The 144,179-nt window shown below is 43.7% G+C and overlaps 2 protein-coding genes across 9 annotated transcripts in view; one reads left to right on the top strand and one right to left on the bottom strand.

The window, feature by feature from the left end:
- The first annotated feature begins 45,843 nt into the window (after positions 1-45,843).
- LOC135526550 (tenomodulin-like) lies at positions 45,844-133,025 on the top strand. Its single transcript, XM_064955032.1, has 7 exons — positions 45,844-46,094; positions 50,212-50,346; positions 93,863-94,003; positions 114,106-114,213; positions 120,706-120,868; positions 121,006-121,112; positions 131,252-133,025. The coding sequence occupies exons 1-7, from the start codon at positions 46,047-46,049 to the stop codon at positions 131,459-131,461; spliced, it is 912 nt and encodes a 303-aa protein (XP_064811104.1). The 5' UTR covers positions 45,844-46,046; the 3' UTR covers positions 131,462-133,025.
- Positions 133,026-138,265: 5,240 nt separating this feature from the next.
- LOC135526548 (ETS-related transcription factor Elf-1-like) overlaps positions 138,266-144,179 on the bottom strand; it is a 91,980-nt gene continuing 86,066 nt past the window's right edge. For all 8 annotated transcript variants that reach the window (XM_064955026.1, XM_064955025.1, XM_064955028.1 and 5 more), the window contains 2 exons: positions 143,495-143,860; positions 138,266-142,941 (listed from right to left, as the gene is read on the bottom strand). In XM_064955026.1, coding sequence (XP_064811098.1) covers positions 142,152-142,941; positions 143,495-143,860 — 1,156 coding nt within the window. In that variant the 3' untranslated portion in view covers positions 138,266-142,151. The remainder of the gene's footprint in view (positions 142,942-143,494; positions 143,861-144,179) is intronic.

Here is a 144,179-nt window from a genome sequence, read left to right as displayed (position 1 = left end):
TTCTGTATTTGGCCTGATATGGTTCTCAGAGGCAGATGTTAGTCATTGTCTCTGATTGGGAGCCATATTTAGGTAGCCTGTTTTGTCATTTTGGGTTGTGGGTGATTGTCTATGTTAGTTGCTTGTGTCATCACAGTTCTCATTATAGCTTCACGGTCGTTATTCGTTTATTGTTTTGTTTTCAGTGCTTTCTTTTATTAAAAAATCATCATGAACACATACCACGCTGCATTTTGGTCTGCTTCATACGACGATCGTGACACATCTACTCATTCCAAGGTTTTTCTTTATTTTCACTATTTTCTACATTGCAGAATAATAGTGAGGACATAAACTATGAAATAACACATATTGAATCATGTAGTAACCAAAGAAGTGATAAACTAATCAAAATATTTTTTATATTTGAGATTATTCAAAGTACTCTTGGCATTCTCTCAACCAGCTTCATGAGGTAGTCACCTGGAATGCATTTCAAATGACAGGTGTGCCTTAAAGTTAATTTGTGGAATTTCTTTCCTCCTTAATGCGTTTGAGCCAATCAGTTATGGCAAGAGCAGCTCAAATAAGCAAAGAGAAACGACAGTCCATTAGTTTAAGACAATTTGGAAAATATCAAGAACATTGAAAGTTTCTGCAGTCAAAAAATAACAAGTCCTACGATGAAATGGCGCTTGAGAAGGCAGATGTTGAGTTGAGTTGAGTTTATTTTTATTTTTACAGAGACAGTGCACATTAATCAACGTTTCAGTAAAAGTGCCGGTTTTAGCCAGCCGGCTAATTTTCAACCGCAGTCCCTGGGCAGGTTATTAAAAACAATTACAATATAGACAATAGCAAAATAGAACAAGCAAGACATAGCAACATAGGACAAGCAAGACGTAGCATACAGACAGAGCAACATAGAGCAAAAACAAGACAAAATTCATAAAAGCAACAAAGTGTTTCCACACCTCACAAGCTACAGACAACAGACAACATGGAAAGCGTTTTACGTGCCCCCAACTGATTATTATTTTTGTTTGTTTATTTGTGTTTGTAACTTTGTTTTTTTGTTTTTACTTATTTTGTAGGTAATGTTGCTGATACCATCACTTATGACCGACAATAACTTCTGGACATCAGGACTGCGATTACTCACCACGGACTGTCAATTATTTTTCCTTTAATGACAATATACTGCTTTCTCGGGAACAGGCCCAGATCCCTGTGATTTGCGTGAAAAGGGGGAGAGAAAGGGGCCTGGGGGCAGGCTGCCTTCTGATAATTCATAGGTGATCAAATAAACCCCCACTTCCTTCCATTCTGCTAGCAAACATGCAATCTTTGGGTAATAAAATATATTACTACGTGGAAGATTAAACTAACAATGGTACATTCAAACTGACAAACTGTAATATTGTATGCTTCAGGGAGTCGTGGCTGAACGACGACACTATCAACATACAGCTGGCTGGTTTTATGCTGCACCGGCAGGATAGAACAGCAGCGTCTGGAAAGACAAGGAGCAGCAGACAATGTATTTTTGTAAATAACAGCAGGTACACTATCTAAGGAAGTATCGAGCTATTGGTCGTCTGAGGTAGAGTATCTCATGATAAGCTGTAGACCACACTATCTACCTAGAGAGTTTTCATCTGTATTTTTCGTAGCTGTTTACATCCCACCATAGCCAGATGCTGGCACTAAGACAGCATTGAATAAGCTATATTCCGCCATAAGCAAACAAGTAAACGCTCACCCAGAGGCGGCGCTCCTAGTAGCCGGGGACTTTAATAAAGGGAAACTTAAATCCGTTTCACCAAACTTTTATCAGCATGTTAAATGTGCAACAAGAGGGAAAAAAACTGGATCACCTTTACTCGACACACAAAGACCATAAAAAAACTCTCCCTCGCCTTCCATTTGGCAAATTTGACCATAATTCTATCTTCCTGATTCCTGCTTACCAGCAAAAATTTAAGCAGGACGCACCAGTGACAAGATCAATAAAAAAGTGATCAGATGAAGCAGATGCTAAGCTAAAGGACAGTTTTGCTAGCACAGACCGGAATATGTTCCTGGATTCCTCCGATGGCATTGAGGAGTACACCACATCAGTCATTGGCTTCATCAATAAGTGCATCGATGACATCGTCCCCACAGTGACCATATGTACATACCCCAACCAGAAGCCATGGAATACAGGCAACATCCACACTGAGCTAAAGGCTAGAGCTGCCACTTTCAAGGAGCGGGACTCTAACCCAGAAGCTTATAAGAAATCCCGCTATGCCCTCCGACAAACCATCAAACAGGCAATGCGTCAATACAGGACTAAGATCGAATCGCACTACACTGGATCTGACGCTCGTTGGATGTGGCAGGACTTGCAAACCATTACTGACTACAAAGGGAAGCACAGCCGAGAGCTGCCCAGTGACACGAGCCTAGCAGACGAGCTAAACTACTTCTATGCTCGCATCGAGGCAAATAACATTGAAACATGCATGAGAGCACCAGCTGTTTGGGAAGACTATGATAAATCTCTCCGCAGCAGATGTAAGACCTTTAAACAGGTCAACATTCACAAGGCCAGACGGATTACCAGGACGTGTACTGCGAGCATGCGCTAACCAACTGGCAAGTGTCTTCACTGACATTTTCAACCTCTCCCTGTCCAAGTATGTAACACCTACATGTTTTAATCAGACCACCATAGTGCCTGTGCCCAAGAACACTAAGGTAACCTGACTAAATGACTACCAACCCCGTAGCACTCACATCTGTAGAAATGAAGTGCTTTGAATGGCTAGTCATGGCTCACATCAACACCATTATCCCAGAAACCCTAGACCCACTTCATTTTGCATACCGCCCCAACAGATCCACAGATGGTGCAATCTCTATTGCACTCCACACCGCCTTTTCCCACCTGGACAAAAGGAACACCTATTTTAGAATGCTATTCATTGACTACAGCTCAGCATTCAACACCATAGTGCCCTCAATGCTCATCAATAATCTAAGGACCTTGGGATAAACACCTCCCTATGCAACTGGATCCTGGACTTCCTGCTGCCCCCAGGCGGTAAGGGTAGGTAACAACACATCTGCCACACTGATCCTCAACACATGGGCCCCTCAGGGGTGCATGCTCAGTCCCCTCCTCTACTCCCTGTTCACTCATGACTGCACAACTCTAACACCATCATTAAATTTGCCAATGACACAACAGTGGTAGACCTGATCAACGACAACGACGAGACAGACTATAGGGAGGAGATCAGAGACCTGGCCGTGTGGTGCCAGGACAACAACCTCTTCCTCAACATGATCAGAACAACGGAGATGATTGTGGACTACAGAAAAAAGAGGCCAGAGCACGCCCACATTCTTATCGACGGGGCTGCAGTGGAGCAGGTTGAGAGCTTTAAATTCCTTGGTGTCCACATCAGCAACAAACAAACATGGTCCAAGTATACCAAGACAGTCATGAAGAGGGCATGACAAAAGGAGACTGAAAATATTTGGCATGAGTCCTCAGATCCTCAAAAGGTTCTACAGCTGCACCATCGAGAGCATCCTGACTGGTTGCATCACTGTCTGGTGTAGCAAGTGCTCGGCCTCCGACCGCAAGGCACTAATGAGGGTACAGAGGATAAGTTCATTAGAGTTACCAGCCTCAGCAATTACAGCCCAAATAAATGCTTCACAGATTTCAAGTAATAGACATATCTCAACATCAACTTTTCAGAGGAGACTGCGTGAATCAGGCCTTCATGGTTCAATTGCTGCAGATTAACCACTACTAAAGGACAACAATAAGAAGAAGAGACTTGCTTGGTCCAAGAAACACGAGCAATGGACATTAGACCGATGGAAATTGGTCTGTCCAAAATAGAATTTTTTTGTTCCAACCACCAGGTCTTTGTGAGACGCAGAGTAGGTGAATGCATGTGTGGTTCCCACCATGAAGCATGGAGGAGGGTGCTTTGTTGGTAACACTGTCAGTGATTTATTTAGAATACAAGGCACTCTTAAGCAGCGAGGCTACCATAGCATTCTGCAGTGACACGCCATCCCATCTGGTTTGCACTTAGTGGGATTTTCATTTGTTTTTCAACAGGACAATGACCCAACACACCTCCAGGCTGTGTAAGGGCTATTTTACCAAGAAGGAGAGTGATGGAGCACTGCATCAGATGACCTGGCCTCAGCAATCACCCAACCTCAACCCTATTGAGATGTTTTGGGATGAGTTGCCACTGGTTGTGAGAATGCCAAGATTATGCAAAGCTGTCATCAAGGCAAAGGGTGCCTACTTTGAAGAATCTAAAATCTAAAAAATATTGTGATCGTACTCCATCACAACCCAAATTATATGCTCATCGATGATCAGTCCTTGCATCCATGAATGTGAGTGCTTACATTTTTCCGTCCTCATCCATTAACTGTTTAGCAAAAAATTGGTTATGGCTTTGTTGTTGAATCCCAGATTGTCAGTTTAAGAGATCACTTCGCTATTGACACACATACAGTATAACACCAGATTTATATGAGATTCATAGTTTTGTCATATTACTTGGGAAAGAAAGTACCTTGATTTTGAATCAGCAGTCAAGTAACTAGCACCCTTGCCATCAGACACTTGCTATTCTGCAGCACAGACTACTCAACGCAAACTCATGAAGAGGTTCTGTTCTCTTGGTGTAATGGCTAAGGTGTTGGACTGAATGTTCGAGTCAGTTACTGCTGTGAGATGTTACCCCACTCTTCCACCAAGGCACCTGAAAGTTCCCGGACATTTCTGGGGGGAATGGCCCTAGCCCTAATCCTCTGATCCAACAGGTCCCAGACGTGCTCAATGGGACTGAGATCCCGGCTCTTTGCTGGCCATGGCAGAACACTGACATTCCTGTCTTGCAGGAAATCATGCACAGAACGAGCAGTATGGCTGGTGGCATCTTCATGCTGGAGTGTCATATCAGGATGAGCCTACAGGAAGGGTACCGCATGAGGGAGGGGGATGTCTTCCTTGTTACGCACAACGTTGAGATTGCCTGCAGAGACAACAAGCTCAGTCCGATGATGCTGTGACACGCCGCCCCAGACCATGACGGACCCTCCACCTCCAAATCGATCCTGCTCCAGAGTACAGGCCGCGGTGTAAAGCTCATTCCTTTGACAATAAACTGTGAATCCGACCATCACCCCTGGTGAGACAAAACCGCGACTCGTCAGTGAAGAGCACTTTTTGCCAGTCCTGTCTGGTCCAGCGACGGTGGGTTTGTGCCCATAGGCTACGTTGTTGCCGGTGATGTCTGGTGAGGACCTGCCTTACAACAGGCCTAAAAGCCCTCAGTCCAGCCTCTCTCAGCCTATTGCAGACAGTCTGAGCACTGATGGAGGGATTGTGCATTCCTGGTGTAACTCTGGCAGTTGTTGTTGCCATCCTGTACCTGTCCCGCAGGTGTGATGTTTGGATGTACCGATCCTGTGCAGGTGTTGGTTACACATGGTCTGCCACTGCGGGGACGTTCAGCTGTCTGTCCTGTCTCCCTGTAGCGCTCACAGTACGGACATTGCAATTTATTGCCCTGACCACATCTGCAGTCCTCATGCCTCCTTGCAGCATGCCTAAGGCACGTTCACGCAGTTGAGCAGGGACCCTGGGCATCTTTCTTTTGGTGTTTTTCAGAGACAGTAGAAGGCCTCTTTCGTGTCCTAAGTTTTCATAACTCTGATCTTAATTGCCTACCGTCTGTAAGTTGTTGGTGTCTTAACGACCGTTCCACAGGTGCATGTTCATTAATTATTTAAGATCTTTGAAGTTATTTGGATTTTTACGAATTATCTTTGAAAGACAGGGCCGTTTCTTTTTATGCTGTTTAGATCATCTTTGGGTTAAGTACTTGTATTGCATTGTTTCTTTAATTGAACATTTATTTAACTAGGCAAGTCAGTTAAGAACAAATTCTTATTTACAGTGACGACATTAGAGCAGGTATGTCCAATTACAGATGTACAGATGCCGGCAGAGGCTGAGCATCTGAGTTTGGTTACCTCGATGCAAAGCATGTGTGGCTTAGTCCCATATGCACTCCTCTCTGCTAAAGCCATTGCTGTAAGGCACTCTCAGTCCTACTCAAATACGCACCATGGGTGTCTGGGGCCCCCAAATCTACTGGATTGAACAGATAAGCAGGGGAAGCAGCTGCCGACACTAAGTGAAATGATTAAAGCTAGCATATTTTGGGTGAAGTCAATGTGATTTTGGCCCTGAAAAGACCTCGCTTAACGTGTCAGACCAGATAAATAGCATTAGCGAGGGGGAGCTTAGAGGCCCAGACTCAAGCATATTATTGGGAAACCGGTTTGCAAGAAAATAGAGGCAAGGGGGAAATATACATGAAGAGTATATCCTATCTGAGATCCCTGGGTGTTAAATGGGCTGCCTATAGGATTAGCCATAGCCTCGGCAGATGTTAATTTCCAAAACATATGTCAGGGCTTAAAGCCTGGTGTAAACACTACCACAGTGGACAGAGTTTATCAGTTTTGGAGCAGGCTCCATATTAACAACCTCTTTAAGCAGCTCAGTTGCAGTTGTCTGTCACACAAGCTATAAGAACACTGCCATCACCTGGGCATTGCAGAAAATGTATAGGGACATACAAATACATAAAAATATATAAAAATATATATTAATTACATGTTTTATTTATGTGTGTATGTGTGTGTGTGCGTGCGTACGTGCAAGAGAGAGACAGGGAGAGAGAGAGAGAGACAGGGAGAGGAGCCAAGGGCGAGCCGATGAACCTCCCATCTGTTTGCACTCCAGAGGGGTTGGAGAGGGCTCCATCTCTCCACAGTTACAGGCACAGCTGCTCTATGGAGTTCAGAGATGGCAAGTACAACCAAAGAGCAACCACCCATGTCAGGATTATTTTATATTTTCTTTGAGTGAAACTCACTTATTAAAGGTACTTCAAGAACACAGTCCAAACTCCAATGGATTACGCTCTGTCCAGGCTTTAGTAGAATGGGGAAGTTATGAGATGGCTTGGCTTTTTGTTCCATTTCCAACCGGCCACTAGGTGCAATGCAAGTGCCTGTTACTAGGCCTGTTACTAGGTGAGGTACGGCTCTGAACATCTGGGCTCAATCCCAGTGCTACCAGGCACTCCTTTTGTAATTTTAGTTTTTCAGTTGTAACCCAAACCTTAACCAGTCAGAATTAATACTGAAATGTAACCCCTAACGACTTAATTATTTTCCGTAGAACGCATAGCCCCTCGTTGATTATCCCTTACAAATCTTGCCCTGGAGGCAAAACTGAGAGATTTCCAATAGATGGGCCAGCTGCAAAGTCCAAATTGCTTGTTTCGTAAAAATGTGGGTTAGGGTTAGCAGTGTGGGTTAGCAGTGTTGTTAAAGTTAGGGTTAAGGTTAGGTTTAAAATCAGACTTTATGACCTTGTGGCTGTGTCAGCTAGTGACCACTCTGCAGAGCTGCCTCAAGGGCAAGATTCATGACGATAAATGCCAGCCTGTGCGTTGAACAGGTCTCTTTTGCCCCATTGTACATCTGGCAAACACATATATATTTTTTATTATACAAAGAAAAGGAGCTACATATTTGAATGAAAATATCTTAAGCGACACATTTAGAGGAGACTACTGCCTTGAACACACAATGTCTTTGTAAAAGCAACGGCAATGGCGTGGGCAGATTAAGATCCCACATGTGTCATGATTTCATAATCATAGACACTGGTCACTTGACTGGAATTATGTACAGCTAACTATCTTCTGGGAGATCATGATTTTTTACAATACTAAACTACAATTTAGAAGTGGAGATAGCGAGTGAACTTTACCCATAGATAAATGGCACAAGTATCGGTTAGAAAAAAAAAGTTAAATAAGCACATCCAACTGAGCAGGTGAAGGATAGAAGAATGTATCAAATAAATAAAGAATGTCTGTAATGTCTGCTCCACACACAGAGATGCCTACAAAGCTCTCCCTCGCCCTCCATTTGGCAAATCTGACCATAATTCTATCTTCCTGATTCCTGCTTACAAGCAAAAACTAAAGCAGCAAGTACCAGTGACTCGCTCAATACGGAAGTGGTCAGATGAAGCGGATGCTATGCTAAAAGACTGTTTTGCTAGCACAAACTGGAATATTTTCTGGGATTCATCCAATGGCATTGAGGAGTTTACCACCTCAGTCATCGGCTTCATCAATAAGTGCATCGACGATGTCCTCCCCACAGTGACAGTACGTACATATTTCCAACCAGAAGCCATGGATTACAGGCAACATCCGCATCGATCTAAAGGCTAGAGCTGCAGCTGTCAAGGAGCGGGACACTAATCTGGATGCCTTTAAGAAATCTCGCTACGGCCTCAGACGAACCATCAAACAGGCAAAGCGTCAATACAGAATTAAGATTTAATGCCTACTACTACACGCTCGTTGGATGTGGCAGGGCTTGAAAACTATTACGGGCTACAAAGGGAAACCCAGCCGTGAGCTGCCCAGTGACGCGAGCCTACCAGATGAGTGAAACACCTTTTATGCTTGCTTCGAGCCAAGCATCAATGAAGCATGCATGAGAGCACCAGCTGTTCCGGACTACTGTGTGATAACGCTCTCGGTAGCCGATGTAAGTAAGACCTTTAAACAGGTCAACATTAAACAAAGCCGCAGGGCCAGATGGATTACCAGGACATGTACTCAAAGCATGAACAGACCAACTGGCAAGTGTCTTCACTGACATTTTCAACCTCTCCCTGACCGAGTCTGTAATACCTACATGTTTCAAGCAGACCACCATAGTCTCTGTGCACAAGGAAGCAAAGGTAACCTGCCAAAATGATTACCGCCCCGTAGCACTGACATCAACATGACTCACATCAATACCATCATCCCGGATACACTAGAACCACTTCAATTCGCATACCGCCCCCCACAGATCAACAGATGACGTAATCTCAATCACACTGCCCTTTTCCACCTGGACCAGTGGTTCCTAAACTTTTTATAGTCCCGTACCCTTTCAAACATTCAACCTCCAGCTGCGTACCCCCTCTAGCACCAGGGTCAGCACACTCTCAAATGTTGTTTTTGCCATCATTGTAAGCCTGCCACACACACACAACATTTATTAAACGTAAGAATGAGTGTGAGTTTTTGTCACAACCCGACACTTGGGTAGTGACAAAGAGCTCTTATAGGACCAGGGCACAAATAATAGTATAATAATAATCAATAATTTTGCTCTTTATTTAACCATCTTACATATAAAACCTTATTTGTTAATCGAAAATTGTGAAGAACTCACCACAGGTTAATTAGAAGGGTGTGCTTGAAAGGATGCACATAACTCTGCAAAGTTGGGTTCTATTGGAGAGAGTCTCAGTCTTAAATCATTTTCCACACACCGTCTGTGCCTATATTTAGTTTTCATGCTAGTGAGGGCTGAGAATCCACCCTCACATATGTATGTGGTTGCAAAGGGCATCAGTGCCTTAACAGCGCAATTTGCCAAGAGAAGAAACTCTGAGCGCAGCCCTATTCAGAAATCTGGATGTGGCTTCTGATTAAATGATATTTTCACAGAACTGCTTGTTGCAATTTCGATGAGGCTCTCTTATTCAGATATCGGTAAGTGGACTGGAGGCAGGGCATGAAAGGGATAACAAATACAGTTGTTTGTGTCGTCCGTTTTGGGAAAATACCTGCATAATTGCGCACCCAGCTCACCAGGTGCTTCGCTATATCACATTTAACATTGTCCGTAAGCTTGAGTTCATTTGCGCACAAAAAATCTGCTCCGCCCACAACCATAAGGATCTACAGAGGGTAGTGAGGTCTGCACAACGCATCACCGGGGGCAAACTATCTGCCCTCCAGGACACCTACACCACCCGATATCACAGGAAGGCCAAAAAGATCATCAAGGACAACAACCACGTGAGCCACTTTCTGTTCACCCCGCTATCTTCCAGAAGGCAAGGTCAGCACTGGTGCATCAAAGCTGGGACCAAGAGACTGAAAAACAGCTTCTATCTCAAGGCCATCTGTCACGCCCTGACCTTAGATATCTCTGTTTTTCTATATATTTTGGTTAGGTCAGGGTGTGACCAGGGTGGGTACTTGAGTTTTTGTATATCTAGGGTTTTTGTATGTCTAGGGGTTTTTGTATGTCTATTATTAGTTGCCTGTCAGGACTAGTTTGTATAGCTTCACGTTTCGTTTGGTTGTTTGTTGTTTTTGTTCATTCATTAAAAAAATAATGTACGCATACAACGCTGCGCCTTGGTCCGATCCTTATGACGTGACAGAAGATCCCACCAAAAATGGACCAAGCAGCGTGTACAGGAGGAGTGGACTTGGGAGGAGATCCTGGATGGAAAAGGACCCTGGACGCAGGCCGGGGAGTATCACCTTCCTAAGGAGGAGATAGAGGCAGCGAAAGTGGAACGGCGACGATACGAGAGAGGCAAGCACGAGAGGCAACCCCAAGAAAATTTTGAGGGGGGGGCACATGGAGCCAGTCAGGGAGTCGAGTGAAGAGCTCGATGCAAGATTCCATAGAGAAGTGCTGGCATTGAGAGTGCTGCAGATCGGGCGTGCTGAGGTGCGTGTCATCAGCCAGGTGCCACCTCTACCGGTCCCACGCAACAGGACTCCAGTGCGCTTTCACAGCCCAGTGCATCCTGTGCTAGCTTCCCGAACTTGCCGGGCTGGAGTGAGCATGCATTCAGGAAGGGTTGTGCCAGCTCTGCGCTATAGACCTCCAGTGCGCCTCCACAGTCCAGTACGTCCTGTGCCTCCTCTCCGTACTCGCCCTGAGGTGCGTGTCATCAGCACAGTACCACCTGTACCGGTCCCACGCAACAGGTTTCCAGTGCGCCTCCACAGTCCAGTACGTTCTGTGCCTCCTCTCCCTGCCAACATACTGAGTCAAATCTCTAGCCACTTTAATAATTAAAAATTGGATGTAATACATTTACATTACATTTAAGTCATTTAGCAGACGCTCTTATCCAGAGCGACTTACAAATTGGTGAATTCACCTTCTGACATCCAGTGGAACAGCCACTTTACAATAGTGCATCTAAATCATTAAGGGGGGGGGTGGTGAGAAGGATTACTTATCTCATCCTAGGTATTCCTTGAAGAGGTGGGGTTTCAGGTGTCTCCGGAAGGTGGTGATTGACTCCGCTGTCCTGGCGTCGTGAGGGAGTTTGTTCCACCATTGGGGGGCCAGAGCAGCGAACAGTTTTGACTGGGCTGAGCGGGAACTGTACTTCCTCAATGGTAGGGAGGCGAGCAGGCCAGAGGTGGATGAACGCAGTGCCCTTGCTTGGGTGTAGGGCCTGATCAGAGCCTGGAGGTACTGCGGTGCCGTTCCCCTCACAGCTCCGTAGGCAAGCACCATGGTCTTGTAGCGGATGCGAGCTTCAACTGGAAGCCAGTGGAGAGAGCGGAGGAGCGGGGTGACGTGAGAGAACTTGGGAAGGTTGAACACCAGACGGGCTGCGGCGTTCTGGATGAGTTGTAGGGGTTTAATGGCACAGGCAGGGAGCCCAGCCAACAGCGAGTTGCAGTAATCCAGACGGGAGATGACAAGTGCCTGGATTAGGACCTGCGCCGCTTCCTGTGTGAGGCAGGGTCGTACTCTGCGGATGTTGTAGAGCATGAACCTACAGGAACGGGCCACCGCCATGATGTTGGTTGAGAACGACAGGGTGTTGTCCAGGATCACGCCAAGGTTCTTAGCGCTCTGGGAGGAGGACACAATGGAGTTGTCAACCGTGATGGCGAGATCATGGAACGGGCAGTCCTTCCCCGGGAGGAAGAGCAGCTCCGTCTTGCCGAGGTTCAGCTTGAGGTGGTGATCCGTCATCCACACTGATATGTCTGCCAGACATGCAGAGATGCGATTCGCCACCTGGTCATCAGAAGGGGGAAAGGAGAAGATTAATTGTGTGTCGTCTGCATAGCAATGATAGGAGAGACCATGTGAGGTTATGACAGAGCCAAGTGACTTGGTGTATAGCGAGAATAGGAGAGGGCCTAGAACAGAGCCCTGGGGGACACCAGTGGTGAGAGCGCGTGGCGAGGAGACAGATTCTCGCCACGCCACCTGGTAGGAGCGACCTGTCAGGTAGGACGCAATCCAAGCGTGGGCCGCGCCGGAGATGCCCAACTCGGAGAGGGTGGAGAGGAGGATCTGATGGTTCACAGTATCGAAGGCAGCCGATAGGTCTAGAAGGATGAGAGCAGAGGAGAGAGAGTTAGCTTTAGCAGTGCGGAGCGCCTCCGTGATACAGAGAAGAGCAGTCTCAGTTGAATGACTAGTCTTGAAACCTGACTGATTAGGATCAAGAAGGTCATTCTGAGAGAGATAGTGGGAGAGCTGGCCAAGGACGGCACGTTCAAGAGTTTTGGAGAGAAAAGAAAGAAGGGATACTGGTCTGTAGTTGTTGACATCGGAGGGATCGAGTGTAGGTTTTTTCAGAAGGGGTGCAACTCTCGCTCTCTTGAAGACGGAAGGGACGTAGCCAGCGGTCAGGGATGAGTTGATGAGCGAGGTGAGGTAAGGGAGAAGGTCCCCGGAAATGGTCTGGAGAAGAGAGGAGGGGATAGGGTCAAGCGGGCAGGTTGTTGGGCGGCCGGCCGTCACAAGAAGCGAGATTTCATCTGGAGAGAGAGGGGAGAAAGAGGTCAGAGCACAGGGTAGGGCAGTGTGAGCAGTGTGAGATAATAAATGTATCACTAGTCACTTTAAACAATGCCACTTTATATCATGTTTATATACCCTACATTACTCATCTCATATGTATATACTGTACTCTATACCATCTACTGCTTCTTTCCTATGCTGTTCGGCCATCGCAGATGCACATGCCGCTAGAGGTTATTTAAGTAGGTGTGTTTCACAGTGTTGTATGAGCTGATGAAGATCAAACTCGGATCGGCTCCTCAGGGAGTCCTCAGTTCAGAGGGTATGGATTAGTCTGTCTGTCAAATCGTCTCACTTCTCTTCACCGCCTCAGCCACCCTGACCTCAATCACAACCCCCCATAAGGTACAATAACCTGTACTTAGACTTCTAAAGCAGGGGGCACTAGCATGGCATGGAGCTAACAGCTTCTATGGACATTCCTTTTCTGCACTCTTCAGAAGCAATCTGCAAAAGTAGTTGGATGGGAATTAGGGGTATCCAGGCAAGCGCTGAATTTGACTAAGTAGAGAGGAATTTTTTCCATACTTTCTGCTGCTACATATGAAGAAAGGCTCAAATTGGAGTGCTTCTGGGCTAATTATGTGGCAGCTCAGAGGGCCTGTATCCTAGGCTAATGCAGGGAATCTAATGTAGATATGGACAAAGGCACATAACAGCAATCAATTCAATTCCGGGGAAGTAACACGCAACCGTTTTCACATTCAAATCAAAGCAGGCTCTTGAGAAGGCATGGCCTAAGATGGATGACATGATTTCAGTGTTTCTGCAATGTCCCTCTCCAAAGTCGCATAAGCTGTTTGATACCATTAAAACGAGACACGTTCAAGGGCTAATGTATGTGGAGCGTTCCCTCTTTACATTGTAATACTGTTGGGAATTCCAGCTCACATTAAATCAACTCTTTCATCACATTGAGATGGTCCACAGACAGTAATGGTAATAGAGGTCTTTTCTGGCACATTTCAATTTATTAGGGAGGAAAACTTTTTGGAAAGAATTCAGAACACATACAATGTTTTATTGAACCTTGTCACCTGGAGGAAGTGAGGAAGCCCTGAGAACCTTAAGCGTACCCTGTCAGAGGGCCTCAAAGCAGGCCAAGTCACATAGACGCTCCGCTGATAGCTAAGTAAAAAGGGTGAGGTGTCATACCTGCCAGTAGAGAGCTGAGCCATGGGGGTTACCATATCACACTCCAAGGAGGATGCAAAGATACTCATAGTCAAAGGTGGTCTGTACATGGCACAGGAAAGAGGAGGGTGAGACAATACAATCCTGACTAACACCTAAGGTGGCACAACTCCAGTGTGCTAGATAAGTGATGCCCCAGGGGAGAAGCCTAGCGTTTCAACCACAGGCGCTGGGAAAACCTGATGGGTGAAAATCCAGCTTAGATGTGATCTGTTGTATTGTACAATATTCACAATGGGATGGTATTCACACTAATCTGGTAGTAATATCTCCCGTTAGGATTGTGTGCAGTTGACATCAACAGTATTGTGAGTGTTTTGAAATGTCTTCCTTTTCTCCACTCAAGAGGCTTTCTTTCAATAGAAATTCCCCTAATTCCTTTAACACTAAGTATGTAAGACACCATGATAAATATTCATGTTGAATTTGCTTGTTTTTGGAAACACCTGGCTGTCTGGGAATTAGTTTATAGTTTTTACAGTAGTGTGCCCTTCAATGATCTTAATTGTTTTCTATCCTTTTTACCTCAAATTAGTCCTTTTATTGGTGTCATTCTCATGTTTTCCATGTGTATCGACCTACAGTAACTAGCTACAGTGTAGGCATATTCACTTTATTCAAAGTACATGGCGGTAGCTTCCAAAAGTCTTGAACAGCTGGGCAGTTAAAGGTGAAACAGTTTCCCTGACATACATTGTCTTCATTTTCTTCATACCTGCATCAGAACAAAATAATACCTGTGCTTTCTCAAAGGTTAAAATATTGCTAATGCCTCAATAAAGCCATCGCTTATGATCAGTGGGTATTGGTTGACAAAGTACCCTATCACTTAGCATGAATTAAAGCTTCTGTATGCTAGCATGCTAGCTGCCCATAGCTAGCCAACAATGTGGTTGTTTGGACCCGCTAACAGAGACACTGGCTTGCTTCTCACACCGCCACGGCCAATTGTTGGTCTCAAACATAGGTTACAGTGTTGCGCAAACCATAAACCCAAGCCAAATAAACTCTTAGAATATTAGGCCCAGGCTGAAAATCTACATTTTCACATTACGTTTTTTTTGTGGGGGCAGGAGAGTTAACTAAGAGGCAACTCGAATGAACTTTCATCGCTTTTATTAGGATTTTTACATTGTAAGGAGAGACCGGATCCAGGCAAATAGGTTCTGGAACAAAAGAGTTGCTGGATCCTGTTGCAGCACCGGCTCAAATTAAGCACTGCATTCACCTCTCTTTCACTGATGCCTCTAATGTCGTTGAGGATAGGGTAAATCAAGTGTGTCAATCCACCATCTACAGCACATCGCTAATGGAGAAGAAGCAGTTTGGCAGTGCAGAAAATTTCCTCATTAAAGGCTAGAGACTCGGGCATACACACACACACTCACACCTTCATACAAATACACACACTAACACACATGCATGCATACTGTACACACACACACACACACACACACACACACACACACACACACACACACACACACACACACACACACACACACCAATACATATGTGCTGGCTGCTTGGGAATTTCAGGCTGTACATTCACAACTGCACATGGGTAAATTGGGACACACAGCCTTGCACTCCTTATTAACATGGGATGTAATGCAGAGAATACATTACAACTGTAATCCGATAGACATTTGGAAATGTCACAAATGCTGTTGCTTCCATGCATTTACTAAAAGAAGCTGAAATTGGAATACTTAACATCTTTATAAGGCAACTAACATGATCATTGTACTGTAGGAAGCAGATCTAGGACTGTTAGTTCCATTGCAATGCTTTTAACCTTCCCCTTTCTCATTACCCACCTAAACCCCAGAGTGCCATCCACGCTCGGCAGCAGGTGTGTGGTCTCATGCACAGCCCCACTAATGTGGCTCAATCATATCTAATCAATGACTGGCATTTCTACCCAGAGATATTATATTTACCTTCCCTGTTTGGCCAAGATATAATCAAGTCCCTTCGGCCCTAAGCCCACACCGGCCACAAGGCTGTTGCTATGGCGACCGACCATTGTGCCGATAGCCTTTGTGAGTTCTGCAGACACTACCTCTTAATTATACCCCTAGCTTGCTTTTCATTCTCTTTAAAGGGACATATTTTCTTTATAAATGGATCAGCCTCTGTCATTAGGAGCACAAGGCTGTCTTTTTGGATTGTAATTTGCAGCTCTGTTCCCGTGTGTGCTCAATCCATGGGGTAAGAGTAAAACCAGTGAGGTGAAAAGGGACGCAGGTGAAGTAGAGAGGGTTAACTGCGAAACGTCTGAAGTAAATGTTCAGCTGTGAGGTCAGCATTGTGCAAATTAGGCTAAATATTCGCTACCTTTACCCAAGTAGCCCAATCAAGTAGCCCAATCACATAAAAGCATGAAACTGATAACACTGTCGTCTTCTTCAATGTTCTCATCTTAAGAAGGACCATTTTTAGAGCGGCTCACATCCCGTCCTACCCTGTCCTCATCCTCCATTCACACCCTGTCCTCATCCCCCACTCACACCCTGTCCATCATCCCCCAGTCACACCCTGTCCTCATCCCCCCAGTCACACCATGTCCTCATCCCCCAGTCACACCATGTCCTCATCCCCCCAGTCACACCCTGTCCTCATCCCCCCAGTCACACCCTGTCATCATCCCCCAGTCACACCATGTCCTCATCCCCCCAGTCACACCATGTCCTCATCCCCCAGTCAGACCATGTCCTCATCCCCCCAGTCACACCCTGTCCTCATCCCCCAGTCACACCCTGTGTTAACTCTGAAACCAGATGGATATGCATGGTTGATGTCTATTGCACCTGTTCCCTATGTGCTCAGAGTTGCTCTCTGTGTTTCTGTGAAGATAAATAAACCATCTGTTCCAAAGCATTGAGGTTTCATACTTTACACTTTGCCACGATTCAGAGTGGAAGGAGTTCCAAAATCTGTCAACTGCCTTGAAGTGTGTTTCATTAGTTTCATGTTTGCTAGACACATTTGCATTTTTGGATTCATTGTTTACTACTTATGCAAAGTGCCATTCACAGACAACATATTCACATTTCAAGTAATGTGTCCCAAAGAATAAACAAACAAATAATGAATTTGATTGACACTATTGGACTGAGATGCGGGTCCTACACTTCAACAGTAGAAATACAATCTTTCCTCAGTGTCTAGTTTGAGTTGGCTTGCCATTGCCAACAACATGCCACAAAGTTCTCCATGTTGAATGTGCTGACTACAGCGAACTTTGACATGAGTATTTTGTAGTAGAGCTCACCAGAACAGAGCCCTATGGGCCCTAGACAAAAGTAGTGTACTTTTAAGGGACTAGGGTTCCATTTGGGACGCATACTTAGACTGGATCTAGGGCTGCAGAATGAAATTGCCTCATGGCTCAATGTCTGCTCTGCCTTAACAGTGGTGTCAAGTGGAATACACAAAGTTGTCACTCCAAGTCAGAACATGTGTTTATAACTAAAGCTTTATGTGTTGTTTGAGTGGTAATTGCCAGTGATGTCGAAGCAACAGTAAAAATGTTTGAAAAAATAATTAATTATTGATGCTGTTTACTCATTAAGTAAATTCATGATCCCTATCATGAAACGGTTCTAATAAACGGTAACTCTTTAGAACAGTGGTCACAAACCTTTTCTGAGTCGAGATCACTTTCTGAGTCAAAATGATCTACCGCTCAGATTTATTTTTGAACATGACTTAGAAACGTAAGCCTTTGCAACAATAACCAATTAAAAACTGCTCTGTGGCAATGAGGTTTGTGCAGTAGGCTATAGGCCCAATACATTATCACTGCACATTGGCTAAGCTTGAATTGCCCTGCCAGTGTTGTTCTTCTCAGACCATTTTGAAATTAGAAAATATTTGTTTAAATTAATTTTAAAATGTTATTAGTATATGATCACTGGTAATAGATAATTTGCTGTATTACTTGTGAGACCCAGCTGAGTGAACATAATAGTTTGCTTCTTTTTTATTTACTGGACTGATGACCTGCATCTGATGGTCAGTCTGAGGGAGGGAGCAGCGGTGAGGATGCCTCTCACCCGACTCACATAGGGTTTCCACCATATCCCAATACACCAGACGAAGATCTGCCCCCATTCATTTTCAACTGGAGCACGCGGAGCAATGTGCAGGGGATTATGGGAAGGTGAGCGGTGCCAACCCTGCAAGCAAAGTGGTAGAAAAAGTTCAGCTCTGCTCTACTTTATGCAAATTGCACACGGCCACCGCTGCCGTTAACCAATCATGTGCAGAGCAGATGTTTTTGCTTGAAAATCTTGTTCATAAAACATAGTTTCCGCCTGTCATTAGTTCTGCATTAGCATTATCAATGCTCCCCATGCCACAAAAATCTGTCTTATAGTTAGCCTCATATACAATATCTACTTGTACAATTTTACATTGAAGAGCTCACGACTGGATGAAAAGGTCATGTTCATTTGAGAAAGAAACACAGAAACACAGACAAATTAGACATATCCCCTTCATACCTTTATATTACAGAATTGTGATCTGTGATGAATGAACATTGACACTAGTTCATCTTGAATAATGTTTCTATGTTAACAATTAAAACACGTTTAAACATTTCACTTCAATGAATCAACATTGAATGAATCAAAATATAATTTCAAAATGTACAAATAATCTAACTTGTTTGTAAATGTTAAAACATCTTAGGTAAGTAGGCTATTATTACTAAAGCATAATTTCAGGTGAACAAAAAAGTCCATACAATAGGTAGCCAACCTTGCTCCACTCCCTGATCTACTGGGTGAGCAGGCTTCTATTCCAGCCCAGCAATAATACACATTATTATCAATTCATTAGGTTTGATCAATTGAATCAGGTGTGTTAGTGCTGTGCTGGGCCAGAAGCCTGCACACCCAGCAGACCTCTAGGAGAAGGATAGGCCTGCTCCAGTTGTAATATGTTTGAAGCCTACATTGTGTGTGACTTTTAACTGTATTGTCAAATACAACATTTGCTAACATAAGTACACATACAAACCCTGGCATACAAGGAACGATGTGCCAGCAGTCTCTTGGGACATTCACTGGGACCTCCATCTGCAGACAGGCTTTCACATCTCTATCTGAGGACAGACATCACAAAGAAACAGTCATCATTTTATTACAATCAGACAGCCCTGAATATTATCTGTCTTGATAGTTTTACTCTCTAGGGATTAAAACTGGAGAATATTTTCATAATGTCATCCCACAACCTGCCCTATCGAACTAGTACACCTACTTCCTTTTCTGACAGCTGGAGCAGAAAATCCTTTCACCTTCTTCCACTGCTGTTATCTACAAATGTTTTTGGAGCATGAGTTTTTAGTTTGCAAAGATAAATAGGCCTACATAACTAGCTGTAGTATATAAAGTTAGCTAGCTAACGTTAGATGACAAGCAGATAATTAACCTCGACACGATGGACTGCTGCAGCTAGCTTGCTGATAACACATCATTTTTAACATTTTCTAAATGTATTTAAGTACTTACTTGTAGGTTCAAGCCTACACCCACGAAGAGGCCAATATTTTGGAGCGAAGAGTTGTCAAGGGGAAGAACCACTTATTGTCAGAACCACTTAACTCGGACAAAACAGAGATGCTTGTTCTCGGTCCCAAGAAATAAAGAGATCTTAGGTTGAATCTGACAATTAATCCTGATGGTTGTACAGTCATCTAAAATAAAACTGTGAAAGACCTCGGCGTTACTCTGGACCCTGATCTCTCTTTTGATGAACATATCAAGACTGTTTCAAGGACAGCCCTGTTCCATCTATGTAACATTGATGCAGAAAAAATAATCCATGCTTTCGTCACTCCTAGGTTACACTACTGCAATGCTCCACTTTCCGGCTACCCGAATAAAGCACTAAATAAACTTAGTTAGTGCTAAACATGGCTGCTAGAATCTTGATTAGAACCAAAAAATACTCCAGTGCTAGCCTCTCTACACTGGCTTCCTGTTATGGCAAGGGCTGATTTCAAGGTTTTACTGCTAACCTACATAGCATTACATGGGCTTGCTCCTACCTATCTGTCCGATTTGGTCCTGCCGTACATACGTACACGTACGCTACGGTCACAAGACGCAGGCCTCCTAACTGTCCCTAGAATTTCTAAGCAAACAGCTGGAGGCTGGACTTTCCCCTATAGAGCTCAATTTTTATGGAATGGTCTACCTACCCATGTGAGAGACGCAGACTCGGTTTCAACCTTTAAGTCTTTATTGAAGACTCATCTCTTCAGTAGGTCCTATGATTGAGTGTAGTCTGGCCCAGGAGTGGGAAGGTGAACTGAAAGGCAAAGGAGCAACGAACCGCCCCTTGCTGTCTCTGCCTGGCCGGTTCCCCTCTCTCCACTGGGATTCTCTGCCTCTAACCCTATTGCCGGTGCTGAGTCATTGGCTTACTGGTGCTCTTCCATGCCGTCCCTGGGAGGGGTGCATCACTTGAGTGGGTTGAGTCACTGACGTGATCTTCCTGTCTGGTTTGGCGCCTCCCCTTGGGTTGTGCCGTGGCGGAGAACTTTGTGGGCTATACTCAGCCTTGTCTCAGGATGCTAAGTTGGTGGTTGAAGATATCCACTCTAGTGGTGTGGGGGCTGTGCTTTGGCAAAGTGGGTGGGGTTATATCCTGCCTGTTTGGCCCTATCCGGGGGTATTGTATGGGGCCACAGTGTCTCCTGACCCCTCCTGTCTCAGCCTCCAGTATTTATGCTGCAGTAGTTTGTGTCGGGGGGCTAGGGTCAGTCTGTTATATCTAGAGTATTTCTCCTGTCTTATCTGGTGGCCTGTGTGAATTTAATTATGCTGTCTCTAATTCTGTCTTTCTTTCTCTCGGAGGACCTGAGCCCTAGGACCATGCCTCAGGACTACCGGGTCTGATGACTCCCCAGTCTACCTGGTCGTGCTGCTGCTCCAGTTTCAACTGTTCTGCCTGCGGCTATGGAATCCTGACCTGTTCACCGGAAGTGCTGTTTTCAACTCTCTAGAGGCAGCAGGAGCAGTAGAGATACTCTGAATGATCGGCTATGAAAAGTCAACTGACATTTAATCGTGAGGTGCTGACCTGTTGCGCCCTCGACAAACACTGATTATTATTATTTGACCCTGCTGGTCATCTATAAACATTTGAACATCTGTGCCATGTTCTGTTACAATCTCCACCTGGCACAGCCAGAAGAGGACTGGCCACCCCTCATAGCCTGGTTCCTCTCTAGGTTTCTTTCTAGGTTTCTTTCTAGGTTTCTGCCTTTCTATGGAGTTTTTCCTAGACACCGTGCTTCTACACTTGCATTGCTTGCTGTTTGGGGTTTTAGGCTGGGTTTCTGTACAACACTTTGAGATATCAGCTGATGTAATAAATTTGATTTGATCCCCGAAACGTACCTTCACCATCCCGCCTCTTTCCCTACCTCCACTGAGAAAAGGGCACACAGTCCAGCTGATGGTGAAAATCAAGTAGCACTGCATTATTTCTGCCTCATGCACAAATTCATGTTGTTACTCCTATGACCAGCGAAAGTGAAATATTCCTCAATATTTAAAAGAACACAAGCCACTAATAATAACAACGCAAGCTTATAGGAACACTTTGCTATGCTAATTATTTCAGCTGCAGAGCTGGAGTACGCACATTTTATGTCTTATAAAAGTGTTGACAGTGCTGAATAACAATTTAAAGATGAACTCACTCATAAAAACAGCAGCTCTTTGCTGTATTTGTTGAGTCTCTCTCCAGTCATGGTTTTAGAAGGTTTTCATTCTCACAGTATAAATTTTGCTGTACGTTTGAGGTTTCTTTTTACACTCAATAGCTCAAGGAAACTGTGCTGGTGTCTAAGCTATCTGATTGGTCAGCGGTAGACCAATAGATCAAATCAAATCAAATGTATTTATATAGCCCTTCGTACATCAGCTGATATCTCAAAGTGCTGTACAGAAACCCAGCCTAAAACCCCAAACAGCAAGCAATGCAGGTGTAGAAGCACGGTGGCTAGGAAAAACTCCCTAGAAAGGCCAAAACCTAGGAAGAAACCTAGAGAGGAACCAGGCTATGTGGGGTGGCCAGTCCTCTTCTGGCTGTGCCGGGTGGAGATTATAACAGAACATGGCCAAGTTAAATTCTTCAAGAATAAATGGGTACATATCATTAAATTATGTACAAAAGGGTTGCTTTGGATAAAGTTTCCGCTAAGTGGTATATATTATTTATGATATTATATTAGTACAATGGTACTAATCATTATGTCATTATGGTACTACACAGCTCATCTTACTCTTTCTCCTATGACAACAAACATCCGTTTCGATCGCCAGGTGTAACCTGTATATTTTCCAATAGACTTCCAACCTCGAGTGGGAAGTTCTGTCCTGCAATGTTCAATAATATCAGGATAAGGTAAGAACCAGATGCAGACTGTGTCGAAGTAATAATGTTTATTACAGCAACAGAGGCAAATGTACAGGATGGCAGGCAGGCTCAGGTCAGGCAGAGGTCGAAAATCCAGATGGGGCAAAGGTACAGGACGGCATGCAGGCAGGCTCAGGTGCAGGCAGAGGGGTCAGGACAGACAAGTATCAAAAACCAGGAGGGGGAGAAAAGGAGAGGCTAGGAAAAGACAGAAGCTGTCAGGACAAACGCTGGTAATCTTGACAACAAGACGAACTGGCAACAGACAAACAGATAACACAGGTATAAGTACACCGGGGATAATGGGGAAGATGGGTGATACTTGGAAGGGGGTGGAGAAAAGCACAAAGACAGGTGAAACAGATCAGGGTGTGACAGTACCCCCCTAGGGGCGCCATCTGACATCCTACCTGGGCGCATATCTGATTGACCGGGTTGCCGGTGGTGGAAGTTGGCGATGAGGGCTGGGTCCAGGATGTCTCTAGCGGGGACCCGGCACATCTCCTCCGGGCATGCCGGATGGCCATCTACGACACAGAGTGAAGGGGTGGGCCTGGAAATGGAAGACAAGGGACTGAGAGACACAGGCTTGATATAGGACACATGAAATGTGGGGTGTATACGAAGGGTACAGGGCAACAGAAGACGAACAGCAGAGGGGCTAATGACCTTGGAGATGGTGAAAGGGCAGATAAACTGGGGGGACAGTTTGTGAGACTCCACACGGAGGGGCAGATCCCTGGTGGATAGCCTGACTTCTGCCTGAGACGATACATGGGAGCCGGGGTCCGATGGTGATCCGCTTGTCATCGATACTTGGAGGTGGTCTTGAGGGCCAGCCGGGCTCTCCTCCAGGTACGATGACAGCGGCAGACAAACATCTGGGCAGAAGGTATGCCGACCTCTTCTTCGTGCTCAGGGAAGAGCAGAGGCTGATACCCCAGGGAACACTCGAAGGGAGTGGCAGAGCAGAGAAGGTTGTTGCGAGTCAATTCGACCCACACCAGCTGCTGGCTCCAGGTGGTGGGGTTTGCGGGGACCAGGCAGCGCAGGGTGGTCTCGAGGTCCTGGTTGGCTTGCTCCAACTGGCCGTTCGATTTGGGGTGGAACCCGGAGGACAGGCTGGCTGACGACCCAATGAGTGTGCAGAACGCCTTCCAGAACTAGGACGAGAACTGAGGACCCAGGTCAGAGTCCATGTCCACGGACAGTCCATGGAACCGGAAGATGTGCTGCACCATGAGCTGGGCCGTCTCTTTGGCAAAGGGTAGTGTTGGAAGTAGAATGAAGTGGGCAGCTTTGGAAAACCGATCCACCATGGTCAGGATGGCGGTGTTGCCATCAGACGGGGGAAGTCCCGTAACTATGTCCAGGAAGATGTGAGACTAGGGACGGTGGGGGACAGACAGAGGTTGGAGGACACCAGCTGGAGCATGCCGAGGAGTCTTCTTCTGTGCACAAACTGTGCAAGCGGCGTCGAATCCGGACACTTCCGGAACCATGGTTGGCCACCAATTGTGCTGTAGCACAAAAGCCAGGGTACAACAGGCGCCCGGGTGGCAGGCCAGCCTGTAGGAATGGGACCACTCCAGGACCGCAGAGCAGAGCAGGCGGTGTCGGGAACAAACATCCGGGTTTCAGGACCCCCCCCCCGAGGTTTGGCTTGGAATGTGACGCCTCACGGACCTTCTTCCCAATTCCCCAGCTGAGTTCCGTCGCCAGGCATGAGGTGGGGAGGATGGTTTCGGATTCTGGGCTATAGCGGCGGGACAGTGCATCCGGCTTGACATTCTTGGATACGAGAGGGTGAGGTTGAACCGGGTGAACATCAGGGTCCATCTGGCTTGCCTGGAGATGAGGCACTTGGTGGTGTGGAGATACTCCAGGTTCTTGTGGTCAGTCCACACGATGAACGGATGTTCCGCCACCTCCAGCCAGTGCCTCCATTCCACCAACACCATCTTCACTGCGAGATGCTCCCAATTCCCCACATCGTAGTTCCTTTTCATGGCGTTGAGGTGATGGGAGAAGAAGGTGCATGGATGTGGCTTGAGGTCAAGGGCAGAACGCTGGGACAGGACAGCCCACACTCCGAAGTCCAAAGCATCAGCCTCCACCACGAACTGACGAGATGGGTCCGGATGAACCAGGATGTGAGCTGTGGTGAAGCGATGTTTGAGGTCCCAGAATGCCTGGTCACTAGCTGGATCAAGTGAATGGAACCTTGTGCAAGATGAGTGCTGACAAGGGGGAAGACAGGGTGCTGTAACCCCGGATAAAGTGGCGATAGAAATTGGCAAACACCAGGAATGTTGCAGCTGCACCCTGGACGTAGGCTGAACCCAATCCATCACAGGCTCTCACCTTTCCGGGATCCACCTGGACACCCCCAGCAGAGATGATGTAACCCAGAACATGGAGGGATGGAACTCGCACTTCTCCACGTTCACAAACATCGGATTCTCCAGAAGGTGTTGAAGGACCTGTCCGACATGGAACACGTGTTCTTGATGGGAGAGGTAGAAGACGAGGATGTCAATGTAGATGAAGACAAACCGGTTCAACATGTCACGGAGAACATCATTCACCAGAGCCTGAAAAACAGCAGAGGCATTGCTGAGGCCAAAGGGCATGACCAGATACTCATAGTGGCCACCGGCCATGTTGAAGGTGGTCTCCCACTCGTCCCCCTCCTGTATCCGCACCAGGTAGTTAGCATTCCCTAGATCCAGCTTGGAAAACACAATGGCCCCCTGGAGTGGCTCGAAGGCCGAGGAGATGAGTAGTAATGGGTAACAGTTCTTAACCGTAATGTTGTTGAGTCCCCGGTCATCAATACACAGGCGCAGGGTCTTGTTCCTTTTCTCCACGAAAAAGCAGCCTGCGCCGGCGGGAGAGGAAGAGGGACAGATAAATCCAGCAGCGAGGGAGTCCCCAATGTAGATAGCCTTGGTCTCCTGTCCCGACAGAGAGTACAGACGTCCCCAGGGCAGTGTGGTGCTAGGGAGAAGGTAAATCCCGCAGTCATAGGGTCGGTGCAGCGGAAGCCACTTGGCCCGGGCCTTGCTGAACACCTCCCGGAGGTCCTGGTACTCCGCCGGAACGGCAGAGAGGTCCGGGGCACCTTCCGAGCCCCCAGGAAGACATCCCGGGGCAGGTTATGCTGACTTCAGGCAATGGGAGTGGCAGAACGGGCTCCAGCCCATGATGGCACCAGTAGACCAGTTCATGAGGGGATTGTGATGTTGGAGCCAGGAGATTCCCAATAACACGGGAATTATAGGGTACTTGATGAGCAGAAACTGGATAGCCTCGCTGTGGTTCCGTGACACCCGTAGGTGGATGGGAGTGGTGTTGTGGGTGACTCGGCTTATAGAGCGCCCGTCCATCGCACTAACGTCCATGGGAATGGAGAGGGGCTGAGTGGGGATGTTCAGCTCAGGCGCCAGGGTAGCGTCCAAAAAAACTGTTGTTGAACCTGGAGAGATTTGGACTGGTCTTCCCACAGCAGAATGGCATGAAAAGGGGTGCGAGCAGGGAAACAGGAACGTTCTCCATTTGGCCCACCAGAGTCCTTTCTCCTACCGGTGGGCCTGGCTTATTTAGAGGACAAGAGGACACGAAATGACCAAGAGTCCCGCAATACAGACAACTCTTTGTGTCGATCTTGTATTGCCATTCCGCTGGCAACAGCTGGAAGTGGACTCGACTACCTTCGGCCGGTTGGGAATCATCGGGTCCTTCCAGCAATGAGACCATCGGGAGCTTCCGGGTTGACTTGGAGGCAAGGTGGGATCCCGAAATCGAATTTCCTTTCCCTCAGTCGTTCCCGTAGTCGCCCATCGATCCACCCATCGATTAGCCTCCGGGCAGCTTCTCTCCCGGAGAACCAGGCGTAAAAAACCTTCACCTCTGCCATGAATCCCTCCAGACCAACACATATGGCCGGCTGCTGTTCCCATACCCCAGTAGCCCAGGTGAGTGCCCTCCTGGACATCAGCGTGATGAGATTTTTTGGGGGGCTTCGGAGGGTAAGGAGGAGGGCTGCTCGAAAATAATGGCACACTGAGCTAGAAACTCCCGACAGGTGCTCGACTCTCCATTGAAGCGTTCAGGGGGGAGGGAAACGGGGCTCTCAAGAAGGTGGAGTGGCCAATGAGATGGCGCTACTAGCAGCTGGGTTATCGAGGAGCTGTGGGGTTACCACCGTGGTAGGCTGCCTCCCAGACAACCCACGGAATTGCTCCAGCAAACCGTCCAATGCCCGGTCATGGCGTTCAGCCAACATTTGGACCACCTCCATAAGGCCACGAAGCAGTTCCTCGTGTCTCCCGATGGTTGCTCCTTGGGTTCTGCTGGGTCAGTCATGGCCAGTTCGTACTATCAGAATAAGGTAAGGCCCAAAGGTACATGACGGCGGGCAGGCTCAGGTCAGGCAGAGGTCGGAAATCCAGATTGGGCAAAGGTACAGGACAGCAGGCAGGCTCAGGGGCAGGCAGAGTGGTCAGGTGGGCGGGTTCGGGGTCAGGACTGGCAAGGGTGAAAATAAACCAGAGTGGGAGAAAAAGAGAGGCTAGGAAAAGACAGGTGCTGACAGGACAAACACTGGTAAGCTTGACAACAAGACGAACTGGCAACAGACAAACAGAAAACAGGTATAAGTACACAGGGGATAATGGGGAAGATGGCCAACATCTGGAGGGGGTGGAGACAATCACAAAGACAGGTGAAACAGATCAGGGCGTGACAAACAATGTGAGAATCAAACTATACCACCTTCTGCTTCCGTATCTTGTGCATAGATCAAACCACAAGCTCTGACTGAATATCTAGGCTACATCCCAAATGACACCCTATGCCCTACATAGTGCACTACTTTTGAGCAGAGCCCTAGTGCACTTATTAATAGAGAATAGAATGTTCCTCCTCTGCCAGGTGCTGATATATGCTACAGCTGTTTCCTGTAGCTGTAGTGTACAGTACATTAGCCATGGTAATTAGAGTATAGACCAAGGGAAGACAGTAATCACTCTGCATCCTCCTGAGTCCTCCACATCACACTGTCACAAGTCAATCAGGTGCCACCTCACCCTGTTTAAGCTTCGTACTGTAGAAGAATGAGTGGTTTTGATTGTGATATATAAAATGTGTATATCCCTCATTAAAGGCTGTCTATGCATGTTGTTTTATAAGTATACTGAAATAGCACTGTGTAATCTGTTGTATTCAGCGCATCTGACAAATAACGTATTATTTGATTTGATTTAATTGATTGTTGCTACACCTACAATACCAGTTAAAATTTAGGACACACTTACTCATTCAAGGGTTTTTCATTATTTTTTACTATTTTCTACATTGTAGAATAATAGTGAAGACATCAAAACTATGAAATTACACATATGGATTCATGTACTAACCAACAAATCAAAACATATTTTATATTTGAGATTCTTCCAAGTAGACACCCTTTGGCTTGATGACAGCTTTACACACTCTTGGCATTCTCTCAGCCAGCTTCATGAGGTGGTCACCTGGAATGCATTTCAATTAACAGGTGTGACTTGTTAAAAGTTCATTTTCCTTCTTAATGCGTTTGAGCCAATCAGTTGTGTTGTGACAAGGTAGGGGTGGTATACAGAACATAGTCCCATTTGGTTAAAGACCAAGTCCATATTATGTCAAGAAACGACAGTCCATCATTACTTTAACCTCTCTGGGATATGTGTGACGGTAGCATCCCAACTGGCCAACATCCAGTAAAAATGCAGAGAGCCAAATTCAAATAAATTACTCTAAAAATTAAACTTTCATGAAATCACACATTCAATATACCAAATTAAAGCTACACTTGTTGTGAATCCAGCCAACATGTCAGATTTCAAAAATGCTTTACGGCAACAGCAAACAATGCTATTATCTGAGAATAGCACCCAAGCAAACAAACACAGACCATCATATTTAAACCCTCCAGACGCGACACAAAACGCAGAAATAAAGATATAATTCATGCCTTAGCTTTGACGAGCCTCTTCTGTTGACATTCCAATATGTCCCATAAACATCACAAATGGTCCTTTTGTTTGATTTATTCCGTCGATATATCTCCAAAATGTCCATTTATTTGGCGCGTTTGATCCACAAAGGTTACCTGTAAGCTTTTTCCAAACATTTCAAACTCATGGATTTATCGGTGGTGAATTCACCAATTTGTAAGTCGCTCTGGATAAGAGCGTCTGCTAAATGACTTAAATGTAAATGTAAATGTACTTTTGTAATGCAACTTTAGGTATTTCTTTACGTAAATAATTGATAAAATTGAAGATGGGATGATCTGTGTTCAATACCAGAGGAAAACAATGTGTAGCATGCTTTCAGGTCACGCGCCTCAAAGAGTACACTTCCCTCGAACCTCATTCTGAACTGTTACTTCTTCATTTCTCAAAGGAAAAACCTCAACCAATTTCTAAAGACTGGTGACATCCAGTGGGAGCGATAGGAACTGCAAGAATGTCCCTTAAAAATCTGGATTCCCAATGAAAACTTATTGACAAGAGAGTGAACTCAAAAAATTAAATCTGAATGGTTTGTCCTCAGGGTTTCGCCTGCAAAGAAACCAATACAAAAGGATACCAATAATAAGAAGAGACTTGCTTGGGCCAAGAAACACGAGCAATGGACATTAGACCGGTGGAAATCCGCCCGGGGTCCAAATTTGAGATTTTTGGTTCCAACCGCCTTGTCTTTGTGAGACGCAGAGTAGGTGAACGGATGATCTCTATATGTCTGGTTCCCACCGTGAAGCATGGAGGAGGAGGAATGACAGTGTGAGGGTGCTTTGCTGGTGACATAGTCTGTGATTCATTTAGAATTCAAGGCACACTTAACCAGCATGGCTACCACAGCATTCTGCAGCGATATGCCATCCCATCTGGTTTGAGTTAAGTGGGACTTTCATTTGTTTTTCAACAGGACAATGACCCAACACAAATCTAGGCTATGTAAGGGCTATTTAACCAAGAAGGAGAGAGATGGAGTGCTGCATCAGATGACCTGGCCTCCAGAATCACCCAACCTCAACCCAATTGAGATAGTAACTTCCTCACCATTTTAGATAAGCATGCTCCATTCAAAAAATGCAGAACTAAGAACAGATATAGCCCTTGGTCCACTCCAGACCTGACTGCCCTCGACCAGCACAAAAACATCCTGTGGCGGACTGCAATAGCATCGAATAGTCCCCGCGATATGCAACTGTTCAGGGAAGTCAGGAACCAATACACGCAGTCAGTCAGGTAAGCAAAGGCCAGCTTCTTCAGGCAGAAATGTGTATCCTGTAGCTCTAACTCCAAAAGGTTCTGGGACACTGTGAAGTCCATGGAGAACAAGAGCACCTCCTCCCAGCTGCCCACTCCACTGAGGCTAGGTAACAAGGTCACCACCGATAAATCCATGATTATCGAAAACTTCAACAAGCATTTCTCAACGGCTGGCCATGCCTTCCTCCTGGCTACTCCAACCTCGGCCAACAGCTCCGCCCCCCCGCAGCTACTCGCCCAAGCCTCTCCAGGTTCTCCTTTACCCAAATACAGATAGCAGATGTTCTGAAAGAGCTGCAAAACCTGGACCCATACAAATCAGCTGGGCTTGACAATCTGGACCCTCTATTTCTGAAACTATCCGCCGCCATTGTCGCAACCCCTATTAACAGCCTGTTCAACCTCTCTTTCATATCGTCTGAGATCCCCAAGGATTGGAAAGCTGCCGCAGTCATCCCCCTCTTCAAAGGGGGAGACACCCTGGACCCAAACTGTTACAGACCTATATCCATCCTACCCTGCCAATCTAAGGTCTTTGAAAGCCAAGTCAACAAACAGGTCACTGACCATCTCGAATCCCACCGTACCTTCTCCGCTGTGCAATCTGGTTTCCAAGCCGGTCACGGGTGCACCTCAGCCACGCTCAATGTACTAAATGATATCATAACCGCCATTGATAAAAGACAGTAGTGTGCAGCTGTCTTCATCGACCTTGCCAAGGCTTTCGACTCTGTCAATCACCATATTCTTATCGGCAGACTCAGTAGCCTTGGTTTTTCTGATGACTGCCTTGCCTGGTTCACCAACTACTTTGCAGACAGAGTTCAGTGTGTCAAATCGGAGGGCATGCTGTCCAGTCCTCTGGCAGTCTCTATGGGGGTGCCACAGGGTTCAATTCTCGGGCCGACTCTTTTCTCTGTATATATCAATGATGTTGCTCTTGCTGCAGGCGATTCCCTGATCCACCTCTACGCAGACGACACCATTCTGAATACTTCCGGCCCGTCCTTGGACACTGTGCTATCTAACCTCCAAACATGCTTCAATGCCATACAACACTCCTTCCGTGGCCTCCAACTGCTCTTAAACGCTAGTAAAACCAAATGCATGCTTTTCAACCGTTCGCTGCCCGCACCCGCACGCCCGACTAGCATCACCACCCTGGATGGTTCCGACCTAGAATATGTGGACATCTATAAGTACCTAGGTGTCTGGCTAGATTGTAAACTCTCCTTCCAGACTCATATCAAACATCTCCAATCTAAAAATCAAATCTAGAGTCAGCTTTCTATTCCGCAACAAAGCCTCCTTCACTCATGCTGCCAAACTTACCCTAGTAAAACTGACTATCCTACCGATCCTCGACTTCGGCGATGTCATCTACAAAATAGTTTCCAATACTCTACTCAGCAAACTGGATGCAGTTTATCACAGTGCCATCCGTTTTGTCACTAAAGCACCTTATACCACCCACCACTGCGACTTGTATGCTCTCGTCGGCTGGCACTCGCTACATATTCGTCGCCAGACCCACTGGTTCCAGGTCATCTACAAGTCCATGCTAGGTAAAGCTCCGCCTTATCTCAGTTCACTGGTCACGATGGCAACACCCACCCATAGCACGCGCTCCAGCAGGTGTATCTCACTGATCATCCCTAAAGCCAGCACCTCATTTGGCCGCCTTTCGTTCCAGTTCTCTGCTGCCTGTGACTGGAACGAATTGCAAAAATTGCTGAAGTTGGAGACTTTTATCTCCCTCACCAACTTCAAACATCTGCTATCTGAGCAGCTAACCAATCGCTGCAGCTGTACATAATCTATCGGTAAATAGCCCACCCAATTTAACCTACCTCATCCCCATACTGTTTATATTTATTTACTTTTCTGCTCTTTTGCACACCAATATCTCTACCTGTACATGACCATCTGATCATTTATCATTCCAGTGTTAATCTGCAAAATTGTAATAATCATTATTATTATATAGGGGAAAGGGAATGTTATGAAAACAACCTTTAGCACAACCAGTCATTGATGTATTTCGGTATTGCTATACAAGCTATGTAGTATGACTGTGACCTCCTGTTTGAGAACAGCAGAGACAATCTGCATGCGTAACCGGACTCTTCTAACTGGCATATAATTATAGACCCAAGGATATGACAACCTTGTGTGGAAGTGTGTAGGCTGCCTGGATGATGGGCAACTTGTGAAAGTCAAACAGCTACTTATGAGTTGGAGGTGCATGCCAGCTGACATGAAAAATCTGCTCATTGGCCTAGGGGCAGCAAAGAATGTTGATGGGGAGAGGCCTCAAGCATGCAGCGCTCGACGTGACGGGCTTTCTCCACAGGACTTGGACATTTACAATGACCTCTGGATACTGGTAATATTAGGACAGCCTCTCAGAATCTGACTGATGCATAGATGGAATGAGAGGTGAAGATGGGAGGGGGGGTGGGGTTGAGGGGTGGGGTTGAGGGGAGAGAGGGGGAATGAGAGAGACTGTATGTGATGTTTAGTACACATTTCAGAACTAGCGCGGCAGTTAATCTGACAAAAGACTGCAGGTCACCTCAGTTTCAATGTTTTAAGGATTTGTACAGATGACCCTGAAGTTTCTGTTTATGTCTGGATTATATGCTGTATATACTGCAGATAATCTGAAGGCCTGGGGTTGAATATTGGAACAGTAACCAGTTAACACTTCTAACATTTCATATCAATAATTTTTAATCTCTTTTTACACTAATGTTTAATTACTGTTAACAACCTGACACCATCTCAAAAGGTAGGATTTGAGACTGTTTTTTTTCACATTCTTTTCTTTTGAGGATTTGGACACACATCAAACTTGAAAGCCTTGTTCGAATGCCTTCATGGCAATTTAGCAAGCGCTCCAATTTGACCTACACTGTATAGACAAAAGTATGTGGACACCCCTTCAAATAAGTGGATTAGACTATTTCAACCCAACCGCACCCATTGCTGACAGGTGTATAAAATTGAGCACACCGCCATGCAATCTCCATAGACAAACATTGGCAGTACACTGGCCTTACTGAAGAGCTCAGTAACTTTCAATGTGGCACCGTCATAGGATGCCACCTTTCCAAAAAGTCAGTTTGTCAAATTTCTGTCCTGCTAGAGTTGCCCCGGTCAACTGTAAATCCTGTTAATGTAAGCTGGAAACATCTAGGAGCTACAGCGGCTCAGCCGCGAAGTGGTAGGCCACACAAACTCAGAGAAAGGGACCGCCGAATGCTGAAGTGCGCAGATTGTAAAAATCTACGCAAATCTGTCCTCGGTTGCAACACTCACTATTGAGTTCCAAGCTGCCTTTGGAAGCAACGTTAGCACAATAAATGTTTGTTGGGAGCTTCATGAAATGGGTTTCCATGGCCGTGCAGCCACACACTGTTGCGGCAGGGTAGCCTAGTGGTTAGAGCGTTGGACTAGTAACCGGAAGGTTGCAAGTTCAAACCCCTGAGCTGACAAGGTACAAATCTTTCGTTCTGCCCCTGAACAGGCAGTTAACCCACTGTTCCTAGGCCGTCATTGAAAATAAGAATTTGTTCTTAACTGACTTGCGTGGTTAAATACATAAAACACAAGCCTATGATCACCAATGGCAAGCGTACCAACTGTAAGGTTTGGTGGGTGAGGAATAATGGTCTGGGGTTGTTTTCATGATTTGGGCTCGGCCCCATACTTCCAGTGAAGGGAAATTTTAACGCTACAACATACAATGACATACAGAAATGGTTTGTCGAGATCTGCGTGGAAGAACTTGACTGGCCTGCACATAGACCTGACCTCAACTCCATCGAACACCTTTGGGATGAATTGGAACACAGACTTCTAGGAGGGGTCAGACCTTCAGATTTCTATCATGAACACCTTATATTTGATCATAACTGACTGTCTGGTCCACAGAGCGCCTTGATGAAAATGAGCAAAACAGCATTTTGATGGTGTTTAACTTTCTATTTAGTTGGATGTAGCATTTGTGCATGTTATTCCACTGTTTATAGTTATTAACTGACTGCAAATTATTTGATTGTAAACTCCTCCATATGGTTGTTGAAAAAGTCCACCTGACTACTGAAATTGCATGAATCCACCACACCTCATGAGGTATGAATACAGTCAATTCATGGTCAATGACATGGCTGAAATTGAAAGGTGATATTTTTGCTGAAAAAATCATTAACACCTTATCTCCACATTATCATAATCAACTGATATAGAATTGAGTATCACATGAAAAATTCAGCAACCATGAACAATAACTTGAGGACAATCGCAACTCAACTCTGGGTCAATTGTTAACAGGTTTTACTTTGAAGCATTTATAGTGTTTAGAAATCCTCGCCATCACCTTAGCCTTTCACAATGAGGACTATTTCAAACAAATCATTAAAACATCCAGCTAATCACTGTCTAATTATATCACAGAGTAATTACACAGCAATTACAGCCCTCTATTCTGACGGAATTGAGCACATTTAGAGTAGAGGGTACATATGGGTTGATTAAAATTATGCATTAGATCATTTGAATGAGGAAATGTTGTAAAGTGTAATGCTCTGTCCGCTCTCCATTCCTCTGCATATTTTAATCAGTTTAATTCTGTTTGATTAAATTTGCTCATGAGTTGGTGGAGACCCAAGGAAATATGCTCTGTCTCATTCCCTCTGTCTTTGTAACCACCCTGCACAGGAAATGTACTGTGTTAACAGAGACACTTCAATTTGTTTGCCGCAGAGTGTGCTCGCCAACCCTCTGGGGGAAGTTCAATCGCCTCAGGCCTTGGATTAGATGGACGAGTGAATTTTCCATCGACGGCTCATCCTTATGTAGATATCTTCACGTCAGCCACTTTGATGAAAACTTTAGCCACGTTTCATATATCCGCAACATTTATTTAGATTTACATACCAAAATTCAGTTGAATTAATAGTGTGGGTACGGCATCCCCGCCACTTGTTTACTATAAAGCTGAGCAACGGGGATGGAGAACCACTTTCATATGAATTGGATGGACCCATGGATGCAAGGCCTGACAATCCATGGGATCAAATCCACTGTACAATGTTTGTTGTTGATGGGTTAAGACAGAGAACGATCTGTTCTACTCTACATTAAGATCCTTCATGTTCCTCTTAAATAACATTACGAGGATAATCCCTGTGTCGTAGCAATGGCTCCCGCAGTCGTTAAGAAATAAGATGTTATACTCATGGGACTGAGTTTAAAGTTAAGGAGGAGTTGTCTCCATGAGAGAGCTCATATGGATCTTGATTTACAATGAGGATTTCGCTCCAGTAGAAAACTGAGAATGAATAAAGGTTAAGTGTCATTACAGTAATGTTCTCACTATTAAAACGGTGGAAAAGCCATGAACCACAGTTTACTTCTCCGCTCTTCTTTTCTATTCCTTTCCTGAGGTCAGCCTAACACTTTTTTGTCACCTTGGGCATAAATGGAACACGGATAATAAAATACCAAAAAGACATTATTCAATTATAAACTGCATAGCTAATTAAAAGTGATTAAGTGCATTATCCCTTGCTGGCTGCATGTGAAATTAAAATGTAGTTGTGTGCAGTATAAGGTCCCTTAATAGTCGGCTGATGAAAAGAGCAGACAAATGACTACATTAAAATAATTAAGGGATCCTCTTCGGATAAAGACTCTCTGAATAACAGTCCATTTGGATGAATGCTATCTGAGTAACATTCCATTTGGGTAAAGATTTCTAAAAGATTTCTAAAAATCACTCCATTTAGATAAAGACCCTCTGAGTAAGAGTCTATTTGGGTAACAACTCTCTGAACAACAGTCCCTTTGGATAAAGACTCTCTGAATAACAGTCCCTTTGGATAAAGACTCTCTGAATAACAGTCCCTTTGGATAAAGACTCTCTGAATAACAGTCCCTTTGGATAAAGACTCTCTGAATAACATTCCATTTGGATAAAGACTCTCTGAATAACAGTCCATTTGGATAAAGACTCTCTGAATAACATTCCATTTGGATAAAGACTCTCTGAATAACAGTCCATTTGGATAAAGACTCTGAATAAAATTATATTTGGATGAAGACTCTGAATTACTGTCCATTTGGAGAAAGACTCTCTGAATTACTGTCCATTTGGAGAAAGAGTTTGAGTTTGAGTTTATTTTGAGTTTATTTTTATTTTTACAGGGACAGTGCACATTAATCAACGTTTCAGTAAAAGTGCCGGTTTTAGCCAGCCGGCTAATTTTCAACCGCAGTCCCTGGGCAGGTTATTAAAAACAATTACAATATAGACAATAGCAACATAGAACAAGCAAGACATAGCAACATAGGACAAGCAAGACGTAGCATACAGACAGAGCAACATAGAGCAAAAAGCAGCAAGACAAAATTCATAAAAGCAACAAAGTGTTTCCACACCTCACAAGCTACAGACAACAGACGACATGGAAAGCGGCAACACACAGCTAGGGACCATGTTCACAAATCTGATTGACCTTTAGCCATGTCTTCAAGCATTTTGTGAAAGTGTGATATGTGTTGCAGTTATGTGTGTCTGATGGCAGTGTATTCCAGACATGGGAAGCTCTGCCATATGTCTGGGTATTCTGTTTAACAAAAATATTGAGTGGAGGGGGAGCCAGGCCATTAAGGATCTTGAATACAAGACATGCATCGGTGTATTGCACAAGATTTTCCCAACTCAAGAGCTCATGCTTTCTAAGGATGTGACAATGATGATGGCTATTGGGCTTCCTATCAAGCACTTTGAGAGCATGTTTGTAGACAGACTGAATAGGTTTTAATGTTGTACAGCAAGCTTGGGCCCAACTAGTCAAGCAGTATGTTAAGTGGGGGAAGACTCTCTGAATTACTGTCCATTTGGAGAAAGACTCTCTGAATTACAGTCCATTTGGAAAAAGACTCTCTGAATTACTGTCCATTTGGATAAAGACTCTCTGAATTACTGTCCATTTGGATAAAGACTCTATATTAATAACTATCCATTTGGATAAAGACTCTCTGAATAACATACAATTTCAATAGCAACTCTCTCAATAACAGTCCATTTGGAAACAGTCTCTCTGAGTAACAGTCCATTTGGATAAAGACTCTGAATAACAATCCATTTGGATAAAGACTCTGAATAACAGTCCATTTGGATAAAGACACTATATGAATAACAGTCCATTTGGATAAAGACACTATATGAATAACAGTCCATTTGGATAAAGACACTATATGAATAACAGTCCATTTGGATAAAGACTCTGAATAACAATCCATTTGGATAAAGACTCTGAATAACAGTCCATTTGGATAAAGACTCTATATGAATAACAGTCCATTTGGATAAAGACACTATATGAATAACAGTCCATTTGGATAAAGACTCTGAATAACAGTCCATTTGGATAAAGACACTATATGAATAACAGTCCATTTGGATAAAGACACTATATGAATAACAGTCCATTTGGATAAAGACACTATATGAATAACAATCCATTTGGATAAAGACACTATATGAATAACAGTCCATTTGGATAAAGACACTATATGAATAACAGTCCATTTGGATAAAGACACTATATGAATAACAGTCCATTTGGATAAAGACTCTATATGAATAACAGTCCATTTGGATAAAGACTCTCAATAACAGTCCATTTGGATAAAGACTCTCTCAATAACAGTCCATTTGGATAAAGACTCTCTGAATTACTGTCCATTTGGATAAAGACTCTATATTAATAACTATCCATTTGGATAAAGACTCTCTGAATAACATACAATTTCAATAGCAACTCTCTCAATAACAGTCCATTTGGAAACAGTCTCTCTGAGTAACAGTCCATTTGGATAAAGACTCTGAATAACAATCCATTTGGATAAAGACTCTGAATAACAGTCCATTTGGATAAAGACACTATATGAATAACAGTCCATTTGGATAAAGACACTATATGAATAACAGTCCATTTGGATAAAGACTCTGAATAACAGTCCATTTGGATAAAGACTCTGAATAACAATCCATTTGGATAAAGACTCTGAATAACAGTCCATTTGGATAAAGACACTATATGAATAACAGTCCATTTGGATAAAGACACTATATGAATAACAGTCCATTTGGATAAAGACTCTGAATAACAGTCCATTTGGATAAAGACTCTGAATAACAATCCATTTGGATAAAGACTCTGAATAACAGTCCATTTGGATAAAGACACTATATGAATAACAGTCCATTTGGATAAAGACACTATATGAATAACAGTCCATTTGGATAAAGACTCTGAATAACAGTCCATTTGGATAAAGACTCTGAATAACAGTCCATTTGGATAAAGACACTATATGAATAACAGTCCATTTGGATAAAGACACTATATGAATAACAGTCCATTTGGATAAAGACACTATATGAATAACAGTCCATTTGGATAAAGACTCTATATGAATAACAGTCCATTTGGATAAAGACTCTCAATAACAGTCCATTTGGATAAAGACTCTCTCAATAACAGTCCATTTGGATAAAGACTCTCTGAATAACAGTCCATTTGGATAAAGACTCTCTGAATAACAGTCCATTTGGATAAAGACTCTCTGAATAACAGTCCATTTGGATAAAGACTCTGAATAACAGGCCATTTGGATAAAGACTCTCTGAATAACAGTCCATTTGGATAAAGACTCTCTGAATAACAGTCCATTTGGATAAAGACTCTCTGAATAACAGTCAATTTGGATAAAGACTCTCTGAATAACCATCCATTTGGATAAAGACACTCCGTGAATAACAGTCCATTTGGATAAAGACTCTGAATAACAGGCCATTTGGATAAAGACTCCCAATAACAGTCAATTTGGATAAAGACTCTCTGAATAACAGGCCATTTGGATAAAGACTCCCAATAACAGTCCATTTGGATAAAGACTCTGAATAACAGTCCATTTGGATAAAGACTCTCTGAATAACAGTCCATTTGGATAAAGACTCTGAATAACAGGCCATTTGGATAAAGACTCTCTGAATAACAGTCCATTTGGATAAAGACTCTCTGAATAACAGTCCATTTGGATAAAGACTCCCAATAACAGTCCATTTGGATAAAGACTCTCTGAATAACAGTCCATTTGGATAAAGACTCTCTGAATAACAGTCCATTTGGATAAAGACTCCGAATAACAGTCAATTTGGATAAAGACTCTCTGAATAACAGTCCATTTGGATAAATACGCTCTCTGTAACAGACTCTTTGGATAAAGACTCTCTGAATAACAGTCCATTTGGATAAAGACTCTTTGACTAACAGTCCATTTGAATAGTCTTTCAATTTAATCCAATTGTTTAATATTGAATAGAGGCAAACATACAGACACAACTGTTGAATAATTGTGATGTAATAAATAGGACTGTTTTTTCCCAGCTCTTCTTAGAACATGACAAATTCATGTTTATTTCTTCTATAACTTCTCATAAGTCAAGTAGCTTTGGAATAATGATTAATACGTTTATAAATCAGGATATAGCACCTATGTTATGTCCTTGACATCTGCTCTGCAGTTGTGGTACAGAAAAATGTCACTAAATGACAACCCTGCACAGAATACAGAATACCGAATACAGGCCTTGTCATTTCCTCTATGATTTTGGATGTACTGTTTAAATACCTCAGATAGATATAAGAGGATGTTCCTTCACCCTTTCGGAGACAGTAATAGACACAAATCTACTCCATGCATCATTTGATTGATTATTCGTTTAGACAGGACTGCTCTTTGACTAACTGTATTATAGAGCCAAGGCAGTCGACAGGAATAACATTTTCAAAAAGGTCCGTAATTACTGTTATTATGACATTATCTGACATTTCCACACTTTTCTGCCTTCAAAACTTGTAAAAGTTTAAAAGGGCAATTCCTCCACTTTTCAACCTCATATTCATTATCTCCATCACCAAACCAGTGTCTACGTATGTGAAAACAGAGTGTTTCTATGATCTGGGTTTAAAAAGATCACAGGGTAGGATTAAAAGTAAGAAAAACAATGATTTTCAAAGCCTGCAATGAGTTTCTAGCCAGAGGAAGGGTATTGTCTTGCTCCCTACATCACCATGAATCTCATAGTGTTTGAAAATCGTTGTTTTTGAAGTGTTTTAACTGTTGATGATGTCATCGGTAGAACCTTTTAACTTCATATGTTTTTTGTAGAAATACGCCGTTTTCACATACATTTATGTAGACACTGGTATAGTGCTGGAGATAATGAAAATTAGGTTAAAAGTGGTGGAATTTCCCTTCAAGCCTGCAATGGTGCAGGTTGAAATCACCAGCTATCGTCTTGTAAGGCCCAAATCATACATTAAGTTGATATTTCCCAGAAAGTATATCTTGGCAAGACTCAAACATAATTGAGCCCGCATGTTAGTTAATTTGGGTCTAATATGGTGAACTGAAGGCCTGTTTGGAGATTGAATAGGGAGCTCTCGTAATGATCAGGTCTCAATTGGCCCACCACCGTCCCCCTATGGTGTCTCTGCAACAGTTGCTTAGGAACCACTTCTCCGTTCCCACCAGTCCTTTTGTTGTAGCTCATTGCATGACTTTATTTATTCGCCTTTAGGCCCCGGAGGCTTTTAATGGGTATTTGCTCAGTTTGACTCCCACTGTCCTTTCTGTAGCAAGTTTATTAGCATAATTTGGCAAACAGTTGTTTACCTGCTCCAGTAGACGTGGGCAAGCCAGATGGGTTCCCTGTAAAGGATTGGGATTCCAAGTTGCCTGGTATGGCTTCTTTACGTATTTTAAATTGTCAAATAAAATACAAATCTGTTATTTCAGCTTTCATAATCCAATTTGTGGATTTGAAATAATCCTTTGACTTAATTATGTTTTTCTCCCTCGATATACAGATGTCTTGAATTGGAGGGAAGTGGTGAGACTGGCATTAATCCAATGAAGTATTAAGAATGAACCATACATGTCCCATACAGTATGTAGCAGATGGCAAAGCGCATCGCTGCTACATTCCTGAGACCAAGAAATACTGTTGATCCAGAAATGCCTCAGCTGGTGCTTCTTGAGTATTTGTGTTATGGTGCAGAGGGTTCTGAGTTTGCACCCAGGTCAGGGAGGAATTTCCACTTTGTCACAATATGCATGCCTCACATGACTGTGTACTGTACTGTCTTAGGGGGCAGAGTCTGCAAGTTTTTATTTACTCTACTGAGTTCGAATTTGCTAGATTTGAATCTGGACCAATCATCTTTGCCTACATGATGACTTCCTTAATTCTATAGTAAAACACCTACTACAGCTCAATATCAACTCCTTTCCAAGAGATTACATGCAAGTCCTGCCACTAAGTCACTAGAGTCATACCACAGAGTGAATGTTACAGGCTTATACTCTCCTGCTCATAACTAAAACTGCTATTGTCACCCCAAAGGAAGTTAGGGTGGAACTTACATGCACATCCCCTACTTATGTTCAATGTCCACTTTTTAAAAAAGATAGTCAAGTTAGTTGTGCTTGCCAGACTGTATTATTTATGCTGTAATTGATCGCTCCTGGCAAAAGTCGGGCTGCTGTACATGATAAATGGTATGGTTCGGGCCAGTTAAGGGATCGTTATCATAGTTAACAGCTACTCTCTTTATGTCCTTGAGGATTTGATTACACGAGAATCACTGTCAGTTGTATGTTACTCTCAATAAGACTGCCTGACAGTTAACTGTCTACTGCATAGTATTTTATTGGCAGGTCTCAGAGTGAAGGGAATTGACAATAATTGATGTTAAGTTAACAAAGTCACAAGTGGACTCAAAACTAGAGCCTACCTCTATAATATCATTGTTTATAGGGGGTCATCTGTGTCATATTCAAAACATGATGTTGTGTGGTTTAATATAAAAGCTCACTTGATATTGATTATTGCTTGGATCCACTAATACTCTACTATGACCTACCATCTCTGAAAGCCAGGACAGGTCTATTAAACATAAGAAGCTGATTGAAAGTAATTATAACACCTACTTATTTCGTCACATCTGCTGCCCTGTGGCACTCAGGTGGTCGCTCAGAGTGCACAACATGTGTAGAACATGCCTCTGAGACTCGAGGCTAATCATCACATAGAAGTATACGATCTTTCTATTTCTTTGAATCATCACCCTTCTACCTTGACGTCAATAACCATGAGGAGTCAATCGGTGCTCTTTCTGCCAGTTTAGGGCCCTTGTAATTACTGTTTGACTATGACTTATGGGAAGGCTCTATTATTTGCAGCCGCTGCCCAAGGACGCACAAGGCCCATTGCTCTCGTAGTGCTCATACAGGGAGCTTTGCTTTGAATATGCCACTAAACAGTTGCTTGGCTCAGAGAGCACTGCCAGGAGCTAAACAAATCAGTCAATGTGAATAGAGATCACGACAGTGAAAAATACTCACATTTCTAGCATCAACTTTGATACCCTTTTCTACTTCTGCACACTTTTTCTATTCAAGCTGTATTGAGGATGATTTCCCTTTTAACATTTCCCTTTCTTTATAAGGTTATGGGAAATGTCTAGGAGTGCAGAAAGCGATTCCACAATATTGCCGCTTAGATAATTTTGCCGATCTGCCTCCCCTCGAACTCTGAATTGTATTAATATTTAATCACATTATGAATTGTATGAGGAATACAATTACCAAGGTAAATACACCTGTTCCGCCAAGCAAGAAATTGAGAGAATCCCACTGCAAGCAGCTTTCCCTCTCAAGGTGAGCTTTAGGAAAATGATTGCAGCAACTTGGAGAGATTTGCAACGTGGTAAAATCCACCTTTCTATTCATTTGCTTCCCCCAGTTTGTCAGTTCAAAGGAACTCGTAAGAGAGGGTGTAGTGTTCTCTCTCCAACTTTAATTTACTCACTTTGCTTGCACATAGAAATCCATGGAAATGATGGCTCCATCTGGAGAAATAGGTGCAACATCCATTGCTTCTTCTGTCTAGGATTTCCTTCAGCCAATGTCTAGATGTTGCATTACCAGATTATTTATTCTTGTGCTATTGTTGCACTCATATTTTTATCCTTTTGTGGTCGCCTCGCTTGTCATTGAGAAATATATTCCCTAGTACATTGCTGTGCTCATAATTATCTGATAATGAATGAATCCTGTATGTAATGACTCGTCTCTGGTGATGAACCCTGATTTGACACTTCATCTGCAGCATCCTGGTTTGGACGGAGTACCGGCCATTTACACCAGTATTGTCAAATGACAAATCTATTATAACCTCATGTATAATAATAATAATAATAATAATATAGGGTATATACAGTGTATAGTTGTGTATGTTTGAGGGGCAGTTATTTTCCAAGAAATTGTGTACATAGCAGAGCAGAATTGAAAAGGATTAGTAGAATAAATGACAGTTCTGGTCAGTTTCCAGCTACACTACATTAAACAGTCAAGAGGCTCCTCAGTGAAGTGCATAAGCTTCATGTGCTGGGCTACACCTCTTCCTCTCCTCACTGAAGCATGACAACCCAGAGAAAGCGAGAGAGAGCGAGGTAGGGAGACAGATAGAGAAAGAGGGAGGGGGAGAGAGTGAGGGAGAGACAGTATGGGAGACGGATAGAGAGGAATGGAGAGAGTGAGTGAGACGGATAGAGAGAGAGGAAGAGAGAGAGTGAGGGAGAGAGAGTGAGGGACACAGATAGAGAAAGAGGGAAGGAGAGACAGAGTGAGGCAGACAGAGCGAGAGAGAGGCAGGGAGAGAGAAACGGAGGCAGCCAACTCCTTCCTCAGACCCCAGAGCTGTAGTTTCCATGACTGCCTTCAACGTTAATACTCCCTCTCTCCCTTCCGCCCTCACCTCTCCTTCCACAGTAATGAAAGACTGAGGCAGTACCTGCAGAATGGTCATGAAAGGATAATGGAATCACACAGGATAATACGGCCATGTTTGATCTGTGCAGAGCCACTCAGGGCTGCTGCGGTGTCGTCCAAAGGGAGGGGCTGGCTTCGTCTGCTGTTAGTGTGTGAGAGATGGGACCCTTTCTCTTGATCGTCTCACTGCACACATGCAGCCCGTTAATCTATGTCTGTGCCTACTGGCCGTGACCAGATGGATGCAGGCCTTACTGTAGCGACAGGGAAGACTGGGGCTGCTGGAGTATCTTGGCAATGGGCTGGGGAAATGTACGGAGTGTCCTCAACAGCTCTGTGCCGGAGTGGGAAGGTCTTGACTGAGGAGGAGAGAGAGTGAGGGGTGAAGAAGAATGTGACATGCATGCCATCAAAGCTATGGAAAAGTTACACTTGCCTTGTTTGCACCTTCACTTATTTTGAACTTTTATGTGCCTCACATTCTACTCCATGGCTGCGTTTGAACAGCAAACAAAACAGACAAGAGGCTGAATAGTTCATCAAATTCCTATCAAATGCTGGTCAGCGATGGAGCTTCAAGGGGAAAGAGTAAATGTTTATTTCAGATGTAGGATCTTAATCACTCTTTTGTTGCGGAGAATTTCCCACAGTAGGAAATGCAAACTTGTAGTGTATTTGAGTTTTAAAAGGCTTTTAAAGTTAGCAATTTCCACTTTGAAATTGCAGACCTGATTTGCCCTAATGAAAAATGTATCAACCCTTAAAAATGAATTATAATCCACATAATAAATCACATTTCTTGTTTCCTGCTGTAGCAAACTGACTGAAATTATGGTCCTACATTGATCATTCTTCAAGGTTTGCTCAAGCTGCTCCCATCAGCCTCTAATCTGTAGCTATCTGGCGTACACTCGACTCCAAATTGCTGTTTATTCCATCCTATGGGTGTTGAAGCCCCAGTATTGCTCTGAATGCTGCAAGGAGGATGGTCTGTGGCTGCTTGACTCCAGTGCTGACACAACACTATTCCTGAAAGAGCTGCTGCTTGATTTACCCAGGCAAAATGTGACAGTAATTGTAAAGATTTATATCAATAGGAAAAAGCTGACAAAGCCGCATGGCTATCAGATCTGACAGACTTAATGAGTGTTGAAATGTTGCATGTCACACTAAAGTCCTGCTTCACCATGTTTAGCTCTAATGATTTCCGTTGTACTAACCTTGGTCCTCGGTATTCCTCTTCCTTATGAAACCTAGGTATGTGGGAATATTTACCTCGACCATCCACTAAAATGACATGGACAACACCACGACAATTCCGTTGATTTGTCCAGGCATATTCCCTTCTTTTTATTTTAGCTTTTATCTTAAGCGGTTTTAACATTCTTTAAAGTTAGTGCTGTAGAAGCAACATACTATATGGACTATCAACTTTAACTCCCAGACAACTTCAAGTCTTTCTTTTGCCTGAAAGATTGGAAATCTGCCAAATTTCACCAGATGTTAGTTAGCTTCTTACTTAACTGTTTGCACAGTGCCACATGGCCTTAGACTGTAAAGGTGTCAAACAGCATAGAGTGTCAAATTATAATAGTGTTTCATTGTGTGTCAAAGTAAGCTCTTTGTCGAACAAAGAAACAGGAAATGAATTGGATTCTGTTTAACTGTGTGGGAACATCATCCTTGCTGTCTTTGCTGTCTTTGCTGTGTTTACTGTGCTTGCTGTCTTTGCTGTCTTTGCTGTGTTTACTGTGCTTGCTATCTTTGCTGTGTTTACTGTGCTTGCTGTCTTTGCTGTGTTTACTGTGCTTGCTGTCTTTGCTGTGTTTACTGTGCCTGCTGTCTCTGCTGTCTCTGCTGTGCTTGCTGTCTTTGCTTTGTTTGCTGTGGGTACATTCACTTGAGATTCGTTAGACAGCCAGCCTTCTCTTTCTCATAATTCCATGTATTTTCTGAAACACTTTCAAAAGTTGACTTGTCCTCCAAGAGGAATACAACTTAAAGTAAAATTAGTATAACTCTCCTGACTGTAGTACAGAATCGTATAGTTAAAAACCTACCATGTGTCTCTCTTGTTGTGCTGTGTGTTGTTTTGACCTATATATATTTTTATTACCAGCCCCCATCCCCAGCCTCTTGCCTTTTGGTAGGCTGTCGTTGGCTGACTTGCCAAGTTAAATAAAATGAAGATTTAAAAAAAAAGAAGATATTTCACTCTTTGAGTTTGGAGCACATTTCCGCTGGAAACATCTGCTTTTTTTATAATGGGAATCACGATTGTTTTGGTAATTCCATCCCATCTAAAACATCCCTCCCCTTTCAGTGAAATTACCAATGGAATGAAGTTTGGACTTTTTTCCTTCTAGAGACTCAGTAGTTTTACCAGCTAGAACGGGTGAATCTGAAGGAATTCTCCTCTGGGCTTGCATTATGGAAAATAGCTCTCAGTCCAGCAGTCAACAGGCTCTATGGAAAGATGTGAGTCTTAATGTCTTTTTTGTTGTTGTTAATTGACCATACTATACCGATTGTAGAAATATTGGTAATAAGTAGTAATGAATTCAGTATTTATTTTACTGGGTGATGAAAAGACAATGAATGCAATTACAATGACAACAAATGTCAATATTTTGTCATGCATATTGGGAAAAAACTACCTTACAGAGAATAGAGCCATTGCAATTAGAGCCATTGCAATTGGTATATTGTGAGTTTTAGGTGGGTTGAGAGACCTGAAGGTCATGATGAGGCTAAGATAAATCAAATAAAACAAATGCCTAGAGTTATATCTGACATCATACAGTCACCGAATGTTTTCTCTTTGGAATCACAAATAGAATGGGACTTGATATTGGTGCCTGACTGAGTGTTTCCAGAGGCATATTTTACTCATCTTTCCTCTCCACCTTGCCTCCTTGGGTCCTTGTGTTGTTTATTCTTCCTCAGACTCACCTGAGCCAGGGGACTTTATTCCTCAATAACATGTGTTATCACGTACAGTGAGATTTCAATATGTCTGTGGCTGTTTTTGAGTGCTTATTGCTCTCTGACAGAATAAAAAAACACATTGCCTCTATAATCCATAGATATTCTCCCGAATAATGTGATGTTGGACATAAAGTTCTGCTTCTTAATAGTGACAGTGACTTGCTATTTATTTCATCTGTTGTGTGTCTATGCTTTTGGTACCAAATGAAAATGGTACATTCCAATAAGAGATTAAGAAGCTGTTCATCCATCACACTCTTCTCTCATGTGAGGATTTTGTCAATTGTTACAACGGACTCGCTAAGATGTGAATAGAGGGAATCAATAGGATTGTACTGAATCCAAAGTGGACTACTCTTAGTCCAATCTTGTGGAATAATTTAAACTAGTCTTGTGGAATAATTTAAACGTTTTGTTTGTGTGTTACCTTAATCCACCACAATTCAATAATATGTCTAAGGATGGCAAAAATGCCCACTGCCATGACCCCCCACTGCCCCGTTGTTAAGCTTTTGCAGCTTTCTATTTGTTCTCTATTTGTTTAAGTAAGCGCTCCATCCCTCTCTCTTTCTGTCTCATAACAGCAGGGGTCCTCAGGCTCCCTCATCACAGACTGAGTCCTGCTATAGAGGTACCAACCACCTGGCTGATTGTCAACCCTAAAACCTGATTAACACTGGTCGACTGGCAGTCGCCTGTCTGTAAACGCTCTACTCCTCTCACTTCCTCTCCATCGCCCCCCCCTCTCTCCCTCTCTCTTTCTCTGTGCAATTTATATTCTGTCTAAACTGTACTCGAGTCAAGTTTCCACTGCTTATGCAAGCTGCTGGAGGGGAGAGTAGACTTAGGACACATTTTTTTCCATGCTGGGAGAAATTCTCTTCATGATAGGTATTTCTGGCCCTGTGATTATGTATCCTTCTGTTTCCTATCATCAGACCTTGAGAGGAGACCCGGTGCCTTGATGTGCCACATTGGATGTTTATGGCTACTGCTATGGTTTATCACATACTCTTTGTCATGTAGGGTATGTGGACACCTGCTTGTCGAACATGTCATTCCAAAATCATGGGCATTAATATGGAGTTGGTCCCCCCTTTGCTGCTATAACAGTCTCCACTCTTCTGGGAAGGCTTTCCACTAGATGTTGGAACGTTGCTGCGGGGACTTGCTTCCATTCAGCCACAAGAGGTTAGTGAGGTTGGGCACTGATGTTGGGCCGATTAGGCCTAGCTCGCAGTGGCATTTCAATTCATCCCAAAGGTGTTCGATGGGGTTGAGGTCAGAGCTCTGTGCAGGCCAGTCAAGTTCTTCCACACCGATCAAACCATGCTGAAACAGGAAGGGCTTTCCAAACTGTTGCCACAAAGTTGGAAGCACAGAATCGTCTAGAATGTCATTATATGCTGTAGCATTAAGATTTCCCTTCACTGGAAATAAGGAGCCTGAACCATGAAAAACAGCCCCAGACCATTATTCCTCCTCCAACAAACTTTACAGTGCATTCAGGCAGGTAGCGTTCTTCTGGCATCCGCCAAATCCAGATTTGTCCGTCGGACTGCCAGATGGTGAAGTGTGATTCACCCCTCCAGAGAACGAGTTTCCACTGAGAGTCCAATGGCTTTGAGCTTTACACCATTCCAGACAACCCTTGGCATTGCGCATGGTGATCTTATGCTTGTGTGCGGCTGCTCGGCCATGGAAAACCAATTTCATGAAGCTCCCAATGTTCTTGTGCGGATTTTGCTTCCAGAGGCAGTTTGGAACTCGGTAGTGAGTGTTGCAACTGAGAACAGAACATTTTTACTCGCTATGTGCTTCAGCACTCGGTGGTCCCGCTGTGCGAGCTTGTGTGGCCTACCACTTCGAGGCTGAGATGTTGTTGTTCCTAGACATTTCCACTTCACAATAACAGCACTTACAGTTGACCGGGGCAGCTCTAGCAGGGCAGAAATTTTACGAACTGACTTGTTGGAAAGGTGGCATCCTATGACGGTGCCACGTTGAAAGTCACTGAGCTCTTCAGTAAGGCCATTCTACTGCCAATGTTGGTCTATGGAGATTGCATGCCTGCATTCTCAATTTTAGTCACACGTCAACAACGGGTGTGGCTGAAATAGCCGAATCTACTTATTTGAAGGGGGCTCCACATACTGTATATATAGTGTGCATTATATGTGCATACTAAAATACATACATTTCACTTTTGCATTCTTCATGTTGATAATATGCTTGGATCTGTCAGGGATGAAAGCCAGATAGAAATCCAGACGTGGAGAGAACTATCTGTCCATCTCTATAAATCCATATTCTTGCTGGTTATTAGATAGACATTAGTCATCAAACATTGGCATCATCATATTCTTGATCATAACATCATCTTATCACCTTATAAGCAAGTTTAGTGTAAATTATGACTCAATAAGTATAGTCTATAGAAGCCCAATATACATATTTAGCAAGCACCTAGCAAGCACGATGACAGTCATTCAATTCTACCTTAATTCATAGTTGTTGATTAACCATTTGTTCTGCATTCCTAAACAAGATATTGTGTTTGAACAACGTGTACTGTTTATCATTGCCTTAGATGCAAGAAGATGGATGAATTATTTTTTAAGGAACAGCAATTTTGCTAATCAAAGTTAGCTCCGTTTTCGATGTCTTCTTTTCATGGTCCTCGGAAACCTTTGAAAGCAGTCCAGTGTGAATTGGAACATTTCATTCCCTCACCCCTGGAGCTTTGAGGGGCAACAAGCGCCCTGTTTAATTCATGTGTGGCCTTGAGCTCTGGGAATTGAGTCCAGTGGGGAGAGTTTAATTGGAGGAAACATTTAATAAACGTGACCTTTTAGTATCTCTGAAGCACTGCAGATTTTCCATATGCTGATTATTTACTTTGTGCGGGCATAGTAAGGTACTTCCAGAAAGTAGTTGTTCAAAGTTGCAAGCATATGTTTATCACCAACTTCATCAATGGAAGCCTGGAAACAGAGAGTAAGGAGATGTACAGGTGGCAGGTTGCCTATTTTTCAATCTCCAATTCCTCTTTCAGATGCCTTCTCCTAGTTTTCTCAAGGGACTGCAATGTTGTGCAAGGTTCAAAATGACATGCTGAACCGCATTAATACTACAATAGAGAAGTATGTGGGGGTTTTATTGATATAATTATTGATATAATATTTCTGCAATGTTGTAGAGTAGGCCTATAGAGGCTATGGAGAGTAAGCAACATTAGGAATCTTGCATCAATAAATGGTTGTCAGACACTATTTCAATTATGTCATGTTATAATGTGATTATTACAATGTTATAACACTACCATTGGAATAACAAAATCCTCACTGAAGGTGTATACCAAGTGTTGAGAGACTATTTGAAAGTTTTAAATTATAGTTACTTCTTCAACGACATTATATGATATGTACATTAACCACGCTGAGATGTGAATGGATTGGCAGTGCTTCTCAGGTGCTTCTACACCTGCTTTGCTTGCTGTTTGGGGTTTTAGGCTGGGTGTGCAGCACGTTGATATATCGGCTGATGTAAGAAGGGCTATATAAATACATTTTATACCATAACATTTGATTTCAAATGTTCTCCCTAGGTGGAGGTCGGAAAAGAGAAGAAGACCAGGTACCGGAGTTACCAGCGAGGAGCCCTGATTCTAGGGGTGGTCTTCTTGATGTTAACCCTGGGCATCTTCAGCCTCAGACACTTCTGGAGCCCAAGTCTGGGGAGGGTAAGGCCTGGTTTATGTCTGTAACAGTAGTATTGCTTCATGATTCATGATTCAAAATATTTGTTGTTTTAGCTTGTTATCGGAGTCATAAAGTTGAATGGCCTTTTTCAAGTTCCATCAACTTTGAATTTCAAGCTATCCTAATTTACACCAAATTTACTTTGACTAAGTCAACTTCACCATTTGTCATTATAACCTACTATTCCTATTTGAATCAAGTTCAACTTTAGTTAGGATAACTTAAACTTTAAACTTAAGATAACTAGCACCAAATTTACTTTGACTAATAAAATAAAGTCAGGTCAACTTTATAGTCAGTTTAACCTACTATTTATAGTTTAACTTCTTGGCGCACCCATCCTGTTAGCGGGATCATTTTCGTCAACATCCGCTGAATTGCAGAGCACCAAATTCAAATTAAATTACTAAAAATATTTAATTTTCATGAAATCACAAGTGCAATATAGCAAAACACAGCTTAGCTTGTTGTTAATCCAACTGGCGTGTCAGATTTCAAAAAAGCGTTACAGCTAAAGCAAACCAAGAGTTTATGTAAGCATATCTCCCCCAAGAGACAAAACATTACAAACAGCTAGCAGCAAAGTAGATTGGTCACAAAAGTCCGAAAAGCAATCAAATGAATCGCTTACCTTTGATGATCTTCGGATGTTTGCACTCACGAGACTCCCAGTTACACAATAAATGTTCCTTTTGTTCCATAAAGATAATTTTCATATTCAAAATACCCCTATTTGGTTGGCACGTTTTGAAATCCACAGGCTCAAGCGGTCACGACGGGACAGACGAAAATTCCAAATATTATCCGTAAAGTTCGTAGAAACATGTCAAACATTTTTCATATTCAACCCTCAGGTTGTTTTAACAATAAATAATCGATAATATTTCAACCGGACCATAGCTTTTTCAATAGGAGAGAGAGAGAAAATGTCTGCTCCAAGCTGTTGCGCATGCGAAACTCTGCTGGCACCCAGCCATCCACTGATGCGATGTGATCGTTCTCGCTCATTTTTCAGAATAAAAGGCTGAAACTATGTCTAAAGACTGTTCACAACATGTGGAAGCCTAGGGAAAGGAATCTGGTTGATATCCCTTTAAATGGAGGGAAGGCATGCAATGGAACAGGGAGCTTTCAAAATAAGAGGCATTTCCTAGTTGGATTTTCCTCCAGTTTTCACCTGCAATATCAGTTCTGTTATACTCACAGACAATATGTAGACAGTTTTGGAAACGTTAGAGTGTTGTCTATCCTAATCTGACAATTATATGCATATTCTAGCTTCTGGGCCTGAGAAATAGGCAGTTTAATTTGGGTACGTTTTTCATCCAAACATCAAAATACTGCCCCCTACACTCAACAGGTTAATCAATTTAGTAGAAATAACTAGCCTCCATTTTTAAATGACTTCATATTTTCAATTAATCTAACTTACTATCAACTTAAGTAGACTATATATACATTGACATAACAACATTAACCCTGACCATAATAATTATATAACACAGATTTCAGTAGGGAACCTTATGCTCCCATCTGTCGCTTGCTCAATGTGTGAGCTTTTTCACCAGTTTCAAACCTGGCAGTGCACTCAGTTAAGTCAACCAACCAACACAACACTTTAACTACAACAACGTTCTCAGTAACGGTTAAAGAAAAACATTTATTGTTAACATGTGGTTGTTTATCTACCTTCGTTGAATTCAGTAAGTGAAGTTGTTCTGGATAAAGCATCTGCTAAATGACCAAAATGTACAGTGAGGCAAAAAAGTATTTAGTCAACTAAAAAGAAGAAGTTACAGGTCTGTGAGAGCCAGAAATCTTGCTTGTTTGTAGGTGACCAAATACTTATTTTCCACCATAATTTGCAAAGAAATTCATTAAAAATCCTACAATGTGAATTTCTGGATTTTTTTTCTTCTCATTTTGTCTGTCATAGTTGAAGTGTACCTGTGATGAAAATTACAGGTCTCTCTCATCTTTTTAAGTGGGAGAACTTGCACAATTGATGGCTGACTAAATGCTTTTTTGCCCCACTGTAAATGCCAAAATTAATGGTTGCATTATTCTAAGAGCTCAGCAACCGCAAAATAAGTTGAAGTCATCTGAACTTGACAATTTCAGTCAACATAACTCTTATGTTTCTTCATTAGATTTTACTTTTTGGTTGTGAATTTCGAAGTTGAGTAAACATGTAGTTCTTAGCTGATTCAACTTGATTTCATAAGTTAAGACAATTACAGTCAACACGACTGTTATGTTGCTTCAGTTGTTTTGACTTCATGGTGAATTTCTAAGTTGAGTAAACACATTGTTTGTTGCTAACTCAACTTAATTTAATAAGTTATGACATTTTGAGTGAGTTGAAGTCAACTTAATTCATCTATTTTTTCAACCCAATTTTGCAAATTTTCTTGGCTACTTAAAATTTGTAATTTTAACTGAATCTCAATATTATTTGTTTACAATGTACACTAGAGTCATATTAAAGGTTTAGTCTAGGGAGGGTAAGGCTTGGCTTATGTCAGTAACAGTAGTATTGCTTCATGATTAACCAGTACACTAGCGTTGTGGTAAAGGTTTAGTCTGGGCCTCAGCAAGGTAAGGCCTGGCTCATGTCAATAACTGTGGAATGTCATAATGACTCATTGTATTGCTTCACAATAAACCAGTATGGTGGGTTTCCATCGCTCTTATCAAACTAGCTCATGTCTGACCTTGATATGGGTTGAAATTTACACATCCGTTCATCCTTTTCCACCATGAAAACAGCTACGTATATTGATGTCATGCTTCAATGCTGTATGGCCCAGCTGTTAATGGAAAGTTAGAATTGTTAGGACTCAGGATAAAAGACCCACTCAAGCTTTTCCTGACCAAATCCTATCTATGACTTCCATGGAAATTGTGTTGAAATGGAGAGAGATGGCCACACAAAGAGCCAAGACAGCCTTCGTCGGCAGTCAGTATAATATTGCACTGAATTTAAAAGCTCTATTGGCTCTATCGAAGCTCTATCGAAAAGACAGCTGTGGTTTGAAATGACTTTCTCAATGTCTTGGTTTTCGCATATGTAATTTGAAGAAGCTGTCATGTTATACGATGATATCTCTTGTTGGAAATGTTTGATTGCAGCGTCATTTATCATTTTGTCTATTAACTTCTCTCTACTCACAGTGTAAATATGTTTACGCAATTGGTGCTCCTGATACCTCTGTCCAATCAACCTTAATTGCGGTTGACCACATTGGCAGCACTAGAACTCAAGCCTCTTCATGTTATAATTGGAGTAAACTCTTGTCTGAGCCATTCATCTTGTGAAAATCCAATTCACTCACTTTTGATGGAGAGCATTTTCACTCCACTTCTTTCCCCCAGATTCCCCATGGGGGGAAAAAAGCTCATTTACTCAAGACCATGGAAAAATAAATACATCGATACTTTCTTCTCAAGGAACATTAGCCAGTATTTGTGTTCCAGGCGCTACCTTGAATGAGAGAAAAGAACTGTAAATGATTTTGCTTCTTGTACAGAATATTTAGACAAATGATAAAAAGACCTACTAACTTAACTAGATATTTCAATGTCGACAGTAAACCACAGTAGTCCATATGCTTGAACAAATAATACAAATGGTTTACTGTTTATAGGGGCCTTCAATTAGCAATAATACAACTATTTTATATACTACGTATACTGTACAACAACCAGCTTCAATAACCCTCTCTTAAGAAGCTATTGGAATAATATTGAAGTAAAATATCCTTTTTGTCGATTTGTAGCACAGGTAAGTTGTGAATTGCTGTATGCATCAAAATGGGAACTTTTAATTTCACATGAGGGATAGTGCTGGAAGGTAACAGAGCACAGGCTAATCAAGGTACAGCGAAATGCTCTGTATGGACAGGCATTGTCCACCTTCTCCTCCTCCTTGCTCACCAGGTATAAATCACCTTTGGGTCTGTCTTCTTTGTCCTTGTTAAATATTTCATGCCGGAGGTGGAGGAGTCATTATTTCCACTTTAATAAGCTGTGATCACTCTCACGTGGCACATAATGCCCGCATCCCAAATGCCACTATGGCCCCTGGTCAAAAGTAGTGCACTATAAACGGAATAGGGTGCCATTTGGGACGCAGCCAAATGTGTTGAGGGCAGATGCTTCCCAGGGATTGGACATCAAACCCGTGGCCCCTCACTTCCCCTTTAATGGGGTCTTGAGGGGAGGCCCCGTTCTCTGGCCTTCATCAGTGAGAAAGATGGAGCCGCTTCAAAGCCCAATCACCTGTCTGTCTGCCTGATGGGAAGCCCCCTTAGACACACTGCAGTAAAACACACCAATTGTATCCTCGCCAAGCCCATCTTGGGACTCATCTGAAGGAGAGTTTGAACAGAGAATGGGAATGTGTGTGTGTGTGTGTGTGTGTGTGCATAAAAAAGCTATGTTTCCACAGACAATGACAATGAAACCTGTATACAGTATATGCAAACATTACAGCTTTAGGCAGTCACAACTTCACAGCTCCCAATAAATATTTCAACCACAATAATATATATTTAATGCACAACCTCCTCTGCCCGTGTGGATGAGTCTCTTTAAAAAAATATCTTAATGTGGAATGGCTTGCTGCTCTTACCTTTCCGTTTCCCTGTAAGCTCTCATCAATTATTACATTGCTCTGGAAAGCTTTAACCCCTGACAAACTAATTAGAAGTCAATACATCAATTGAGCTTGCCTCTGCCACTCCCCACTCTGGCAGGAGCCTCCAACACGCTGGTCTCCTGTCCCCTGCCATGGAAAGGTAATTTGTTTTGCACATTGTATTTCAATATGACACGGTGCCCACTTGGGAACTTATTTTAATTACTTGCAAACATATGTTGCTAGAGAGGCCTGCTGGGGAAGATAGTTTGCCATCATTCTCCCTGCCTGTGTGTGTTTTAGTGTGCAGGCTGGGCTGCTGCCTACGTCCTCTCTTAGCTTCCGGTACATTTCTGTCTTAATGTTTACAGTGTAGTCATTATTGTTAGTGGGCTCCAAAGCTCACAGGGGATTTTGCCTCCTTGTGTATTAATCTACTGTTATTACCAACATACAATGGTTCGTCCATGGATGTATTATGTGGTGTGCTTAGCAACTGTAGAAATGTATGCGTGATTATGACTTCATACCTGCACTCATCAAGGGATTACCTGTGGTGAAAATAGACCTGCGGTTTGATACATTACAATGGATTTAAATCAGTGCCGGTACTATGCTGGGGGTCCTTTGTATGAATTCTATGAACATAATTCGTCACCCAGTTCGTAGGGGGTATTCTCTTTCACTTCATGTTGTTCAGGTGATTGCTATACTCTCCACAGCCTATTCGAGACCTGAAACAATTTGGGTGCAGAATAACTTCTTGGGGCTGCAGGTGGCCTAGCGGTTAAGAGAGTTGGGCCAGTAAAGGTTGCTGGTTCGAAAACTGAGAGGACTAGGAGAAAAATCTGTCTATGTTCCCTAATTGCTCCTGTAAGTTGCTTTGCATTAAAGTGTCTGCAATATGACGTTAATGGCAACTAGCCACAGAATAATTGTGAATCGAGAGTTGTTTGTGAACCAGTGACTCCAGGGGGAGCCCAAATAGCTCCCAGGTGCTGCTGGGACAGTGTGGTGAAATTGCATGAGAAACACAGGTGTCAGGCTGAAGGGAAGCACTCCATTATTCAAGCTGGAATTGCATTGCTCACCTTGATGTCTCGCCCCAGTCCCCGGGCAGTCCCTCACACGTTGCCCCAGACTGCAACTTAAAGACTTCAGTGTCAGGCTGGGATGGCCTAATGAACAGTCTTGCACCTGCTCCTTTCGAATGGTCACAGGTGCTGGGCTTTCTACTGCCCTCCTCAGTTTGTGTCCTGAGTTTGTTTTGACAATTCCAGCGGTGCCCTAGAAATGTCACCAAAGGAGACTGGTTCGCATGTTTTGTATTTAACGTCATCCTACCAACCTGTCATATGGTCACATTGTTTTTCCAAGGGAGGAGGATGAGCGCACTAACTCCAACAGACTTCAAGTTCTCTTGGACCCAGAAGTAAAGGAGGGGGGGAGGGACAAAACAAATGTCATGCTTAAACCCTACCCAGCTGAAAGCCTGAGGTAGTGGCGGTTTTCTTAAACCCTACCCAGCTGAAAGCCTGAGGTAGTAACTAGGTTCTTGAACCCTTAAACCCTGCCCAGCCAAAAGCCTGAGGTAAAACTGTGTTCTTAAATTCTTAAAACCTGCTCAGCCTAAAGCCTGAGGTAATCACTGTGTTCTTAAACCCTGCCCAGCCTAAAGTCTGAGGTAGTCACTGTGTTCTTAAACCCTTAAACCCTGCCCAGCCAAAAGCCTGAGGTAGTCACTGTGTTCTTAAACCCTGCCCAGCCAAAAGTCTGAGGTAGTCACTGTGTTCTTAAACCCTTAAACCCTGCCCAGCCTAAAGCCTGTGGTAGTCACTGTGTTCTTAAACCATGCCCAGCCAAAAGCCTGAGGTAGTCACTGTGTTCTTAAACCCTGCCCAGCCAAAAGCCTGAGGTAGTCACTGTGTTCTTAAACCCTGCCCAGCCAAAAGCCTGAGGTAGTCACTGTGTTCTTAAACCATGCCCAGCCAAAAGCCTGAGGTAGTCACTGTGTTCTTAAACCCTGCCCAGCCAAAAGCCTGAGGTAGTCACTGTGTTCTTAAACCCTGCCCAGCCAAAAGCCTGTGGTAGTCACTGTGTTCTTAAACCATGCCCAGCCAAAAGCCTGAGGTAGTCACTGTGTTCTTAAACCCTGCCCAGCCAAAAGCCTGAGGTAGTCACTGTGTTCTTAAACCCTGCCCAGCCAAAAGCCTGAGGTAGTCACTGTGTTCTTAAACCCTGCCCAGCCAAAAGCCTGAGGTAGTCACTGTGTTCTTAAACCATGCCCAGCCAAAAGCCTGAGGTAGTCACTGTGTTCTTAAACCCTGCCCAGCCAAAAGCCTGAGGTAGTCACTGTGTTCTTAAACCCTGCCCAGCCTAAAGCCTGTGGTAGTCACTGTGTTCTTAAACCATGCCCAGCCAAAAGCCAGAGGTAGTCACTGTGCTCTTAAACCCTGCCCAGCCAAAAGCCTGAGGTAGTCACTGTGTTCTTAAACCCTGCCCAGCCTAAAGCCTGTGGTAGTCACTGTGTTCTTAAACCCTGCCCAGCCAAAAGCCTGAGGTAGTCACTGTGTTCTTAAACCCTGCCCAGCCTAAAGCCTGTGGTAGTCACTGTGTTCTTAAACCATGCCCAGCCAAAAGCCTGAGGTAGTCACTGTGCTCTTAAACCCTGCCCAGCCAAAAGCCTGAGGTAGTCACTGTGTTCTTAAACCCTGCCCAGCCAAAAGCCTGAGGTAGTCACTGTGTTCTTAAACCCTGCCCAGCCGAAAGCCTGAGGTAGTCACTGTGCTCTTAAACCCTGCCCAGCCGAAAGCCTGAGGTAGTCACTGTATTCTTAAACCCTGCCCAGCCGAAAGCCTGAGGTAGTCACTGTGTTCTTAAACCCTGCCCAGCCGAAAGCCTGAGGTAGTCACTGTGCTCTTAAACCCTGACCAGCCTAAGCCTGAGGTAGTCACTGTGTTCTTAAACCCTACCCAGCCGAAAGCCCGAAGTTGTCACTGTATTCTTAAACCCTGTCCAGCTGAGACCCCGAGGTAGCTTCAGTGTTGTGGTATGTGAAGGAAGGGGTGGCTGTGGCATGCTGCCCACCTCTGGGAACTGGGTGCACTTCAACTGTAGCTTCTGCTAGGAGCATTGAGAACACTGCTACAAAGCGTGTTGGGAACACTCGTCGGGGCCATGTGGCGTTTCAATGCGAGTCTGTGCATCTCCCTCTCCAAAAGCGAGAGTGACAGAAGAGTAGTCGGAATTAGCATTTGAATGGCCGGCAGTTTACTTACCAATCTGTAGGCACCTGATGTGTGACGTGTTGCATGCACAGTCTGTAAACTCATTCACTGGGGCAAGGTTGGCAGGCTATCACTTCCCCCCTCCCCATCTCCCCTACTCTCCCAATCCCCCCTACTCTCCTCCATCGCCCCTACTCTCCTCCATCTCCCCTACTCTCCTCCATCTCCCCTACTCTCCTCCATCTCTCATACAATCTTCCATCTCCCCTACTCTCCCCATCTCCTCTACTCACCCCATCTTCCATACTATCTTCCATCTCCCCTACTCTCCCCATCTCCCCTACTCTCCCCATCTCCTTATCTTCCATACAATCTTCCATCTCCCCTACTCTCCCCATTTTCCAGCTCCCCTACTCTACCCATTTCCCCTCCTCCATCTCCACAACTCGCTCCATACCCCCTCCTCCATATTCCCAACCCTCCCCATCTCCCGTCCTCCATCTCATCTACCTCTCCCATGTCCTCTACTCTCTCCATATTCTTTACTCTTCCCATATCCTCTCCTGTATCTCCTCTACTCTCCCCATCTCCCCTGCTCTCCCCATGCTCCCCATCTCCCCTACTCTTCCCATGCTCCCAATCTCCCCTACTCTCCCCATGCCCCCCCCATCTCCCCTTCTCTCCGCATGCTCCCTCTCCCCATCTCCCCTACTCTCCCCATGCTCCCCCTCCCCATCTACCCTACTCTCACCATGTTCCCCCTCCCCATCTCCCCTACTCTCCCCATGCCCCCCATCTCCCCTTCTCTCCGCATGCTCCCTCTCCCCATCTCCCCTACTCTCCCCATGCGCCCCCTCCCCATCTCCCCTACTCTCATCATGTTTCCCCTCCCCATCTCCCCTTCTCTCCGCAAGCTCCCTCTCCCCATCTCCCCTACTCTCCCCATGCTCCCCCTCCCCATCTCCCCTACTCTCATCATGTTTCCCCTCCCCATCTCCCCTACTCTCATCATGTTCCCCCTCCCCATCTCCCCTACTCTCCCCATGCTCCCTCTCCCCATCTCCCCTACTCTCCCCATGCTCCCCCTCCTCATCTCCCCTACTCTCCTCATGTTCCCCCTCCCCATCTCCCCTACTCTCCCCATGCTCCCTCTCCCCATCTCCCCTACTCTCCCCATGCTCCCCCTCCCCATCTCCCCTACGCTCATCATGTTCCCCCTCCCCATCTCCCCTACTCTCCCCATGCCCCCCCTCCCCATCTCCCCTACTCTCCCCATGCTCCCCCTCCCCATCTCCCCTACTCTCCTCATGTTCCCCCTCCCCATCTCCCCTACTCTCACCATGTTCCCCCTCCCCATCTCCCCTACTCTCCCCATGCCCCCCCATCTCCCCTTCTCTCCACATGCTCCCCCTCCCCATCTCCCCTACTCTCATCATGTTCCCCCTCCCCATCTCCCCCTACTCTCCCCATGCTCCCCCTCCCCATCTCCCCTACTCTCCCCATGCTCCCCCTCCCCATCTCCCCTACTCTCCTCATGGTCCCCCTCCCCATCTCCCCTACTCTCCCCATGCTCCCTCTCCCCATCTCCCCTACTCTCCCCATGCTCCCCCTCCCCATCTCCCCTACTCTCATCATGTTCCCCCTCCCCATCTCCCCTACTCTCCCCATGCCCCCTCCCCATCTCCCCTACTCTCCCCATGCTCCCCCTCCCCATCTCCCCTACTCTCATCATGTTCCCCCTCCCCATCTCCCCTACTCTCCCCATGCTCCCCCTCCCCATCTCCCCTACTCTCCCCATGCTCCCCCTCCCCATCTCCCCTACTCTCCCCATGCTCCCCCTCCCCATCTCCCCTACTCTCATCATGTTCCCCCTCCCCATCTCCCCTACTCTCCCCATGCCCCCCCTCCCCATCTCCTCTACTCTCCCCATGCTCCCCCTCCCCATCTCCCCTACTCTCCTCATGTTTCCCCTCCCCATCTCCCCTACTCTCCCCATGCTCCCCCTCCCCATCTCCCCTTCTCTCCGCATGCTCCCCTCCCCATCTCCCCTACTCTCCCCATGCTCCCCCTCCCCATCTCCCCTACTCTCATCATGTTCCCCCTCCCCATCTCCCCTACTCTCCTCATGCTCCCCCTCCCCATCTCCCCTACTCTCCCCATGCTCCCCCTCCCCATCTCCCCTACTCTCCTCATGCTCCCCCTCCCCATGCTCCCCCTCCCCATCTCCCCTACTCTCCTCATGCTCCCCCTCCCCATCTCCCCTACTCTCCTCATGCTCCCCCTCCCCATGCTCCCCTCCCCATCTCCCCTACTCACCTCATGCTCCCCCTCCCCATGCTCCCCCTCCCCATCTCCCCTACTCTCCTCATGCTCCCCCTCCCCATCTCCCCTACTCTCCGCATGCTCCCTCTCCCCATGCTCCCCTTCCCCATCTCCCCTACTCTCCCCATGCTCCCTCTCCCCATCTCCCATACTCTCCCCATGCTCCCCCTCCCCATCTCCCCTACTCTCATCATGTTTCCCCTCCCCATCTCCCCTACTCTCCCCATGCTCCCCCTCCCCATCTCCCCTACTCTCCCCATGCTCCCCCTCCCCATCTCCCCCCTACTCTCATCATGTTCCCCCTCCCCATCTCCCCTACTCTCCTCATGCTCCCCCCCCCCATGCTCCCCCTCCCCATCTCCCCTACTCACCTCATGCTCCCCCTCCCCATCTCCCCTACTCTCCCCATGCTCCCCCTCCCCATCTCCCCTACTCTCCCCATGCTCCCCCTCCCCATCTCCCCTACTCTCATCATGTTCCCCCTCCCCATCTCCCCTACTCTCCCCATGCTCCCCCTCCCCATCTCCCCTACTCTCCCCATGCTCCCCCCTCCCCATCTCCCCTACTCTCCCCATGCTCCCCCTCCCCATCTCCCCTACTCTCATCATGTTCCCCCTCCCCATCTCCCCTACTCTCCCCATGCCCCCTCCCCATCTCCTCTACTCTCCCCATGCTCCCCCTCCCCATCTCCCCTACTCTCCTCATGTTTCCCCTCCCCATCTCCCCTACTCTCCCCATGCTCCCCTCCCCATCTCCCCTTCTCTCTGCATGCTCCCCTCCCCATCTCCCCTACTCTCCCCATGCTCCCCTCCCCATCTCCCCTACTCTCATCATGTTCCCCCTCCCCATCTCCCCTACTCTCCCCATGCTCCCCCTCCCCATCTCCCCTACTCTCCCCATGCTCCCCCTCCCCATCTCCCCTACTCTCCTCATGCTCCCCCTCCCCATGCTCCCCCTCCCCATCTCCCCTACTCTCCTCATGCTCCCCCTCCCCATCTCCCCTACTCTCCTCATGCTCCCCCTCCCCATGCTCCCCCTCCCCATCTCCCCTACTCACCTCATGCTCCCCCTCCCATGCTCCCCCTCCCCATCTCCCCTACTCTCCTCATGCTCCCCCTCCCCATCTCCCCTACTCTCCGCATGCTCCCTCTCCCCATGCTCCCCTTCCCCATCTCCCCTACTCTCCCCATGCTCCCTCTCCCCATCTCCCATACTCTCCCCATGCTCCCCCTCCCCATCTCCCCTACTCTCATCATGTTTCCCCTCCCCATCTCCCCTACTCTCCCCATGCTCCCCCTCCCCATCTCCCCTACTCTCCCCATGCTCCCCCTCCCCATCTCCCCTACTCTCATCATGTTCCCCCTCCCCATCTCCCCTACTCTCCTCATGCTCCCACTCCCCATGCTCCCCCTCCCCATCTCCCCTACTCACCTCATGCTCCCTCTCCCCATGCTCCCCTTCCCCATCTCCCCTACTCTCCCCATGCTCCCTCTCCCCATCTCCCCTACTCTCCCCTTGCTCCCTCTCCCCATCTCCCCTACTCTCCCCATGCTCCCCCTCCCCATCTCCCCTTCTCTCCGCATGCTCCCCCTCCCCATCTCCCCTACTCTCATCATGTTCCCCCTCCCCATCTCCCCTTCTCTCCTCATGTTCCCCCTCCCCATCTCCCCCTACTCTCCCCATGCCCCCTCTCCCCATCTCCCCTACTCTCCCCATGCTCCCCTCCCCATCTCCCCTACTCTCCCCATGCCCCCTCCCCCCTCCCCGTCTCCCCTACTCTCCCCATGCCCCCCATCTCCCCTTCTCTCCTCATGCTCCCCCTCCCCATCTCCCCTACTCTCCCCATGTTTCCCCTCCCCATCTCCCCTACTCTCCTCTTGCTCCCCCTCCTCCATCTCCCCAACTCTCCTCATGTTTCCCCTCCCCATCTCTCCTAATCTCCCCATGCTCCCCCTCCTCCATCTCTCACTCGAGCGAGAGCCAAACAGTCTTACTCTCCCCTCTGTTGTACAATTTGGATTCTGATTGAGCTTTCACATCCTGTTTGGCTCTCCCAACGAGTCTGATCTTCTGCTTCTGTCCCAGTGCATTCTTTAGGGTCGTCATTAGTTACCACAGCCACAAAGTCATAAACCCTGCCTATTTATAAAATGTATCTTCTTAAAATGTGATTTTAAAACTAACTCTAACCTTAAACACACTGCTAACCTTGTGGGTAATTAAGCAAAAAAAATTAAGCACATTTTTGTTTTCAAACATTTTTCCGACATAGCACATTTTGACTTTGTGGCTGTTGGAACTAGTGGAAACAGTTCTCTAGCCAAACTAATGAAGTGTGGAAGAGGAGCACACACTCCATACTCTCAAAGTATTATTATAGGCAGTATCTGCACCTATAGTCACAAATCCCCAGAGTCTTCACATTGACAAATCCAGTTGGAAATGGATTGAAAATGGAATGAAATGTTATTCATTACAACGCTTTGCATTGTATGCATGTACTAAGTAAATGTGAATGAACAATTCTCCTTGAATGTTGCATTGAATATGAACTGAGAATCGAAGCCGACAAAGACTACCGGTACATCAGACTGAGAGGACCCTGCCTCACCTCATGTGTTGTGTTTCTATCATGCTCTGTCAACATCGCTTGCGCTATGCAACGCAGCATCTCAACTGGACTAAGCCGGATGGATGCGGGACGCTCTGTGGTTGTTTCACGTGGCATAACTTATCAAAAATAGAGTGCAAATGTCCCCTTTGCCCGCCAGATGTTGGTTGCTTTGTCATTCAACATTAATAAAGATAATAAAATATTAAAGCACAGGAAGATTGACATCTCCCTTTGGGAAACAGGCCTGTTTTGATTCAGAGCGGGTGAAGCATCATCTGCCCCTGTGCTTCAGCTCTCACCGTCTAGTTTAGGGAACCCCTCTAGGTTGATTTATATATTTGCTCCAATCTCAAACTTAAAAGTACATGTCAGCCATAAAATGTTAGAAATTGGTATAATTAGCTCCGAGAGCTCAAAGTATTACATTTTTACGGCACCTTGCGAAACAAAGCAGACGTCTTGGAAGACAAGCGTCAGATCTGGAAATAAATCAAACATCAGACAGCATACCCCGAAGCAATCTCGGCTACAAACATCTTTAAATTGATTATTGCATAATTTATCTCCGGCGGTACACTGTGCGGATGGCAAGCTGTCATGTGCACCACGTGAAAGCCAGACAAACCATTGTAGTCTCACTCCTTCGAAGATCCTTGACTAGAAGTGCAGCGCGAAAGTATCATGTCGAGTCCACGGTGGACTGTGTACTTGTTCTTACTCTGATCTTGGACTTGGTGCAGTGTACTGTAGCTCCAAGGACAGGAAGTCTGTTGATGCATGAAAAACAAATGCCTCACATGGTCTTATGAATGGGTCCAATATCCTGCCAGGTCGGCGAATAACAAAACTTTGTCACAGCTGGTGACGTTAAACCAAGTTATTCTATTCCAGCTTCCTTTACGGTTGCTAAGTTGCCTCTATGGAGATTCATAGAGTGACGTATATCTTTAGATTTGTGTGTATTGCTGCGAAACGTTTTTAGATACTACTGCACTGTTAGATACTACTGCACTGTTGGAGCTAGGAACACAAGCATTTCGCTACACCCGCAATAACATCTGCTCAATATGTGTATGTGACCAATGCAATGTCATTTTACTTTATTCATATCTGGTGAGGCTTGACGACATCTCAAAAGGTTTGTACATTTAGTGATGTAGTAATGCTTCAGGTTAAGTTGTTAATCTATGAAATAGTTTTACATGTGGCAGAATGTTCCCAAGCCATACCTCTTACTAGTATGAAACATAAAAAGAAGTCAAGTAGAGATGTAAAGGTCTATTTTAATGCACACAGTTAGTAGGTTTCATCAAGTATGATCATGCTTGTTTACACTAATCACGATGCTTTGCAATTCTCCGGTCCATTTGAATAATAACAGTGACTCATCATCCTGTCTGCTAATAACATAGTGTAAATCTTTGGCAGACAGTGTCAACAATTGTTCATTTTCCAGTAGAGGCAGAAATTCATAGTTTAGCACTGGACTCTCTGAACTACTTACTGATGGCTGTCGGCGAAACAAAGCCCTATTTGCCTCTTGAAAAAGTCAATCAGTAGTCCACTGCTGTTATTTCCAAGAATAACTTTACATCTATTGGCTCTAAATAATGGACTAGCTAGTCATAAAATGATAGTTATAGAGGTGAAATGGGAGAATTCATTCAGAGTGGAATATAATGACCTCAACGTGTTTTGATGTTTCGCACTCGTCTTTGAATCTCGGGAGAAAAGCCTAGGGACATAGAAGGATTCATCAAAAGTGACTCTAAATTGTGAGCGTTTTAGACTTGGGACATGGGCCTTTGAAAGCACATGTATACCAGAATGATGTTTTTGCATACCGTTTATACCCTTAAAGCTTAAGAGCTTGAGAAGTTGTTCATAAGGCTCCCATCTGAGGAACCTCCTCAACCAGTTCGATGATAGGTCATTTTCAATCTTCAATGCTGACGTGTAGAGCCACTCAGCACATTATTATGAAACAAGTTACAGAAGACAATGAATAGTTGATTGATTAGTCTAATCTAAGTGATTGATTTGTCTACTCTCGGTGATTGATTAGTCTACTCTAGGTGACTGATTAGTCTACTCTAGGTGACTGATTAGTCTACTCTATGTGACTGATTAGTCTACTCTAGGTGACTGATTAGTCTACTCTAGGTGACTGATTAGTCTACTCCAGTTGACTTATTAGTCTACTCTAGGTGATTGATTAGTCTACTCTAGGTGACTGATTAGTCTACTCTAGGTGATTGATTAGTCTACTCTAGGTGACTGATTAGTCTACTCTAGGTGACTGTTTAGTCTACTCTAGGTGACTGTTTAGTCTACTCTAGGTGATTGATTAGTCTACTCTAGGCATTGGTGGGCGGTCAGGGCCAACAAGGCCTTCTCTTCTGGCCTAACCATCATCAGAATATAATATTTTTTGAAATATATTTTCCCACAAATATGTATTAAATTATTCCCCAGAGTAAGAGTTACACTCTTCATTTCATAGCTTTCCTCTTGGTTGCACTGCTTCCAGCCCCAGGTTGAGATTTAGAGGGCTGGTCTTTATGTTAGATATTTTATCCAATCATATTCAGCCATCATGTGTTGCCAGGGGTCTAAAATCTGCCCTCAGGCCTTCTGAATCAACAGTGCGGGCACTTGTAGCTTAAAGTGAATGGAAATTCAAATTTAGTGTCAACCAATCAGCTTTAGAGTTGGCTATTGTACGCCTGCTGGCTGGCTCCAGTGTTACACAGGAGCCAGCTAGCAGGCGTAGTGCCTGCACGTCTTTTGATTGGATTACCAATATTGAGAGGCAGGTCCTATATGGGCAGGTCTCAGAATAGGAAACTGAAATTGATCAACGCGTACTACTAAGCTGTTTTTTCAACCCACAATGGCGGAAGGAGAAGATATCGATTTGGTCGAGGATATAATTATAACGCCATTCTCAAGACAAACTTTTCAAGAAAAGTTAGACATTGTCAGGAGAGGTAGACACCGACGCTACAAAGCCTGTCACAGGAGGGAAAGGGGTTCGTTCGCCACTTTCAATTATGGGCGCTATCAATGACTCACAGGCTCCGAGAAGCACTGCAAACTGTACTGCTGGGAATGCCTATTATTTGCAAGTGATCGATTTGGTGTTTGGAGCCACACTGGCTTTGCAAACCTGAGTTGTCTAACCAAGGCAGCAACGAGACACCAAAGTACGGCTGGGCACTTACAAACAATGGTGCTTTTGAAAACTTTTGGGGACACCCGAGTGGATCTACAGCTCAACGAACAAGCGCGCAGGGCAACGAAGCTGCACAATGAAAAGGTATTGTACTCTTCCCCTGCAATTCTCTGAATAAAAATGTCAATTTCAAGGTGACGCAACGCCTGGTTATACTGTGTTTCTGTCTAAATGTATAGTGTCTAGAGCCATGGCATCATAATGATGGTAATAAGAGGTGGATTAATTCGGGTGGGACTGTGTAGGACTTCACTGAAGGCCCAGGCCCCAGAACCACGGCACGCTACTGACTCTGGGTGACTGATTAGTCTACTCTAGGTGATCGTTTAGTCTTCTCTAGGTGACTGATTAGTCTACTCTAGGTGATTGATTAGTCTACTCTAGGTGACTGATTAGTCTACTCTGGGTGATTGTTTAGTCTACTCTAGGTGACTGATTAGTCTACTCTAGGTGATTGATTAGTCTACTCTAGGTGACTGATTAGTCTACTCTGGGTGACTGATTAGTCTACTCTAGGTGATTGTTTAGTCTACTCTAGGTGATTGCTGGGATCAGGTGGGTAGAGTCATTCAAACCAATTCTCATACCCATCTATGTTTGCCCAATTATCTCAGTAAGTTCCAACTTCTGTCTTTCTGAAACAACATTACATTAATCTATTTTGTTATTTTAATATACTCACACATTCATATTTTTCTATACAACTAAGCGGGTTTATTTAAATACAATCTTTGTGAATCTCAAGTCAAGTCAAGTATGCTTGAAGGATCCTGGGGTTGGCGGTTCAATAGTGCCATCCATTTACAGTCGACATGGACTAGTGTTCGTCTTAGCACCTGTGAGTGTTGGGCCACCAGAGGGCCCTTGGATGAGAGGCTCTCCCATCTGAAGCCCTAAACTAGTGCTGACAGCTCGTGCCCACGCACCCAGGGGCCATGGCAATAGATCAGGGAGTTATCCTCATCCTCATCACCAGCACCAACCACCAGCAGGGACTCAGTAGGAGGGCTACAGTGTGTCTGCTGCTGCACACAATGACTTCCCTTTATTGTGTCTTCAGGGAAGCAGCTCGATGTAAACAATGTTTGAACAATTATGAGGCTGTAAATATCACAGCCATTTCAAAGGTGCTGTCCCCTACAGTCTACCTTGTTCAAGGGGTAGCATGTTATATTAGTAATAAGATCGTAGTAATAGTAGTGAAATACTCAACCCTGTGGGAACTGCTGTGCGGAGAATGTCAATGGCATTGTGGAACATTAAAGGAGAGAAAAAGATATTTGATGAAACAATGGCGGTTGAGCCGGTGTCTATGTTCAGTCAGAAGACTGTTTTGATAATTGTTGTTTTTTTACAGGAGTTTGAGATTGCCAAGTTGTGGTCACGTGTAATGTGTTGTGCCATGCTGTTGACAAGCCTTGAATCCCTGCTTAAACATTACAAACCTACCTGGTTAATGGCTGCTGAAGTATTTGGTTGTCCTTCTAAAACTCTGAAGTTCGGCCTTTCACGACTTTACCTCGTGCTACCATACGGTAGCGCTTGTTTAATAGTTCCTTTTTCCGTTCCGGTCCTCATTAGCAGCTAATGCTGTTCTTCTGGCCAAATGAGCCCATGCATCTAAATGATCTAAAATACAGGCTTACAGCTACTCACAAGCTGTTCCTAAATGCCACTGAGCTGCGGGAGCGCCGAGCACACACTTGTCGATGTATTAAGACGTGGTGTGACTGGAAAACAAACCGGAGTGACAGAGATGCATATCCACCATAGAGGTGACCTCCTTGATGGCTTTCCTAGGCTTCCCATTCAGTGGCACGCGTGGACGTTTACCTTAGTATTTGGTCTGGCCAAGTCTGTTTCTCATTCATGGAGATCCATCGAAGAGTGCCGGAATCTTGGGGGAAGGCCTTTGATGAATATTTCATGTTACATCCACTGCCCTTTTATTAGACAAGATTGGCCATATTCAAACAGTGGAAATGTATTCAGACAAAAAATCCACAACAGGATTCATTTGACATGTTCCTCGCGGGGAAAATGGTACTTGTCGGCCATCACGGGAAAAGGAAAGCGAGAGAGAGAAAGGAGAGAAAGAAAGATGCATTGAGGAAAAATAAGAAATAGATGAGAGCAAAAGAGACACAGGTAGAGAGGAGAGAATGAAACAGAGAGAGAAGAGTAAGAAAGAGGCAGAGAGAGGGAGGAGAGAGAGAGGAGTAAGAGGCAAAGAGAGGATAGAGAGAGGAATAAGAGGTAGAGAGAGAGGAGTAAGAGGCAGAGAGAGGGAAGAGAGAGAGAGGAATAAGAGGTAGAGAGAGGGAGGAGAGGGAGAGGAGTAAGAAAGAGACAGAAAGAGGGAGGCGCGAGAGAAGAGTAAGAAAGAGACAGAAAGAGGGAGGAGAGGGAAGGTGAGACCAAGTGAAAGGGGCCAAATCTTTAGTGCCCTTCATTTTTTTTACATTTTATTTTAAAACCTTTCATTGGTTGTTACCCATTCCAGCACAGAGATAACAATCACAGAAGCAGACTATAGTGGAACTTGGAGGCGCGCCGTCATTTATAATGTCCTGAAAAAGTGATTTTGTCCTGTCTTTGAAAGGGCTGGTGAAAAAGACCTCAGAGAGATGGGAAGTTATAGATTGCAGGTGGAGAGAAAGGTCACAGTTGCCTGAGCAAAGGTTATGTGGTAATATGCTCATTCTAACCTATATACTAGCATTAAAGAGCTGCTCAAGTCCCCAACCCCCTCCCCTTTAACAAAGTATAAGTCCCCAACCCCATCACCTTTAACAAAGTATAAGTCCCCAGCCCCATCCCATTTAACAAAGTATAAGTCCCCAACCCCCTCCCCTTTAACAAAGTATATGTTGCCAGCCCCATCCCCTTTAACAAAGTATATGTTGCAGCCCCATCCCCTTTAACAAAGTATAAGTCCCCAACCCTCTCCCCTTTAACAAAGTATATGTTGCCAGCCCCATCCCCTTTAACAAAGTATAAGTCCCCAACCCCCTCCCCTTTAACAAAGTATATGTTGCCAGCCCCATCCCCTTTAACAAAGTATAAGTCCCCAACCCCCTCCCCTTTAACAAAGTATATGTTGCCAGCCCCATCCCCTTTAACAAAGTATATGTTGCCAGCCCCATCCCCTTTAACAAAGTATAAGTCCCCAACCCCTCCCCTTTAACAAAGTATATGTTGCCAGCCCCATCCCCTTTAACAAAGTATATGTTGCCAGCCCCATCCCATTTAACAAAGTATAAGTCCCCAACCCCCTCCCCTTTAACAAAGTATATGTTGCCAGCCCCATCCCCTTTAACAAAGTATATGTTGCCAGCCCCATCCCATTTAACAAAGTATAAGTCCACAACCCCCTCCCCTTTAACAAAGTATATGTTGCAGCCCCATCCCCTTTAACAAAGTATAAGTCCCCAACCCTCTCCCCTTTAACAAAGTATATGTTGCCAGCCCCATCCCCTTTAACAAAGTATAAGTCCCCAACCCCCTCCCCTTTAACAAAGTATATGTTGCCAGCCCCATCCCCTTTAACAAAGTATAAGTCCCCAACCCCCTCCCCTTTAACAAAGTATATGTTGCCAGCCCCCTCCCCTTTAACAAAGTATATGTTGCCAGCCCCATCCCCTTTAACAAAGTATAAGTCCCCAACCCCCTCCCCTTTAACAAAGTATATGTTGCCAGCCCCATCCCCTTTAACAAAGTATATGTTGCCAGCCCCATCCCATTTAACAAAGTATAAGTCCCCAACCCCCTCCCCTTTAACAAAGTATATGTTGCCAGCCCCATCCCCTTTAACAAAGTATAAGTCCCCAACCCCCTTCCCTTTTTTATTTTACCTTTATTTAACTAGTTAAGTTAAGAACAAATTCTTATTTTACAATGACTTCCTACCAACAAGACCAAAGAGATGTGCATAGACTTCAGGAAGTGTACAACACCTACCTCTGCAACATCTATCAGAGGTCCGAATATAGAGATTGTAGAGGAATACAAATACCTGGGTGTCCTCTTGGACAATATGCTTCAGTGGAGTAAATGTACAGACCTGATCTACAAAAAGAGCCAATAGAGACTGTACTCTCTCAAAAAGCTGGGATATTTTAATGTACACTATACTGACTCTGTTTTACAAATCTTTCATTGAGAATATTTTAACTTTTTGTATTGTTTGTTGGTTTGGCAATGCCACTGTCAGCCAGAAAAATATGCTGAGAAGGATTATCACTACAGCAAGCAAGGTACTTGGAGTCAAACAGACAGGCCTGGATGAGATCTTTAAGGTCAGGGCCCTCCCTCCTTAAGGCTCACAAAATCATTTTAGACCCAAGCCACCCCCTGTACCCAGACTCTGAACGACTCCCCTCTGGGCGCAGGTATAGGACACCCCTCAGCAGAAAAAAACAAAACTAGACAATAATTTGTGCCAGGTGTGATATCCCTCCTAAATAGCTTGGGCTAATGTTCCTATAGACTCAGTAAGACCAGCAGGCTAATGTTCCTATCGACTCAGTAAGACCAGCAGGCTAATGTTCCTATCGACTCAGTAAGACCAGCAGGCTAATGTTCCTATCGACTCAGTAAGACCAGCAGGCTAATGTTCCTATCGACTCAGTAAGACCAGCAGGCTAATGTTCCTATAGACTCAGTAAGACCAGCAGGCTAATGTTCCTATCGACTCAGTAAGACCAGCAGGCTAATGTTCCTATAGACTCAATAAGACCAGCAGGCTAATGTTCCTATCGACTCAGTAAGACCAGCAGGCTAATGTTCCTATCGACTCAGTAAGACCAGCAGGCTAGTCTTAAAAAAAATAATGTTTTATTGGTATGTAACTGTTATGAAAGTTGTATTGTCAAATTGTTTTGTATTTAAACGACACTTTAAACGTGTACATGACACTGCAACAAAATTTCCCCATGGGGAGAATTAAGTCAGTAAGTAAGTAAGTACCCCGGCCAAACCCTCCCCTAACCCGGACAACGCTTGGCCAGTTGTGCGCTGCCCTATGGGACTCCCGATCAAGGCCGGTTGTGATACAGCCTGGGATCAAACCAGGGCCTGTAGTGACACTTCTAGCACTGAGATGCAGTGCCTTAGACAACTGCGCCACTCAGATTAATATCAGATGTTCCACTTCTAATATTAGTCTGAATAAAGGATTAATAGATATCCACATTATTTTCAGACATCTCCCGCAGTGCCGAGTTAGACAGAGAGAGAGAGATACAACTGCACCCCAAGATAAAAGGAAAGACAATCATCTCTTTACTGCAATGCAGTGTAAAATAAAAAAAACACTGTAGTTTCTTTCATCATAAAAACAGACAATGCTTTAGACAACAATGTGTCCCAGTCGCTGAGTTCGTCTCACAATAGTCGGCTGACCAGGAAGAGATGGAATTGCTCCCAAAGGCCCCCCCCCCCCCCCCACACACACACACACACACACACACACACACACACACACACACACACACACACACACACACACACACACACACACACACACACACACACACACACACACACACACACACACACACACCTGAACATATCTCTATTATGGGCACAATAGCTCATATCAAGGTGATTTATTGCCAGAGAGGGCTCAAGTTGTTTAAAATGGCTGGTGCGATTAGTCATATATGCGTTAGAGCTGAAAAAAGGGGGACCGTGGTGCTCCTGCAAATTAAAAGCAGCTGCAGATGGTAGTCGACCACAGCAAGGTGGTCAAACGTGGCAAGCGGCGGAGAGTCGCTGGGGATCAAGGATAGATGTGGGTCATTACAATCCTTTCAGGAAAGAAGCGGGTAAGAATAGTGTTGCGTTCAACATCCAGATACCCTGCAGAGAAGCAGACAAAGAACACCCATTTAATTCCAGCAATATAAATAAAGTGGAACAACATCATCATTTCAGAATTATGTCGAAATACCTCTATAATAGCCCTACAATTATGCTCTGAAATGGCCACATATTTGATTTGGAGTCAGGTATTATATTTACCATATCCAGTTACAAAAGATAAAACTGCTCCACTTTAAGTGTTTTTTCTTGTGTAAATTCTCCAAAGCTCTGTAGCCCTGAGCTCTAATTCCAGCCTAAATGCCACATCGAGCAAATTGAAACAGTGGTATTTGTATGACTTCCAAATACACTAAATAAACCAGAGTTCCTAGAGTTCTTCTTAGGTATGGAGGATTTAGTACACTTGAGGATACATATTAAATCCCATTGGCTTTCAGATGAGTGTTGGGAATTCCTCAGAGTTCCTCCAAACGATGTTTGTTTGAAGAGTTTACTCTTAGGGTTTCAGTGGAATCGAAAACAAAATGTCTCGGCCATTGATAGTGCAATTAGAATAACTTGGAGAGGTGTAGTGGAAAAATGAGATGTGATACTCGAGACTAGCGATTTGCTGGCAACGAGACCAAGCATGAGGACTCAATAAATTGTTTGGATGGATAGCTATATATTTGCATCTCAGAGAGTCACTCCTTCGCTGTGAAAATCTCCGGAGCGAGACATTCCAGCGGAGGTCCTGGGAGCACAGACACCGTTGGCGGTGTGAAGACTGATGAAAACATAAATCGACTAAATTAATTTTACTGTGAATGAAACGGTCGTGTTTTGTTTGTTTCAAGAGATCATTCAAAAAAGAGCTGAAAATGTTGATATGTCTTATTGCATTGTATGTTATTTGGATGATGTCATTTTAAAGTGAATGGGTTGACTGGTTATCAGGCATATCCCTGTTTTCCGGTCGTAACATTCACTTTGAGTCTGGGTGTGTTGTTCCAGCATTTTGTTCATTCGGGTTGGGGGTGTGTTGTTCCAGCATTTTGTTCATTCGGGTTGGGGGTGCATTCTCACTGGAATTTGGTTAAAATGGCAATGAATTTGCTCATACTTTGAGTTCTTGCTTCCAAGCTCCTGTGTGTATCAGACTCACTTTCTTTTCTCTTAGAGATTATTCTGAACTGAAGACAAGTGTATCCACGTTAAGTTTTATTTAGTTGATGGTCATTTACTCTGTGTTATTCTGTAATGTGTCATGTATTTCATGTATACTGGAATTATTTAAGTGTCAATTATTTAGTGACTAACAATTCGTTGAATTGAGTAAATGCTCTCCTTGTTTTACAGTCATTCTTTGATTGACTATACGTTCATAATTTAGTAAATCTATTGGTAATGTTTACAGAAGACTACTTACAGGCAATATGTTCCTACACCATGTACAGTAGACTAAAGCCAGACAATATGTTCCTCCACCATGTACAGTAGAATACAGCCAGACAATATGTTCCTCCACCATGTACAGTGGATTACAGCCAGACAATATGTTCATCCACCATGTACAGTGGATTACAGGCAATATGTTCCTCCACCATGTACAGTGGATTACAGCCAGGCAATATGTTCCTCCACCATGTACAGTAGACTACAGCCAGGCAATATGTTCCTCCACCATGTACAGTAGACTACAGCCAGACAATATGTTCCTCCACCATGTACAGTGGATTACAGCCAGACAATATGTTCCTCAACCATGTACAGTAGACTACAGCAAGACAATATGTTCATCTGCCATGTACAGTGGATTACAGGCAATGTGTTCGTCCACCATGTACAGTAGACTACAGCCAGACAATATGTTCATCCACCATGTACAGTAGACTACAGCCAGGCAATATGTTCCTCCACCATGTACAGAAGACTACAGCCAGACAATATGTTCCTCCACCATGTACAGAAGACTACAGCCAGACAATATGTTCCTCCACCATGTACAGTAGACTGCAGCCAGACAATATGTTCCTCCACCATGTACAGTAGACTACAGCCAGGCAATATGTTCCTCCACCATCTACAGTGGATTACAGGCAATATGTTCCTCCACCATGTACAGAAGACTACAGCCAGACAATATGTTCCTACACCATGTACAGTAGACTACAGCCAGGCAATATGTTCATCCACCATGTACAATGGATTACAGGCAATATGTTCGTCCACCATGTACAGTAGACTACAGCCAGACAATATGTTCCTCCACCATGTACAGAAGACTACAGCCAGACAATATGTTCCTCCACCATGTACAGTAGACTACAGCCAGACAATATGTTCATCCACCATGTATATTGGATTACAGGCAATATGTTCGTCCACCGTGTACAGTAGACTACAGCCAGACAATTTGTTCCTCCACCATGTACAGTTGATAACAGCCAGACAATATGTTCCTCCACCATGTACAGTGGATTACAGCCAGACAATATGTTCCTCCACCATGTACAGTGGATTACAGCCAGACAATATGTTCCTCCACCATGTACAGTGGATTACAGGCAATATGTTCCTCCACCATGTACAGTAGACTACAACCAGACAATATGTTCCTCCACAATGTACAGTAGACTACAGCCAGGCAATATGTTCCTCCACCATGTACAGTTGATTACAGCCAGACAATATGTTCCTCCACCATGTACAGTGGATTACAGGCAATATGTTCCTCCACCAGGTACAGTGGAAAACAGCCAGACAATATGTTCCTCCACCATGTACAGTGGATTACAGGCAATATGTTCCTCCACCATGTACAGTGGATTACAGCCAGGCAATATGTTCCTCCACCATGTACAGTGGATTACAGCCAGGCAAAACGTTCCTCCACCATGTACAGTAGACTACAGCCAGACAATATGTTCCTCCACCATGTACAGTGGATTACAGCCAGACAATATGTTCCTCCACCATGTACAGTGGATGACAGGCAATATGTTCCTCCACCATGTACAGTAGACTACAGCCAGGCAATATGTTCCTCCACCATGTACAGTGGATTACAGGCAATATGTTCCTCCACCATGTACAGAAGACTACAGCCAGACAATATGTTACTTCCACCATGTACAGTGGATTACAGCCAGGCAATATGTTCCTCCACCATGTACAGTGGATTACAGCCAGGCAATATGTTCCTCCAACATGTACAGTAGACTACAGCCAGGCAATATGTTCGTCCACCATGTACAGTAGACTACAGCCAGGCAATATATTCTTCCACCATGTAGAATGGATTACAGCCAGACAATATGTTCCTCCACCATGTACAGTAGACTACAGCCAGGCAATATGTTCCTCCACCATGTAGAATGGATTACAGCCAGGCAATATGTTCTTCCACCATGTACAGTGGATTACAGCCAGACAATATGTTCCTCCACCATGTACAGTGGACTACAGACAATATGTTCTTCCACCATGTACTGTAGACTACAGCCAGACAAAATGTTCTTCCACCATGTACAGTGGATTACAGCCAGACAATATGTTCATCCACCATGTACAGTGGATTACAGACAATATGTTCCTCCACCATGTACTGTAGACTACAGCCAGACAATATGTTCATCCACCATGTACAGTAGACTACAACCAGGCAATATGTTCCTCCACCTTGTACAGTAGACTACAACCAGACAATATGTTCCTCCACCATGTACAGTGGATTACATCCAGACAATATGTTCCAACACCATGTACAGTGTACTACAGCAAGACAAAATGTTCTTCCACCATGTACAGTGGATTACAGCCAGACAATATGTTCATCCACCATGTACAGTGGATTACAGACAATATGTTCCTCCACCATGTACAGAAGACTACAGCTAGACAATATGTTCCTCCACCATGTACAGTGGATTACATCCAGACAATATGTTCCAACACCATGTACAGTACACTACAACCAGACAATATGTTCCTCCACCATGTACAGTGGATTACAGCCAGACAATATGTTCATCCACCATGTACAGTGGATTACAGGCAATATGTTCCTCCACCATGTACAGAAGACTACAGCTAGACAATATGTTCCTCCACCATGTACAGTAGACTACAGCCAGACAATATGTTCCTCCACCATGTACAGTTGATTACAGCCAGACAATATGTTCCTCCACCATGTACAGTGGATTACAGCCAGACAATATGTTCCTCCACCATGTAAAGTGGATTACAGGCAATATGTTCCTCCACCATGTACAGAAGACTACAGCCAGACAATATGTTCCTCCACCATGTACAGTGGAAAACAGCCAGACAATATGTTCCTCCACCATGTACAGTGGAAAACAGCCAGACAATATGTTCCTCCACCATGTACAGTGGAAAACGGCCAGACAATACGTTCCTCCACCATGTGTTGTGGATTACAGGCAATATGTTGCTCCACCATCTACAGTAGGCTACAGCCAGACAATATGTTCCTCCACCATGTACAGAAGACTACAGCCAGACAATATGTTCCTCCACCATGTATAGTGGAAAACAGCCAGACAATATGTTCCTCCACCATGTACAGTGGAAAACGGCCAGACAATATGTTCCTCCACCATGTACAATGGAAAACGGCCAGACAATATGTTCCTCCACCATGTACAGTGGATTACAGGCAATATGTTCCTCCACCATCTACAGTAGGCTACAGCCAGACAATATGTTCCTCCACCATGTACAGAAGACTACAGCCAGACAATATGTTCCTCCACCATGTACAGTGGAAAACAGCCAGACAATATGTTCCTCCACCATGTACAGTGGAAAACAGCCAGACAATATGTTCCTCCACCATGTACAGTGGAAAACGGCCAGACAATATGTTCCTCCACCATGTACAGTGGATTACAGACAATATGTTCCTCCTCCATGTACAGTGGAAAACAGCCAGACAATATGTTCCTCCACCATGTACAGTGGAAAACAGCCAGACAATATGTTCCTCCACCATGTACAGTGGAAAACGGCCAGACAATATGTTCCTCCACCATGTACAGTGGAAAACGGCCAGACAATATGTTCCTCCACCATGTACAGTGGAAAACGGCCATTCAATATGTTCCTCCACCATGTACAGTGGATTACAGACAATATGTTCCTCCACCATGTACAGTGGAAAACAGCCAGACAATATGTTCCTCCACCATGTACAGTGGAAAACAGCCAGACAATATGTTCCTCCACCATGTACAGTGGAAAACGGCCAGACAATATGTTCCTCCACCATGTACAGTGGATTACAGGCAATATGTTCCTCCACCATGTACAGTGGATTACAGACAATGTGTTCCTCCACCATGTACAGTGGATTACAGACAATATGTTCCTCCACCATGTACAGTAGACTACAGCCAGGCAATATGTTCTTCCACCATGTACAGTGGATTACAGGCAATATGTTCCTCCACCATGTACAGTGGATTACAGACAATGTGTTCCTCCACCATGTACAGTGGATTACAGACAATATGTTCCTCCACCATGTACAGTTGATTACACACAATATGTTCCTCCACCATGTACAGTGGATTACAGACAATATGTTCCTCCACCACGTACAGTGGATTACAGACAATATGTTCCTCCACCATGTACAGTGGATTATAGACAATATGTTCCTCCACCATGTACAGTGGATTACAGACAATATGTTCCTCCACCATGTACAGTTGATTACAGCCAGACAATATGTTCCTCCACCATGTACAGTGGATTACAGCCAGACAATATGTTCCTCCACCATGTACAGAAGACTAAAGCCAGACAATATGTTCCTCCACCATGTACAGTGGAAAACGGCCCGATAATATGTTCCTCCACCATGTACAGAGGATGACAGGCAATATGTTCCTCCACCAGGTACAGTGGAAAACAGCCAGACAATATGTTCCTCCACCATGTAAAGTGGATTACAGGCAATATGTTCCTCCACCATGTACAGTGGATTACAGCCAGGCAATATGTTCCTCCACCATGTACAGTGGATTACAGCCAGGCAAAACGTTCCTCCACCATGTACAGTAGACTACAGCCAGACAATATGTTCCTCCACCATGTACAGTGGATTACAGCCAGACAACATGTTCCTCCACCATGTACAGTGGATGACAGGCAATATGTTCCTCCACCATGTACAGTAGACTACAGCCAGGCAATATGTTCCTCCACCATGTACAGTGGATTACAGGCAATATGTTCCTCCACCATGTACAGAAGACTACAGCCAGGCAATATGTTCGTCCACCATGTACAGTAGACTACAGCCAGGCAATATATTCTTCCACCATGTACAGTGGATTACAGACAATATGTTCCTCCTCCATGTACAGTGGAAAACAGCCAGACAATATGTTCCTCCACCATGTACAGTGGAAAACAGCCAGACAATATGTTCCTCCACCATGTACAGTGGAAAACGGCCAGACAATATGTTCCTCCACCATGTACAGTGGAAAACGGCCAGACAATATGTTCCTCCACCATGTACAGTGGAAAACGGCCATTCAATATGTTCCTCCACCATGTACAGTGGATTACAGACAATATGTTCCTCCACCATGTACAGTGGAAAACAGCCAGACAATATGTTCCTCCACCATGTACAGTGGAAAACAGCCAGACAATATGTTCCTCCACCATGTACAGTGGAAAACGGCCAGACAATATGTTCCTCCACCATGTACAGTGGATTACAGGCAATATGTTCCTCCACCATGTACAGTGGATTACAGACAATGTGTTCCTCCACCATGTACAGTGGATTACAGACAATATGTTCCTCCACCATGTACAGTAGACTACAGCCAGGCAAAATGTTCTTCCACCATGTACAGTGGATTACAGGCAATATGTTCCTCCACCATGTACAGTGGATTACAGACAATGTGTTCCTCCACCATGTACAGTGGATTACAGACAATATGTTCCTCCACCATGTACAGTTGATTACAGACAATATGTTCCTCCACCATGTACAGTGGATTACAGACAATATGTTCCTCCACCACGTACAGTGGATTACAGACAATATGTTCCTCCACCATGTACAGTGGATTATAGACAATATGTTCCTCCACCATGTACAGTGGATTACAGACAATATGTTCCTCCACCATGTACAGTTGATTACAGCCAGACAATATGTTCCTCCACCATGTACAGTAGACTACAGCCAGGCAAAATGTTCTTCCACCATGTACAGTGGATTACAGGCAATATGTTCCTCCACCATGTACAGTGGATTACAGACAATGTGTTCCTCCACCATGTACAGTGGATTACAGCCAGACAATATGTTCCTCCACCATGTACAGAAGACTAAAGCCAGACAATATGTTCCTCCACCATGTACAGTGGAAAACGGCCCGATAATATGTTCCTCCACCATGTACAGAGGATGACAGGCAATATGTTCCTCCACCAGGTACAGTGGAAAACAGCCAGACAATATGTTCCTCCACCATGTAAAGTGGATTACAGGCAATATGTTCCTCCAACATGTACAGTGGATTACAGCCAGGCAATATGTTCCTCCACCATGTACAGTGGATTACAGCCAGGCAAAACGTTCCTCCACCATGTACAGTAGACTACAGCCAGACAATATGTTCCTCCACCATGTACAGTGGATTACAGCCAGACAATATGTTCCTCCACCATGTACAGTGGATGACAGGCAATATGTTCCTCCACCATGTACAGTAGACTACAGCCAGGCAATATGTTCCTCCACCATGTACAGTGGATTACAGGCAATATGTTCCTCCACCATGTACAGAAGACTACAGCCAGGCAATATGTTCGTCCACCATGTACAGTAGACTACAGCCAGGCAATATATTCTTCCACCATGTACAGTGGATTACAGACAATATGTTCCTCCTCCATGTACAGTGGAAAACAGCCAGACAATATGTTCCTCCACCATGTACAGTGGAAAACAGCCAGACAATATGTTCCTCCACCATGTACAGTGGAAAACGGCCAGACAATATGTTCCTCCACCATGTACAGTGGAAAACGGCCAGACAATATGTTCCTCCACCATGTACAGTGGAAAACGGCCATTCAATATGTTCCTCCACCATGTACAGTGGATTACAGACAATATGTTCCTCCACCATGTACAGTGGAAAACAGCCAGACAATATGTTCCTCCACCATGTACAGTGGAAAACAGCCAGACAATATGTTCCTCCACCATGTACAGTGGAAAACGGCCAGACAATATGTTCCTCCACCATGTACAGTGGATTACAGGCAATATGTTCCTCCACCATGTACAGTGGATTACAGACAATGTGTTCCTCCACCATGTACAGTGGATTACAGACAATATGTTCCTCCACCATGTACAGTAGACTACAGCCAGGCAAAATGTTCTTCCACCATGTACAGTGGATTACAGGCAATATGTTCCTCCACCATGTACAGTGGATTACAGACAATGTGTTCCTCCACCATGTACAGTGGATTACAGACAATATGTTCCTCCACCATGTACAGTTGATTACAGACAATATGTTCCTCCACCATGTACAGTGGATTACAGACAATATGTTCCTCCACCACGTACAGTGGATTACAGACAATATGTTCCTCCACCATGTACAGTGGATTATAGACAATATGTTCCTCCACCATGTACAGTGGATTACAGACAATATGTTCCTCCACCATGTACAGTTGATTACAGCCAGACAATATGTTCCTCCACCATGTACAGTGGATTACAGCCAGACAATATGTTCCTCCACCATGTACAGAAGACTAAAGCCAGACAATATGTTCCTCCACCATGTACAGTGGAAAACGGCCAGATAATATGTTCCTCCACCATGTACAGAGGATGACAGGCAATATGTTCCTCCACCAGGTACAGTGGAAAACAGCCAGACAATATGTTCCTCCACCATGTACAGTGGATTACAGGCAATATGTTCCTCCACCATGTACAGTGGATTACAGCCAGGCAATATGTTCCTCCACCATGTACAGTGGATTACAGCCAGGCAAAACGTTCCTCCACCATGTACAGTAGACTACAGCCAGACAATATGTTCCTCCACCATGTACAGTGGATTACAGCCAGGCAATATGTTCCTCCACCATGTACAGTGGATTACAGGCAATATGTTCCTCCACCATGTACAGAAGACTACAGCCAGGCAATATGTTCGTCCACCATGTACAGTAGACTACAGCCAGGCAATATATTCTTCCACCATGTAGAATGGATTACAGCCAGACAATATGTTCCTCCACCATGTACAGTAGACTACAGCCAGGCAATATGTTCCTCCACCATGTAGAATGGATTACAGCCAGGCAATATGTTCTTCCACCATGTACAGTGGATTACAGCCAGACAATATGTTCATCCACCATGTACAGTGGATTACAGACAATATGTTCCTCCACCATGTACTGTAGACTACAGCCAGACAATATGTTCATCCACCATGTACAGTAGACTACAACCAGGCAATATGTTCCTCCACCTTGTACAGTAGACTACAACCAGACAATATGTTCCTCCACCATGTACAGTGGATTACATCCAGACAATATGTTCCAACACCATGTACAGTGGACTACAGCAAGACAAAATGTTCTTCCACCATGTACAGTGGATTACAGCCAGACAATATGTTCATCCACCATGTACAGTGGATTACAGACAATATGTTCATCCACCATGTACAGTAGACTACAACCAGGCAATATGTTCCTCCACCTTGTACAGTAGACTACAACCAGACAATATGTTCCTCCACCATGTACAGTGGATTACAGCCAGACAATATGTTCATCCACCATGTACAGTGGATTACAGGCAATATGTTCCTCCACCATGTACAGTAGACTACAGCCAGACAATATGTTCCTCCACCATGTACAGTTGATTACAGCCAGACAATATGTTCCTCCACCATGTACAGTGGATTACAGCCAGACAATATGTTCCTCCACCATGTAAAGTGGAAAACAGGCAATATGTTCCTCCACCATGTACAGAAGACTACAGCCAGACAATATGTTCCTCCACCATGTACAGTGGAAAACAGCCAGACAATATGTTCCTCCACCATGTACAGTGGAAAACAGCCAGACAATATGTTCCTCCACCATGTACAATGGAAAACGGCCAGACAATATGTTCCTCCACCATGTACAGTGGATTACAGGCAATATGTTCCTCCACCATCTACAGTAGGCTACAGCCAGACAATATGTTCCTCCACCATGTACAGAAGACTACAGCCAGACAATATGTTCCTCCACCATGTACAGTGGAAAACAGCCAGACAATATTTTCCTCCAAACTGTACAGTGGAAAACAGCCAGACAATATGTTCCTCCACCATGTACATTGGAAAACGGCCAGACAATATGTTCCTCCACCATGTACAGTGGAGTACAGACAATATGTTCCTCCACCATGTACAGTGGAAAAAAGCCAGACAATATGTTCCTCCACCATGTACAGTGGAAAACAGCCAGACAATATGTTCCTCCACCATGTACAGTGGAAAACGGCCAGACAATATGTTCCTCCACCATGTACAGTGGAAAACGGCCAGACAATATGTTCCTCCACCATGTACAGTGGAAAGCGGCCATTCAATATGTTCCTCCACCATGTACAGTGGATTACAGACAATATGTTCCTCCACCATGTACAGTGGAAAACAGCCAGACAATATGTTCCTCCACCATGTACAGTGGAAAACAGCCAGACAATATGTTCCTCCACCATGTACAGTGGAAAACGGCCAGACAATATGTTCCTCCACCATGTACAGTGGATTACAGGCAATATGTTCCTCCACCATGTACAGTGGATTACAGACAATGTGTTCCTCCACCATGTACAGTGGATTACAGACAATATGTTCCTCCACCATGTACAGTAGACTACAGCCAGGCAATATGTTCTTCCACCATGTACAGTGGATTACACGCAATATGTTCCTCCACCATGTACAGTGGATTACAGACAATGTGTTCCTCCACCATGTACAGTGGATTACAGACAATATGTTCCTCCACCATGTACAGGTGATTACAGACAATATGTTCCTCCACCATGTACAGTGGATTACAGACAATATGTTCCTCCACCACGTACAGTGGATTACAGACAATATGTTCCTCCACCATGTACAGTGGATTATAGACAATATGTTCCTCCACCATGTACAGTGGATTACAGACAATATGTTCCTCCACCACGTACAGTGGATTACAGACAATATGTTCCTCCACCATGTACAGTGGATTACAGACAATATGTTCCTCTACCATGTACAGTGGATTGCAGACAATATGTTCCTCTACCATGTACAGTGGATTACAGACAATATGTTCCTCCACCACGTACAGTGGATTACAGACAGTATGTTCCTCCAACATGTACAGTGGATTACAGCCAGGCAATATTTTCCTCCACCATGTACAGTAGACTACAGGCAATGACTCAACAAATTAATGCAAGAATATTGGTTGCCAGGATTTGTTCTTTGTATCTAGCCTCTCAATTAGTGCATAACAGTGCAAGTTAGACACATGTTCATTATTGTCATACTGAGAGGTGATGTAAGGCTTGCTACCTTGGTTAGATCCTCCAGAGATACACAGGGCCTGTTGCCTTTATTCACATAATAATGAAGTCAGTTGATAACTGTGATTTATTATTATTTCTACACATAATTATACACAACTATATAATGGTGGCCCCTCATCCTCAGTCGATGGGGATTTCCATCAACCTACAGAGGCTCATACTAAAGTACGACCTTTCTTCTGTTAGCATCCCTGTAGGTACCACCGCGTCCCTATATGTTCCACAACACCCCTATATGTACCAGTGTGTCCCTAGATGTACCACAACATTCTATATGTACCGTCACACCCCTAGATGTACCACCGCATCCCTATATGTACCACCACGTCTCTAGATGTACTACCACTCCCCTATATGTACCACATCGCCTCTAGATGTACCACCGCTCCCCTAGATGTACCACTGTGCCTCTATATGTACCACTGCTCCCCTAGATGTACCACCGCTCCCCTAGATGCACCACCGCTCCCCTAGATGTACCACCGCTCCCATAGATGTACCACCGCTCCCCTAGATGCACCACCGCTCCCCTAGATGTACCACCGCTCCCCTATATGTACCACCGCTCCCCTAGATGTGCCACCGCTCCCCTAGATGTGCCACCACTCCCCTAGATGTACCATCACTCCCCTAGATGTACCACCACTCCCCTAGATGTGCCACCGCTCCCCTAGATGTGCCACCGCTCCCCTAGATGTGCCACCACTCCCCTAGATGTACCACCGCTCCCCTAGATGTACCACAGAACACCTGGATGTACCACCGTGTCCCTAGATGTACCACCACATCCCTAGATGTACCACTGCGCCCCTAGATGTATCACGCATCTCCATATGTACCCCCGCAACCCCATATGTACCACAGCAATCAGGAAAACCACAGAGAGAATAGTGGATGTACAATGGATCTCAAGTCGTTATATTTAGAATATTTAGATGCTGCTCCTGATTTTGTGTCCTTTTATTAAAGAAATGTTGGCAGATTTTTTTACATCTCCCTTGAAGAATAAATACAATGTTTGGTAGATCACTAGAAAGAGTGGAAATGGCACTGTTTGTTCTTGGTCTAATTTTGAATTGACAAACTTTGAAAACCTAACTTAGATCAAGAACAAACAGTGCCATTTCCACTCATTCTAGTGATCTACCAAACATTGTATTTATTCTTCAAGCAACATTTCTTTAATAAAAGGACACACGTTAATATCCAAAGATTAGCTGCAACAGAATAGGTGAATAAACAAAGTCCAAAGACATAATGACTATTTCAACAATGAGTATATCAAAAAGATGTGTGTGAATAGAAAGACCAAACAGGAATAGAAAAAAATGGTTCTGTAAAAGTTGTGCCAGTTGTGAGCAAATCGTTGTTCTAATAAATGGTTAGTACACAGTGTGTAGGAGTCCCTTCAACCATTCCTCTTCAGTTTTTGATTCTCCTACGCACCTGTGATAAGACATTTCTTCTGGATTGCAAAAGTTGTTGACATCTCAAACTATTGCACAAATTACAACAATCAAGAAACAAAATATGCTTAATATCTCTCTATCGCCTCTGCTCGGTTGACACGGGCAATATGTAACCATCAATTTACATCCCTCCTGTGTTGTGTTTTCTCTGCTTGCTGTCAACGCTCCAGTCAGTGAGATTGATACCGCACAGCCCCCGAAAGGATCCTTTTCCTGTGCACTGTGCTAAGCTGATGATCTATTAGTAGCAACTGACCACCACTGCTATTTTCCAAGTTGGCACCTGTCCAGAATTGTGCTGCCTGTCGTCAACTGACATCACCAAAGGGTACACTGGGAGACTTGGGATGGTGGCAGGCAGTGCCAGAACATTCCCCACTCCATTTATCCATATTTTATAGGCCTTGGGAACTAACCGGCCTGGTAATCAATGTCCACAAGCATAATCCCCCTCTGTATTTCTCTCCCCTATACCCACAGCAGTACTATCGAGAGACGGCTACTTTGTAGTGTTATCTAAAGCTCTCCTTGAAAGACTGGTGACATTTGTAGGTCTACCCTTTATAAGAATAATTCTCTGAGATAGCAAGACATAATGCCGGTGTGTCTGACTGATTTCATGTACAATGTACGACAATCACAATATGTTCTGGTGAAAGCACCTGTTGTACTGAAATGAGTGTGCATTAGTGAGCTGATTTCAAATGGATGACCTGTGGGGACACTTTGAGCACAAATATTATTGCATTTTCAGCATTCTGTCCGCCCACGGTAGCTGATTCGGTGGACATCGACATGCATTCAATACATGTGAATGCCATCTGTGCTCCTGTCTCTGCCAGATCTACACTAAACAAAAATATAGATGCAACATATAAAGTGTTGGTCCCATGTTTCATGTCCACACATGTTCACAGCAATTGAAGAGGAGTGGGACATCATTCCACAGGCCACAATCAACAGCCTCTATACAAAGGAGATGTGACCACCATTTGCCTCATGCGGTGCAACACTAGATACTGACTGGTTTTCTGATCCATGCCGCACACTTTTTTAAAGCATCTGTGACCAACAATAATAGTAGTAATAATAGTACTAATACTTTAAAATACTACCTAAGTATTTTTTTTTTGGGGGGGGGGGTATCTGTACTTTAATATTTATATTTTTGACAACTTTTACTTCACTACATTCCTTAAAAAAATAGTCTACTTTTTACTCCATACATTTTCCTTGACACCCAAAAGTACTTGTTGCATTTTAAATGCTTAGCAGGACAGGAAAAAATGTCTAATTCACACACTTCAAGAGTGTCAAGAGAATCAAGAGAACACCCCTGGTCTTCCCGGCTGCCTGTGATCTGACGGACTCACTAAACACACATGCTTTGTTTGTAAAGGATGAGTGAGTGTTGGAGTGTACACCTGGCTCACCGTAAATAAAAAATAAAAAATAAAATGGTGCCAAATGGTTTGCTTAATATAGGGAATTTGAAATGATTTATACTTTTACTTTTGATACTTAAGTATATTTCAGCAATTACATTTACTTTTGATACTTAAGTATATTTAAAAACAAATACTTTCAGAATTTTACTCAAGCAGTACTGGGTGACTTTCACTTTTACTTGAGTCATTTCCTATTAAGGTATCTTTACTTTTACTCAAGTATGACAGATACGTTTTCCACCACTGGTTGCATGTTGCATTCATATCTTTGTTTAGTTTATAATGGTTGAAGTAATTTCCCTTGTGGTTCTTCGTTTTCCAGCATTTAACATAGGTACCTGTTTCACCTTCTTTATCTCCCTCCCTCTCTCTTCACTCTGTTTAATTTCACATCTTCCTCTGAATATTCTCTGGAATTGTTTTCCCTCATCTCTCATCTTCTCGTTTGTCTGGCGGTTGCTACCCACCTTCTGTTTCAACATTCTGAAACCCCCATGGGAGAGGAGCAGAGCTGTAGATTAAATTCAGTCTCTAACTCTTGAAGAGTGGAGGAGGATTAGTAGAGTAGCGGTGGTGCTGGTACTCGCAAAAGGTTGTAGAAGTGGTTATTTTCAATGTCTCTAACAGAGATGTCCGTTTCCGTTGGAGTGGGAAAAGACTAGACTCTAAAAAAACAACATTGCAGAGGAGCGAGTGCAACCCTGGGGAGACATTTAACTAGTTCTCATGTGACTGGCCATGTGACTGGCCATGTGAGGTGAGAGTCAGGAGCTCTGCTAAATCACCGTGCTGGAGGACAAGGAGACAATGGTGGGGCGTCTGTGTGAAAAAGGAGCAAAGAGGAAAAGCTATATGAGAGAGCTAGGGAAATTTCCATTCTGATTTCTCACTGGCAACCAACCAAGGCTGAACGCTGGACTCTCCTCTCCCTCCTTCCGCAGCTGTTTAGACTGACTGATCTGTCTACCCAGGAGACTATCTTCTGTAACAGTAACAGTGGTGCTAATGTCATTTCCCATCCTTCTATTCATCCACCCACTAAACTTCCTTTAGAAACAATGAGAGGGCCTCCCGAGTGGCACAGTGGTCTAAGTCACTGCCTCGCAGTGGTAGAAGCAACGCTACAGACCCGGGTTTGATGCCGCATCGTCCGGGTTAGGGGAGAGTTTCGGCTGGGGAGGCTATAATTGGCTCATCACGCTCTAGCGACTCCTTGTGGCGGGCCGGGCGGCTGCAGGCTGTCGTCAATTGAATGGTGTTTCCTCCGACACATTGGTGCGGCTGGCTTCCGGGTTAAGCAGGCAGTTGTTAAGAAGCGAGGTTTAGCAGGTCATGTTTTGGCGGACGCATGACTCTACCTTCGCCTTCCGAGCCTGTTGGGGAGTTGCAGCGATGAGACAAGATCGAAATTGTGTGAAAATAGCAATACAAAAATAACAGTGACAGGTTCATACAGCATCCAAGATGTAGGCTATGCCAATCAAGACCTACCGCAGGCTCTTTCTCTCTGACTTGTAATTGGTGACCAGTATGGCTGTCTGAGCTGCTGCCCACCTCTATCCATCACCGGTGTACCCGAGGCTCACACACACACACACAGTCCTGTCCTTCATACACCCACTCACTTGCACACAGCATCGCTGTGACCTTTACGCAATGTCCTTCGGTACCACAGATGGATAGAGCCCCATTCACACAATCAACCTGTGGGCTAGTTGGGCCTGCTGTATCTTATTCACTAGGCCCTTTTGTGGCTCTACAGTATGTTTGCAACCATCTGGGTAGAGGTTGTTAAGGACCACATCGGAGAAAGGCCTTGCTGTGGATAAATAAACAAGACATTGTCAGGAAATGCTTCCATACAATTTGCAATGTCGTGTTCGTGTTGGAAGCGAATTTCCCGCGGGGCAAGTAAGCATTTCACTCTTTTACACCTACTGTATGGATATTTATAAGGATTCCCAGTAGCTGTTAAAGCAGCAACTCCTCTTCCTGGGGTCCACACAGAACATGAAACATGACATTTTACAGAACATTAATAGACAGGAATAGCTCAAGTACAAAACATGTGACAAAAAAACTTTGATTGATTGAACCTTCGATTTTTGTATGTCGACTGATGATGGTAAGAGGCATAGGGATATGTGGGAAAGCTGAGTCCTTCCTGGGGGGAATGGGAGATACTGATGATCGTTTTCGATAATAGGAGATCTTTCCCTCGTACCCTGTACAAAATGTATTTAGAGTTGGCATGGTTGTACGGAGTAAGGAAGGCGTAATCATTTGTACTGTGACATTCATAGAGAGGTTACCATACAGTGTATTCTCTTAGCTGCCTTGGTACTGGGGAGACTAATTCAGACACTTTTTAAATTGTTCCTTTAACTTAACTTCGCTGTTTTGATAAGTCATATTTCTTACATATCATGTATGTTGAGTATGTTATGCAACCGCATTGAATCGGAACCTTAAAATTAATTATATGACATATCTGAATAGCCAGCCCGATCGAGTACAAATCAATATGAATTTGCTTCAGGAGCACTCAGGATGTACTCCCTCAGCATTGGCCTCCCCCGTCTACGTGAAGTCGCACAGAACGCTAATTAACTTTCACTATCATTCCTTACAACGCTGAGATCTTTTGTGAGGCAGTCAGGCTTCGGTTGCCGAGCATGTGCTTCTGGAAGAATTTGCTGTTTAGTAATTGGTAAAAATGCTGAGGAGACAATGAAGCAAAGTTAAACTGAAGAACACTCTCGGTTTCTAGTGAAGAGACTCAATGTTGGTGAGGATGGGCTATAAGAAATTGAAATATTCAATTTGCGAAAAGATTAGATGAACATTAGTGCTATCCAAAGTCAATCCACCCCAAAAAATCCATTACAATTAACCATGTTTGATATGACAATTTGTGGTAAACAAAGGTATGAATATTGTCCATTAACCAAAATGCTAGTTCTAAGAAAGCCATATTTCTAACCTCTTTGCTGTTATATTCACAAGCTTAAAGTAATTGTCCAGTGTTTCCAGAAATATGATCAATATTTGATTACAATATGAGTAAAATAGTTTTCCTTACAAAACATGGTAATTAAACATGTTAAAAATCTGCTTTTCTGTGTTAGAATGGTGTTAAAAATATTAATGCGATCAGATGGCTGATTGGCCAGCTCATCGTCCTCAGGAGGATGACATCATCATCTATGAGGAAATAGCATGGATTTTAAAAGGTCTGTTTAAGATACAAGTTTGAGGTGTTTTTTTAAGTGTTTTTCCTCCAATTTTTGATTTGGCCAAAAATACGAGTATAGGACAGATTAGGTATGCGTGAATAGAATATGAACTTTCAAAAGTGAGATTTTCACTGGACAGTTACTGAATTCTGAAAGTATTCAGACCACTTGACTTTTCACACATTTTGTTACATTACTGCCTTATTCTAAAATTGATTCAATAGTTTTTTCCACTTATCCATCTACACACAATACCCCAGAATAACAAAGCAAAACTGTTTTTTCAATTTTTTTGCAAATTTATATATTTTTAAAAAATGAAATATCACATTTAGATAAGTATTCAGACTTTTTACTCAGCACCTTTGGCAGAGATTGCAGCTTTGAGTCTTCTTGGGTATTATGCTACATGGTTGACACACCTGTATTTGGGGAGTTTCTTCCATTCTTCTCTGCAGATTCTTGATCCTGACTAGTCTCCCAGTCCCTCCCACTGAAAAACATCCCCACAGCATGATGCTGCCTCCATCATGTTTCTCCATAGGGATGGTGTCAGGTTTCTTCCAGATGTGACACTTGGCATTCAGGCCAAAGAGTTCAATCTTGGTTTCTCATGGTCTAAATCCTTTAGGGGCCTTTTGGCAAACTCCAGGCGGGCTGTCGTGTGCCTTTTACTGAGGAGTGGCTTTCATCTGGTTGCTCTACCATAAAGGCCTGATTGGTGGAGTGTTGCGGAGATGGTTGTCCTTCTGGAAATTTATCCCATCTCCACAGAGGAAATCTGGAACTCAGTCAGAGTGATCATCAGGTTCTTGGTCTCCTCCCTGACCAAGGCCTTTCTCCTCCGATTCTTCAGTTCTTGGAAGAGTCTTCGTGGTTCCAAACATCTTCAATTTAAGAATGATGGAGGCCTCTGTGTTCTTGGGGACCTTCAATGTTGCAGAATTTCTTTGGTAACCTTACCCAGATCTTTGCCTTGACACAATCGTGTCTCGGAGCTCTACAGACAATTCCTTTGACCTCCTGGCTTGGTTTTTGCTCTGATATGCACTGTCAACTGTGACCCTTATATAGACAGGTGTGTGTCTTTCCAAATCATGTCCAATCAATTGAATTTACCACAGTTGGACTCCAATCAAGTTGTAGAAACATTTCAAGGATGATCAATGGAAACAGGATGCACCTGAGCTAAATGTTGAGTCTCATAGCAAAGGGTATGAATACTGTTTTTTTATTTGTAATACATTTTCTAAGATGTATAAAGACCTGTTTTTGCTTTGTCATTATGGGGTATTGTGTGTAGATTGATGAGAAAAAAAACATTTATTTCATCTGTTTTAGAATAAGGCTGTAACGTAACAAATATGGAAAAGGTCAAGGGGTCTGAAAACTTTCCAGCCACAAACCCAAGGATCCACAGAAGCCATCCATTCCCATTTTCTAAACAAAAACGATAGCAACATTATACACCAATTTAAAACATTGAGCAAGTCAATTCAAACAGTTCATTCATGATATACATTGCAATCCATTTAAACATGATGTGATGAGGAGAATCTCACCACTGGAGTTTAATCAAATTGATCACTGCCTACAGAAAATATGATAAACTGTTTTAGTATAAATCAATAAGTCCTTTCCACCTTTATGCTAATATAGAAGAAAAGGCTTAAATGGAACTTTAATCCACCACATGGGCTCCCAGACTGTTTAACGGCTCTAAATTTCACATAACTGCTCGACTGACACTCGAATATCAGGTCCATCTTCATTTGGCTACGTCTTAAGATTTTAAAGTTCAGGTTCCTTTCTGAGCCAAGGCCATTGAGACCCATGTTAATGGCTATTTATATTCCAGAGCCATACTTGCTGTGATTTTCTGTTAAGAATTATATCCCATTCAATCATTATTGCTACCCTATTGATGAGCTTGATGGTAATATGTGGTGCAGGTCATTTAAATGTCATAAGGAGTGTGTGGTAGTGAGTAGGTGAGCAACATGTTGAGCAGATGTATGAAGAGTGTAATCGAATGCTTATCTAACCTCTTTCTGAATGGTATTGCCACGCTATAGAGCTTTAACTAGTGGTACTAGAGTCACTAAACCAACCTAGGAGAATCATGCATGGATATTATAGTCATAAACACTAGAAAGAAACTACATTTGTCACAGGGCTTGGGTTATTTCTGTGTTAGATCCCTTAACAATCAGTGGCCCCGACGCGTTGATTGGGAAAATTAATCTTGATGGATTTCATTGGCCGCCTACCTGTATCCATTAATCAACTCTCTCATTGGTACAGTATGGGGCGCTTTGATTCATCACCCCAACAGATGACGATGAACTCAGCAATATATTTCTCATCATAACACCACACTCCACATACATATTAATAGCGTAGTTTTCATCTCGTAGGCATGAATCATTTTTGTAGACAGGGAATTTTAACAGCCGCCCCGGCGTGCCCAAGAACAATACATAATCAAGTGCTTTAAGGTACGGCCAAGAAAAACAAACAACTATCCGAGCCACATTTTCGAACTGGCATTTATTCGACATAAAAACTCGAAGGGTACTTACGCAGCCTCTATGGATGTACAAATGTGCTTGCAGTTTGTCAATAGAAATGTATGAACAATGACTTAGTATTATCTCTGATCTTGTTTTTGAATACTTTCGCACTTTACAAATGTCAGCATGCAAGATGCCACTGGGGTGGTGTATTGGTTGCATGGGTCAAACTTGGACATGATGCTTTGAAGAATATGACATAGCTAGATCACTGTGATTGCATCAAGTGAGTGTATGGGCCTCACATCTTTAGATTACAGTATTTCTCTTTGGATTATAATTATTTGTTGAGTATTACGCCTGTAGACTGTATATTAAGCCTATTAAAGGCGATACATTAAGGATTAAGATCACTTAATTTGTCAATTATACACAAGTTACAAACAAAATTGGACTTCTGATTTATCCAAACCCCTCTGAAAGACACATACTGGTTGGAGCGGGGAGCTGCCACACTGGGTGCCCATGGAGAAGTTGTTGGGGGGCTTAGGTGCCTTGTCCAAGAGTCAATGACATCTAGGATTTGATACCAGCAACCCCCCGGTCACCAGCTCATTTCCCGCAAGACCCAGGATTTGACCTAGCAACCCTCCGATTGCTGTCACACCTCTCTAACCACTAGGATACCTGCCACACGTAGCACTATTGGCAGTATAGTAAGCTTATTGAAAGGCTATTGGTATGGTGTATGGGCCTCACATCTTTAGATTACAGTATTTCTCTTTGGATTATAATTATTTGCAGTGTATTACGCCTGTAGACTGTATATTAAGCCTATTAAAGGCGATACATTAAGGATTAAGATCACTTAATTTGTCAATTATACACAAGTTACAAACAAAATTGGACTTCTGATTTATCCAAACCCCTCTGAAAGACACATACTGGTTGGAGCGGGGAGCTGCCACACTGGGTGCCCATGGAGAAGTTGTTGGGGGGCTTAGGTGCCTTGTCCAAGAGTCAATGACATCTAGGATTTGATACCAGCAACCCCCCGGTCACCAGCTCATTTCCCGCAAGACCCAGGATTTGACCTAGCAACCCTCCGATTGCTGTCACACCTCTCTAACCACTAGGATACCTGCCACACGTAGCACTATTGGCAGTATAGTAAGCTTATTGAAAGGCTATTGGTTTAGAGCTACTGAGTTGAGTCACCCTACCCTCATGTACTATTGGTTAAATGACCTGTCAGTCAGGCTGAAGACGTTTCTGATTGGTCCTGTGTCTCCAGGTGTACGACCAACATTACAAGGCCATGCTGGACGGTATGGAGACAGACAGTATCATGGAGATTGACCCCGCCCACCGCATTGAGATCTTCAGGATGGGGAACGGCAGTGATGAGGTGCTCGAGGTCCACGACTTCAAACACGTAAGTGTTGTCAAAATTCACATTAGGTACAGTATACCTTCTGCATACTTCATATACTGTCATTTTCTTTTCTTTATTATAGTTTTTGTGAAGAATGATTGTGTTTGTGTTCAAGCCCTTTCCAAATTGCTGTTAGATTGTGTAAAAGCATTTCTGTTCTCTGAAATCATATCATCTTCTTCGACAATACGATGCACTCTCTCTTGTGTTTTTCTCTCTCTCCCTCTCACGGAAAAAGCTGATATCCAATGTGTCATCTAATAACAAGAGGTTTCAATTCCCTCTCATATGCAACCCCTTATCCACCACACACACACACACACACACACACACACACACACACACACACACACACACACACACACACACACACACACACACACACACACACACACACACACACACACACACGTAACTGCCAAAATAAAGGAAACACCAACATAATGTCTCTTAATAGGTTGTTTGGTCCGCACGAGCCAGAACAGCTTCAAAGCACCTTGGCATAGATTCTACAAGTGTCTGGAAATCTATTGTAGGGATGCGACACCATTTTTCCACAAGAAATTCCATAATTTGGTGTTTTGTTGATGGTGGTGGAAGACGCTGTCTCAGGTACTGCTGCAGAATCTCCCATAAATTAATTTGGGTTGTGATCTGGTGACAGACTGCCATGGCATATGGTTTACATCGTTTTCATGCTTATCAAACTATTCATGAACCACTTGTGCCCTGTGGAGGGCGGCATTGTCATCCTATGAGGGCATAGCCATGGTAGCCAAAATAATGTCCAAAATAATGGCCTGCCCAGCCTTTTTATACATGACCCTAAGCATGATGGGATGTTAATTGACTCAGAAACCAACCCTGTGTGGAAGCACCTGCTTTAAATATACTTTGTATCCCTCATTTACTTGTGTTTCCATTATTTTGTCAGGTACCTGTACATATACAAACACACATGCACACACAGACACACACACACAACCATACCTGAATATCATGTATAAAAAACAAAAACTATTTTAAGTGAGGAGTAGGCATTGGTCTGAAGCCGAAAAGTAAGCTCCACCAAGGTTTCCCAGTGCACAGCTTTGACCTACTACAATAGCTATGTTGGTATATTATACTTCCAACAACGTGTATGCTGGTTGCTTAGGATTCAAACTTTCTCAAACAGCCTAATTCCCACTCTGAGAGGAGGTGCTTCCACAATAATATGATTTGTACAGCATACAAGGTAAAGTATTGGATTCTTCACACACCACACTAATCCCATTCCACTACCGTTTCAAGCTTCTTCTTTTTTATTATATGAAAGCAAGCTTTGCTTTTATACTTACACGATTGTCGTGCTTGATTGAGAGGGGTGTTTTTATCTTATAGTAATGTGATGCCTGCCTGTATTTCCTTTAACCTTTTTATTTAGCAATACATGTCATTGAGAACTAAATATTCTACTCCTCAAAGTCTCTATGAGCAGAGGAGGTCTTGAAGAACAGATGAGTAATAGAATCAGGTAGGGTAGCACTGGGCTTGAATAAAAAAAAACTGCATAAAAGTGAAACTGACAAGGAGAAACGTTTGCAATGTAGTTTTCTGCATGTGTCTGATTTTGTACATTTCATGTAAACCGGATCAAACATAATTTCTGACTGGACAACAGATAAAGTTTCCATGCTGTCTTAATAGTATAGGCTAATGTTTTTGTCACTCGCAATGCTCATTATCAGCCACTAACCACTGGTCTGTCTGCATATTAGTTGGCTGTCTAGGCCTAATTGGTGAGACTGACACATACTAGCCTACTACCAACATATATCTACTCTCTGTGTTTAACTTACTTGTAAAGGCTCAGCAAGGTCATTGAGTGTTCTTCAATTAGATGATTCTGGACTGTAACAAATGAATCAGATAGACCTACTAGGCCAAGGGTGTCAAACTCATTCCATGGAGGGCCTGGCGTTTTTTTGTGGGTTTTTTTTCAGACCGAGACAACCAGATGGGAGTTGTTTACTAATTAGTGACCTTAATTCATGAATCAAGTAGAAGGGAGGAGCGAAAACCTGCAGATACTTGGCCATCCGTGAAATGAGTTTGACACGTGTATCAGGCCCACATATAGACCGATCCAGCTAGCTGGCTAGCTAGTAGCCTACGCTTCAGACTTGCTAATTATTTAAACTGAACTATATAAGGCAAATCTAACTAATCTTAAAATACAATTTAAAAAATATGGATAAATATAGTCAGAGTTTTCATGTTTGGTGATGATTCATAATTTTATGAGTCTTTGTTGGAAATGATCTCAGAGATAAGAAGGGAGAGAATGAAAGTCTGACAGATCCTCTCAGAGCTTTAAGCTCAAGCACATAGAAATATAACAGGTGGACAGATTGGACTTGGTGCTTCAATGGGAATGTTGGCTAGAAAAATGAGAAACATACAGAAAATGTTTTATTGTCCTTGCAAAAGTTTAAATTATACATTTAATGCTGCCCTGGAACAGGAGGAAGAAAGGAATCTATGTATGATCTTATTCAATAGGAATGCAGTTCTAGTCATTCCACATCTACACTACTACTCCATTTCACATACTTTTTTTGCAGGCTTCCAGGCATTTACTCATTCATCAACATGAAAACTGTGTGGCATTCGTGGATCTACTGGTCGGAAAGCATCACAACCTCTTCCTTAACTACTGTCACATAGCTAGAAATAAAGTGGGGCAAACTGATGAATTTCTGCGCCTGCAGAGGGCCTGTGCTGCTGCTCCCCCTGACATCATAGTCATTAACCTCGGTGGAACAGACTTGGGACACACAAAGGGAACAGCCCTAGTAAGTCAGATGCGTGTTGATTTGGCGGTAGTCATCCAAATGTTCCCCGGAACAACGGTGGTCTACTATGACATCTTGAAGCAGAGGAGTTGGATGTTACCTGTGGGGGGAGGACATCAACAAGCGCATAGAGATGGCCCGGCATCATGTCAACCAGATGGTGTTTGCATTTCTCCGTGACAGGCTCATGCTCACAATCCACCACCCTGCCATCAAGCAGTGTGTCCCTGGGCAGTACCATAGAGAAGGTATGCATCTCACAGATGAGGGCAATCACCTCTTCCTTGAGAGTCTGAGAGCTGGCCTCTCCTCTGTTCTTTTTTTAATTTTCGTTTTTTAACCCCATTTTTCCCCCATATTTCATGGTATCCAATTGGTAGTTACAGTCTTGTCCCATCGCTGCAACTCCCGTACGGACTCGGAAGAGGCGAAGGTCGAGAGCAGTGTGTCCTCCGAAACACAACCCAGCCAAGCCGCACTGCTTCTTGACACAATACCCGCTTAACCCGGAAGCCAGCCGCACCAACATGTTGGAGGAAACACCATACACCTGGCAACCGTGTCAGCGTAAATTGCTCATGGCCCGCCACAGGAGTTGCTAGAGTGCGATGGGAAAAGAATATCCCTGCCAGCCAAACTCTCACGACGCTGGGCCAATTGTGCACCTCCCTATGGGTCTCCCGGTCGCGGCCGGCTGTCGACAGAGCCTGGACTCTAAGCAAAATCTCTATTGGCACAGCTAGCACTGCTGCGCCACTCGGGAGGCCTCTCTCCTCTGTTCTAGCAAGACACATGCAGTAGTACACACCACCACAGTTACTGCCCCTTGCCTGCCACTCCACGAACCCAAAGGAACTTTTAGAAGACACCTAATACATTCAAATCAGTGGGAGGGAGGGAGGGAGGGAGGGAGGGAGGGAGGGAGGGAGGGAGGGAGGGAGGGAGGGAGGGAGGGAGGGAGGGAGGGAGGGAGGGAGGGAGGGAGGGAGGGAGGGAGGGAGGGAGGGAGGGAGGGGGCAGTCAAAACTATTAACGAAAGAATGGTGAAATGGCAGAGTCGCAATCTTCTGATCCACAGGCGGTAACTCTAACCATTACACTATAAAACCTGTAACATTGACAGACCATTTAAATTGACAGTTTATTTATCTTGCTTGGTAAAAAGACAATTGTCTAAAACAGTTGATTTGTTGAAAACCGAAACCCCTGACTACTTTTTACTTGTGGATGGCGACTTCAGATTTTTTGTGAAAACACAGAAAAGTAACAGTGTTGATCAGTCAGCACAAATTTGGATTACAATAATGAAATAAAGGAAAGAGAGTATGCCGGAGCTGGAAACAATGCTACACATGTGGAAACGGTGATGCTGTCAGTCAAGTCTGGTAAGTTGTCTGATGCTAGCATGCACAACTGAGGTTCTGTGGATTTGGGGTTCAACCATTTACTATATGCGGTTCATAACTAGCTTCCTGTTTCTTAACAAAACAGTTTTCTCGGCTATGGTTTGTTTGTGGTCTTGGTTGCTCTTAGTCGAGGAAATGTAAGTATGCAATCCCTTTACTTAGTACTTAGTTGAAGCACCTTTGGCAGCAATTACAGCCTCGAGTCTTCTTGGGTAAGACGCTACGAGCTTGGCACACCAGTATTTGGGTAGTTTCTCCCATTCTTCTCTGCAGATCCTCTCAAACTCGGTCAGACTGGATGGGGAGCGTCGATGTACAGCTATTTTCAGGTCACTCCAGAGATGTTCGATCGTGTTCAAGTCCGGACTCTGGCTGGGCCACTCAATGACATTCAGAGACTTGTCCCGAAGCCACTACTGTGTTGTCTTGGTGTGGGCCCCAATCGCCCCGATCTGAGGTCCGGAGCAGGTTTTCATCAAGGATCTCTCTGTACTTTGCCCTGTTCATCTTTCCCTCTATCCTGACTAGTACCTGCTGCTGAAAAACATCCCCACATCATCACGCTGCCACCACCATGCTTCACCGTAGGGATGGTATTGGCAGCTGATGAGCGGTTTCTGGTTTCCTCCAGACCTGATGCTTAGCATTCAAGTCAAATCAAATAGTTCAATCTCGGTTTCATCAGACCAGAAAATCGTGTTTCTCATGGTCTGAGAGCCCTGTAGGAGCCTTTTGGCAAACTCCAAGCGGGCTGTCATGTGCCTTTTACTGAGGAGTGGCTTCCGTCTCACCACTCTACCATAAAGGCCTGATTAGTGGAGTGCTGCAGAGATGGTTGTCTTTCTGGAAGGTTCTCCAATCTCCACAGAGGAACTCTGGAGCTCTGTCAGAGTGACTATCGGGTTCTTGGTCACCTCCCTGACCAAGGCCCTTCTCCCCCGATTGCTCAGTTTGGCCGGGCGGCCAGCTCTAGGAAGAGTCTTGGTGGTTCTGAACTTCTTCCATTTAAGAATGCAGGCGGCCACTGTGTTCTTGCCAACCTTCAATGCTGCAGACATTTTTTAGCACCCTTCCCCAGATCTGTGCCTCGATACAGTCCTGTCTCGGAGCTCTACGGACAATTCCTTCGACCTCATGGCTTGTTTTTTTCTCTGACATAAATTGTTAACTGTGGGACCTTATGTAGACAGCCTTTCCAAATCATCTTCAATTATTTGAATTTACCACAAGTGGACTTCATTCAAGTAGTAGAAACACCTCAAAACATGCACAAGCTCAATTTCGAGTCTCATAGCAAACGGTCTGAATACTTATGTAAATAAGGGTTTTCTGTTTTTATTTGTAATAAATTTGCACAAAAAATAAACTGTTTTTCACTTTGTCATTATGGGGTATTGTGTGTAGATTTATGAGGAATTTTTTATTCAATCCATTTTAGAATAAGGCTCTAACGTAACAAAATGGGGAAAAAGTCAAGGGGTCTGAATACTTTCCAAGTGCACTGTTTGTAGTTCTCAGTAACAGCCGAACGGCTCATGATGAGAGGCGTGGAGTGTGTTGTTAACCTCCAATCAAGTTGATTTTAACATTGAGCTCCATATTACAGCTTTGTGCTAGTCGGCGTGACTAAAACAAAATATCTAATAACAAGAGGTCTCAGTTCACTCACACTCAAACACACACGCGGCCACACACACACACACACACACACATGCACAACACACGTTGCTAGTTTCTCCTCCAGCCCATCCAATCTGAATGATCCACTTCTGTCAGTGAAGCGAATCCACCGAGGAGATGTGTTTGGCCAGGCATGGCCACGGGAGACTACATTATGAAACAAGTGAGCGAGCAGAATAATCCTCATTGTGATTACAATTGAATAGAAGAGTGGAGGAAAACACAAACCTTATTATAAGTTATACTAACTGTAAGTTAAGGGGGGTGGGTTTGGAATGTATTTTTATAAAGAAAGGACGTTTCAAGTCTTTACTAATTAAAAATCCCCCTTTAAAACAATCTCTGTTAAGCCCAAAGGATGTGTATGAGGAATTGAAATGGGCAGATAATGCCGCTTAAGGCCAGAGGCGAAATCCCTTTTCTATTGTTTCAGGCTAATACAGGGAACATGCTGCAGGAAGAACCTAGGGAACTGGCTTCAAGTATATTCAACAGTCTATTATATGAGAATCATTATGGTCACACAGTGCAACCACCTGCCACCTGCCACCACCACCACCACGTCTACTGTATTTTTATGAAGCTCTTTTCAACAAAAAATAATGTAGTAATTTCATGAATAATTTGACGTGAACAGTGGTTCATATTTTGTGTAATATTCTATCTGGAACAACAGTAACGCTTTGAATCAATGATATTACACAATCACTAACCTTCAACCAATTTTGAAATACACAAGAATTTAAGAATACATTTCCAATATTGATGTAGAATTTACTTGTTGGCGAGAGAATAGACTAGAGTAGGCCTACCTCAATGCCAGTTTCCCAGAACCTTGAGCTTGACATCAATACAAAACTTGTGTTCTACAACTGTATTAAATCTAGACTAAGACTAATCTAATGATCTCGTTTCATTTTAATCAAAATACAAGTCTGCCAGTCTACCTGGTTAAATAAAGGTGAAATAAAAAATAGCAATCAAGATGCTATGCTATGCTGTAATAATATGTGTTACATTTTAACATGAAATCATTTATATTTTCGTTGAACTACATACTGTTTCTCAGGTACTCCAATATCCAAAAATGACCTTGTTTATTGTTTACGGCCAGCGACATGAATCCTGGATTGTGTCCATTTGGGAATAAACAGAAGAAAATGGACTGAAAGAGTTTTCTGCTGTATTCCCTAATGAACACGACCCAGAGCTAATTATAGACGCAATGATAGTCGCATTGGTTGACGCTCAGTGTTAAATTCAAATCTCCCTACCCATCATATTTTAGCCAATATGACACCAATCAAATCAACTTGATTGGAGGTACACAACGCCTCTTGTCATGAGCCGTCCATCCGCTACTGAGAAGCACAAACCAAGGCTACTGTATATAGCTAGCTATATGGTGGTATTCAAGCTGAGGTTAATCAATAAATGCAAACAAATATTTTGATTAACTAGGTAGCTAACGTTACCTTGCTTTTTTTAGTAGCTAGCTAATGAACAGGCAAATAAAGACAGCTAGACAATGAAATGGGTTTTGTTTTGATTAGCTAGGTAGCTAATGAAACGTTCAACCATTCACATGAGAGCTTACGTTGGCTAGGTAACTAATCAACAAGCGAGGAAAGCTAGCTAGCTATATTTTGCACTAAGGATTTTCATATAAGGCTGAAGTTATCATATGTAAACTACTGATCTAGACACGTGTAATCGGAGCACAAACAAATATGCATAAATAAGCTAGCAAAAGTCATTGGCTGCTATGAGAGCCAGTTAATGTTAGCTAGCTAGGTAACATTAGCTAAGGTGTATGGCTAGTTCATGTGCCACAATGTATTAAACTTTATTACACAAAACATAGCTAGTTAACGTTGTTTAAAACCACCATTGCACAGACTAAGCTACAGTTAGACGAGGTAGCCAGATTTCAGACAGGACAAACACTGCAGTTAGCTACGATGCATTTCCTCGACTAACAACCAAGACCACACAAACATTAGCCGAGAAAACAAATGAACCACTAGTTATGAACCGCATATAGTAAATGGTTGTACCCCAAACACATGTAAACAGAACCTCAGTTGTGCATGCTAGAATCAAGCTACCAGACTCGACTGACAGCATCGCTGTTTCAAACATGCAGAATGAATTCTAGCTCTCTCTCCTTCTGTCTTGTCATTTTTATAATCTAAATTTGTGCTGACTGATCAACACCGTGTCAAGTTACTTGACATAACATAGTAAATGTAAATATGGAACACTGAAATTAGTATGTTGTGTTTGGTATGGTTATCTAATACAGAAAGTTACTTAAGGCAAAAACGAGAGTGGTTGGTTGGGGTGAAAGGATGGGCATAAAACATGAATGTCTAGTAACCCAAAGTTCGACTGTTCCAATCTCATCATGGATAACTTTAGCATTTTAGCTAATTGCCAGCTTTGGAACTACTAACTACTTTTTAGCTACTTTGCAACTACTTAGCATGTTAGCTAACCCTTCCCCTAACCCTAACGTTAACCCTTTAACATAACTCCTAACTTTAACCGTAACCCCTAGCCTATATATCTTTAGCCACCTAGCTAACATTAGCGTAAGCCACCTAGCCAAGGTTATCCACAACAAACTGGAATTCATAACATATCATACATATTTGAAATTTGTGACATATTGAAATTGCAATTCGTAACATATCATGTGAAATGGATGATGGACACCCAACTGAATACATACAATACGAAACGTAACATATCATACTAAATGCAGTGTTTCAGATTCTGTACAGAATAATACAAAATTGTATGAGATCAGGATGCAGCAGCATGCAGTCAAAATAAAACATAATGTTAAGAGATCAAATTGCAGCAGCGTGCACTCAAAAGAAATGGAAATGCTTGCTAACTTGATTGACTACGTGATTAAATGACACACACACATATGTTAATGTCTTAGGTGGCTCTTAAAAAAGCCTTTGGGTTCATGGAGAGGCAGGCAAGTGGCAGGTGGTGTGTAGGGAAGCGTATCCACAAAGCGTCTCAAAAAAGGTCCTAGGAATCCTGTTAAAACCAGTTTTAAGACTAAATAAACTCCAGACTCAGAGTATGGCTGCGTTTCAAATTCATAAAAGACACCCTCGTCCACTTACCCTCGCCCTCTGCCCTTGGGGGAATCCCCGCGGCGGCATTTGTCGTCGGCCCAAATTATTATTTTAATTGAGTTCGTGATTGTACAATTGTGTTCACTACAGGGCCTGAAATGCCCCATAATTCAATTTGCGATGATTGTACATCCGCTAAGAAAAGTCAGCCAAAACGTGAAACGTTAATTAATGCTACACAATATCTGGTGAAATTGGAGGGCCCGCAATTCAAATAAATAATCGTAATATTGAACATTTATGAACATACAAGTATCTTATATCGGTTAAAAGCTTACATCCTTGTTAATCTAACTGCTTTGTCCAATTTACAATAGGCTTTACAGCGAAAGCTTACCATGCAATTGTTTGAGGACGGCGCCCCACATCAACATATTTTTCAACCAGCACAGGCTTCATAAAATCAAGGTTAAATAATTATTAATCACTTACTTTTTGAAAATCTTGCTCTGTTTGCAATCCCAAGGGTCCCAGCTACAACATGAATGGTCGTTTTGTTAGTTAAAATCCTTATTTATATCCCAAAAAGTCTGTTTAGTTGGCGCCATTAATTTCAGTAATCCACTCGTTCAACATGTAGACAAAGGAATCCAAAAAGATACCACTAAACTTTGTTAAAACAAGTCAAACTACATTTCCATATAATGCTCAGGTACCCTAACATGTAAATAAGCTATAATATTTCATACGGAAAGAAGTATGTTCAACAGAAAAGTAAAATTAGCCTGTGCGCGTTTACTTCCTCGCGCGCCCACAGACTGATTCCCAACTGTGACTCCCAATGCCAAAACTCAAAATTCTTCCTCATTTCGGAAGAAACAAGCCTGAAACTTTGAAAAAAGACTGTTGACATCTACTGGGAGACATAGGAATTGCAATCTGGGAGCTGGAATTACATAAGACCCATAGCTTTCCATTGAAAGAGCATGGGATCTAAAAAATTAAATAAAATCTGTAATTCTCTAGAATCTATAATTCTGGTTGGTTTTTCTTCAGATTTTCGGGCTACCATATCAATTGTGTTATAGTCTCATACATTATTTTTACCGTTTATACAAACTTCGAAGTGTTTTCTCAAATAAAATAAAATCAAATTTATTTATATAGCCCTTCGTACATCAGCTGATATCTCAAAGTGCTGTACAGAAACCCAGCCTAAAACCCCAAACAGCAAGCAATGCAGGTGTAGAAGCATGGTGGTTAGGAAAAACTCCCTAGAAAGGCCAAAATCTAGGAAGAAACCTAGAGAGGAACCAGGCTATGTGGGGTGGCCAGTCCTCTTCTGGCTGTGCCGGGTAGAGATTATAACAGAACATGGCCAAGATGTTCAAATGTTCATAAATACACCAGCATGGTCGAATAATAATAAGGCAGAACAGTTGAAACTGGAGCAGCAGCACGGCCAGGTGGACTGGGGACAACAAGGAGTCATCATGTCAGGTAGTCCTGGGGCATGGTCCTAGGGCTCAGGTCCTCCGAGAGAGAGAAAGAAAGAGAATTAGAGAGAGCATATGTGGGGTGGTCAGTCCTCTTCCAGCTGTACCGGGTGGAGATTATAACAGAACATGGCCAAGATGTTCAAATGTTCATAAATGACCAGCATGGTCAAATAATAATAAGGCAGAACAGTTGAAACTGGAGCAGCAGCACGGCCAGGTGGACTGGGGACAACAAGGAGTCATCATGTCAGGTAGTCCTGGGGCATGGTCCTAGGGCTCAGGTCCTCCGAGAGAGAGAAAGAAAGAGAATTAGAGAGAGCATATGTGGGGTGGTCAGTCCTCTTCCAGCTGTACCGGGTGGAGATTATAACAGAACATGGCCAAGATGTTCAAATGTTCATAAATGACCAGCATGGTCAAATAATAATAAGGCAGAACAGTTGAAACTGGAGCAGCAGCACGGCCAGGTGGACTGGGGACAGCAAGGAGTCATCATGTCAGGTAGTCCTGGGGCATGGTCCTAGGGCTCAGGTCCTCCGAGAGAGAGAAAGAGAGAGAGAAGGAGAGAATTAGAGAACGCACACTTAGATTCCCACAGGACACCAAATAGGACAGGAGAAGTACTCCAGATATAACAAACTGACCCCAGCCCCCCGACACATAAACTACTGCAGCATAAATACTGGAGGCTGAGACAGGAGGGGTCAGAAGACACTGTAGCCCCATCCGAGGACACCCCCGGGCAGGGCCAAACAGGAAGGATATAACCCCACCCACTTTGCCAAAGCACAGCCCCCACACCACTAGAGGGATATCTTCAACCACCAACTTACCATCCTGGGACAAAGCTGAGTATAGCCCACAAAGATCTCCGCCATGGCACAACCCAAGGGGGGGCGCCAACCCAGACAGGATGACCACATCAGTGAATCAACCCACTCAGGTGACGCACCCCTTCCAGGGATGGCATGAGAGAGCCCCAGTAAGCCAGTGACTCAGCCCCTGTAATAGGGTTAGAGGCAGAGAATCCCAGTGGAAAGAGGGGAACCGGCCAGGCAGAGACAGCAATGATACCAATTATATGCATATCCTGGCTTCTGGGCCTGAGTAACAGGCAGTTTACTTTGGGCACGTCAGTCAGGTGAAAATTCTGAATAAAGGACCCGAGCCTGAAGAAGTTGTGTAACGTCAATATGGAGTCAACATACAAGTGTAAATAAAAACGAATGTAAATAAGTTTCAATTCTTCTACTAATGCACAAACATGTCTCCTAAAAGTAATTATGTTTTTGTTTGGTTAGCTTTTGGAAATAATAAAACATTTTCCTTCTTCAGAAGTAGCTAGGCAAGGGCGGTCCATTTAAAATTAATTCCTTCCTCCCTCGCCCCTTGCCCTGCAAGTGTAAACTCGTCAGACGTCATGAAACATAATCAGAAGTGTCCACTTAATTTGAGGACTGAGGGGAGAGGGTGTGTCTGTTAAGTGTTTGGAATGCAGCCTAGGTTTTAGGATGATGTTAAAAAACTGCCAATAAACGTTGAGCCAGTTGTAAAATCAACTCAGAATAGTTTATCTCAGCTGGTAATCACGACAGTTTGAGGTACTGCAAAAGAAAATAGTGATGACACTCATTGACTTGTTAATGAGTAATAACCAACCACAATGAGGCATCGCCAGCTGTGCAATTTATAGCACGCTTCAGACAACTACAGTGAATGTGACTGTACATCAAATGTTGTACCCCCGGCACGATCACTTTGCCTTCGCTTAATTCTTGCCTAATATGTTGCCATGAATAACCTTTTTTTCCGATATTCCGATATTTTGAATAATGTGGTAGTAATTTTGCACAGAATCATGCAGTATAATGATTTACATTATCATTATATTCACACCCTCATCACTCCCGTTAAACAACTCTAAATCGCTTTGGTACAGTAGCTATTTGCCGATAATGTTTGAAAAGTCTGTAATTTGCCCACATATACGCATTACCAATTTAGGCATGTTTTTAACAGTGTGATATTCTGCTTGATATACCATTAAAAATATGTGATTTATTATTAGCCTAGTGGTTATAAGTATAGGCAAATATCATGTGAGCGCTGAGCCATCTCTATGCATCTCTATGTCCTCCTCCCACAAGAACATCCAACTCCTCCACTGTATAATGTCAGAGCAGAACACCGTTGTCCCAGTGAACATCCTTTTGACTACCTCCCAATCAGCTCGTATCTGACACACCAGGGCTGTCCCATTTGTTCGTCCCAAGCCATTTCCACCGAGATGAATGACTATACTATATTCACGGTCAAACCTCGCCTTGGTGAGAGAGAATATTTCAGAACCATTCCATTGAGAACAGCTCATCCATATTTCACACTCCTGTAGTCATCTAGCCAGCTGCATTGTTTAATCGCATGGTAAATATTTGCTTCAGTCTTTGTTTCCTTGCTCTCACCAATTTGCTTTGAGCAATGATCAGTAGGATTATGAGCTGGGGTCTTATCAATAAATAAACCAATAAAACCCACAACATTGTGAGGGTTCACAAGGAGAGCACGTGTTAAACTGTATTATAATGTTGATTATAATGTTGCATAATCATGTAATGAACACGGTGGGAGACAGAGCTGGTTTCAAGCTCAGAGCTGGTTTCAAGCATGTGTTTATTGTAAAGGACCACAGGAGCAGGCAGAAGGTCATACACGGAGGATCCAAAAAGGCAACAGTACAGCCTGGGGAAAGTCTAGTAAAGTTGTCCGGGAGATCAGGCAATAGGTTGATAATAGGAAATCTTATAGGCTAAAGTACAGACAGAGAGTAGGCAAAAGGCGTTCTTAGTGAGGCAGGCAAAAACTATCAACCACGGGAGGATTAAATTACGGGAAAACAGAGCTCCGAATAGAAGTGTATCATAAAACAAACAATACCCCACAATGATGGGGTGCAAAGAACTGAACTAAATAGTGTGTGATAATGACATACAGGTGTGTGAACAGCCTCCCCCGGGAACATGGAGCTGGGCAGTCAGGACGGTTAAGGCGGGTCATTCTTTGGGTCCGTACCATTCCTAATCCACCTTGTAGTGAATGCGTCCACCCAGGCGCTTGGAGTCAAGGAGGGGGTGTGCCAAGGTGCGCCACTGGAGGATGGAGAGGGCTGTACCTCACAGGCTTGAGAAGGGACACATGGAAGGATGAGAAGATACGGGAATGGCTTGGAGACGGTAGGTGACAGAATTGATGCGGTGTGTTATTTTGAAGGGACCAATGAACCGGAGACTGAACTTTTGCAGGGGTCACAAAGCCGAATATCCCGGGTAGAGAGCCACACACGTTGCCCGGGGTGGAAGAGTGGAGTAGGTTGGCAACACCAGTCAGCGAACCATTTCTGAGAGAGGGAAACATTAAGTGGGTGCCCATGTGGGGTCTCCCAAACCTGCTCATTCTGCCGAAACCACTCACCGACGGCAGGCACAGTTCCGGGCACTGTCTCCCAAGGGAACATGGGGGGTTGGTATCAGAGGACACACTGGAAAGGAGTGATATGGAGTGAGGAATGCACCAGGGGGTTGTGTGCGTATTCGGCCCAGGCTAGATAGCGACTTCCCTCGGATGGTATCTGGAGGATAGGCTGATGGAGACCCCCAGTCGGTGGAGACGAACTGTGGTCCCCAACCTGAAATGATGTCTTCCGGGATCCCATACAGACAAAACACCTATTGGAACATGCACTCGGCCATGTCCATGGCATTAGGTAGATGCGGAAGGGTGATGAGTCTGCATCTTGGAGAACTGGTACCCACTACCACTAAAATAATAGTGAAGCCCGAAGAGTCTAGCAGATTAGTGAAGAAATCCATGGCGATGTGGGACCGTGGTCTGTGTGGTGTAGGAAAGGCTCGAGCTTACCGGTAGGTAGTTGGCAAGGGCTCACTGCCCATGTACAGACAGGACAGGAAAGAACGTAATCTTGGATATCTGCTGTTACTTATGACCATCAGAACTTGTGTGTCAGTAGCTTCGTGGTCTGGGTGATCCCGGGATGGCCAGAACTCAGAGAGGTATGGCACCACGGCATTAGTTGGGGTCTGATGGACGCCGGAATGTAGGTCTTGCTTGCAGGGGTGTCGGGAGGTGCTGGGTCATGTTGTAGGGCCTCTTGGACGGCTGATTGGATATCCCACTGTATGGGTCCTGCGACACAAGACAGTGGCAGGATGGGCTCAGGAGCTGGGTTAGAGGAAGGGGAGTCAAATAGATGGGATAAGGAATCAGCCACATTTTTCTTGCCAGGCAGATAGGTGACAGTGAAGTTGAAACGGGTGATTAAGAGTGCCCAGTGAGCATGTCTGGGGTTGAGACTCTTAGCGCGTCTTAAGTACTCCAAATTGCGGTGGTCGGTAAGGACAAGGAATGGGTGATGAGTTCCCTCTTAATTAACCAGTGGCGCCACTCTTCGATAGTCAGCTTAATGGCGAGGAGCTCTCGGTTCTTGACATCATAGTTCTTCTCAGCAGGTGACAGTTTCTTGGAAAAGAATCCACATGGGTGTAATTTGGGAGGTGGCCCTACCCGCTGAGAGAGAACCGCTACTACGCCGACCTCGGCTGCATCAACCTCCAGAAAAAAGGGAAGGGTAGGATTTGGCTGCCTAAGGATGGGTGCAGAGGTGAAGAGGAGTTTAAAGGTCTCAAATGCAGTAAGGGCAGTGTCGGTCCATTGGATGGTACTGCTTTTTTGACTGGTGAGAGCTGAGAGAGTAGTGGTTGTGCTGCTGCAGTTTCGGATGAACCTTGCGGTAGTAGTTGGAAATCCTAGGAAGCATTGTAATGCCTTTACAGTGGTAGGTTGGGGCCAGTTAAGCATGGTCGTGACTTTGCCTTATCCATATTAACCCCTCCTGGTGTCAACACAAAACCTAGGAAGGTTACTGTGGTAAAGTGAAAGCCTTGACATACAGATGGTGGTCCTGTAGTCATTTGAGGACCTGTTACACATGCTGTACATGTTCTGCAATGGGAGTGAGGGTAGATCAAGATATCATCAATGTACACGATGAGGAACTGATTGATCATGTGCTGGAAAACTTAATTCATGAAGGATTGGAAGACTGCGAGAGCATTGGTGAGACCGTAGGTAATAACCAGGTATTCGTAATGACGCCTAGCAGTGATGAACGCCGTTTTCCACTTCGTATACTGACCAGGTTGTAAGCACTACGTAGGTCGAGTTTGGAGTAGATGGTAGCCTGTCCAACTTGTTCTAGTACGGACGGAATCAGAGGAAGAGGGGATCAATTATTGGTGGTAAGGTCATTGAGAGGTCAGTAATCTATGCAGGGATGGAGACTACCATCCTTTTTTTTACAAAAAAGAAACTGGATGCAGCCGGAGACTTGGATGGACAGATGAATCCATAGCCTCATTCTCTGGAATGGACAAGGGGTAGATCTGACCCTTAGGGGGCGATGACCAGGAAGGAGGTCAATCGTGCAGTCCTCTGGGCAATGAGGGGGCAGAATGGATGCCTTTTTCTTGCTGAAGACACTCTGGAACTGGGCATATACAGGTGGGATGTGTGTTGGAATGGCAACCTCCGATCCTTCTATAGAGGTGGCTCAACAGGGTAGATAGAAGCAGTTCTTAAAACAGGTGGGAGACCGTGACAGCAGTTCCCCTTGCCGCCAGGAGATGGCAGGGTCGTAAAGGCTTAGCCAGGGGTGACCGAGTATTAGGGGTTCTTTAGGCAAAGACAACACCATTAACAGAATGACCTCAGTGTGAAGAAGGCCAATCTGAAGGGTGATACTTTTGGTCATGCGAGTCACATGACCAGTTCCGAGAGTTTGTCCATCCAGTGCATTAATCCTAAGGGGAGGCTTAACAGGGATTAGTTTGACTCTTAACTGTTGTGCCAATTGTTCGTAAATTAAATTACCTGCGGCCCCCGAGTCCATTGACTGGTCCCTCGACAAACTGAATGACCCCATCAGCAGAAAGAAGAGCCGGGATACCAAACTGCCTTTTGGTAGTATTCAAAAACATAGAGGTGTTTACCCGGGCGCGAGTGGAGGGGTTGTGGTCACCCCTTCGTGGGGGGCAAAACGGACAGCTATTGAGTAGGTGGTTACTCTCCACAATAGAGGCACAGGTTTTCATGTAACCTCCGATGTCTCTCGGCAGGCGTGAGAGGAGCACGGCCGAGTTGCATGGGCCTGGAAGACTCGCAGGCCATGGTCGACTGTATAGGTCTGCGGTCCACCAGTAGGTTGCCAATGGATATGGACATCTGGATGTATTGGTTGAGGTCCGTTAAATCTCCTCTGCAGGCCAGTTCGGTCTGTAACTCCCAATTAAGACCCCTCCGGAAGACTGTAAGGAGAGCTGGTTCACTCCATCCACTGCCAGCAGCCATGGTGCAGAACTCCAGGGCATACTCAGTGGTGGAGTGACGGCCCTGTCGCAGCTCACATAACAGGTCCCCGGTGTGACGACCTGAAACTGAATGGTCAAACACCTGATTCAGAGGACAGATCAGCACTTTGAGCGGCCCATAGGGTTGTGACCCAATCCAGAGCTTTGCCTGTGATTAGGGAGAAGACGAAGTCCACCCTGTCTTTGTCAGAGGTGAATTCAGCGGGGTGATGGTCTATGTACAGGTTACATTACATGAGAAATCCTTGACATTTCCCTGGGGAGCCATTGTATTTATTAGGCATGGATATGGGGCAAGATGAACCAGAGGAGGCTGTGGCAACTGATATCGGTGAAGCAGGAATGGACTGGCGAAGGAGGTCGCAGAGTTCATCAATTTGTTTCTCCTGTCGGGCTAGACGTAGCTGCAGCTCCACTGAATCTGTCGTTTTTGGTGAGGTATTCTCTAATGAACGTGATGGGAGACAGAGAGCTGGTTTCAAGCGCAGGGAGTAGCAGGTGTTTGTTGTAAATGACCACAGGAGGAGGTTCTGAACTTATGTCAATATTACACGTAAGCTAACAGTTACAGAAATCAGGAATGCAGACAGGCTCTATCTATCTGAGATACTGTCCCACACACCACCACCTGTTGTTATGTTGGGCACCTGCTGACCAAAAAAAGGATGTTATTATGATATTTGTTCCCCAATGACATGTATTGCTAAAATAAAGGTTTAAGGAAATACAGGTATTCACCACATTACTAGAAGACAAACCAGCTCAATCAAGCCTGATGGTATTGTAAGTATAAAAGCAAAGCTTACTTTAATTTCATCCAAAAAATAATGAAAGGTAGCATAATGGTAATGTCTTACTGTGGTGTGTGACGAATCCAATAGTTTACCTTGTATACAGTACAAATCATATTATTGTGGAAGCACCTTCTCTACGAGTATGAATTAGACTGTTTGAGAAGGTTTGAATCAATACAAACCTTCCTACACAAAGTTTGAAGTACAATACCAACATAGCTACTGAAGTAAGTGTTAGAGCATGTGTGGAATAGGCACTGTGGTGCTCATGTGAATTTCTTGTCTTCAGACAATGCCTATTCTCGCTTAAAACATCTTTTTTAGCTTTTTATATTTAATGCCAAGGGTTTAGGTTCAGCTTTCAGAAGAGCTGAGGGGAGAGTTTGAGTTGAATCATTTTTATAATTATTTAAATAAAAGTAGAATGAGCATCCTGAGCTTCCATGTTTGTTTCCTCAACACGTCACCTGACACTCAACAGATGCAGGAAGACATGGGAATATAGAGCCAAAGTGACAATGTATTTGTGTGTATTAAGGATCCCCACTAGTCCAGCAACATTAAGGCAGTTATATCCTATTTCAAATATTACATGGTATTACATTTCATAACACTTTTCACAGCACGTTAAGTGTGTTTCCTCAGGCCACTACTCTACTACCACATATCAACAACACAAAATCCATGTGTACGTGTGTGTAGAGTGTGTGTCTTATCATGTGTATGATTGATGATTGATTGATTGGTACAGCATCCCCTAACCTTTCTATGCAATGGCATAGAATGGCGATGCAACAGGTCCTCCAATCAAATCATTGTTCAGTTGGAAAGCTCAAAGCTGTTGGTGTATGTGTAGCATGTTTAATTGGGGAGAATAGCGAGCCGGTATTTTGACGTGGTTTTATAAGCCCGCATCTTTTCCCCATTTCTTATCCCCGTAATGATGTGTCTTTTCTTCATTTTCTGGTTGACCAATCCCGGTAATCATCATCTCATCACGAGAATGTCCTTTCCCTCTCTCTGTAGCGGCACTCGCCATTACAGTAAATTAAACAGGCTCATCACAATAAAGTCAGGCATAAACATTATGCTTTTGTGTCGCCGTCTATTATTGCCTTGTTTTTCCCCCTCGCAGATGAAACTATACACAAGGGGATTATGACAGGGGGATTATGACAGGATTATGACAGGGGGATTTATGACGAGGAGATTATAACAGGTGTTGCTTCATATCGTGTAGTCATGTGTGGCGTCTAGAGACAAGTGGAGAAAAGTGTCTGTATTACTGAGTTAACACTGATTTAAAGAAGATGTCAGAAATGCATCAGAGCTCTGTTCCATTTAGATGCAATTCAATTCTGATTGAATCAAGTCCATTTTCATGCTACCACTTATCATGATACAATGTGAAGGCAGGCGTTGCCGGGAAAGATCCAGCAGTCTATTGTCATATGCTGATGACTCTATGTTATTCTATGGTAGCCCTAGAGACAGCAGACAATCTGATATATGGTAGCCCTAGAGACGGCAGACAATCTGATATATGGTAGCCCTAGAGACGCCAGACAATCTGATATATGGTAGCCCTAGAGACGGCAGACAATCTGATATGCTTTCCTGGGGTTTCAGACTTATACCGGCAGAACTACTTTGTCGAACAGAGAATGGCACACAGAAAGACAATTAACAGATATGTCTGCTTTGTTGAAATAGGCTTTCTCTGGTCGTCAAATTGAAAAGACCTTGAATTCCACACAGTGGAGGATCGTCAATGGCGCTGAAGGGAGTGGCTCTTCACTTGGTTGAACAGATTAAGAGAGTGACAGGGACCTATGACTGACTAATTCAGCCGGGGCAGCCTCCGTAGAGACACCCGATGCATTCCAAATCACACCCTATTCGCTATATAGTGCATTACTATAGGCCCTTGTCAAAGGTAGTGCACTGTACAGAATAAGGAATAGGGTGGGATTTGGGGTACAACTGCTGCTTTGCCTTCTGACATGTCGCTTGACTCTCCTGCTGGAGACATCCCTCTATGAAGTATTGTTTAGTTAGGAAAAACCCCTTGTTCTTTACTCACAGTCTCTTCTAAAAAGGTTTGTGTTGTAGGTGCCGAGCTGTCTTTGAACTGTGATTTACTAGACAATTAAAGAAGATAAAGAGGATGGAAAGCACCTTTGCACACTCATTAGATTCTAACTTCTCTTAGTTGTTAAGAGCTTAGATTTTTCTTCAAGAGACCATAGAAACGGGTTGAAAAATGATATCGCCCTGGCGCTTAGCTGTTCCACATCACAGATGAAATAATGATAATTATTATTCCTTCTCTCTTTTTTCCCTCAAAGGGAATCACAGGGATCTGGTTCGCCAAACACCAGCGGTGTTACATCAAGACCCAGACCACAGAGCTTCCCAGAGTGACAGAGGTGGTGACAGTGGACACAGAGCTACTGGTATAGAATGACTATCTGCATCTCTCTGACTCACTCAGTGTGTGTGTGTGTGTGTGTGTTTGTGTGTGTGTGTGTGTGTGTGTGTGTGTGTGTGTGTGTGTGTGTGTGTGTGTGTGTGTGTGTGTGTGTGTGTGTGTGTGTGTGTGTGTGTGTGTGTGTGTGTGTGTGTGTGTGTGTGTGTGTGTGTGTGTGTGTGTGTGTGTGTGTGTGTGTGTGTGTGTGTTTGTGTGTGTGTGTGTGTGTGTGTGTGTGTGTGTGTGTGTGTGTGTGTGTTACCACAGGGAACGATCATGCATTTTGCAAGGGTAGTAGGAATAAACAGAGAAGAGTAGTCAGAGAGCAGAGCACAAACACTCACCCTGACCATCCAATCTTCTCTGCCCTCCACCACTGAAAAAGAAACTCTGTCTCCAGTGCTCATGAAACAGTCTGAAAGCTGCCCACATATCAAATGGTGTTTGCTGCCAATCTTGAACTAATATAAATATTTAATTGTACTCTTGAAAGGCTTGACCCAAATAGCCTAAAGGGGGAAGTGTGAGAGAGAAAGAGGGGTCTGAGGAAGAGATATAGCATTCATCTCACTTCTCCTGGCCCAATAGCCTTATGTGAAGTTTGGCGAGAATGATGGGCGAAATTCTATCAATCAAAATATCTCATTTCTTGGTGCCACAGTACAATTCACAGTGCAAAAAAGTGTTTGTGTTTTTTTAAAGAATCCCTTACTCAATATATTCAGCCTCTACCATTCTCCACTCTCAATATTTTCAGTCTCTACCGTTCTCCACTCTTAATATTTTTAGCCTCTAGCATTCTTCAATCTAAATATTGAGTCTTTACCATTATAGATTCTCAATAGTTCCAGCCTCTACCATTCTCCACGCTCAATATTTTCAGCCTCTATACCATTCTCCACTCGAAATATTTTTTGCCTCTACCATTCTCCATTCTTAATATTTTTTGCCTCTACCATTCTTAATATTTTTTGCCTCTACCATTCTCCATTCTTAATATTTTTTGCCTCTACCATTCTCCACTCGCAATATTTTTTGCCTCTACCATTCTCCATTCTTAATATTTTTTGCCTCTACCATTCTCCACTCGCAATATTTTTTGCCTCTACCATTCTCCATTCTTAATATTTTTTGCCTCTACCATTCTCCACTCGCAATATTTTTTGCCTCTACCATTCTCCATTCTTAATATTTTTTGCCTCTACCATTCTCCACTCGCAATATTTTTTGCCTCTACCATTCTCCATTCTTAATATTTTTTGCCTCTACCATTCTTAATATTTTTTGCCTCTACCATTCTCCATTCTTAATATTTTTTGCCACTACCATTCTCCACTCGCAATATTTTTTGCCTCTACCATTCTCCATTCTTAATATTTTTTGCCTCTACCATTCTCCACTCGCAATATTTTTTGCCTCTACCATTCTCCATTCTTAATATTTTTTGCCTCTACCATTCTCCATTCTTAATATTTTTTGCCTCTACCATTCTCCACTCTTAATATTTTTAGCCTCTAGCATTCTTCACTCTAAATATTTAGTCTTTACCATTATAGATTCTCAATAATTTCAGCCTCTACCATTCTCCACGCTCAATATTTTCAGCCTCTATACCATTCTCCACGCTCAATATTTTCAGCCTCTATACCATTCTCCACTCGCAATATTTTTTGCCTCTACCATTCTCCACTCTTAATATTTTTTGCCTCTACCATTCTCCATTCTTAATATTTTTTGCCTCTACCATTCTCCATTCTTAATATTTTTTGCCTTTACCATTCTCCATTCTTAATATTTTTTGCCTCTACCATTCTCCATTCTTAATATTTTTTGCCTCTACCATTCTCCACTCGCAATATTTTTTGCCTCTACCATTCTCCATTCTTAATATTGTTTGCCTCTACCATTCTCCACTCGCAATATTGTTTGCCTCTACCATTCTCCATTCGCAATATTTTTTGCCTCTACCATTCTCCACTCTTAATATTTTTTGCCTCTACCATTCTCCACTCTTAATATTTTTTGCCTTTACCATTCTGGACTCTCAATATTTTCAACCACTAGCCTTCTCCACTCTCAATACCTTCCGCCTCTACCATCCTCCACTTTCATTTCCATTTTACACATGGCTCCAACGGATCTGGGAAATATCATAACGCTCTTCCCTGGTGCATCATTTAAAAAATACACTATATTATGTTGGTACATTGTCATGCCAAGTAAGTCACAGATATCCCTTTCTGACTTTAAGATCACAAGCTGTTTAGACAAAGAACCAGACTGCATCCCCTTCTCCCTCATCTTTATAATGTCTGGCCCATGTTTCCAGATACTAATTGCCCAGCCTGCACCATATGTTCCTGCCATTTTGCAGCGGGTGGAAAAAGTAGCCAATTGTCATACTTGAGTAAAAGTAAAGATACCTTAATAGAAAATTACTCAAGTAAAAGTGAAAGCCATCCAGTAAATACTACTTGAGTAAAAGTCTAAAAGCATTTGGTTTTAAAAAAATAGTAAAACCATAAATCATTTAAAATTCCCTATATTAAGCAAACTAGACGGCACAATTGTCTTGTTTTTATTTTATTTGCAGATAGCCAGGAGCACACTCCAACACTCAGACATAATTGACAAAAGAAGAATGTGTGTTTTGTGAGTCTGCCAGATCTGAGTCAGTAAGGATGAACAGGGATGTTCTCTTGATACAGTAAGTGTGTGTATTGGACCATTTTCAAAATGTAACGAATACTTTTGGGTGTCAGGGAAAATATATGGAGTAAAAAGTATATTATTTTCTTTAGGAATGTATAGAAGTAAAAGTTGTCAAAATTATAGATATTAAAGTCAAGTACAGATACCCCCAAATACGACTTAAGTAGTACTTTCAAGTATTTTTACTTACGTACTTTACACCACTGCCATTTTGGTCTTCTTTTGTCCACTGTCAAACCTAATTAGACTTCTCTGTTAAACCTTAATTCACAGCTGTGGAATCAATCAGATAGGTGCCTTGTCTTTGGTGAGGAGGAGGCAGAGGAGAAAATTGGAGGAGGTGCTCCAGAGGACAGGGAAAGACACAAGGCTGCATTGATGCACAAGCACACATGTGCATGTACAAAAGGTTAGCTCATAATCATACTGGATTAGTGAAAACCAAGTCCCATAATATGCACACTGGTCCATAGCCTTTTAACTGAGGAATGTCAAGTTATGACACCCTAAAGTACAATGTGCTATTGCAGTGCATTTGTTAATAAAAAACATTTATTAATGTATTTGTTAACTATCAATGCATTGTAATTATTAAGTTATTATAAATGTTGTCAATGTATCTTTTGATCCTTTACTCATGTTTGTTTATTTTGTTTTGTTCTTTATAATCTGTTTCTTATTTTCCATAAGATAATGTACTCATGTTAACTACTACATTAGCTCATTGTAAAGTATTACCGGTATTGTATAACACACAGTGGTACTGAACTACATTATTGGGATAGCATATCAAGGACTTGAAGACCTCTCTGACCTATGACCTTTTGTAGGCTTCCTCTACATTAGAAAGTAGGACGTGATCTACTGTCCATCAGAATCCACCCACCCGTGGCCTGGGAGGCCTCTGTCTCACAGACAAGTCTCCCTTAAGGTTCTGACTGTGGTACTACCTTGTGAACCACAGAGGGGTTGAAGAGAAAACAGTAATGGTTTTGCTGCTGCTCCAAGCCTGCGGGCTATGTGAACGTGGGCTCAGCGCGGGGTGTCTGGAGCCTCAGATTCTCAGAGCCCAGGTGAAAACAATGCAGCTGGTGGAGAAACTGCGAGCAGCTGATAAGGAAATAAAGCACTCGGGGAGTAGAACCAGGTGACAAACATGAATTGTTTGCCACCAGTATTTTCCGCCATTTTCAATGTGTTCCTCATATGAAATGATGGGAGGCTGTAATCCCTGAGCCTCCCTCCAGTTTCCTCCAATGTTGAAGCGATGGGATTGCTGTTGTCCTCCTTCTTCAGACAGTAGAACAGTGTCATTGGATCCCTTCTTGCTCTTCGGGGGAACCACTTAATATGTACGGCCACAACCAGCCTAGCTGGCAAGCCAGAACCTCCCACTCAGATAAAAACCACAAACAAATGCCATACCATGCATGCAAAACAACACATTCTTGGAATGATATGTACTCTAGGTAAATGTCATATTACTAAAACAAAAAGCTGTATGTCATTTTGAACATACAAATAATGAACATTATGAAAAGTGTGCAATGTCTGTTCAGTATGGGAGACAGCCAGATGGGAAGTAATGTCATATACAGTCTTATGATATCATGAGAAAATGTTAATTGATCTATGACAAACACAAGTGACCTAAGTATGTGTCACAAAACAAATGTTGCACCTTTAGGACATTATAGCAAGACAGGGCAAGTATATGTTCTTTACAGTATGACACTGATTGTGTGTGGAATGTACTTACATAGGCTCAAAGTTACAATATACAAATACATTATATTAGTTTGACACCCAATACAAAATGTCTTTACTTTGTCCAATATTATATAGATACAAAACAGCTTAAATTGGGACACAACTGCATGATAAAAAAATGTATCTCTAAAATCATAATCACGTTGACTTTGTAGTGGTCAAATAGCCTTTTTTAATCCCTATTCCACACTAGCCGTGATCAATTTAGCCTTCCGGATTGTGGTTATCTTCCTTATTGGTCTTGTTTCTCAACTGGTCAGTCTGTGTCCTGACCTCCACTTACTCATTTCAGGGAGTTTTGCTTAGTTGCTCAGCTTCAGTGGTTCTGAGGTCCAATTAGGCAAGTCTGTTTGTGTTTCCTGGCCTTCATTTTAATGTCTGTAGTTCAGTGGGAGTGAGCCCCCAGTCCTCCTTTGAGTCATCATTAGCTTAGCCCGATATGGACCAGGCTAAACATTTGCTGAAAAGAGTGAGAGCAAACTATGTCAAAGGCTTGGTGGCTTGGCAGCTCAGCTAAGCACTGACACAGGCAGCTAGCGCTTGAGTAGCCACGCTGCTACGCATTCTTTCATCTGGCCAGAACGAGGTGCGAGTTTGTCTCCACAGGGTTACTGGCATCATGTCACTTCACAACAAATAGTTAGAGCGAGACAGCAGCATGGGCAGTAAATTCAAATGAAGCAAGAATCGGCAAGGTGTGAGGAAGAAAGGGAGGGAGAGTCGAGAGTGCACAACCTAATATAAATGATACCAGTGGTTCCAACCATAGCCCGGGGATCCTTCATCAAGCTCAACTAATGTGCAATTAAGCTTCAAACCGGGAGAGAATCACCTTGTAAAAACATTTGTCAAGTAAACTGTTTTGCAGTTCTCTCCAGCCGCTAATTAACGAGGCACTGGGAAGAGGGGTTTGTTTGCCGACGTATTTACATATACATAAAGAAACAATATCAGGCATCGCCAAAAGCCCCTTTCATACATCTCTATTAGATAGCAGTGACATGCATTCCCTATCATTAAGCAATAATAGTTTACTTTACAGCTCATGAACTACAGTGTGAACAAATGAAGCACGTCGCTGAGCTGAATGCAGTAGGAGGGGATGGGGGAGGACGCTATGCTTATTATTGTGGCTGCTGTATTTTAATGATATTGCGGCCTTTCACCGCACAATAAAGTATGAAGCACTAGAAAGTCATTTCAAAGTCAAATTTATGCCGTCGTTGGATTATCGTCGGGCAGAAAGGGCTGCCTGGAGGCCTGATAGGAAGAAACAGAGAATGAGCAGGAGGCTAGGAGGCAGGAAGTGGCGGTGCTCCCAGTGGACAATAAAGGGTGATGAATAAAAGGACATGGCCAGGGTTTGTGTGCTGTGGCTCTGGGGAGAGAAGGCTGAGAATGCAGAGGGTACAGCACTCTGTGTGTGTGTGTGTGTGTGTGTGTGTGTGTGTGTGTGTGTGTGTGTGTGTGTGTGTGTGTGTGTTCTTGGGCTCTGACAGGTGTGTGTGGAGGAAGGTGTGTGTGCGTGCGTGCCTGCGGCCATGTAAGGCTGGGGGTGTTTGATACTCACCGTTTATATGTGTGTGTGTACTTGTTTTCCTACCTTATCAGGACTCCAATGTCCTAACAATTCACCAAATGTCCTGACAAGGTAGGAAAACAATAACTTTTTTGAAAAGGCATGACTTTCTTCATGTCCTGAATTTGTTCAAATGGTATTTTAAGCTTAAGGTTTGTTTTTAATTTTACATTTATTTAACTAGGCAAGTCAATTCAAAACAACTTCTTATTTACAATGACAGCCTACCAAGGCCAAACCCAGGCTGGGCCAATTGTGCGCCGACCTATGGGACTCACAATCACAGCCGGATGTGATACAGCCTGGATTCAACGATTTTTAATGGTCAAACATTTTTACTCCCCAAAGATTTCACGAAAATGAAGATGTTTGTGCATGTGTGCATGTGTGCGTGCGTGTGTTTGCTTTCCCTGACAGGTGGTTGAGACAGAGGGCATAGACATGCAGGTGATGGAGGACTCCCAGGTGTGGGTGCCTGCCGAGGAGCCCATCACTAATCCAGCCTTCCTCCTCAACTCCAAGATCTGGGAGATATGCCAGGAGCTGCCCATCCACTGGATACATCCCTCCCCCATGAGAGGTACAGGGCACCGGGGCCTCTCCACCCCTCTCCACCCCCTCCTTCACATCACCTCAAACAGGAAAAACAGACGTTTCTGCTGTGATCCAGTAAAGTACATCAACAGCTGTTCTCTGTACTTCCTCCTTTTGGTGCAGATGCTGAGTTCCACGAGGGGGAGGATGAGGAGGACATACCTGATGCTGAGGTCAGAGGTAACCGCGTCGCTCGTGACGTCCTGGACCAGGTTCCTGTCAACGACTACGTATGTACTGTACTGGGGCTGCATCTGAAATGGCATCCTATTCCCTATATAGTGCACTAGGGCCAAAGTATTGCAGTACATAGGGCCTACCCAGCAACCCGGGAACATTTCCAGAACATTAGCTAAGATTCCCATTAAATTAGGGTTTTATTTTAAAAAATAAAAATAAATTAAAGATCCTTGGAATGTTCTCCGAACATTCATTTAAATGTTGTGCATAACATCTGTAACAACCATTACAGAACCTTCCCCAAAGTTCTCATTAAGTTCCCAGGTAATGTAATAACACAATGTACCAGTAACGTTTTCCCAGCAAACCAAAATTGGTTCTGTGAAAGTTCCCAAAATATTTGTTAGGTCGCGGCAATTATTCTCATAACACAAAAACTTTCCATTCTTGGTGATGGAGTGATATGATGATATTCATATTTTTTATTTTTTATTTCACCTTTATTTAACCAGGTAGGCAAGTTGAGAACAAGTTCTCTATTACAATTGCGACCTGGCCAAGATAAAGCAAAGCAGTTCGACACATACAACAATACAGAGTTACACATGGAGTAAAACAAACATACAGTCAATAATACAGTAGAAACAAGTCTATATATGATGTGAGCAAATGAGGTGAGATAAGGGAGGTAAAGGCAAAAAAGGCCATGGTGGCAAAGTAAATACAATATAGCAAGTAAAACACTGGAATGGTAAATTTGCGGTGGAAGAATGTGCAAGGTAGAGATAGAAATAATGGGGTGCAAAGGAGCAAAATAAATAAATAAAATACAGTAGGGAAATAGGTAGTTGTTTGGGCTAAAATATAGGTGGGCTATGTACAGGTGCAGTAATATGTGAGCTGCTCTGACAGCTGGTGCTTAAAGCTAGTGAGGGAGATAAGTGCTTCCAGTTTCAGAGATTTTTGTAGTTCGTTCCAGTCATTGGCAGCAGAGAACTGGAAGGAGAGGTGGCCAAAGAAAGAATTGGTTTTGGGGGTGACCAGAGATATACCTGCTGGAGCGCGTGCTACAGGTGGGTGATGCTATGGTGACCAGCGAGCTGAGATAATGGGGGACTTTACCTAGCAGGGTTTTGTAGATGACATGGAGCCAGTGGGTTTGGCGACGAATATGAAGCGAGGGCCAGCCAACGAGAGCATACAGGTCGCGATGGTGGGTAGTATATGGGGCTTTGGTGACAAAACGGATGGCGCTGTGATAGACTGCATCCAATTTGTTGAGTAGAGTGTTGGAGGCTATTTTGTAAATGACAACATCGCTGAAGTCGAGGATTGGCAGGATGGTCAGTTTTACAAGGGTACATTTGGAAGCATGAGTGAAGGATGCTTTGTTGCGAAATAGGAAGCCAATTCTTGATTTAACTTTGGATTGGAGATGTTTGATGTGGGTCTGGAAGGAGAGTTTACAGTCTAACCAGACACCTAGGTATTTGTAGTTGTCCACGTATTCTAAGTCAGAGCCGTCCAGAGTAGTGATGTTGGACAGACGGGCAGGTGCAGGCAGCGATCGGTTGAAGAGCATGCATTTAGTTTTACTTGTATTTAAAAGCAATTGGAGGCCACGTAAGGAGAGTTGTATGGCATTGAAGCTTGCCTGGAGGGTTGTTAACACAGTGTCCAAAGAAGGGCCAGAAGTATACAGAATGGTGTCATCTGCGTAGAGGTGGATCAGAGACTCACCAGCAGCAAGAGCGACATCATTGATGTATACAGAGAAGAGAGTCGGTCCAAGAATTGAACCATGTGGCACCCCCATAGAAACTGCCAGAGGGCCGGACAACAGACCCTCTGATTTGACACACTGAACTCTATCAGAGAAGTAGTTGGTGAACCAGGTGAGGCAATAATTTGAGAAACCAAGGCTGTCAGGTCTGCCGATGAGGATGTGGTGATTGACAGAGTTGAAAGCCTTGGCCAGATCAATGAATACGGCTGCACAGTAATGTTTCTTATGATGACGATATTCGCCCATTATTCTTTTAAAAAAATCTTCAAGCTCAGATAAGTTCATTGTTGATCTTTGCTAGATAGACATTTTCAAGTCTTGCCCTAGATTTTTAAGCTGATTTACGTCAAACCTGTAACTAGGCTACTCAAGAACATTCAATGCCGTCTTGGAAAGCAACTCCAGTGTGGATTTGGCCTTGTGTTTTAGGTTATTAGCCTGCTGAAAGGTGAATTTGTCTCCAAGTGTATGTTGGAGTAACTACAATGTTGTTGACCCATTAACAACCATTAAATTCTGTAACTGTTTGAAAATCTCCATTGGCCTCATGGTGAAATCCTGAGCAGTTTCCTTCCTTACCGGAAACTGAGTTAGGAAGGACGCCTGTATCTTTGTAGTGACTGGGTGTATTGATACTAGAGGTCGACCGATTATGATTTTTCAAAGCCGATGCCGATACCGAGACCGATTATTGGAGGACCAAATAAAAAGCTGATACAGATTAATCGACTGATTTATTTATTTATTTGTAATAATGACAATTAACAACAATACTGAATGAACACTTATTTTAACTTAATATAATACATCAATAAAATCAATTTAGCCTCAAATAAAGAATGAAACGTGTTCAATTTGGTTTAAAAAATGCAAAAACAAAGTGTTGGAGAAGAAAGTAAAAGTACAATATGTGCCATGTAAGAAAGCTAACATTTAAGTTCCTTGCTCAGAACATGAGAACATTTGAAAGCTGGTGGTTCCTTTTAACATGAGTCTTCAATATTCCCAGGTAAGAAGTTTTAGGTTGTAGGTATTATTAGAATTATAGGACTATTTCTCTCTATACCATTGGATGTTCTTATAGGCACTTTAGTATTGCCAGTGTAACAGTATAGCTTCGGTCCCTCTCCTCGCCCATACCTGGGCTCGAACCAGGAACTTCATTGACAACAGCCACCCTTGAAGCATCGTTACCCATCGCTTCACAAAAGCCGTGGCCCTTGCAGCACAAGGGGAACAACTACTTCAAGGTCTCAGAGCGAGTGATGTCACCGATTGAAATGCTATTAGCGCGCACCCTGTTAAATAGCTAGCCATTTCACATCGGTTACACCAACGTAATCTCGGGAGTTGATAGGCTTGAAGTCATAAACAGCTCAATGCTTGAAGCACAGCAAAGAGCTGCTGGCAAAAGCACGAAAGTGCTGTTTGAATGAATGCTTACGAGCCTGCTGCTGCCTACCACCGCTCAGTCAGACTGCTCTACCAAATCATAGACTTAATTATAACATAATAACACACAGAAATACAAGCCTTAGGTCTTTAATATGGTAAAATCTGGAAACTATCATTTCAAAAACAAAATTTTTATTCTTTCAGTGAAATACGGAACCGTTCCGTATTTTATCTAACGGTTGGCATCCCTAAGTCTAAATATTGCTGTTACATTGTACAACCTTCAATGTTATGTCATAATTATGTACAATTCTGTCAAATTAATTACGGTCTTTGATAGGAATAAATGGTCTTCACACAGTTCGCAACGAGCCAGGCGGCTCAAACTTCTGCATATACCCTGACTGCTTGCACGGAACGCAAGAGAAGTGACACAATTTCCCTAATTGAAAGAAATTCATGTTAGCAGGCAATATTAACTAAATATGCAGGTTTAAAAATATATTCTTGTGTAGGATTTTAAAGAAAGGCATTGATGTTTATGGTTAGGTACATTGGTGAAACGACAGTGCTTTTTTCGCGAATGCGCTTGTTAAATCATCACCCGTTTGGCGAAGTAGGCTGTGATTCGATGAGAAATTAACAGGCACCGCATCGATTATATGCAACTCAGGACACGCTAGATAAACTAGTAATATTATCAACCATGTGTAGCTAACTACTGATTATGTTAAGATTGATTGTTTTTTTATAAGATAAGTTTAATGTTAGCTAGCAACTTAACCTGGCTTCTTGCTGCACTCGGGTAACAGGTAGTCAGCCTGCCACACAGGCTCCTCGTGGAGTGCAATGTAAGGCAGGTGGTTAGAGCGTTGAACTAGTAACCGGAAGGTTGCAAGATCAAATCCCAGAGCTGACAAGGTAAAAATCTGTCATTCTGCCCTTGAGCAAGGCAGTTAACCCACCTTTCCTAGGCTGTCATTCGTGTCCAATAATACCAATTGTTATGAAAACTTGAAATAGTCCCTAAGTAATGTGATGAATCGGTCAACCTCTAATTGATACACCATCCAAAGCATAATTAATAACTTCATCATGCTCAAAAGGATATTCAGCATCTGCTTTTAAAAGTTTTACACATCCACCAATAGGTTCCCTTCAATGCGAGGCATTGAAAAACCTCCCTAGTCTTTGTGGTTGAATCTGTGTTTGAAATTCACTACTCGATTGATGGACCTTACAGATTCCACTTTTGTGTAGATCAGTGATACAACATCTCAATTTAATACATTTTAAATTCCGGCTGCAACACAACAAAATGTGGAAAAAGTAAAGGGGTGTGAATACTTTCTAGTGCACTATATAGAGAATAGGCTGCCATTTTGGATGCAAACCAGCACCACACTAGGTGATACGAGCCACGGTGGTGCCTAGTTCTCCTTCATTTATTCCTGCAGAGAAATTGACTCTTGCTAATTGATGCTTAATTTCATTGCATAAAACAGACTTGTCTTGATGTACCACAGGGCATAGAAATTGCTCTATATATCTGTATAAATGAACTTGCCTTGCTTAAGACTTTATTAATGTCTCTACATTAATGGAGAGGAATATCTAGCCTTCAAAGACAGCAACGTTTTCCCCACAGCCTCAGCCAGAGCCTTTTTTGCTTTCTTTTCGGGCAAAGGCAGGTAGCTAGCAGGCAGCTTGTACGAACGTAGTGCAAAACAGCACTCCTAAGGTCACTCATTACTGAATAGATACGCCACATTTATTAATCATGCCTTAATTATCATGGAAGGAAACAAAGAGGGAAGAGAACAAAATGCCATGTTTTTGTGCATGTGAGCGGCTTAGTGCTCCATGATTAGTTACCCTTGACACACACACATGCATACACACACACGAACAGCAACACACACATCATGCACTCAAAGGTAAACGTACACACACACACACACACACACACACACACACACACACACACACACACACACACACACACACACACACACACACTCACATACACATACATAGTATAGACCACCCAGGCTGTCTAAGTAAGCATTAAAAAGCAGAAAAGGAAGAATGGTTTTGAGTTCTGAGGAACCAGGGGACAGACGGACACTCACCCATACACACACACACACACACACACACACACACACAAACAAACATACAGCCATAATATTAACATTTATCAGGCTTGGCCCAGGAATACCCGCCTGCCTGCCTGCCTTCACTCTCCTCCCTTTTCTCTTCTCCTCTCCTCTCCTCTTCTCTTCTCTTCCTTCCCCTCCTCCCTGCTCATCCTCTATGGCCCCAGATGCAATGCTATGCAATTAAAGCACACCGGGAGATGAAAAAGCTCCAACCCGCCCATTCCAAGGCCACCGCAAATCAGTGTTTGTGGGCCCAGCAGATAACAAAGGCCTTTGTGACTGACGGAGGGGAGGCAGCAAGTTATAATTGGCAAGTCTGAAGATGCTGTTGATGCCAGTGGGATGAGTCTGAAGATGCTGTTGATGCCAGTGGGATGAGTCTGAAGATGCTGTTGATGCCAGTGGGATGAGTCTGAAGATGCTGTTGATGACAGTAGAATGAGTCTGAAGTTGCTGTTGATGCCAGTGGCATGAGTCTGAAGATACTGTTGATGCCAGTGGCATGAGTCTGATGTTGCTGTTGATGCCAGTGGGATGACTCTGAAGATGCTGTTGATGCCAGTGGCATGAGTCTGAATATACTGTTGATGCCAGTGGCATGAGTCTGAAGATACTGTTGATGCCAGTGGCATGAGTCTGAAGATACTGTTGATGCCAGTGGGATGAGTCTGAAGATACTGTTGATGCCAGTGGCATGAGTCTGAAGATACTGTTGATGCCAGTGGGATGAGTCTGAAGATACTGTTGATGCCAGTGGCATGAGTCTGAAGATGCTGTTGATGCCAGTGGCATGAGTCTGAAGATACTGTTGATGCCAGTGGCATGAGTCTGAAGATACTGTTGATGCCAGTGGCATGAGTCTGAAGATACTGTTGATGCCAGTGGGATGAGTCTGAAGATACTGTTGATGCCAGTGGGATGACTCTGAAGATACTGTTGATGCCAGTGGCATGAGCCTGCACCCCTCCACCGGATCTGGCCTCCACCGTGGCCTTTCCTCTGACGGCCACTGGGGCCCCTGATTATGTATTTCGGCAGGTAATTTCGAAGCGACCTGACTAATAATCATTAAAGTAGCAGTGACAGAGGTGGGGAGATATATGGGGCTGACCTTTAGCCGCGGCTACCACGGAAGAGCCTTTGCACAGGGCTGCAGCAGCGGCCCTGGACAGCTCTCCAACTGAATAACTATCAACTGGCAGCGCTGGAGAAGCCACATCACTGTCCTTCACCTAGACGGGGAAAGGATAAGCCTTCAGATATGATTGGGAAGCAGGCCTCAGTCTGTCCAGCCGGGCTTACATAATTATATTGTAAACGTGTTTTGGCCAGTTGTGTCACAGATGTCGTCGGGAGAAAGAGAGGAGGACCAAAGCGCAGCGTGGTGTGTTGAAGGTTTCATGATGATGTTTCATTAAAACTCAGAACACTAAACAATAAATGACAACGTGAATTTACAAAACCGAAACAGTACCGTGTGGCCCAAACACTCACACGGAAACAAACACCCCCAAACCAAAAGTGAAACCCAAGCTACCTAATTGATGATTCTCGATCAGGGACAACAATTTGACAGCTGCCTCTGATTGAGAACCATACTAGGCCGAACTCAAAAACCAACATAGAAAAACAAACATAGACTGCCCACCCCAACTCACGCCCTGACCATACTAAAACAAAGACAAAAACAAAGGAACTAAGGTTAGAACGTGACAGGTTGGAGGTTGGGTGATTGGGTTGAGCCATAGTGTGACCCTGTACCAATGCCCAGGCCTCATTGGCAGGCAAGGTTAGCATTGAAAAAGACAAGGATGCCCGGGCATGAGTGGAGGTTGGAGACCAAGGTTAAACAGAGGCTGTAAAGACCTCCTGTCCTCCCTGAGTGGGCAGTGATGGTTCACAGGAGACCGAGGGCAAACAGAGGCTGTAAATACCTCCTCTCCTCCCTGAGCAAGGCTATGCCAAACTGTAAACACAGATACTTCCTGGGCCTATGTGGCACAGTTGGTAAGAGCCTGGCGTGTGGTGTTAGTGATGCCAATGTCGACATACTGTACACCTACTAAAAATGTATGGAAGTCGCTCAGGATAAAAGCTTAGTGGCATATTTATAATATATTTCATATTATACTTCCCCTTGGCTTAACCATTACAGGTTTCGCCCTTGCCTGCATAATGAAGTTCATGTGGTTGATATAAGACAACACAACCAGCACTGGGTGTACAAGGCAGTGCCTTCTGCATCTCATACCTAGGGTATGTCCTAAATGCCACCCTATTCCCTATGGGCCCTGTTCAAAAGTAATGCACTATATAGGGAACAGGGTTCCATTTAAGACGAATCCCAACACCTATCGAATCCCAAAACCTACAGTCATGTATGAAATGGAAATGTTGTCCCTGGTGTTTTAATAGAATATCAAAGAGACTGTGATGATCAGCTCTGATATAGACGATTAAATAACAGCAACGAGGCTTGTGTGTTTCAAGCCACAAGGAGAACAGTAATCAGCGTGTGTAAAATAACACTCAGTAGTGTGGAAATTGAAGGAGTCGTCGCGGCTCGATTCGCTTCCTCATTATTGAATGACTGACTGAAAGTTTGACTTGACAGACTGATCAAATCTCTGATATGATGTTACGCGTGAGACGCGTTTCGGTGTGTGACCAAGTCAGATATCAGACAGAGCGTGAGGGTAATGACTTTTACCCTTCGTTAATGCCACTTGTTTGTGAGTGACGGCCCCAGATTTCCCACGGTGCCCCATTCCAATCACCCGCCGCCACATCCTGTTGAAGAGGGGAATTTGAAGCCAAAATGATTAATATGCGTGCTCCGTTTTTAAAAAGGATGCCTCTGATTAATTTGTCTCGGAGGTACAATGCCAATTGTCTGTTTGTTTTTGTAATCACCCATCATTTGAATAAATATATTTCCATTAATTTTCCCAAACTGAAGCTCTGGATTTGGATTTCATACCATCACAGTTTTAGCTGTGAGGCGGCTGATAAGATTATTGTCGGTTGCAGTGACAGCTTTTGTGTTTTCTCCATAATAGATTGTTGCCTTGCAGCTGATGACCCTAAACATGACTAACATCATCAATCAGCAATCGCCCACCAGCCATTGTCAGAGTCATAAATCAAAACACATATTTTAAATATCACCCTTTTTCTCTTTCCGAGGTGTTCGTCCTCCGTATTGGGAGTATGTAATGTCAGTACGTTTATCTGTCACAGCAGTTGTGATGATTGATTCGTGATTTGAATCCTACCTACTGCACTATTTGTTGTGTTTATATTATGCTGGCTCCAAAAAGTCTGTGAGGGTGAATGTAGCTTAACTCCAGCCACAAACAGTGGAGTCAACAACATCTGTGAGACCGTGGACCATTTAGTGGCCTGTAAACTATTTCCTGTGCCTAATACTGCCTTTATAGGAAAGCCAAACAGCCTCCAGTCCACACTGCCCATAATTTACTGTAGAGGATTAATCAGTCAAAGTCGTGTTCCTATGTGCCCCAGCCCTTTGAAAGACTGGGGTGAAACAATGATCTCGCATTTTCAGTTCCCCCTCTCAATAGATTTTTTTTTTTCTTTTACTGCTGTTACGAAAGACTGACTCATAAGCAAAGCGGCATGGACGCTTCTCCCAGAAGTAAAGTCCAAAAGGGGGACAATTGGTCTCTTTCATCAAAGCTATTTAACCAGACAGTGCTGAATTGTCTGTGAAGATTCACTCAGATTCACTCGCTGCAGGAGATTGAAAACGTGGCCGAATGTATTTGTGCTGCTCTGAGACGGGTTTCTGCTGCCGCCGACCACAACTAGGGGCGGAGAGTTAACTGGCACTTCTCTGAACCCAATTCAGAGTCTCCCTGGATCAAAGGCATGGCACTCAGCCCTACCACCGTCTGGAGAGGGCATACGCCCGGCCGACCGGCACAATGGAAAAACCCAAGGGCCATTAATTCTACCCAATTTACCTTTCGTTTGGCTTTCATTTGGCCCTTATATAAATTCACACCCAGTCGGCACGAGCAAATAAAAAGATCCTTGTTAGGCGATCATTACTCGGCTAATTGCTTTAGGAATGTGCCATCCACTTAAAGTCAAGGTCAGGGGGAGTGCGCCCACAGAGAGCCTCTAATTTGTAGTCTCTAATGGAGGAGTGGCGGCCATTTTGACTCAGCTCGTGTGGGTCGCAGCGGGGGGGGGGGTCAGAGATGAAAGAAATAGTGCAATTATCCCGGCAACCGGCAGTGTCAGAGTCACTTTGATTGAAGATAGCCCTGGGAGAAAGGAGCTTAGGACTCTGGGATGTGAGATGGAGCATGGTGAAGCTAAGAGTAATACTACTACTAACATAACTTTCCAATGCTGTCTTGATCCCTGTGTCACAGTCGATGGTGGAAACATTTTGTCCATTTGTTTCCTTAGACATCCATTTTAATCTTTCTCTTCTGTTTAGCTGCTTCTACATATATTTTTCTGACCCACAACCGAAGCGAGAACATCAATTCACCCAATCCAATCCGCTGTCTGACTGTCCCTGCTCTGGGAGAGCTGGTACTCACAGGGAAAAGAAAATGAGACCAATTTGATTTAATTTAAAGTACACACACGTCACTGAACAGAGAAAGATAAAGTTAAAAAAAGAGAAACATTTAGCTATCACAGAAAAATAAACCTTTCCAGTGAGGTGTAAGCAATCCATCCCATCTATACTTCAAATGAAATGTTCTCAATATCTCTGTCTCTGGCTTTCCTTTGTGTGGATCACCTGTCCTTTAAAGCACCTAACCTCTTTCCTTCCTCTCACCGACTTGCCGTTCGTCCTTCACAGAGAGACATTGGAGTTGAGCTGGATAACCGTCTGGATGATCATGGCTACTGCTGCCAGCACTGTCGTCGTGGTTACCGCTACTGCCAGCGCTACTACGAGCCTCTGGGGGGGTTCAACCCCTACCCCTACTACTACCAAGGAGGACGTGTCATCTGTCAGATCATCATGCCCTGCAACTGGTGGATAGCCCGTATGCTCGGGAGGATCTGATTGGATAGTGGAACTGGATTCAACTATGTTTCAGCACAAATGACAGGTGCATTCATTTAAGGCTGGATTTACACTGCAGTAGGCTTAGTGTCTCAGCAACCGCAAAGAGACTTTAGTGCATGCCAGAATTTGTCTTAACTCTAAGCAAGAGTAAGTGACATTTTGCTTTTGTGAACGCTTGGTAGAGTGTAAACCCAGCCTAGGCCCATTATCTTTGAAAATAATCAAATCTACTGTCAGTCTCTCATAAGTCGAAATGGAGTTTTGGGAGCATCTTGGTGATTTCTCTAAAAGGCCTTGATGTGTCATCGGTGTGCTGAAATGCAATTTTTCTTTCAACATGTATTAAATATTTTTTAAAGAATTTGTAACAGTAGCTAAAGAGCTAGTTTTGGCCGTTTCTCACGGTGCTGCATTTCTTTCTCATTTCATTTCCTTCTTAATCTTTTTTTATGAGTGGCGTGTAACTGACTTTCTCTTGCTGTGTGGAGCAGACCTATGTTCAAATAGTATTTGATTTCTTTCAAATACTTTGAGCTTTTGATTGAGCTTTCCTGGAGTGCTGGATCGATCAGGGTTTGCATTTTTGGTACTATCCCAGTGGTCCAATCGCACAAGACAAACACAGGTAAAGTATTTGAAAGAAAACAAATACTATTTGAACCCACGTCTGCTATGGCCTATGACAACCAACAATGTATTTTATGTAGAACATACTGAAGTGCTGTAGCCTGCTCACTCTGTCAAGAGCATTTAACCCTTTCTAGACTTTTGTGAATGATCTGTTTTGACTATTGTTTACTACAATTAGCATGTTTAACTTGAAATATATATGTATTGATGAGGAGGTATATAAACACATAGCAAAAAAACTATCAGAATGAGTCGACTAATTATAATGAAACAGCGGCTATAGATATGCTAAATTATTTTAATTCAACTTGCCAATCTTTATTTGATGTAAAGTCATTATTGTTATTTTAAGCAGCATTGTTTTAACTGTAATGGCTGTAAATGACATAATTATGCCACAGCTCAATTACCATTATGTAATGTAATCTGCACATTTTTCTCCGTTGCTCAATAGCTCACAGTAATCATGCTCTGAACAGTGATTCAACCGGAATAGATAGGCCAACAACCACAAGAGATACTGTTATTATCAATTACATGCAATTAAAATGTATTTTGATACTAAAATACATCTATTGCTACTCATATCAAGATAAAGAACTAACTTCTTGTGAGTCTTAATTTGCATTCAAAGTTACTATAGCAATGCGGCATCCATATTAGGATGTTTTGTCTAAGGACGTTATTAGGACGTTCACCTGACAACTGAGGAACTTCCTAATATGGATGCCATATTCAGGTTTCTACTGGCTGAAATTCCAACATTGGTGGAAAAAAGTCCAATACCATACATTCAAATGGTCCAATGCTGCAGTTCACACATCTATTAACCTTTGAGGGTCAGTCTATGACATGTCCTGACTCCAAAATGTATTGATTAAGTCATATGCCACTTTGCTTCAAAAGACATTATACACCCTGTTCATAATGCTCTATGAAAGTAGTTATAGATGTTTATGAGCACGGTTATTAGAACAGATGTTGTTATTATGTATTATATAGGTTGTTCATAAGAAGTGTTACTCATATCCTTCCAAAATAGATGCTCTTTAACCAAAGCAACAAAAGAGGTAAAAAGACAGATGAGAAAAGAAAGAGCCGGTTTCACTTTGATTCATGTTGGTTTGAAGTACATCCAATTTCTCTGTACCGTCCCTCCAAGTGATGTACCCTCCCAGTAATGTTGCATGAAACATACTGTAGATTCTCGACATTTAGAATGTTGGGAAGGTTAAAAAAACAATCGACCTCAAAAAGGTCAAACATTTCGCGAAAATAAGCAAATTGACTGTGTCTGTCTTAGGTCTAAACTCAACTTCATTGCTTATGTTAATGTATTAATTAACAGGCGGAAGTAAAGAACTGAAGTTCAAGCTGCAAACACATTGTATTTTCAAATCAATAATGTCAATGGCCAAGGGCAACATGTCGAGTAAAAATATTGTCAGGCGTTAACAAATGCAATAATTGCAAACATACTTCAAATGTGCCGACAGGCAGCTCCGCCATGCCCCAAGGCGGTTCTGAAAATAATATACAATTTGTGTTGATATGTATTTTGTTCTGCCTGTATTTTTCCCTTATCACGTCATGCTGCTGTGTGCATTGAAGCTGACACAATCAGTATACTGTAGCAACAGACATGGTAAACGATGGAAAGAGAATTGGTGGGAGAGAGGGAGCAGGAGAGGGAGACAGAGAGACAGAGAAAGTCAGACAGACAGAGCGAGACGATGGACTGACTGTGTATAAAAATGGTTAGGTTATCTGAGCACTAGTATTATGTTTGATCTTATTATGATATTATGTTTGATAACCAGCGGTCTCATGCATTGTCAATCCTACAAGGTTTCCCAGGAGATTCAGGCTTGGCTATTGTGTGGTTGTGAGAGTAAATTGCCCATGGGAGCCTTGAGAGTAATTTTGAATGGGCCACCTCACTCTGACGGTGGAATGTGATACAGATATTACAGCAATTGTGTTACTGAGAACATTTCACGCCTTCTTGAGAGTCTTGGCCAATGAGTAGAGACGAAGGAAGTCAATCTGTATAATATCCACCTGATAATGTATTCTACTGTTGTTCCCCTCCCCTCATAATAGAGGATTTCTGGGTAAAGGTAAAAGGAGACAGGCGAAAGTTGTTTTGTTAGACAATGATTTGATACGATTTCCCCACTAATGATTGGTGGGTGTATCAATATCAAGTTGGCCCATAACTGTCAAATTTGCCATGAATTAAATCTCAATTGTTCTCCATCTGTAATGCCATGAGAGCAATAGATTCTGATTAGTACCCGATTCGTGAGCAATTTTTTTTTTTTTTATAGTTAGGAGACAGAGGACAATTGTTGTTTGGATGTTGAAATGTGAATTGTCCAATTTGTGAGTAGGTGTATCTTTCCTCAACATACCCTATCCAGATGACTACAAGCTACACATTAAAATCTGTATCTATGATTCCACTCAGAGTAAACACCAGAATCGGTAGTTTCAAAGGTAAATCCCTCATGTCCATGTTCCTCATGTAAATTATTCAGCATCTCGGAAAAAAATCCCTGGAAGCTTGTTTAGCATTGTGTGGAGCAGAGCAGGCGTGCAAAAAAGAAACAGTGCTGCAGGATCCATACTGCAGCAATTGGACCATGAAGGCCGGATTCACGCAGTCTCCTCTGAACAGTTGATGTTGAGATGTGTCTGTTACTTGAACTCTGTGAAGCATTTATTTGGGCTGCCATTTCTGAGGCTCGTAACTCTAATGAACTTATCCTCTACAGCAGAGGTAACTCTGGGTCTTCCATTCCTGTGGCGGTCCTCATGAGAGCCAATTTCATCATAGCGCTTGATGGTTTTTGCGAGTGCACTTGAAGAAACGCTCAAAGTTCTTGAAGTTTTCCGTATTGACTGATCTTCATGTCTTAAAGTAATGATGGACTGTCATTTTTCTTTGCTTATTTGAGCTGTTCTTGCAATAATATGGACAGTCTTTTACCAAATAGGACTATCTTCTGTATACCCCCTTACTTTGTCACAACACAACTGATTGGCTCAAATACATTAACTTTTATGAAGGCACATCTGTCACCTCATGAAGCTGCTTAAGAGATGGCCAAGAGCGTGCAAAGATGTCATCAAGGCAAAGGGTGGCTATAAAAAGAATCTCAAATATAAAATATATTTTGATTTGTTAATTTTTTTTTGGTTACTACATGATTCCATATGTGTTATTTTATAGTTGTGATGTCTTCACTGTTATTCTACAATGTAGAGAAAAAAATATATAAAGAAAAACCCTTGAATGAGTAGGTGTTGAAAAACTTTTGACCGGTAGTGTACACTTGTGAATTCACTTTTGTTACCACATCAAAACTGCAGTGTCATTTGCCTCTCTATGAGTGAGGGGAGAGACATATTTGGCTTGACAGGTGGATAGTGTTACAGATGTATTGCTAGTGCCATCTTGTGGTCTCATGACAGAATGGCCATTTTGAGACTGATCTCCACCAGTGTCGGGTTATGATTACCTGCAGGGGCCCTATGCTTTAAGGTTTAACTTGTCAGCTTGAGTACGTAAATGCCTTTCTTTGCTATTTCTAACTCAAACTTTGAATCATCTGTCAAATTCAAATAACAGCGCATATCAACATCTATGGAGAGAGCCTCTCCTTTGAAAATCCGTTCATATATTCAGAGCCCAGTGGTCACTCAGATGGCCAAATTACAGTTGAGGTGGGTTGCTAGGCAGAGCACAGTGCATGGCAGTAGTACTGCTAGGCCATAAGACAACAGACAAACGCTATTATGCTTGGGCTGTGTTGTGGGGTCAGTGTACATGGTCCATGATGCACTGAAGGCCTGATGTTTGAATAATCTCTCCGCCATGGTTCCCGACACAGGCTGGAGGCTCTACCGTGTCAGCCGTCATCCTTCAACAGCTCTTCGCTCCGCGTGAGAGAGGCATGTGGAGCGGCACGGCAGTAAACACTCACTAGCGCGAGCTAGGTCGTCTCACACTGTGTCACTGGCTGCAGGCGACGCAGGAAATAGACCTCTCCCCTCCCAGGTTCCGGATGGACTGGGCTGCCTGGCTCTCTCTCCGGGCTCTCTGACTCACTGCCGCGCACACACGCACACACACACACGCACACGCACACACACACACACACACACGTCTTTCATTAGCTTTATAATCCCACTAGCATCTTGCTGGCTTTGAAGTCCAGACACCACAGGTCTATTCAGGTGGAGTGAAAAGGTAGTTAGCATCTCACTGCGTGATACAGCATGAAACCAAAATGGAGACGGTTTTGAAATATTACATCGATATGGATAAGGACAATGGTCCATCGGCGAAGGCTTATGCAGTCATTGTTGGTGACAGGAAGTGGTATTGTGGCAGTTTTTCTGTGTTGTTTGGTGTGGTAACCCTATGGCGTTGCAGGAGTGTGTGGTCCGCAGCTGTGTGGGGAGAGGGGGTGGATGTCGTGCATGGAGTATTGGGGGGGGGGGGGGGGGGGGCTGTGTACAGCAGCCAAACCCATCTGTCAGCTCTCTCAGCAGACCCCCACCCGAGGCTCACTCAATCCCAGCCAATGTACACCCCCCCCTTCCCTTCTCCCCTACTCTCAACCCACTGCTCAGGCTGCTCCGTACAGTAGGTCACAGCAGTGACAACAGCCTCCACTGTCCCCCAGCACGACTGGACTAATGTATTCATCTGCCTACGGCAACTGGAAGACGACTCCGAGGTACGGTCCAATCAGTCTCTTTGGCCTGCTAAAGGCTTCATTCCAGTAGAAATGCCTTTTCTTCTCCTGTTCTTCAAATCCCATGTTGCAGATTGTACACAGCAATATTGCTCTCTAACTTCAAAGCTTGGAGCTACTTCAATACCATTATGTGTACAATAAAAGCCCATAAGTAGCCCTTTAGAAACCACCAGCACAGCTGCTTCTGCTATTATCTAGAACAGTCTGGTTTGTCTGTCTGTCTCCTGAGCACGATTCGTAGCGTCAGTTGCACCAATGAACAGCTTATTCTTGCTCAAATCTCAATTGTTGCCAGTTTGTTTCATGTAGACATATTGTAGTCGTTGCTGTCGTTTTCCCCCCGCTGCAGTAGGACTAGCAGGCCCACGGTTTTCTGTTGTTTTTACAGCAACAGACGTGGAAGAGGGACATATGGCTGGAAACATCCTGACCCTCATCAGAGCCCTCTTTAAGCACGATGTGTTATGGAGTTACGGAGTAAAGGACTAGAGCTTGAACTATCCAATTGGTACCTTTGGTGTAGCTCAATCGGTTGGTATGTTGTCAGGGTGGACGGTTATGTGTGTTTGTGAGCAGAGGATCACTGGTTTGAGCCTGGCATGGGGACAGAGACCGTGGAGGAAGATAAACTGAGAGCAGCACACCGGCATGTGTTTGATTTGATCTTGTGTGAAAGTGTGTGTTAATATGCTCATCAAAGAGGAGACAAGGTAAAAGTAGAATTATTTTATCAGTCAGTCCCAGTTTTCAAAACAGCCTGCCCACACTATATTGTCTTATATCATATTGACAACCTGGTTAAACCAGACTGAAAAAAAGTGCATCAGTTTGAATGCAAAAGCTATAATATTGTTTGGTGTCATATTTAGAGCCCCGTTAAACCAGACTGAATGCCGGACTGATGTTAAAAGAAGCGGAATCAGTGAAAGCTATGATCCCTTATTGATGTCATTTGTTAAATCCAATTCGATCAGTGTAGATGAAGGGGTGGAGACAGGTTAAAGAATCATTTAAAAAAGAGACATGGATTGTGTATGTGTGCCATTCAGAGGGTGAATGGGCAAGACAAAAGATTTAAGTGCCTTTGAACGGGGTATGGTAGTACGTGCCAGACACACCAGCTTCTGTCAAGAACTGCAATGCTGCTGGGTTTTTCACACTCAACAATTTCCCGTGTGAATCAAGAATGGTCCACCACCCAAAGGACTTCCAGCCAACTTGACACAACTGTGGGAAGCATTGCAGTCAACATGGGCCAGCATCCCTGTGGAACACTTTTGACACCTTGTAGAGTCCATGCCCCAACGAATTGAAGCGGTTCTGAGGGGAAAAGTGTGTGTGTGGGGGGGTGTTCCTAATGTTTAGTATACTCAGTGTATATTGAATAAACACTGAAGCGGAATATAAGCAAAATGTGTTTTATTATTATAAAGGTCCATTGCAGCCGTTTTCATCTCAACATCAAATCATTTCTGGGTAACATTTAAGTACCTTACTGGGATTGTTTTCAATTACAATGGTCAAAAAGAAACAAAAATAGATTCTTAGCAAAGAGCAATTTCTCAAGCAAGAATGTTGACAGGACTGTCTGGGAGTGTCCTGGGTGGGGAGGGGAAAACTGAAAACTAGCTGTTATTGGCAGAGAGGATTGGAACGCTTGCTTATTGGTCTATTAACTAATTTACTGTCTGGTGATGTCACCACATAGGCTGAAACTCTATCCCACCAAAACAGGCAGAAATTTCAGGTGGTCTTTTCAAACACCTCTTACACTAAAAGGGCATTATCATTTTCAAAATTTCACAGTATTATTCCAACCACATAGTGTGGAAATATATATAAAACACAGGAAAATAACGCTTTGACTGCACTGGGCCTAAATATTCTTTCTTAAAAAAACTCTAATCTAGTTTCAGCATAGGAGGAAACCACAGAAAACCCAAGACAAAGGAAAACGTAATGATCGGACAGACAGCGCGGACAGACGCCAACATCTCACATACAACAGTGCTTAAAAAGGAAAATACCTATATATACAACATAAGCGTCTGTAAGCAGGAAAATCCAGGCAACCCCACCCACAGAGTTCATTGCAGTCAATTATCAACACCAAAGACTGTTTTGGTACTTTCTGTAACCCTAGAGAGCATTGATTGTCACAACTTTTCATAACTTTGTACTGTACAACATTCAGATTGTCAACACAGAGAGCCCTTTGGTTGACATAAGACTGATGCGTCCTTAACAAAACTGGGACACCCAATAAAAAGAGCACAGACACCAGTCTGACCAAAGACTAAGAGCTAGGAGCGCAGCACCGGAATTGTAAATGCATAGAAGTAGGGAGGAAAACACCCGTGTTGAGTCACAATTTGCGTCACAAAATAACTGGGTTAGGAGAGGTCACAGAGGACCTGATTGAGAACAAATTACCAAATTAACTGGACAGGGGTGTGTGAATCTATCCAACTGATCTCTACTGCTTGACTGTTGAATAAGGCTAGAGATGTGTCCGCTGTACAAAGGGAAGAAGAACCAAAGCACATACAACACAATGTTTAAATGACACAGGACAGAGATGTTTATAGAGACCATCATTTGCGTCGGGGCAAACCACTGAGTCCAAAACAGAGAAAGTATCATCATCAATGCTGCGCTGATTATAAGGAATGCTTAAAAAAAACATATCAGCTTTTTGGAGAAAAAAATTCACCGACATATGAGCTTCCTGTTATTTGATTTCATATACTTTGCATATTATCCCTCGTGTTTTCCATATGTAAATAACAAACAAATGTGCCTTTTTATACAGAATTTAGAAATTCACAAAATAAATACATTTGTGGCCTTAAATTGAATCTCAATAGTATATTATTACTTTATATATATTTATATATATTCCATTTCATATAAACAGGATTAAAGGCCTTAATGGGAAGATAGGAGGCTAGTAAAATCTATTTTATTTTTCCTCCGTATTTTCTCTCACTCTTTCTCTCTCTCTCTCTCTCTCTCTCTCTCTCTCTCTCTCTCCCTGCATCAAGTCTGCAGCTATATACAAACAGGTTTGTGATTGGACTGTCCAAGGGGACAGGAAATGCCCATTTCCATAGTAACACATTGCTGTAAGGCAATGAGTAATGGAGGGGAAAGCACACCTTATCGACAACTTATAATATGGGGGGATATGGAGGAAACTCCGGATAAGTCACAATCGTTTGAGTCAAAACAATCTGAACCGTCATTTTCCCCCCCTCAGACTTTTCCAGTCAAGAGTTTGAACTGTTTTACCTTTACGTATAAGGCACTCTTCCATTAAAGGTCAGTAAGGTGCGTTTCCGTCATTCTTCCTTTAAAAAAAAGTGGAGACGGCATGTAGAAATGACACATTTTCTGCTCATCAAGTCTGATTTCATTGCATTCTCCCACATGAGTTCCCATCTCCTGTTTTTGGTTTGCTGTTTTTGTCTGTTAGCATTGACACAAGTCTGATGAGATGTACTGGTAGGGAGAACATTTACTAATCTAACTGGCACATGTGGTGGGGTAGATCCCTGGTTATCCAATGGCTGTTCTCCTGGTGGGGACAGGTTTGGGAAGGGGGCGGGTCTACTAACAGTAGCAAGGTAGGTAGGTAGATTGATCCGAGTGAGGGCCTTTCGAACTATGGAGCCTTCAACAACACATCACAAAACAATCCCTTGATGTTGAAATTTGGGCACGGGATCACAACATCAGTGAGTAAGCAAAAACATCCTGCAGGGGACAACGTTTGGTCTCTGTTTGTCGCTCCACACTTAAAAATCCATCGCTTTTCAAAATAAGATTATCAACGGGATAAGAACAAGGAAACTTCGTTAAAAAGCAATTGCACCACTTTTCAACCTCATATTCATTATCTCCAGCACCATACCAGTGTCTACATATGTGAAAACAGCGTGTTTCTATGATCTGTGGTTAAAAAGATAAGAGGAAAGGTCCTAAAATGTGTTAACTTTTGATGATGTTGGGTTGAACTTTTTAACTTTATATATGTTTCGACAAAACATACAAATGCGCCATTTTTACATAGACAATGGTATTTTACTGGAGACAATGAAAATGAGGTTGTAAAGTGGTGGAATTGCCCTTTCGGTTGTCTTTCTTTATGTTCATTTTATAGTCCAACTTTGATGGAGAGTCCAGGCCTATTAGCAGGTTGGCATTTATTGTCATGAATCTTGCCCTGGAGGCAGCTCTGCAGAGTGGGCACTAGCTGGAACAGCCACAAAGTCGTAAAATCAGATTTTAAACCTAACCTTAACCTGATGGACTATAGTTATCCATTGGATGGTTCTCCCATCGATCGGAATCCCGCCAATAATTATCTGGACATTTGGATTGACAAAAACATACGAATGAGATAGTTTAAAAAAGTGGTTTAAAGTGGGCTTCTTTTTCTAACTCGATCTTGCCTATCCCTAAATAGCAGGAAGCAGATTGTACAGTCAACTGTCCTACCAGTTCTTGACTATGGTGACACCATTTACCAGATTGCCGCAGCCACTATTCTTAAACCTGTGAATGCCGTCTACCATAGTGCCATTCAGGTTTTTTCTCCATAGGTGACAGTTTTATTACTCATCCCTGCATCCTGTATCAAAAGGTTGGCTGGTCCTCATTAACGTCCCATATATCACTTCATTACTCCCTTCTTGTTTACAAAGCTCTACTACACAAGCTTCCAACTTACCTCACTTCGTTGTTAAAGTATAAAACATGATATAAAGTATAAAATCAGGAGATACCAAACTCTTGAGGTTCCTTGTGGTCTCCACAGAACTAAGTAAATCCTCTTTTAGTTTTAATACACCTCATTGCTGGAACCAGTTTTACAATACATTACAATTGGATGTTGTACTGCCGGCAATTGCAAATACTAATTGGGGAACTTCTTACTAAGGAATGTAAGAATATTTGTGTTGTGCTGTATTTTAGTTTGTTTTACATTGTATCTGATTTCAATTCGATTTTGTCTTATGAATAGTATGTGCATGGCTCCCTTGTGAAAGAAACACTGGTCTCAATGGTGACTCCCTGTTCAAATAAAGGTAAAATAAAAAACTAATCTTTACCACACTGCGAATCCTAATGCCTAACCCTAAATTAAGATCAAAAAGCTAATTTTTGTCTTCCTTAATTTTTATGATAGAGACAATTTTGACTTTTCAGCTGGACCATCTAGTGGAAATCACTCAGTTCTGCCTCCAGGACAAGACTCATGACAATAAAGGTAAGCTTGTGGTCTACTAGACCTCTGTGGGTTCTGCCTTGATCTGGATGAAGGAGGCTGGGAGGTGGACAGTGATCTCTGGCAGCTCCTGGAGCCCCTTGACCCCCACCATGTGCTCCGGTTGCAGGGCCATCTCCCCGCGCACCTCTAGCTCCTCCACGGGGGTCAGGCCCTCACTGGGGCTGCTTCCCTGGGAAAAGTATCCGTTCACTGGAGACTCGCTTCCAGTCTCCCCCTGGTTCGGTCCAAGGCTTTGATTCTTCCCGATGATCACAGTCCTGTAGGTGAGCTCTGCTTCCCCTGCCTCCATCTCCTCCTTGCCAAACGACGGGTCTCCATTAACCAATGACTGCAGGTAGTAGGGGTCCAGCATCTCCTCCTTGATGCCGTGCAGGCCATGGAGGAGCTCGCCACCGCTGGAGGACTTGAGGACCGTAGCAATGACGGTCCCCGGCTGCTGGGCCACCATGGTCTGACCGGTGGCCGTGTTGAGAGTGACCATACGGGGAAGGCCGTTGAGGGAGGCAGTGGTGGAGCTGAGGACCCCTGTGGTGGTAGTGGAGCCCAGGCTGGTGACAAGGAACTGGGGGTGCTGATGGTGATCCTGGAGGCTGCCCATCCCGGTGGCCAGGGAGGCCGTCTGGATGGTGAGCACATCCTTGCCCCCCGCCGTGGTAGAAGGGACGGTGTGGAGGATGACCCTGGGCTGGGAGGAGTGGTTGGACGAGTCACCGTTGGACAGGAGGGGCTGCAGCTGGCCAGAAGACGTCAGGACCATGGGGACGGAGTTAGGCATGTTGATGGTCCTGAGGAGAGAGAGGAGATCAGATCAATCAATCAACCAATTAAATGTATTTTAGAAAACCATTCTATATCAGCAGTTGACACAAAGTGCTTAACAGTCAGGTTCAGACACACACTTTTAATAGAACACTATTCTAGTATGATATAGTTAAGCAATAAAGCCAGAGGGGGTGTTGTATATGGCCAATATGCAACGCGGCGTGCCTGGATACAGCCCTTAGCTGTGTTATATTGGCCATACACCACCAACCCCTGAGGAGCCTTATTGCTATTATAAACTGGATAACAATGTAATTAGAAGAGTAAAAATAAATGTTTTGTCATACCCGTGGTATACAGTCTGATATACCATGGCTTTCAGGCAATCAGCATTCAGGGCTCAAACCACCCAGTTTATAATATAGTATACAACATATCTTCAGGCATAAAAGTAGCTTTATGTTTCATACTGGCATTATATATGAGCTTTCAAAATCTGTGTGTGTGTATGGATATGCATGTGCATGTATGAATGTGCGTGTGTGTACATATGCCAGGTTGCCATCTATCTCTCACCTCAAAGTGTGTGTGGAGGCCGGCACAGCCGCCCTCTGGTTGGGCTGCAGCACGTGGACTGTCTGGATCATGTGTTCTGCCTGTTTACCATTGACCTCATGGTACAGCCCTCCATCCATATCAATGGGCTCTCTCTTCACTTGTTTTACCGATATAGGACGGTGCCCATGGGCATGGATTTTACCCTGCCCCCCTCTGGAGCCTCCCCGGCCGTGGTGGCTGGGGCGCTGGCCCCCGTAGCCAGAGGTGAGGTCGGGGCATGGGTCCTCGTCGTCAATCACCACTAGGTCGGGGGGCATGTCTTTAAACTGGTAGACCAGCCGCTGACCCTCCACCTTAGCCAGGATACCACGCTGGTAGTAATACCTTAGGTAGGGACAGGTAAGGTAAGATGTTTGTGGCATTGAATAAACATTACAAACAGAAAGAGGCTTGAGGAAAGTTTCAGCACTTTTCACCATTGACTTCAATGGAGAACTTTCCTTTCTACCCTGCTAGCCTGCGTTTTGAATGATCATGACCGTGGCTTGAGTAAGGTCCACTTTGAATAAAGTGTCAGTGAATATTTATTTTATGCCTTGGTCCTTGATAATGTTGACCTGCGAGACGTGACTTAAACTCCTGGTACAAAGGATGTCTGGGGTCTGAGTGCCTTGCTTGCTGTATTCAATATTTTTCTCAGTTA

This window comes from Oncorhynchus masou, chromosome 32, assembly GCF_036934945.1.
Source record: "Oncorhynchus masou masou isolate Uvic2021 chromosome 32, UVic_Omas_1.1, whole genome shotgun sequence".
NCBI classification, from domain to species: domain Eukaryota; kingdom Metazoa; phylum Chordata; class Actinopteri; order Salmoniformes; family Salmonidae; genus Oncorhynchus; species Oncorhynchus masou.
Note: the sequence above shows the minus strand (reverse complement) of the source record. Positions and strands in the feature narration are given on the sequence as shown.

Bases quoted from the DNA above. Each gene is read 5' to 3' on its own strand.
- LOC135526550 (XM_064955032.1), top strand. From the start codon at position 46,047: ATGGAAAATAGCTCTCAGTCCAGCAGTCAACAGGCTCTATGGAAAGAT. The intron at 94,004-114,105 runs GTAAGTGTTGTC...TTTCCCTCAAAG, and splicing joins AGGTCCACGACTTCAAACAC to GGAATCACAGGGATCTGGTT. The intron at 121,113-131,251 runs GTATGTACTGTA...CGTCCTTCACAG, and splicing joins AGGTTCCTGTCAACGACTAC to AGAGACATTGGAGTTGAGCT.